General features: G+C 43.2%; 2 protein-coding genes and 1 long non-coding RNA gene across 5 annotated transcripts; 2 read left to right on the forward strand and 1 right to left on the reverse strand.

Annotated features, from left to right (window-relative positions):
• Positions 1-19,364: 19,364 nt before the first annotated feature.
• SYK (spleen associated tyrosine kinase) lies at positions 19,365-55,191 on the reverse strand. 3 transcript variants are annotated; one of them, XM_082242332.1, is made up of 14 exons: positions 55,037-55,191; positions 39,336-39,787; positions 37,961-38,121; positions 36,095-36,233; positions 33,632-33,713; positions 32,183-32,223; positions 30,704-30,772; positions 27,128-27,242; positions 25,787-25,958; positions 23,745-23,954; positions 22,977-23,163; positions 21,864-22,004; positions 21,050-21,162; positions 19,365-19,929 (listed from the first exon to the last, which is right to left on the reverse strand). In XM_082242332.1, the coding sequence occupies exons 2-14, from the start codon at positions 39,741-39,743 to the stop codon at positions 19,857-19,859; spliced, it is 1,911 nt and encodes a 636-aa protein (XP_082098458.1). In that variant the 5' UTR covers positions 39,744-39,787; positions 55,037-55,191; the 3' UTR covers positions 19,365-19,856. The 3 variants fall into 3 exon arrangements, with proteins under 3 accessions (XP_082098458.1, XP_082098459.1, XP_082098460.1); XM_082242333.1 differs by lacking the exon at positions 55,037-55,191 and adding an exon at positions 49,387-49,455; XM_082242334.1 differs by lacking the exon at positions 30,704-30,772.
• Positions 55,192-56,837: 1,646 nt separating this feature from the next.
• Positions 56,838-62,893, forward strand: LOC309514791. The gene is made up of 2 exons (XR_014212207.1): positions 56,838-57,843; positions 61,455-62,893. It is a non-coding gene; the product is annotated as an uncharacterized lncRNA (long non-coding RNA).
• Positions 62,894-95,318: 32,425 nt separating this feature from the next.
• Positions 95,319-118,496, forward strand: DIRAS2 (DIRAS family GTPase 2). The gene is made up of 2 exons (XM_082242340.1): positions 95,319-95,656; positions 114,300-118,496. The coding sequence occupies exon 2, from the start codon at positions 114,340-114,342 to the stop codon at positions 114,937-114,939; it is 600 nt and encodes a 199-aa protein (XP_082098466.1). The 5' UTR covers positions 95,319-95,656; positions 114,300-114,339; the 3' UTR covers positions 114,940-118,496.
• The last annotated feature ends 25,683 nt before the right edge of the window (positions 118,497-144,179 follow it).

The following is a 144,179-nucleotide window of genomic DNA, read 5'->3' on the forward strand; positions in this document are numbered from 1 at the left end:
TGGCTGAAAGTAATTGCTGAAAACACAGCCAATTCATCATTCATGCCTTTGGCACCTAATAACATAAGACAAACACTTCTGAACCGAATCAAAGGCCCAGTCAGGGCAGAATTCTGTATTCACAGTGGTCAGTCAGATTCTTCTGGAAAGCTCACAAGCATGGCATGACCACAGCAGCCCTCACCTGATTGTCTTCTCCTGTAGCTGGTATTGAGAGGCTTCACGCATCTGAAGCTGGAGGCAACAGATAGTAACCGTGACTAGCACCTGGACAGGCACAGTCTAAATTCTATGTTGTTTTCCCCAGTAGGTTTCCTCATTCCTGATATTAGGTAAAAGGTAAAGTTTAAGGACCCCTGGACAGTTAAGTGCAGTCAAAGGTGACTATGGAGTTGTGGTGCTCATCTCGCTTTCAGGCCGAGGGAGCTAGCGTTTGTCCACAGACAGCTTTCTGGGTCATGTAGCCAGCATGACTAAACTGCTTCTGGCACATTGGGATACCATGACGGAAACCAGAGCGTACGGAAACGCCACTTACCTTCCCACTGCAGCAGTACCTATTTATCTACTTGCTCTGGTGTGCTTTCACACTGCTAGGTTGGCAGGAGCTAGGACAGAGCAACGGGAGCTCACCTCCGCACGGGGAACCGAACTGCTGACCTTCTGATCAGCAAGCCCAAGAGGCTCAGTGGTGTAGACCACACAATCACTGATAGGTCCCCCCACCATTGTGAGGCTCAAAGCAATGAAAATGATGCCTCCTCAGCTGTTGCCATTGGCTGTGGGTTTCTTGTGATGTCACAAAAGCAACTGCTTATCTACTTGCTCTGGTGTGCTTTTGATCTGCTAGGTTGGCAGGAGGTGGGACAGAGCAACGGGAGCTCACCCCGTCGCGGGGATTTGAACCACAGACCTTCTGATCGGCAAGCCCAAGAGGCTCAGTGGTTTAGACCACTGCGCCACCCGTGTTCCACCTTTATCTTCCTGATATTAAGTTTGGCTTGCCAGCAACTGCAGTTGAGCGGGACTCCTAGGTTTTTCAGGGAGGTTGTAGCCTTCGCCTGCCCCTCCTCAGTAAGGGTATCCTGTTAAAGGGATCCAGTGTGTGACTCCTGTCTGAAGCCTGGGTATAGGCTAGGGCCATGTCACAGCCCCTAAAGGGACCCCTTGGTTTGTCCTTATTTGATGTAAGTCATAGGGCACCCCCTATCAGGGGTTTACCCTTAAGTGGACTCCTTTGCAGACAGGCAGGAGTCAAGGTATAGCCTGGATTCACCCCAGTGCCTAAGCCATACTGCTCTCATCTGTAACCAATAAAGTTGTGGTCTTTTTGAACCCATAAACCAAAATACTTCATGTGCTTTATTGTTCTCCAGGGAACTTTGTGGCTCAGTTGCCTTGGCACGCAACTGCATTTGAGTGGAATTCCTAGGTTTTTCACAGAATCATAGAAAAGGACCAGCATGGACCATTTGTGCAGCCCATTGCAGTGCCATTCAGTTAAGTCTGGCCCACGGTGTGCCGCACAACCCAAGAGAAGGTGCATGGCAGAAAGGGGCTTTGCAGAACATGTTGCTCCGCTTGTTGCAAGGGAGTTGAATGCCATTGTACAGATATGGTGATGTGGAATGTTATCGCTGCCTGGCAAACCTCATCAGTTGAAGTACCTAATGTAATAATAATTTAAAAATGTAAAGGTGAAGGACCCCTGGACGGTTAAGTCCAATCAAAGGCGACTATGGGGTTGCAGCGCTCATCTCGCTTTCAGGCCAAGGGAGCTGGTGTTTGTCTGCAGACAGCTTTCCGGGTCATGTGGCAGCAGGACTAAACCGCTTCTGGCGCAACAGGACACCGTGACGGAAACCAGAGTGCACAGAAACGCCGTTTACCTTCCCACTGCAGTGGTACCTGTTTATCTACTTGCACTGCTGTGCTTTTGAACTGCTAGGTTGGCAGGAGCTGGGCCAGAGCAATGGGAGCTCACCCCATTGTGGAGATTCAAACCTCCGATTTTCTGATTGGCAAGCCCAAGAGGCTCAGTGGTTTAGATCACAGCGCTACCCGTGTGTAATGTAGCAAGCTAAACAAATGACATCTGTTGGCTTTACACGCTAGCTTCCATTCTAAAAGCCCTCCCCATTCCCACTTCCAACATATGTGGAAATGACTTTGTTTCAGTGTTGTTGGATATAAACGGAACACGGTGAGATTGTCAGCATGAGAGCAGCATGAGCAAGTCTATTGCTAGCCTGTTGTGTTTCTGTGTGAAGCTCCTTTGATAAAAGAGTTTGCTGGAGGGCTTTACAATTTGTTCTTTGAAGACGAAAGTGCTGCACAATACACAGATGGTGTGTTGTTCTGCTGGTGGAACATGCTGGCTTTTGCTTAAAGTTTCTGATTCATAGGAACCTAGAAAGCTGCCTTAAACGGAGTCAGACTGTTGTGTTATCTACACCAAATGCCTGTTGCTTTCTAGCATTTAAGGTGGGGATCTTGCCAGCCCTACATGGGGTTGTCAAGGATAGAATGTGGGACCTTTTCTATGGAAAGTGAATGTTCTACCAATGAGCTAGAGCTCTTCCCCAAAGAATTATGTTTTAATTTAATTTAATTTTTTAAATATAATTTTTATTAAAAAAATTGTTTTAAAATTTAAAATACTCATTTTACATCCTTCAGATATTTACAACTTCCCTTCTCTTTCCATGGTTCATTTTACATATAATAAATCCCTGCATATTTTATAAAAACTATACCATTCAGTATTCCATTATTGCATCCATCAGAACTTGTTGACACTGTTAAATTTATCTTAATGCTGCCAGCCTTTTCAGCTGTACACAATGATTTCCCATATATTCAATAAACATTTTCCAATCTTCTTTAAACGTATGTTCTTCTTGTTCTCTTATTCTGTATGTGAAGTCTGCAAATCGTGCATATTCTGTCAACTTAAGTTGCCCTTCTTCTTTGGTTGGGACCTCGCTCATTTTTCATTTTGGGGCTAACAAAACACGGGCCACAGTTGTTGCATACATAAATAACCTTTTCTGACTCCTGGGAATTTCAGTCTGAATTATCCTGAACAGAAAGGACTCTGGGTTTTTTGGGATAGTGCCTTTAAACAAAGAACAAAGTACCCCAAAGAATTCTAAAGGATGAGCACACCTGAGTCCCATTTCTAGGGCACCTGTAGTAAAGGTAAAGGGACCCCTGACCATTAGGTCCAGTCGTGACCGACTCTGGGGTTGCGGTGCTCATCTCGCTTTATTTGCCGAAGGAGCCGGCGTACAGCTTCCGGGTCATGTGGCCAGCATGACTAAGCCGCTTCTGGCGAACCAGAGCAGTGCACGGAAACACCGTTTACCTTCCTGCCGGAGCGGTACCTATTTATCTACTGGCAATTTGATGTGCTTTCGAACTGCTAGGTTGGCAGGAGCAGGGACCGAGCAATGGGAGCTCACCCCGTCGTGGGGATTCGAACTGCCGACCTTCTGATCGGCAAGTCCTAGGCTTTGTGGTTTAACCTACAGCGCCACCCATGTCCCAGGGCACCTGTACCTGTTCTTAATCCTACTTCCAAGGCAGCATGGAAATTTTATATAAGGGAATTGCAGATCACGTTTGGAGACCTATTAGAGATGGGCAGTGCGCTACTGAAGTCTCATCTAATAGTATGTTTGAAGGGTAATAAGGGCAGTCTTGCTTGGGGTTGACTGCCCTTATTACAGTTCATTTCTTACAGAATTACAGGTAACATGGGTTCCTTATTTATTAATTTATTGATTTGCTACTATAATTTCTACTGCATCCTTGGAATCAGACAACAGGAACAAGATAGGGACATAGGACCATTAGTCTGCATGGCTCCATGTTGACGATGGCTGACTCCCTATTGCTCTCCAGGTGTTTAGGCTGGACTGTTTCCAGATTGCACCATAAACGTTCTCCATCTTGTTTCCAATGTCTATCTGGGAGCTGATGTGAGCAATTTGATATGCAAACAGTGGTCACAACAGGGCACTAATGGTTCTATCACTCCATTGCCTTGGCCAGATCGTTGAAGGTCTTTGAATACCTGGAAGAGCTCCACTGAACAACACTAAGCAGATGTAATAGTATTAGAGAGGTCAGATTCCTCTGCTGTTCTCCCCACCACAGAATAGGCCCTAAAGCCGTCTCAATGTGCTCAGCCACATTCACCCTGAGTCACCATTGTTGGACTAGTCTATCTTCCCAGAAAGCTCTGTCTCTGCGATGGATCGTAGGTTATGCAACTCTCTCCGTATGAAGTTCAAAATGTCCCCTCCCTGAAATCATCTTCCCTTTTATTGTTCAAAGAGATGGCGGAACTCCACATAGGGTTGAAGTCCTAAGTGGGAATTCAGCACTATTGAGATTAGTTCTCAGCTGCGGAAAAAACATGTCCCCCTCTTTATTTTTGACTCTCTTGGGCGAAGGAATTTAACCTTAATTCTTTACTATTTTTGTTTAACCTTCAATAAAGAAGGGCTTTTTCGCTGGCTAGGTTCAATTCTAACCCTTCTAACCTCCTTTGGGGTAGGTTTGTGGGTATGGCAGAAGGAGATAGGATCTGCCCATGTGATGCCCACCTGGTGGAAACTCTAGCTCACATGGTCCTTAAATGTAAAATGTATGATGATCTCTGCCAACAATTTCTAGACCATCTATGTATTCCAACATGGAAACCAGAGACGGAGGTTATGCACTTCTTATTACACGGGAGAGACCAGGAGCTCACCAAGACAGTAGCTAAATTCCTCTATTTGATTTTTTGTCGCCGAAGTACGCTACAGGATCCTGCCCTTGCTGGAGACCCATAGAAATGAAATAGATTGCTCGCCTCTTCTTCCCTTTGGCAAATGACTGTACTGTTGAAATGGCAATGAGATCGCACGGGCCTGAATGTGAGGCCAATAAAGGTTTGATAATGATGATGATGATTGAGATTAGCATGGTCCACCCCCAGCAAATGTTCTTAATGTTAGTGTGTAAACACTGACTTCAGTTTCACAGTAAATTGATGGTCCAGAATGTGGCAGCTAGACTGGTGACTGGGAGTGGCCGCCAAGACCATATAACACCGGTCCTGAAAGATCTATGTTGACTCCCAGTACATTTCTGAGCATAATTCAAAGTGTTGGTGCTGACCTTTAGAGCCCTAAACGGCCTCAGCCCAGTAGATCTGAAGGAGCATCTCCACCCTTATTGTTTAGCACTGAGGTCCAGCACCAAGGTCCTTCTAGCGGTTCCTTCCCTGCGAGAAGTGAGGCTACAGGGAACCAGGCAGAGGGCCTTCTCAGGAGTGGCACCGGCCCTGTGGACCGCTCTTCCACCAGATGTCATGGGGAAAAGCCAACTACCTGACTTTTGGAAGACATCTGAAGAGGTGATACACTAAATAAAAAAATAGAAACGTCAACTGTTTAAATCAAGGCCACCTCACATGCTGTTACACATAACTGTATAGGCCTAGGTACTTTAAGTGTATAAAGCATTAAAGCTACTTTCTGTAAAAAAAAATCACACTGAATGGCCAAGGGTATAGAATTGCTAAGAATAAGGTCACACCAAAATAGAAAAAAAGGCTATTACATATAGTTGAAATACATACGAATTCAAATGTTCATCAAATTAAATGAATAGCATTTTTAAAACTAAAAAAATAAATAAATGTTTTCTGTAGCTCACATTTCAGAACTGCCAATGGTGAATGACACAATGCCCAGTAATGTAACTGGATCAAAAAAAGATCTTTATTCATTACAGTGGTGCCCCGCAAGACGAATGCCTCACAAGACGGAAAACACGCTAGACGAAAGGGTTTTCCGTTTTGGAGGTGCTTCGCAAAACGAATTTCCTATGGGCTTGCTTCGCAAGATGAAAATGTCTTGCGAGTTCCTGCGGGGGGGTTTTTCCTCCCCCCCTTTTCCCCAAGCCTCTAAGCCGCTTATCAGCTGATCCGCTAAGCCGCTAAGCCGCTTATCAGCTGATCCACTAAGCCCGCTAAGCCGCTAATAGCGCTAATCCGCTAAGCCGCTAATGGGCTTGCTTCGCAAGATGAAAAAACCACAAGACGAAGAGACTCGCGGAATGGATTATTTCCGTCTTGCGAGGCACCACTGTACTTACACTGGCAATATCACTGTTTGACTTATTATTTACTAGATTTTTTAAATGTGGGTTGTAAAACTGGTTCTTACATTAAAATTTACAGTTTGTGGAGAATATTCTCCAGAGAATTTTCTAGCAGAGAATATTCTCACCTCACATCAGTAATCTGAAGGCCGCTCTGTTTAGGGAAGTTTTTCATGTTTGATGGTTTATCATGTTTTTAATATTCTGTTGGGAGCCGCCCAGAGTAGCTAGGGAAACCCAGCCAGATGGGCGGGGTATAAATAAAAAAATATTATAATATGATGTTGATGATGATGATGATTGAGCTTAGTAATACCAACACACAGATTCCAAGACATATTAATATATCTAGTATCATGCTGATACAAGGGTAGTGTGGTCAGCTGAGTCAACTCATATAGCTTCACTCCATCATGGAATCACAGAATTGTAAAGTTGGAAGGTGTCCACAAAGGCCATCTAGTCCACTGACCTTTAAAGCCCTAAACAGCCTCGGCCCAGTATACCTGAAGGAGTGTCTCTACCCTCATCGTTCTGCCCGGACACTGAGGTCCAGCGCGGAGGGCATTCGGGTGCTTCCCTCATTGCGAGAAGCAAAGCTACAGGGAACCAGGCAGAGGGCCTTCTCAGTAGTAGTGCCCTCCCTGTGGAACACCCTCCCATCAGATGTCAAAGAGATAAACAACTACCTGACATTCAGAAGACATCTGAAGGCAGTCCTGTTCAGGGAGGTTTTTAATGTGTGACATCTTAGTGTATTTTTGGTCTTTGTTGGAAGCCGCCCAGAGTGGCTGGGGAAACCCAGCCAGATGGGCGGGGTACAAATAATAAATTGTTGTTGTTGCTGCTGCAGGAATCTCAACTAGATTGCGCATGGCAGATGGCCCAGGGTTCTCCAAAGTTGGAGCTGGGCATGCAAGAAATGCAAACAATTATTGCGTTTGGACTGAAATTGTTGGCGTGTGCACAGCTGCTCTTTCTTCCACTTGTCCCTCCCTCCCTCCACCTTTCATTGCTTCTTCAGCCACTTTGCAGGCTGCAAATGTACCAGCTTTTGTCGCTGGTGAGTTTGCAGAGGATTGTCTGCATCAGACTGTGTTTAAACGTCACTGCACCAGGGACGGATTTAGGTCTGATGAGGCCCTAAGCTACTGAAGGTAATGGGGCCCTTTATACGTCCAGCTGTCCTTTGTCAAGAACAAATTGTTGCTGTTTCTTTGTGTTGAATATATGTTATATGGTAATTTATGGACCTAATGGGCATCTAAAAGCCATTTGCAGAAGTTGCCATGCAGCCAGTCCATGCAGAATGTAGGCACCCTATATATAGAAATGAGCAAACCAGTGATATTTTAGGGAGCAGGCTAGCAGGCAGGGTACATTACAGTGGTACCTCGCAAGACGAAATTAATCCGTTCCGCGAGCCTCTTCGTCTATCGGTTTTTTCGTCTTGCGAAGCAACCCTATTAGCAGCTTAGCGGATTAGTGCTATTAAAGGCTTAGAGGCTATTAAAGGCTTAGCGGATTAGCGGCTAAAAGGCTATTAGCAGCTATTAAAGGCTTAGCGGATTAGCGGCTAAAAGGCTATTAGCGGTTTAGCGGCTTAGAAAAAGGGGGGAAGCGAAAAAAATCGGAACACTTGCAAGACGTTTTCGTCTTGCAAAGCAAGCCCATAGGGAAAATCGTCTTGCGAAGCAGCTCAAAAACGGAAAACCCTTTCGTCTAGCGGGTTTTCCGTCTTGCGAGGCATTCGTCTTGCGGGGCACCACTGTACTTACATCACAGGAGCCTACACAATACAAAACACTGTTGCTGTATGTAGTTTTTATTTTATTTGTTTTTTATTTTATATTTTGGAAATGTACATCCAGTTTTTTCCCCTTTACATTTTTGGGGGCCTCCTAAGCTATGGCTTGTTTAGCTTATACGTAAATCCGGCACTGTGCTGCACAACAGCAGCAAGGAAGAGAGAAAGAAAAGAGGAACAGATGGGGCAATAAAAAAGAAGACGAGAGATCTGCCTTGCGCTTTATGGCTGAGCTCCTTGAGTAGGGAACGCAGAGCAGGCAGTCTTAGAGCTGCTCGCTTCAGTACATGATGTGCTGCCTGCACAATACTTCAAGCAAAGCGCATGTAAATTAGAAAATAATAGGATATTGTCCAAAATAGCCATCACGCTAGATGAGACAATCAAGAGAGCGTTTTCTGAGAACTCTGCTTTCCACGTCAAATCCATGTGTTGTTTACGCACTCAGTGCCAAGCAAGCATAATATTTCATAGCTGCTAGTGGCCATGGACTCTGCTTCTAGCAATAAGCCGCCTTTTCCTAGTCTCTCCCCCTCCATACTCACAGCAGGGACAAGAGCAAAAATGACTCACAAACCGGCATTTAAATGGTTGGAATTAATCCAGGGTCTGAGAACACACCGCTATGCGTGTGCCTTGATGTTCTTACGATGCTAAGCTGAGAGCTTGCGGGCAAAATTATCCCTACAAGATGAAAAAAAATGCTTTGTTTTTATTTGTGCATATAGAACATCGCTTCATTTGTAGCCAATGCATCTGTGTTTGTCTTGATCCAGCCAGGAAGCCTCATATGCATGGAAGCAGCTTTGCAGAAGTCTTCCAACTGCATAAGGAAATTGCATGCACAAATAGCTGCTACTGGCAAGATCATACAGGCCAAGCCAGCGGCAGGGATTATGAGTGCACAGCCCTTTTATGGGAAACTGGAAATCCACCAATCAGCTTTCTTGGAAATAGCTGTTTGGCACAATTCTTTTCAAGGATGATGATGATAATAATAATAACACTATTAATAATAATAATAATAATGTGGCTTTTTCTAATGTGCTCATATACTGTAGAACTGGCCTTTAGATTAAACTGGCTTTTTTATGAAATAATTTTTATTTGATTTTACAGATATAAATTTATCAATTGCATATCATAGAAAGAGATTTCTCTGAATCTCAGGACTTCCCCCCATCCCCTCCATAGGTCCTATTGTCAGTGTTTTCAACTGCATATAATTCCATTATCCACATTTTTAATCCATGTGAATTTTCCATAGTCTTTGTTACAGGTGTGATTAAAATCCTGCTAATGTTTTCATCTGCTTACAGTGGTCTCCTAAATAAATAACAATTCCCCCCCATTCTTTTTAAAAGTTCTTGTCTTGATCCAAGAGCTTAAAATGGTTTTTATGCAGGTGTTAGGCCAGCCCAGTTACACATCACTCTGAAAGAAGATGTGCACTACTGAATAATAGGACAAACAAAATTTGCAAACATTTTGCTTCTGCTAACTTCCATTATAGATGTGCACATAGAAATAATTGCTGGAAGACAGGCTGCCTTGGATTGCCTGCTTACAACAAACATACCTCATGCACCCAGTGGCATGCAGCCATTGGACTAAGGGGATGTGGGTGGCGCTGTGGTCTAAACCACTGAGCCTCTTGGGCTTGCCGATCAGAAGGTTGGTGGTTCGAATCCCTACAACGGGGTGAGCTCCTGTTGCTCTGTCCCAGCTCCTGCCTACCTAGCATTTCGAAAGTACGCCAGTGCAAGTAGATAAATAGGTACCACTGTGGCAGGAAGGTAAACAGTGTTTCTGTGCACTCTGGTTTCCGTCATAGTGTTCTGTTGTGACAGAAGCAGTTTAGTCCTGCTGGCCACATGACCTGATAAGCTGTCTGCGGACAAACGCCGGTTCCCTCAGCCTGAAAGTGAGATGAGCACCGCAACCCCACAGTCGCTTTTGACTGGACTTAACCGTCCAGGGGTCTTTTACCTTTTACCTTTACCTAAATGTTCTGCCTCCCTAAAGCATGGATAGCTTTTGCCCGGCTTAGGGAGGGAGGTGCAAGGCTCTGATGGGTCTGTCCTGCCATCTTCCCAAAGCCCATCCTGTTTTTGGAAGGAGGAAGGAGTCAGGAGGGCTCCAGCAACCTGTCTGAGCCCTGGCACCTCTTCGCAAATCCTGGGAAGTTTCTGCCCGGCTTAGGGAGGCAGGCACGATTCACACATGCGCGACGTCACACTCATGACATCAACCCCCACCCCTCGCAAGCTAGGGCCTCTGGCTCTAACTGTTCCCCTATGAAAAATTTCACTGCACGTGACTGCATCCTTGTCAGAGTACATGCCAGCCTAATTGGTAGTATATGTTGGCTAAAATTGACACCCAAATAAAAGTGTGCCATGTTGAGCACAATGGCACTTAATATTAGCTTGCGGTTGTGCAGCTGGAGCCAAAGCATGTTTCATCTGAAGCATGCCTCACATGGGACAATTATTTGATTACTGCTCCTTTTATTCCCTGCCTCCTTGCCTGGAGTACCCCTTAAACCAGGGGTCAGCAAACTTTTTCAGCAGGGGCTGGTCCGCTGTCCCTCAGACCTTGTGGGGGGGGGGCGGACTATATTTTTTGGGTGTGTGTGTGTAAATGAATGAATTCCTATGCCCCACAAATAAACCAGAGATGCATTTTAAATAAAAGGACACATTCTAGTCGTGTAAAAACACACAGATTCCCGGAGCATCTGCGGGCTGGATTGAGAAGGCGATTGGGCCGGATCCGGCCCCCAGGCCTTAGTTTGCCTCTCAACCTTTGGGTCCCCAGATGTTGTTGAACTACAGCTCCCAACACCCCTAGCTAGCAAGGCCAGAGCTCAGGGATGATGGGAGTTGTAGTCCAAAAACATCTGGGGACCTACAGATTGAGAACCGCTGCAAGAGTTAAGGAAGTGTCAGAAAAACAGAATAAACTGCCATTAAAGCCCCATTATGCCTAGTGGGGTTTACTCCATTGGTGACTGTGTAAGCCTGTGCATACTTACTTGGGAATTAGCCTCACTGATTTCAAAGAGTTTTTTTGGGTTTTTTTACAAGTAAGCATGCATTAAACTGGTGTGTGTGTACATTTATTTATACAATGGTATTTTGGTTCTCAAATGCCCTGGTACTCCTTTATTCCCAAACACTGAAAACCTTTTTTTGAATTTTTTTCAGAAGCCGAACGTCTGATGCGGTTGTCAGCTATTGTTTCCGGGGCGCCTGCACCAATCAGAAGCCGTGCCTTGGTTTTGGAACATTTCAGAGTCAAACGGACTTCCGGAATGGATTATGTTCCAGAACCAAGGTGCCACTGTATTTGTTTTTGCTAATTATTTTGCCTTTCTGTTTTTGAGGCTTTTCCAGTTAATTTGTTTTTGTGAGTTTGGAACCCAGTTCAGCTGCTGATTGATTGATGTGTGACTGTAGAAATGGATTAAAAAAACTATCCAAACAGTGACTATCATCAGTACAGGTAGGGAAAAAATAATAATTTTAATTTTTATCATCGATAATACTGTCTTATTTATTTTATAGTAAAGTACATTGGTTATTGCTTTCATTTTATGTATCAGTGGTCTCGTTAGATAGAAAAAATCATGTTAAAATGATGTTTTAGGGGTTGTTTTTAAAAGTCTGGAACGGATTAATCCATTTTCTATTACTTTCTATGGGAAAGCACACCTTGGTTTTGGAACCACGGACTTCCAGAATGGATTAAGTTTGAGAACCAAGGTACCACTATATTTATATTATTTATATTTATATTATTTATATTTATATATGGCTCTGGGAATCGGGGAAGCCCTTCAATACTGTTTCATAGACATAAAGTTACATATTCTTGTTTTGTTTATTTGAGCCTTCATTGCTTTTATAAAGCATTCATGGTTTGCTGAAAGTTTGTAGACCACTAACCAAAGGGAGTGATGGTGGTTCTTTTTTTTTTTTTAAAAGCAAAAGTTGGAATTAAAAGCAGAGTAGAAACAATATACATTCAAAGGCTGCCATCTGTTGGTCAAATATATTTCTTACAGGTTACTTGGCACGGTGGAGACATTTTGCATAGGGGGGTTCCACTTTTGCTTTTATTGTTCCATTTTTGTTAGATGAAGGGATGAGATGATGGGAGGGCAATGAGAAATAAATAAATAAATAAACAAACAAATAGGTTGATGCTAATAAAGAAGACTTTCTTCTTAACGGGAGGAAAGGGGGCGGTGGGGGAAAGATCTAGGCATTGCTTAGATTGTCAGGGCAATGCGTGTGTGTGAGAGATGAAAAGTTTCATCAAACTCTTCATTACACAACTTCCTTGCTGTTGCTACAATCCTCACTTACCAGTGTTTTCACACCATACAGCTCCCTGTTTGTGATCTTTTCGAAACCCGGAGTTAAGAGGAAGTGTGTGGATTCTGGCAATGCAGTAATCAGGTACTTGGCAGTTCTTAATGTGTATTAATAAAATTATTATTAATGATAAGCCAGTAAGAAACTGAAATACAGAAACACACCAAAAGATTAAACAAAACACGTGGAAAAATCCAGCAGAGAAGGTGCCCCATCCATGGCAGCATTAAATGCTGGTTATTAACAGGCATAGATTTGAATTTGGGACTAATAATAATAATAATTTATTATTTATACCCCGCCCATCTGGCTGGGCTTCCCCAGCCACTCTGAGCGGCTTCCAACAAAATATTAAAATACAGTAATGCATCAAACATTAAAAGCTTTCCTAAACAAGGCTGCCTTCAGATGTCCAAAAGGTTATTCTTGAGAATTTAGCATCACTAATTCAGATGTCTTCTAAAAGTCTGGTAGTTGTTTTTCTCTTTGACATCTAGTGGGAGGGTGTTCCACAGGCACCACTATCGAGAAGGCCCTCTGCCTGGTTCCCTGTAGCTTTGCTTCTCGCAGTGAGGGAACCACCAGAAGACCCTCAGCGTTGGACCTCAGCGTCCGGGCAGAATGATGGGGGTGGAGACGCTCCTTCAGGTATACTGGACCGAGGCCATTTAGGGCTTTAAAGGTCAGCACCAACACTTTGAATTGTGCTCAGAAATGTACTGGGAGCCAATGTAGGTCTTTCAAGATCGGTGTTATGTGGTCTCGGCGGCCGCCCCCAGTCACCAGTCTAGCTGCCACATTCTCTATTAGTTGTAGTTTCCGGGTCACCTTCAAAGGTAGCCCCACACAGAGCGCATTGCAGTAGTCCAAGCGAGAGATAACCAGAGCATGCACCACTCTGGTGAGGCAGTCCGTGTGCAGGTAGGGTCTCAGTCTGCGTACCAGATGGAGCTGGTAAACAGCTGCTCTGGACACAGAATTGACCTGCCCCTTCATGGACAGTTGCGAGTCCAAAATGACTCCCAGGCTGCACACCTGGTCCTTCAGAGGCGGTTACCCCATTCAGGACCAGGGAGTTCTGCACATCTGCCCACCTCCTGTCCCCCCAAAACAGTACCTCTGTCTTGTCAGGATTCAACCTGTTCTGATTTGGAAGAATCAGACTAGAAAATGGGCTTGCTATTTCTTCTACTGAATTTTAGGTTTAAGGGGAACCTTTTCCTGGAGAGGCAGACAGACAGTCAGAGAACAAGTCAATATTGAATAATGGTCAAATTAAGGGTTGGTTCGGTTCCCACAAGATGCTCACGATAGCAAATTCATGCCAGTCCTGGAGTTTTGAGGTAGTCCAAGCTCCTGCATATAGAGCAGGAAGGGGCTGCAAACTATTTCTCACCTTCTTCACGTGCTCTTCTAGATTGGGAAAGATTTGGAGGTGTTTAATAACAACTAGATTTTTTGCTGGTATAATTATGTATCCTTGGAGGCTCAAGATAATGGGCATTGGTATTGACCTTATTCTAATTTTGTATGACGTATACCATCTTACTGTTGTTTTAATGAAAGTGCAATCTATAAATACAGCGGTACCTCGGGTTATAAACACCTCGGTTTACAAAGACTTTGGGTTACAGACTCCGCTAACCCGGAAGTAGTACCTCGGGTTAAGAACTTTACCTCAGGATGAAAACAGAAATCGCGCGGCAGCGGGAGGCCCCGTTAACTAAAGTGGTACCTCAGGTTAAGAACGGACCTCCAGAACGAATTAAGTTCATAACCAGAGGTACCACTGTATTCCAATCAATAAACAAACAATGCCAGGGCACAGATCTCATGTGCTTTCCCGTTAGGATCCTTTTTATTCTCTTCCTTTCACCTGATCTAATCTATTTTAAGTTGCACTATTTACAAAGCCCCCCCCCCCGAAGAAACACGTAGTTATCATGCTCACTTTCAGAGTAAACCGTTGTGAAGACACTGCCATTTTATCATCTGCTCACTAGATGGCACTGGCCTTTGGATGGAGTTTCCTCCTGCTGTTTTGCTTTTCTTTAAGACTCTGTACACACTGCTGGTTTAAAATGCAGCGAAGTTGTCCCCCCCCCCCCCGTGTTTCAAGGTCTATTTGCACCTATCTTTCCACATCAGTATGCTTTGATGTGTTTCCACCTCGCTAGCAGTCTGTCCACACCAATGGACAGAGAGCAGGCAGGGATGCAAACTGTCTGGTTAGTTTCCTGCTACAGTCAGTGCTGGATTTGGGAAACCACATCAAACCACAACATTTCCAGAAAACTACAGGATAGCTCTGCATCCCAGGTAACATTGTGTGTACACAGATTCAAAAACCACCAGTGGGAGAGAGGGCAAATTTTTTGTCTAGCTTTCTGAGAGGTGTGTCTCCTAGCGTCTCAAACACTATAAGTAACTTAAAAGGACTAATGGCATGCAAAATGTAAGGACATTGCACACCTTATAGGAACAATACAACCACATCTCTAGATGGATTCACCGCCAGTTTGAAACTGCCGTCAGCACCCCGCTAAATGGACCAATGGTGTCACTTAGGCTTGTACTGTGCCTATAAGGCACAGGTCTGAGCTGTTTTGCCCTTGTCCTTCCGCTTTCCCTGGAAAACCTGCTCTTTAGTGCTAAATCGGAACAAACGGCAATCCACGGGAAATCTGAAAGCAGCGGGGCAAATGGAAGTGTGAATGAGCCCTTCGTTTCAGGCATCTATCAAGGTTCCCAGTCCTATCTTCAGCTTCTGAGTTTACAGCAAGCATTGCCTGCACCCTCTCAAGCACATCTTTGCAGCTACAAAAGCTTAGAAACACTAAAACATAAACTGAAATGTATAAGCAGCTGAATTTTGCACCTAATACGACAGCCTGAGTGTATCAGCATTCCCACAGAACCACAATAGATATAAATCAGGCATAGGCAAACTCGGCCCTCCAGATGTTTTGGGACTACAATTCCCACCATCCCTGACCACTGGTCCTGTTAGCTAGGGATGATAGGAGTCGTAGTCCCAAAACATCTGGAGGGCCGAGTTTGCCTGTTCCTGATATAGATGTCCCTGGGCAAATGAAAGTGACATTTCCTGATGACTGGACTTCCAGTTACCTTGCCCGCACTCCCCAATCTACATCACTCACAGATTTCTATGAGCCACAGGCAGGGCTTGTATGAACCACAAAATTCATACAAGGAAGGGCTATCACCACAGTCCTAATACAACTCCCACCACCATCCGTGGAATTTCTCGTGATATAAACTAGCCCTGAACAAAGGCACTGAGAAACCAGACCAAGGAAAACAAACAGCCAGGAAAAATGGAATAAACAGATGTTTGTTTTTCAAAATCAAAATGTAGACCATATGAAATAATATAAGAGAAGCATTTTCTGTACATAAATAGGCAATGAAAATAGAAGTTCATTTTTTAAAAAAACTGTTTTAAAAAAGTCATTTTGCATTCATAGGACCTAGTGCTAAGATTTCTGAATCTGATTGTTTGGCATTAGTTTACATTCTGCAGCATTGCTTGATTACAAAGAGATATTCCATTTTTTAAATGTCATGATCCTTTCTATTTGTTGCATTTGAGGTGCTGAAAAGACTCAACGGTTGTACCGTTGCTCATAGGGGAGTTCCTGCAGTCCCATGATCATTTTGGTTGCTGGTCTTCAGGGACACAATTAAGGCAACAAAACCACTTCAGAAAGCTCAGTGGAAGGCTGTGGAATGGATCCAGGACTGTTTAGGAGCAGTGCGTATGCTCAAGACAGTAAATCTAGGGGCCCTTCAGGGTGGTAGGGGATGGAAATTCAGGGGTGCGCCTTCCGCCAGCCAGCTTCTTGTAGCAATAATGCAGGCTATGAGGGCTTATTTAAAATGCGACAAACTATGCATGGGGACCAATGAAAGGATTCCTGCATAGTGGGTGCTAAAGCTGAAGGCTCTTGCTGCATTCCTTGGTTCAAGTCACATCTAAGCTTCTCCATGCAAGCAAATCCTGAGATGCGCAGTGCTCACCTGGAGATTCTGAGGGGCAGCAGAAGTCTTTCAAAAGGTGATGCCCATCAACTCCTGTGTCTTCCCATGGAAGTACTTTTCAGCAGCCTACAAGATGGGACAGTCACACTGGATTGGTGGCTACAGCCTGCAGATACCAGTTAAGATTAGTTGCACTGTTGGTGGCTAGTTCGTGTATTTTATTTACAGTGGTACCTCAGGTTACATATGCTTCAGGTTACATATGCTTCAGGTTCATAGGCGCCGACTCCATGGGGCTTGAGGGGGCCCGAGCCCCCTCAAAAATTCGTTTGGGGGGGCTCAGCCCCCCCAATAATCTCGGGCGGCGGTGGGCGCGTCCGCGGCTTTTATAGGGCGCCCGGCGCACACCAGCTCGATAACGGGCACCGGCGCGGCGGGGGGCGCCGGGGGAGGGGGGCGGCCGGCCTGTCTCCTTGGCAACCCCATTGAGCAGCGCCGGCTCCCCCGGGAGGGCCATCCCCCGCGCCGCCGATCGCCAACACCGCCGACGCTGTGGCTGCCCGAGCCCGAGCCTGAGCCTGAGCCCGAGCCGAAGCCCGAGCCTGAGCCGAAGCCCGAACCCGAGCCCGTCAGTCAGTCAGGAAGGAAGGAAGGAGAAATGGGGAGGGAGACGAGGGAGGAAAATTGCGCGCAGGGTGAAGAAAGGAGAAGGGCGAACGAGACGAGCTTCCAACCCAAAAAAGGGCTGGAAGACTGGGAGGATGAAGGATCGGGAAAGAAAGTGACGCCTTCCCCGCCCGCGACGTCGCCCGCTTGTCATTGGCAGCGCAGCGGGCGCCCAGAGGGGCTGGGCACCGGCGCAGGGCCGCTCCGCAGCCGCGGAGGACAGCTGCGCGGCTAGCAAGGTGTGCCGCGTAGAGCGTGGCCCTTGTGTGGCCCGGTGGCCAGGCAAGCTCGGGCGGGGACCCCCATGCGAATCTAAGACGGGAGAAGAGGGCAGAGCAAAGGGGGTCCCTTCCCCAACCTCCGGCTCCGAGACTTCCCTGCGCCCCAGAAAAGCGAAAGGATTTTCTCTTCTTCTTTTTTTATAAATATTTTATTAAGTTTTCAAATACAAAGTTAGAAACATACACTGAAGAAAAAAGTAAAAGAACAAGAAAAAGAAAAAAAGAAAAAGAAGAAAAGAAAACCAACCATTCAACACATTTTTTATATAACTAACTGGACTTCCTCGCATCTCCCTTACCCTGCATTCTTTATAATAAAGATATCAGCAAATTATTACCTTGTTTCGTACCTTATTTTGTACTTTTCAAATACTATACCTCTAAATTTAACATACTTTTCATCAGTTACTTATATCTTAAATTAAACATAGTATTACCTTAGATTTTGACCTTTTCTTACTTAAAATATAATTTCCTGTTTCCCAAATCTAATTGCTGAAGTATAGTTTCCGAATCGTGTAAATTTTTAACATTCATACAACTTATATTGTTTTTGTAAATAGTCCTTAAATTTTTTCCAGTCCTCTTCCGTTGTTTCTTCTCCCAAATCTCGGATTCTGCCAGTCATTTCAGCCAGTTCCATGTAGTCCATCAATTGCGTCTGCCACTCTTCCAGTGTGGGCAAATCTTGTGTCTTCCAATATTTTGCGATAAGTATTCTTGCTGCTGTAGTTGCATACATAAAGAAAGTTCTATCCTTCTTTAACACTTTCTGGCCAACAATGCCCAAGAGGAAGGCCTCAGGTTTCTTGGGAAAGGTATACTTAAATACCTTTTTTAACTCATTATAGATCATTTCCCAGAAGGCCTTCACTTTTGGAAAAGTCCACCAGAGGTGAAAGAATGTCCCTTCAGCCTCCTTACATTTCCAACATTTATTATCAGACAGGTGATATATTTTTGCAAGCTTGACTGGGGTCATGTACCACCTATAAATCATTTTCATAATATTTTCCTTCAAGGCATTACATGCCGTGAATTTCATTCCGGTGGTCCATAACCTTTCCCAGTCCTCAAACATGATGTTATACCCAATATCCTGAGCCCATTTTATCATGGCTGATTTGACTGTCTCATCCTGAGTGATTTTCTCTTCAACCTGCCCTCCATCCTCTTGCAGAAAACTCTTTGCCTGCCCTGCCCGTATCTCGTTTTTGCTTTTTAATTCCACACACGCACCCTTCGGACTTCGTGGCAATCGGGCGCGTGGGTGCGTTTCCTAAGAGAGTGAGGACCCCCGCCTCCTCCCCACCTGCTCCCTCGCCAGCCAGCCAGCCGCGCGCCCTAGCCGGAGAGCCCCGGCCGTCCCCGTCGCGCAATCGGCTGGATCTCCCTTCAGCAGGCCGTGCTCACAACTCCCAGCAGCGGATCTCCGGCTCAGCTGAAGAATCCGGCAACAAGCCCCCTCCTCCCCAATCGCTCAGCCGAAATACGCTCCAAAACCCCCCAGATAGGCCGCCGGCCGCCAAGTCTAGTGGCGCCCTGAGCGAGGGTCTCTCCCCAACACCGCCACCTCGAACTGCGTTCTCCCGGCTACCCGAGCGAACCAGCGGCAGGACCCCGGTATGGGCCCCCCCAATATTTTTTATAAGTCGGCGCCCCTGTTCAGGTTACAGACTCCGCTAACCCAGAAACAGTACCTCGGGTTAAGAACTTTGCTTCAGGATGAGAACAGAAATCGTGCAGTAGCGGCGCAGGAGGCCCCATTAGCTAAAGTGGTGCTTCAGGTTAAGAACAGTTTCAGGTTAAGAACAGACCTCCAGAACGAATTAAGTTTTTAACCTGAGGTACCACTGTATTTTGTTACTGTGAAAATTATAGTTCATTTTTTAAAATGTATACTCAGAAGTCAATTAACAAGAATCACTGCTTAAGTATTTCCTTAGGTATTGCAGCCTTAAGTTATATAGATCAAGAAAGAGGGTGTGATTAGGCTGCTGTTGTGGAACATAGCCTACAGAATAATTAGATTTCCGTGTTCAATAGGACTTAACAGTGAGGAAGAAGTACTAGCAGAGGCCAAAGCAAGGCTCTTGTTTAGCACATGAACAACACACTTCTGCATTTTGCATTGGCAAACACAGTTTTAAGGCTGAAATCGGCTACTTGAAGCAGGCTCAGGACTCGGTTCTGGTCCAAAATCAATCCCTGTGTTGACTATCCCAAGGAAAGGTTATGAAAGTGGCAGTATCAAATAAGGCACTGAATACCTCTTAATAGCATTACGGGTATTCTACTGAGAGCAGGAAAAGTGTGTGGGGACAGTCTGCTCGGTTCTCCAGCATTCTTACCAGTCCAACAGCATCAATAGGTTAAAAGCATAATTAATATCCAAAGAACAAATGCAACCCCACTTGGAAAACAATTCCTGCAGAAATGCTCTGAAAAGCTGCAAAGGCATTTGTACAGCAGAACTCTTTTCACTGGAGAGCATCTTCTTTCTTCATATTTGCCTCCTGCATGGTGTCTCCATTTACAGCCATTCAGTACACAGTGCCCTTATTGTGCCATGTCATAGTAGAAATTGCGCAGCCTGAACTCCACTGCAGAAAATCCTGGCCGATCATCGACGCTGTAAAAGAAAGACATTTCATTTTTGTTATAGGCACACACATCCTTTGCTCTCTCCTCATTTAAGTCCCAGATGGGCAATTTCCAGCCATCATAAGTGGAGATGGGTTTTGACCACATGTGCAGGTAATGCCAGAAAATGTTGCTCCCCAGCAGTGTCAAGAAGGTCCTGAGAGACACTAGGTGGAAGTTTGTAAGGGCAATACAGACATTTAGCCCCTAGTTCCAATAGCAATAAACAGCAAGCTGCTTTATACCAGATGAAGCAAGGGAATAACGGCTATGAGAAGAAATGTAGGTAGTTGAAGTAAAACTGCAATTCCTGGTTGCAGTGTGAATACAGAGTCTATCCCCTCCACAAAGGGGGTAGGCGCTCTCAAGGAGAACGAGGCTGGGAAGAATAAGCTATTTCTTGACCCTTCCTTGAAGACCACAAGCACAACTGGATCAGCAGCCAATAATGCTCCTTTGTCTTATACAACTTATCTCAGAGAGCGCAGAAAAGTACTTAAAGGGGCCCCTAGAACACCATCCCCTGGGGTTAGTTTGTTCTGGGTTCCCATGTGACAGAGAACATTTGCTAAGTGATCATCATCTAAGTACTCTACTGCAATAATTTAGGGCACCCTCATCACTGAAGGCTTTTCTGTTTGTGAGATGTGCTGAGAACATCACTGTACTTTTGAGGGTTGTTTTTTTTTAAAAAAATACACCCCTATGTATATTTTTAATCAATTTTTTCATGTTGCACAGCTCTTGTAGCCCAGTGTTCTGCTCAACAAGCTTTTGCCAGTCCGTGTCTGGAAAATGCTGTACCAGAAACAATCTGTTGCTATGTAGCTGTGCACCGTGGTTATAAGAAAGTTATCTCATCTAAAAGCTATATTGCAATTTGGCTTGCAGGGCATTACTTCTCATTTTCATCAAGAGGGCGGTAAGTAGGGCGACAATGATTGTTAATTCACATTTTATTCCTTTGGCTTGAAATGTTCCTTCAAGAGCAGTTTGCATCTTTTTATTTCATGGTTTAAAATGCAGAAAAAGTGAAGACAGAGTGGGGTGTGAAAAGCACAAGAAATCCAGTATTTTATCAGAAGAAACACAAATATGATGATGCTCACTCATATGTCCAGCATAATTTCATTAACTCATAGACCTCAGGTGGGCAGTTTTCTGGACATTCCATTCGCTCTCCTCTTTCAATCATCTGAGCAACCTCCCCACCTTTCATACCCTGCAACAGAATGAGAAAGGATTTACTTATTTTTGTCAAACTCAATTATTTAGGGACAAGTGACGCTCTGCAACAACATGGAGTGTAGAGTGCTCCTCTTCCTGGTTCCAGCATCTTTATTCTGCTCGTGCCCACACAACCAAGATCTGTTTCCTACCCGCCACAAGTCCATCAGCACTCTGTGCCCACTGAGCATCCTGAATCTGCATTTTGGGTTTTCAGTTGGGTAGGCATATTTGTGCTGAATCCCAGCTATACTAAATTCTGCGCTCAAGTCTAGAGCAGCTTTCTCTTCTATCCCTGGGGACATTTAAAAATAGATTGTTAGTGGGAACCAGGAAGAGACTGATCCAGACGAGATAGTTCTTTTTACATTCAGATATAGCTACATATATTTCTCTGTCCTCCTGTTCCAGCCACGCCATTCACCCTTCCCCTCACTTATCCCTTTATTTCTCCTCTCAATCTATCACTAGTCCATGTCACTGAGTTATTATAGGCCTGTTTGGGGTATCCCGCCCCCGTTCCCCCCCACAATTTTTTAATACTTGAGCATGCATCAGCATGACTCTGAGTCTGATAGTGGTAACATCTTGCGTTCCAGTGGTATGGTTTTGGCTACATAAGCACAAGCACAGGAAGACCTGAATCTGTATTAAAATATGGACGTTTAATGAAGGAAAGCAACATATAAAATGTACCTTGTATGGCTTTTGCCCATAGGAAAAAGCCTCCCACATTAAAACACCAAAACTCCAAACATCGCTCTTGCTCGAAAATTTGAAGAAGTTCATGCATTCTGGAGCATACCACTTGACTGGCCATTTCCCATAATGTTCTGCCTACAGTGGTGCCACACATAAAAGAGAATATTAGACCAATAAAATTAATAATAATAATAATTTATTATTTATACCCCGCCCATCTGGCTGGATTTCCCCAGCCACTCTGGGCTGCTTCCAACAAAACACTAAAATACAATATAACACAGCATACAGCAACAAGAGGAAGGAATTATGATTTTGCAGAGTTTCTAAAGTCCACCCTCTTTTGACACCATCAGAGGGGGAAGGTTAGTCACTGGTGGATCTAGTTTTCCCAGTACTGCATCATGTTGTGAGCCGATGATGTCACCAGTGTGTGTGTATGTGTACACTGATGTGTGGGCAACCTGCTAGAATCTACTGAGCACATACAGTGGTGCCCCGCAAGACGAATGCCTCGCAAGACGAAAAACTCACTAGACGAAAGGGTTTTGCGGTTTTTGAGCTGCTTCGCAAGACGAATTTCCCTATGGGCTTGCTTCACAAGACGAAAACGTCTTGCAAGTTTGTTTCCTTTTTCTTAACACCGTTAATACAGTTGCGACTTGACTTTGAGGAGCAACTCATAGAACGCGGTGTGGTAGCCTTTTTTGAGGTTTTTGGTGATTTTTGAAGCTTTTCCAAAACTTTTCCGACACCGTGCTTCGCAAGACGAAAAATTCGCTAGATGAAAAAACTTGCGGAACGAATTGATTTCGTCTTGCGAGGCACCACTGTATAACATAGCTGTACCTGCAGCCCCCAGGCCCCTGCCTTGCTCAGCTCCCAGCAGTGATGGCTTGCATGTTGTAAATAAAAGTAGTTTCAAGAGTGTATGTAGCAAAGAAAAGATTCCTTGCAGAGGCATGCCTGCTGCCCTGATCATGTTTTGTGTTGAAGGACAGCTAACAAATTTTAAACTACCATGACGGTGCATGCACATCACAGGAAGCTACAGTGACATCATGAGAAGAAATCTCAGTCGAGACAAGTTACAGGGTGAAATAGTACCTTGTAATAATCATTAGAACCAAGGGCTTTGGAAAGTCCAAAGTCACTGATTTTGGCATAATGTTGTGTGACCAGCAGTACGTTTCTCGCAGCTAAATCTCTGTGCACAAAGTTGTTCTCTTCCAAATATTTCATCCCCATGGAAACTTGATGAACCAGCTCAATGATATTCTTTTCTGCGACATCTCTGAAAAACCAGAACTAGTTTACTACTTTAGCAATTTGTAGTAAATTTTCATTCCTCATTATTCCATTCCACTTATTTTGCTGGTAATTAACTAGTTGTCCCCCCATGAGCTAAAAATCTGTTTCCAAGGGTTAGCAAACTATCCAGAAAATATTTTGACGGCATGTGTCCTTCTGCTTCCAGTCAGAATCAGACCCTTTGCTTTCATGTGAGGGAAATGTGGAGGGGGAACAAATATCTCATAACTAACTAAATACTTATGTTATCTAACTAACTAAATACTTATGCTAAATACATTATGTGCTTACACTTTCCAAGAATGAAGGGATCCCACCTCAAAGGGACCCATACTGGAGAACAAACAGTAACGATGCACTCAACTCTTTTAGAGGACATCTTCACCTTTTGGCTGAATTTCACAAATGTGGCGGGAAAGTAGAACTTATTTTTTTACAAACCAGTAGTAAATGTGCTCTTGGAAAAAAACAAAGCTTTGGAGAACTACTCAGCTAGTGATTAGTCCATCAGTTTTGCCTATTAACACACAATAATTCAATAAATAATACAGACGGCCAATTTACCTGTGTTTTATCAGATATTTATTCAAGGGGCCAAGTTCAGCCATTTCCATTACCAGCATCCAGGACTCGGCCTCACATATGCCTATCATTCGGACAATATACGGGTTATCCAGTTGTTGCATAACATTTGCTTCTCTCAGCAGTTCATCTTTTAAGGAGGGGTCGTTGCTTTCGTTCTTGAGAATTTTCACAGCCACTGTCTTCTTTCCCCTGAAAAGAAACCACCAGGAAGCCAACATTATATGAAGTGCTCAAAGTATTCTTGTCTGTTTGCCATGTGCTCAATCTATCCAGTTTCTGCTTCCAAATGCGGCTGCGTGCAGGAACAGGCAACATTGCATAATTCATGCACTATAAGTCCTTCTAAAAGCAAAAGCTATGAAGCAAAATATACGGGCACAAATATGGATGAAGGTTAATTGATTTCCTTCCCACTGATGGGGAAAAGGGAGCATTCTTGGGGGTGGATCGTTGTTGGTGGTATAAGCACTTAAATTGATATATTCTGGTCAAAGGCACAAGTTCTTGTTGTCAAAGAAGAAAAGGAAAGCTTTGCTGTTTGGTGCTCATGTATCAAAACAGGTCAAAGACCCAAAGTTATGAAAACATACTGTATTGTATTCAAGAAGCGTATTTAAAAGGAAATAAACATGACATGAATAGGGCAATGAGCAACACACACACGACGGAACATTGTTTGTTAGTCTGTTTCGACAAATGAATCTTTTGAGAACACATCCCAATGGAGTTAGGAGACAGCAAGGTTCTTGTGCCTTTAAAAGCAGGCAGAAATTCAGCAACTGAAGTCTTTTTTTTAGTATGGTAATACAATTATGGGGAAAGCTCCTCTAGTTCACATAAGATGCAGGTCAGACATTTTATTAATTTGGCCTGGTTCATCCATCCACCTTACCCCCAACAAAGGATAAAATTTGTACATGATACAAAATGTATACAAATACGTGCCTTCTTTTGTCACTGAGGCAGAGAATCTATGCAAACTAACTACTGATTTTCTTTAGGGAAAACAATTCATGGGATCACACATTAAAAGCTTTCGCTTTTTAAAATTACTGAGTGAAAAGGACTTTAATATACCCTTAACGTTAAAAAGGCCACCCCAAAATAAAACATTGTGGATTGTAGAAAAATAAATCATAGTTATTTTATGGAACATACTCTGGTGCCAAATCATCTTCTCTAACCTGGTGATCTGCAGCAGGCAAGGCTTATGGGAGGTGTTGTCTAAAATATCCAGAGGACAACAGTTGGGGTAGGCTGTGCACATGATGGAGGCATGGCAGTGCCACCCTCTTGGCACTGGAAGTGCTTCTGCTTGCTGCCACGGGGTGTAGGTGAGTTCAAGGGAGCTCTGAGATGGTGGTGTCAGTACACACACCTTCGGGATGCTAACCTGGAGCTCCCCCCTGAGCTGGCTGCCATACCCCACTCCATCCTGGACACCTGAACTACTGATACAGGTAAAGGTAAAGGTAAAGGAACCCTGGATGGTTAAGTCCAGTCAAATGGTGACTATGGGGTTGCAGCGCTCATCTTGCTTTCAGGCCGAGGGAGCTGGCATTTGTCCACAGACAGCTTTCCGGGTCATGTGGCCACCATGACGAAACCAATTCTGGCTCAATGGGACACCGTGATGGAAACCAGAATGCACATAACACCATTTACCTTCCCACCACAGCGGTACCTATTTATCTACTTGTACTGGCGTGATTTTGAACTGCTAGGTTGGCAGGAGCTGGGACAGAGCAACAGGAGCTCACCCCATCACGGGGCTTCGAACTGCCAACCTTCTGATCGGCAAGCCCAAGAGGCTCAGTGGTTTAGACCACAGCGCCACCTGCGTCCCTCTACTGATATAAGAAGGCAGGGTAGGTCCTTCTCTCTCATGGGTTTCTATTGATTGAGGCAAAGGAAGTCTGGTCCAGGGCTTAAGAACAGCGGTATCATCAAAGGAATAGGACAAATAAAATAAAATAAGTCAAGAGGGAAGGATGGTAAGATGACAGCATTTCAAAACTTACTTTTTCATTTCATAGGTGCCTTTTTTCACAGTGCCAAAATTACCAGAACCGAGTTCATGGTCTTCCAGGACCAGTAGATTTCGGTCCAGGGTAACATTTTTAGTTTTTATCTCTTCTGGGTCTGCATATGGACTCTCGTAGACCTCTGTGTCCATGGGCAACCTCTGATCACCTGGGTGTTGAACAGCAGAACAGGTTTAGCTTTTTCTGGCACACAAATGTTTCTGTGCTCCCTGCCGGTCAAATGTTAGTACTCTGCCTGCTTTCTCATCCATTTCACCTCCTATGTGGTGCAATATGCTAGCAACAATCCCTACCACTATTTGGCAAGCCTCTTTCATTTCCGGACTTCCCTCATTGATATCCAGTTCTGCAGCAATGACTTTTATGTCAAGTCCTCCTCCCAGACTCAATTTAGCTGCACTTCCATTGCCGACTAACTCCTACCTTATCCCACCTTCAGTTCCCATTTGTCAGCTTTTCTCTCCAATCTCCCCTTGCTGTGCTGCTTAACAGGCACCTGTTTGGCTTTCATCTAAATAATGGCTTTCCTAAAAATTCACACTGGCATCATGGGGTTTTGTACTTTTCTCAACAGAAGGGGTTCTGAGAGGAGCTGGGTTTCACTCAAAATGCTGTGTACCTTTTCAAGTAGCATACTCTCTCTCACACCCTTGCTAAACATTGCTAAACTGGAATTTATTTACAGTTTAGAAGAGAAAAGAAATGCCTTTCCATGGGTACCTGCCCTCACCAGTGACAAGGGCTGTACCAAATTGAAACAGGACATTTCTCAGTTTCTCTCTGAATTACCGGGTCAATTGCATGAATTTCTAGTTGCTGTTATTTCTCTCCAGCAATATCAGCATCTGAAAGTAGCGGTACTTAGAATCACCTTACAAATCTTACAATTTCAATTTGTAAACTGCTTGGAGATCCTTTTGATCAAGTCGTTTATGAATTTTCTAAGTCAGTAAGTAAGTACAGATAGCTGCAAAGATGTAGTTTGGTGACAAATATACCGTATTTTTCTGTGTATAAGACTAGGTTTTTCCGCTGGGTTAAATCTGAATCCCCCAAAATAGGGGACATCTTATACATGGGGGCGTCTTATAGACGGAAAAATACGGTACTTGTTCTAAATAGGAAAAGCGTTTCCAGGATTTTTTCTTTCTTTCAGAAAAAGGTTTCTGCATTATGAATGGTCACAATTACTCAGGGTTCTATCACTCTCCATGTTTAGTGCCTCAAATATTCCACAGAAAAGTCTGTCCAGTGCAAAATAAGAAGGAAACTTGGGGAACAACTATTATCAAAAGAGAACTGATTTCAATTGCCTACCTTGCTTTACACGTGGTGGCCCATAAGGGTTATCTGAGAAAGCGGCAGATGGTAATGATGTTGTTGATGTTCTAAAAGGTAATCCAGAATCATCATTCCGGACAGGTAAAGGTGGCTGTGGCACACAAACAGATTTTTCCATTAGTACATATTTGGGGTCTTAAAGAGAGCATGATAAGAAAAATTAAGCAATGAAAGATGTAGGCAATGAAAGCATGAGTAAAGAAAGCGAGCGAAGCTTACCTAAATCTTCAGATTGTTTCTTGCATATCTGTGTCAGCAAGGTAAGAGACATGCTGCTAAAGCAGAAAAGGATTCTGGCAAGTATTTCGGAGAACTTCCTGGTGAGGGAATTAACTACAGTGGTGCCCCGCAAGACGAACGCCTCGCAAGACGGAAAACCCGCTAGACGAAAGGGTTTTCTGTTTTGGAGGCGCTTCGCAAAACGAATTTCCCTATGGGGTTGCTTCGCAAGATGAAAAAATCTTGCGCGTCCCCGCGGGTTTTTTCCCGCTCCCCCCCTTTTCCTAAGCCGCCTATCAGCTGTTCCGCTGAAAAACCCGCTTAACAGCTGATCACGGAAAGCCGCTAGACCGCTGTAGCGCTAATCAATGGGCTTGCTTCGCAAGACGAAAAAACCGCTAGACGACGAGAATCGCGGAACGGATTCTTTTCGTCTTGCGAGGCACCACTGTAATGCAGGCATAGGCAAACTCGGCCCTCCAGATGTTTTGGGACTACAACCCCCATCACCCCTGACCACTGGTCCTGTTAGCTAGGGATGATGGGAGTTGTAGTCCCAAAACATTTGGAGGGCCGAGTTTGCCTATGCCTGAACTAATGGCTTTGTGTTCAAATGAGAACTCAATAGCAAATAAAGTTGGTCTTTTTCAAAAAACCTACATCTGCTTAATCTGGAGCTGCTCAGTCTTATTCTTCCAATCAGTACTATGCTTTTCATGGATTCCCTTTGATGGCATAGGCAGCATATAAACAGGTCTCCCGCAAACTCTGAATCGGTAAGCTTGAGAGTGAGCCCAGGTTGACACATTTACCAACATTTGAAATGAAAGTGGCAGACATAGGTTCATCCCACAAACCATTTCCACCCTCTCCAGATGTTTGCTATTGTGCTGAGAACTCACTCATCTATGTCGCTGGCCCTTTTCAGCGTAAGTCAACAAAAGGGCAATACTAAATGACTGAAACACACCTTAACATTTTATTCTGTCTGCAACTAGTGCTGACAGTTGGAGGGCACTCAGGTCAAACAGGTGAAATCCCCAGAGTTCTGGTGTCTGGAAAAGTTCTGCCACCTGTCTCTGTGTTTACCTAGTTTTCTCCCATTAAAGGTCAATGCATTATTGAGCCAGGAATACCTGTGGGTAGATTGTGTACAGCAAGCACACTTTGCCAACCTGGTGCCCTCTCCAGATGTTTTGGTCCACAACTGTCATCAGCCCAGCCAGCATGGCTGTCCTGGCTGGGGCTGATGAGAACTGTAGTCCAAAACATCTGGAAGTCACCAGGTTGCCAAAGGCTGGTGTATGGGGAAAAAATGCATTGTGGGACCCAGCGCCACATCTATGTTTAAAAGCAACATGTACACCCTGGGCCTTTCTGCTGTTTAGGTTGTTGAGCTGATCTTTTAAATATTTACTCTGTAAATTTTGATGGCATTGAGTCCAGGGCTTGTGTCGCTCAGTGTAACTTGCAAAGAAACAGAGATCCGGAAAATAATTTTGGTGTTGTCTATCAGCCTTGCTCTTGTTTAGATTCCTACATCTCTACCAATCAGTAACACTATTAAAGATGCCTGGGTGAAGAAAAAATGTAGTGTTTAAGATAAGACTGATTTAAAGGGAGGTCATGTCATCAGACAAATCAACTCTATTCTCTCCGCAAAGCAAGCAATTGTATCCTAAACATTTTTACTCAGAAGTAAGTCTCTAAACACTATAGTACAAGTGCACATCTTCTGGAATAACTATAAAGAGTGCAAGCGTATATTATTTATTGTGTATCCTGTTAATATATGGAAGTGGGAAATTGTTTCTGAGACACTAGAGCAATATATTTAAAGGGGATAAGTAGTGAGCAAAACATAGATACAGTGGTGCCCCGCAAGACGAATGCCTCGCAAGACGGAAAACTCGCTAGACAAAAGAGTTTTCCGTTTTGGAGGTGCTTCGCAAAAGGAATTTCCTATGGGCTTGCTTTGCAAGACGACAATGTCTTGCGAGTTCCTGCTGGTTTTTTCCCCTCCCCCCCTTTTTCTAAACCACTAAGCCACTTATCAGCTGATCCGATCAGCAGATAAGCCGCTAAAAGCCGCTAATAGCGCTAATCCACTAATCCGTCAATGGGCTTGCTTTGCAAGACAAAAAAACCGCTAGACGAAGAGAATCACAGAACGGATTCTTTTCGTCTTGCGAGGCACCACTGTATGAGGTTCCCAACTGACACATATGTTTCATACTTTGGTACTTGCACTTGCTAGGGAAGATGCAAACTCTTGACTTTCAACAAAAAAGAAAAACACCAAGACAGGAACTGTGGACTACCTGTGCTTCCTGTCCTCTCAATATTTTAAAATTTTATCCTAAGCCACGTCTTTTTGCCAACTAAGTAGGGCTAAACCAGTTTAAATGTTTGGAGATTTACTTTTAAATACAATGTTTGTTCATATCAGAATTCATTAGGACTAGCATGAAGGAGACAGACGTGAAAATTCACACAGAGAATTGATCTGACCCAACGTTATGGGAAAGAAGCAGGCATGTGCCAATCTGCTCCACAAATTAGGAAGTATTTTTATTAATATTTTATTTGTAATGTAATATACAAATGGGCACCATGCATCCATTTGTCCTCAAATAAACCTTTTTCCAGGAGAAGTAAGGATTAATTTCAGCTTGCAGCCACTGTGATTGGCTTTTGCTTTTTCCAGCAATCATTGTGTCTAAAATGCATACGTCTTGGAATTGGGTAGGGTGGGGTGGGGGCAGGAGAATACATATGCTCAGTGCTAGCTTTCATGTTATTAGCTGGTACAATAGTGGCACTAGCCCCCAAACCTGGGGTGGAGGTAGAAGAACAGAGGGGTGGAATATCTTCTCTAAAGAAGCAGGGACAGTTGTTTTCCACATTTCCCATGTTTCAGAGAGAGATAACTCACACAAAAACGAAGATCAAAAACTAAGATTTAAAACAAAACTATAAATATTGTTTCACTGAAACATAAAGGCTGTTTTCAAAGATGCGCGCACACATGTGATACTAGCTTATTTTCAACTCCATTCTACCAAACTGATCTCATTATTATTACAGTTATGAATATTATGGCACAGCATGTTGGCAACAAATAAAATGCAATCACTTCTTTTACATAGCTAAATTTGAGCCATGGGTTAATTATATTAGGCCAGAAGTAGAAGCTGAAGAAAGTTGCCAAATGTGCGCAGAGCGTTAGCAGCAAGGCATGGAGCCAAATCATTGAAAAGAGCTGTAAGTGAGCTTCATGAGAGTAAGTCCTTCCACACATTTGCAAATTTACAAAACACCATGTTTATGCACCTTTTTGCTTCCCGGCTTTGGGAAAGTGTATGACTTGATTCTGGTGAAAATTCCACCTGTTGACCAAGTCTAGAAACCGTAAAGGATATCAAAAGCATAAATAAGTGTATCAGAAAAAGTAAGAAATATTTCACACACACATTTATTTTCTTTAGTCATCTACAATAGTGGTTTCCAAACTTTCTACTGAGAATAGGACTTGGTTGCAAACTTTTGCATTTTTAGCCAGGATTCACATACAAGGACCTTCACTTTTGCCCTGTACACATCCTTTATAATATGCGCTGTCAGACTGTAAACCAAATATTTCTTTTTATTATTATTTTTCAAACTCTTCAGCCCAGTTCATCCATGTAAGCATGTCAGTGGTTGCTTCAAACCCAACTCAAAAGAGACTGCTCCACTTTGCAATCTGTTTGTACAATGTATTTGTCCTCCTGCATGCATCCAGGAGTTATCACCGTATCATGCTAAACTGCAACAAGTGAGGGTTTGTATTGTAAAAGATGCTAGAAGCACAGCTGTGTTTCAAGCAACCACCCATGGTTTGGGTGTAAAGGAGAGAGAAGGGGTGTGGCAATTTGAATAAGTGAACAAACTTTTAAAATGCATCTCCATTCAGTCTGAAGTCAATGCTTTGCCTCCTTCAGCCCTGAGACGAACGTTGACAAGAAAAGCTTTATCATACAAGACAGAGCAAGAATTTTCAAAAGGGCTCAGTGCTTGAGACCATGAGTTTTCATTTCTTGTGTTCTGGTTCCTGTCATTCACTCTTCAAATGGCTTTAATGGCCCTCTGTAATGTCCTTGCTTCTATACCAAACGTTCCCGTTATTTTTCCTCCACCCAGTTCTCCTATCTTGCTTTCTCTCACTATCTACTCTAGTCCTTGTCAACACATTCAAATCCCTTGTGTAACCAAATTTTTGGAAGAACAATGATTGCAGAGCAAGCAAATACACGCAGAACATCTTAATTTAAATTATTGTGATTTTATAATTGTATTTTCTCATATCCAAATTTGGACTGTTGTGGCAGAGAATACATCATACACTGTACAAAGTGAAACAACAGTAGAAGCCAATTGGTGCCACTCCACGGATGCAAGATATAGCTCGGTCAACAGCACAGGAAAGAAGATTTATCTTGGTGGTTCTTCCCTAACCTGCTCTGGACGTTTGGAGTAATTCCCATACTTTCTACTGTGGAACAACACCAACTGGAGTCCACCCACTGCAGACTGGAATACATGATATTTTCACCCCAAAATACTTCTTATGAAGAATTAAAAGCTGGAGCAAAAAAATTAATCCACATAACGTCTAATGCTATTGCATGTAAAACAGAAATGCTAATATCTGAAAATTATAGCAAATGTTCATATATTAAGAAACTCAAAAAGTGAAAATTAACCATCCTTGAACTTTATTTTATTATTAAAAACCACCATAAATGCTTTTCATCAGCACCATTTTCTTACCTTGCTGAAATTAGGCCTGTGATCCGGTGGGGTGAATACGCCTAAAATAATGAGGTACACTAATTACTATTGCTGCTTTTATCAAAATACATTTCGGGGGGGGGGGAGAGACAGGAGAAGAACACTCTCAAGGGAATAAATATGCAAACATCAGTGTAGCTGTGGCATAAGAAATGAAATTACTGAACTAACAAGAAATGAACACAGGAATCAGCCTTATACAGACTCAGAGCACAGCTGCACCCAGCTCAGGGCCATCTTACATTGATTAGCTGTGGCTCCCCAGTGTTTCAGAGAAGGGTCTCTCCCTGGATTGAACATGCCAGGGACTGAACTAGTAACCTTCTGCATGCTCTACTACTGGGCTATGGCCCTTTCCCAGAGAAGATGGCAAAATACAGGTCTTCCCTTGGGAAAGTGCTGGGACATGGAGCTTTAAAGCACAGACCAGACCAGCATGACACAAAAGGAATTTTGGGTGAGCCCCAAGTGACTCTGAGGTTGCAGCAACCTGATAAATATAGTCTTACTCGAAGAAAAGGCTAAGGAGTAAATCATACACAAATTCAGAGTGGAGTCCCTAAGGCAATTGGATGGCACCTTGTATGCCTTCTTTTGGCAACTTCTGCAGCCAAGCTGGTATCAATCGTATTGCTCTGCTTTCCTTTGGACTAAATCAGCAAGGCTGAGAGGGCGGTCTTGTCATCTGGGAAGCCCAGGACCTCCAGACACACTGCCCAGGCTTGTGCCACCAGGAGGTCCCTTCCGTGCTACAAACACAGCAGTTTGACTTCACTCATGGAGACCGATGGATGCCAGCAACTATCCATGCTATGCTCTGCTGTTATTAAGCTCCAAGACTTGAAAGGGTGTCCCTGATGCAAGGCACAGCACTAAAAGGGAATTTGGAAGAGATTCCGAGAAAGCCCTGGCCCACTTCCTTAACACAGGGTGTTGCTGCTTTACACATTTGCACTGCTACAGGTAATGTAAGATTGGGCAACCTATGGCTGCAAATCTGTTTGAAACTCAGGAGAGCCACTGCGGACAACAATGAGCTAGACTGACCAATGGCCTGACCTCCTTGTCCCTTATACACAGATCAATCATATGCCAATAAAGGCTAAATGAATGAGTATACACAGATCAAAAACTGCAATCATATGGAGAAGTCCTCCTGACAGTCCCACAGTTTTTATATTCTTTCAGCTTCCGCATTTACTAAGACTTTTTGTGTAGCGGCACCAGTAATTTGGGACACTGTTCCTACTGGAATCATACAGGTACCCACAATTCCAATATCCTATCAACCTGCTGAAAACATTTTTTGATTTACCAAGTGTTTTTAGAAAATTTCTTGGATTCAGTTATGTATTTTACGGATGATTTTCATGTACACCACCATGGGGACTAAAATTCTACATTTTAAAAATAAACCCAGTCACTCACCATTTTGCAAGTTAGGATTTGGAACTGGATCTGTGATGATTCTTAGAAGTCCATCTGCTTTGTAGGAATAATGTTCCACTAGCTATCATGAGAAGAAAACAAATAAGAAAGAATAGACTAGAAGCAAGGAGAAATAACAAGCTACTGAACTGCTACAGTGGCTTAGGGCCAGACATTTAGCTAATCATTTCTAGTTAATATATAAAATCCAGCCACCTGTCCTGCTGCCCTCTATGGGTTCCCTGATCCTCAGGTTCAAACATTTCATTTTGTTTCCCCACTTCTGAAGCCAGTAATTTTATCCCCAGGCAGCTCCACTTTCTCATTAGCCATTAGTCATTAGTCATTAAGTTATCGTAGGCACCTGCTCCCCTTAGGTCAATTTTGTGGTCAGCAAAATACTGTAGCGTAGGGGTGGCCAGGAGATTTTACCATGAGCCACAGAAGAATTTATGTGAATGGAGACCTTTGTGAAGAGATTCTAGCTGTGCCCCCTGGAAAAAAGTTCATTTTGCAGGAAGGACACAGTTGGGTCACCGATTAGCACTCATTAGCTAAGGATCCCATGCCATATTTCAAACATGACAATGTCCACAGTAGCCCTGTTCACACGTTGCCTGCATGTAGACCATACCTGTTTTGATGATGGTGTGTGGCAGCAATTTTAGCCAAGCCCCCAGGTGTTTTTCCTGCAACAAATCTATCTTGTGTGCATTGCCTGCTGAAAAATTCAAATGCATGACCACTATTCACTTGCAGGGCTTTCCATGTTTGGGGCCCCTGTGCAACTGGGTATCCCGACTTCATGTAGTCCCTGTATGAGTAGTGTCTTGTGCACTGGAATGGCTGTTACAGAGTAAGATCAGATGAGAAGGGTGAGACTGAAGCCTGGCCCTGCTCTGCAAACACAGATATATCCTACATGTGAGGTATTGAGTGGCTCCACTCAAGAAATGTCACATTTAACTTCCAAACACATATGTTACGTCTTGCTTACAGTGATGCAAAAGCAAGTGGTATGTACTTTGAATTCAAAATTCAGTCCTTATCATGCCTGTGCCACTTCAGAAATTCAAACCCCTCCCTCTCCCTCTCTTTCATACAGACAGCCCAATAACAGAGAACAATAGAGTAATATGCAGTATCTCATATGTGCTAGGACTCATTAGGTCTCAACCATGTCTTCAAATACCCTCAGCCCTATAACTTATGAATGTTCCTCTGGTCATGTGCAGAGCTCATTTCTCTCACTATTTCACAACACTTTATCCATCTTCTCCAACCATATTAGAATTAAAGAACCAGGTTTACAGAGCAAAAGACTTGACAATTTCCCCCGCTTTTGACCACAGTTGGTAGGACCACTATTCTTTGCAAAGTGCAACACTGAACATTTCATTAATGAATACTACTATTATTCATAATAATTGGGAGCCAACACCGAGGGTGGTTTCCTCAATTAAAAAGAAGTGTTAATGGAAAATGTTCAACTAATGTACATTCTCTTTTGGTGCTTGTATATTAACATGTAAGAAAGAACTTGCACACCTCCCCAGCAGAAAGATGTGTATGCTCAAAAAAAGGTTCAAAGTTCACACATTCCCTTAGGGCAGTGATGGCCAAAGTTGGCCCTCCAGATGTTTTGGGACTACAACTCCCATCATCCCCAGCTAACAGGACCAGTGGTCAGGGATGATGGGAACTGTAGTCCCAAAACAGCTGGAGGGTCAAGTTTGGCCATCACTGCCGTAGGGAAACAGACACCATTTTGCCTTTCCCATGATACACTAGAATTATGAAAACTGAGTGTACAAATCACTCATGCATTTGCTGTTGCTACTCCTTTGTAGAAAACTCACCTGAAAATAATGGCAGACCCTACACACTGACTCAAGCATCATGGATCCAAGCCCAATGTACACTGAACTAATACCAAGTACATGTATAACATCCTGAAAATCTTGAATTCATACTTGTAACAAAACTGCATTCAAAAAGAGCACATTTCTGCCAATTTGAGAGTCTTTTGTTATTTGTACTGATTCAAAACAGGGGGGGGGGGAATAAAGGCAACAACAGATGTCTCATAATGCAATCCTAAATTTATATTCCCTTATGGCACATAGTGTTTCAGAGAGGGCATAACAAAAATGGAATTTCACTGTCTTTCTATAACTCTGCTATTTTCATGAATCAATTAAATGATTTGGGATTTCCTGCAATTTGCTCAACAACAACCGTAGCCCAAATTAACCTAATTTTTTCTAAGGAAGATCTAAACAGCTCATATGAACTAAAGTAAGCATTATCCTCCCATACTTTTGCCCACAATGGAAAACAGGAAAATATGTGATTTTGCATAACACATTTAATCTATAGACCCACAGCAAAGCAAAACTCCTGTTGTCTATGCTGTCAATATGCAGACATAACAGAGAGCTCAGCGAGTGACACTTGACAAACCTGGCAGAGTGTATCAAATTTCTTTCCCTCTGGGATTGAGAGTTTCCCCCTCTTGTCCTTCTCTATACGATAATGTACCACCTTTCCTTCATTGAGCAGACAGAGAGCATAGGATCCCTGATTCTCCTTTTCCCTGATTCTGCAAAGAAAATAAATAAATATGCAAAGGAACAATTTTCAAACTGCAGAGAGTCATTCTTACGTAAACAAATATGAGGCTGATTCTTCTCCACTGTTATTAGCTGTGTAAAGCTCTCATCATGTTTTCTATGGTCTTCAGAGTTACTTTGGTCACCCACAACTTGTCTAATAGCTGCTGGAGACAATAGTGGCATACTATCCACCCACCCCCAGACCCCAAACTAGTAGCCAAAGTACAGCTGTTTTCCCAACTGAGATTCGACAGACTGAGCAGTATCCAGAAAAACAGCCGTGTGAATTGACTGGTGCAGTTACCTAGTCTATTTAGTAAGGATTATTGGGTTCCTTAATTCTCATAATAATCCCAATTATTATAAAATAATAATTATTTCAGAATATTACTCTGTCATAAAACAAATACCTTCCTAGCTCCTTAATATTCCTTGGGAAGTTTTAAATGTTTGATGTTTTATTGTGTTTTTAATATTCGGTTGGGAGCCACCCAGAGTGGCGGGGTATAAATAATAAATTTATTATTATTATTATTATTATTATTATTATTATTATTATTATTATTAACAGGCACTAACATCTACAAGTTCTCAGTTCCCTGCAAGTTACACAAAGGTCCCTCCAAGTGTGGCTTGATTTTATTTTTTACGGAAAACATCACACCCTTAAAATTCAGGATTTCCATTTTTGTCTACTACAGCAGTCCTTCATTTTAAAAACAACTGGCTTCCAAAGTGAAGGACAGATGTAATGTGGTAGGAAGAGCAAATCTATTGGCTTATCATACTTCTTTTATGCCACAGCCTGGGGTGGTACTGGGGAGAGAGGCAGAACAACTAATGTGATTTTGCCTAGTCCAAGCTACATGGGTGAGTTGGATTTTCCAGTTCCTGAATTACTAGAACACTGTGCACTTCTTGGCCTATCTATAAATAGGTTACGTAGCTGTTAACAGAAATAAAGGCAACCATGCGTTACAAATGTTGTTATTACAGGACATAGTCAGATAAAAGAGGAGAGAAACCCCAAAATATAAAATGTGAATGAAATATGGGACGGGGATTCACTTAATTTGTTCCACCGCAAAGAAATTCACGGCCTTTAATGCAATGAGCAACAGTGTGGTAGCGACCAAACAGTATTTTCCAGAGCAGTAAATTCTGTTTTTTGAGTAGACTTAGGTAAGTTATCTCTGTCTTTATAAAATTTGGGTTTGCACACAGTCAAATCAACAATCTTACACCAAGATCATTGGGTTTTAATATACTCAACAACCGACAGGGATTAGTACTTGAGATAATAAAACAGTGGAAAGTGCTTGAAAGAATTAATGTTTCCAGTATGCTGAAGAACACCACATCACCATTGCCTCTCATAGAAAAATAGTTATAAAGTTGGTTAATAACAGTTAAAGTATAATCCACTGTTAGCTTAACAATGCTGTCTTGAAAAACACTATCCCATATCCATAACAAGGAAAAAGGGGAGTCAATTCAATATTTCATAAATAACTTACGATGTCTCGGCAAATAAGCCATAAATGCTGCTTCCAGGAAGGTAAGGCCAGATGGAAATATAGATGAGTAAAGATAAACATACTTGGCAAACTTTTGTATTGTTAGAAATAATGACTCTACTACTTAGTCTTCCTACTGCAGTTCAGGTTGTCGGCATTAAGCCTCTAGAAATTGCAAGAAAAACATGTTTACTTACAAAAATTTCCCATTGGTCCTTGTGCCCAGAAGAACACGCTGTTCTGATTCCTCCCGAGTTATTATCCCATGGAACCAAGGCATTCTCAAATGTGCTGTTGTAGCAATCAATTTCTCTAACTGTGGTTTCTGACTAATAATCGCTTGCTCAAGGGCATGGCCCTGCACAGTAGGGGAAAATGGGGGAAAGTTGTAAGAATACAAAATAAGCAGTTCCAGAAGTTGAGCTAGGTGCTGGGCATATCCAGAGTATTTTGCCAGTGTGTGTGTGTGTGTGTGTGTGTTTGGCAGGTAGGCATGTTTAGCCCAACAACATTGTAAGCTATATTAAGCAAAGCACTTTTTTCTGTACAGTGGTACCTCGCAAGACGAATGCCTCGTAAGACGAATGCCTCACAAGACGAAAGAGTTTTCCGTTTTTTGAGTTGTTCTGCAAGACGAATTTCCCTATGGGCTTGCTTCGCAAGACGAAACGTCTTGCGAGTTCTTGCGAGTTTGTTTCCTTTTTCTTAAAGCCACTAAGCCGTTAATAGCTGCTAAGCCGCTAATAGCCGCTAAGCCGCTAATAGCCACTAAGCCACTAATAGCCGTGCTTCGCAAGATGAAAAAACCGCAAGACGAAGAGATTCGTGGAACGGATTAATTTCGTCTTGCGAGGCACCACTGTATATCTCATGGGTAGGCAAACTAAGGCCCAGGGGCCGGATCCAGCCCAATCACCTTCTAAATCTGGCCCGCGGACGGTCCAGGAATCAGCGTGTTTCACATGAGTAGAATGTGTGCTTTTTTAAAAAAAATGCATCTCTGGGTCATTTGCTTCTATGCATCTGCATCTATGCATCTGTGGGGCATAGGAATTCATTCATTTTCTTTCTCCAAAATATAGTCTCCCTACCCCCCCCCCCGGCAAGGTCTGAGGGACAGTCGACCGGCCCCCTGCTGAAAAAGTTTGCTAACCCCCTGGTATATCTGTTTATTTAAAAACTGTACAATTAGTAGTAGAATAGGCTACAATACTTCAAAAGGCACATTTTAGAAGGCAAAAATAAAATGCCAAATAATCCAACAGATTTCATAAAAGACTGGCCCATGCAAGAAAACACAGCACCCTAAAATCTACCCTGTGCTTTTGTGACAGTAAATTTGATCGCTACATGGATTTTGAAACTGGAAAACTTACAAGTAGTCTCCACCCCAACCCCAACCCCCGCCTGAATAGTGCTGGCAAGAATGGTATTTTGTCATTTATGCTCACAGTGCTTGGGTGCCATTGCAAAAGTGTGAGGTTTCGCTTCTTTTCTTATTCTCCTTCACACATCTCCATACTCACCAGGTGTCAAATGCAAAACAGAAAAACACAGGAGAACTAAACTTACATGCAAATTCCACGTTCGTTTCACATAATCCCTAATTAGATTTTCCTTCAAGTCCTCAAACTGGCTTGTTTTTGGTTCCACTCCTGGTGGTCGATGACACGGTTTCTTGAGCAGGCAAACAAGACCATCAACTTCATCCGAGTGGTAGTTAATGAGTTCTATAGGACTCCTGTGGGACTTTCCTCCTGTAATGGCGTAAGAACCACTCATTTCCCTCTCAATTGTGTAATGATAAACTTTACCACCATGAACCATGGACAAAGCAAAGCTACCCAGATAGTTGCGGCTCTGTCTCAGGAGATACAGTCCATTGCTCAGCCCGCCTTGCATCAGGTAGTCTTCAGCTTCTTCACGTGTGATGTTGCCAAAGAAAAAGCCGAGGTGACTAACAGGATTAGCACTTGCCATTTTTTCCTTTCACTTCTTAGTTCCTTATAGTGATTATTTTGTACCTCTAAGGAAAGAAAAGAAGAAATTGTCTGAAGAAATGTGACCTCATATTAAAGTATATCACCTTGAGGGCCACCTTTGGGATGCACACAACACAACGAGAGCCCCATATGTAGCCAAAAGGATGCAATGCTAAACTACAGAGAATCTATATTTTGGTGATTCTTTTACCCTTCATTCTGTGAATTGTGTCCATGAAGATGAAGAGCCATGGTTCTGACTATTGTCCTACAAATCTGTTTGCCCCTACTGCCATGAACTGAACTAGACCAGAATCATTTCCCTATTAATAGGTGGGAGAGAATGGGGGGAAATACAGTGGTACCTCGGGTCACAGATGCTTCAGGTTACAGACTCTGCTAACCCAGAAATAGTACCTCATGTTAAGAACTTTGCTTCAGGATGAGAACAGAAATCGTGCTCCGGCGGTGTGGCGGTATCAGGAGGCCCCATTAGCTAAAGTGGTGCTTCAGGTTAAGAACAGTTTCACATTAAGAACGGACCTCCAGACCGAATTAAGTTCTTAACCCGAGGTACCACTGTACAACCTTCAAATTACCTTTATTGTTTTCTTCTCTTGAGATACCCTTGGTTGTAGGTGAGATTTAATCCTGAAAACACACAAGTTAATTTGGCTAATTCAACACAGGTGGAAGTGATGCTTGGATTATATGGGTGGCATATGAAGAAGTATTCCAGTGAACTAAAGATATTATCATATTGCAGATGGTATGGCTGAGATGAGCGCTTGTGGTTCTTCTAAGGCCATGTTCATAGTTGAGGAGATTTGAATCAGGGATTTCCTGGCTCACACGCTTACCCATTGCTCTGCCCATTTCAACAGAAATGAGACTTTTTGCCTATACCACTATATACTTACAGCTCAAACATACATGCTAGGTTTGCTACCACAAGTGCAACTGCCTTTTAAATCTTTCTAACTGCTGCTGAATTACAGGAAAGTCCATGTTTGCTTATCATACTGCAGCCCTGGTCTATGGTTAGACCAAAAAAACCATCTTATAAGCTTTGTTGCTTGTGTTATTCTCCACCCACTACTCTAGTTTTTTTTCTAGACTGCAATGCACTTCGATTATGCTTTTAAAAATTATTTTCATGTTACACAGGAAGCCACAAATGCTCAGCTCCTCAGCATTTAAGTATTTGTATCTCTCTAGCCGAAAGCGTCTAACCTGCCTTTCTGTTTCCTTCTGTGGCTAGTGGACATTCAAAAGTTGCCTACTTTAACCAAAAGACACTTTTTAATCAGTGTGCAAGAAAATGAGTGGAAGATAACAGAGACAAGCACAGAACTATTGATCAATGAAACACCTTTCCCTCAGCAAAAACCAAGATATACTAACTTAAATATATATAAGGGAAGTAACTGAGAATGAGACATATAAAACAAGTGCCTAGCTTCCAGTCTCTAGTGAAACAGAGAATGAAAGGTACAACGGACCCTCCCTGTTTCCAAAATCAGAACTGTTTCAATGACTGACAGATCAAAAAAGGGTCTGATAATAAAGTGTCAAACATTTAAAAATTCCCAATACAAGGCTGCCTTCAGATGTCTTCTAAAAGTTATGTAGTTCTGTATCTCCTTGATATCTGAAGGGAGGGCGCTCCTCAGGGAGGGCACCACTACCAAGAAGGCCCTCTGCCTGGTTCCCTGTAGCTTCACTTCTCACAGTGAGGGAACCACCAGAAGGCCCTTGGAGCTGGACCTCAGTGTCCGTGCTGAACAACAGGGGTGGAGATGCTCCTTCAGGTATACTCTCTCAAGGCCATTTAGGGCTTTAAAGATTAGGTGGCTGGCAAGTGATTTCTTTCTTTCTTTCTTTCTTTCTTTCTTTCTTTCTTTCCTTTCTCCTCACCGGGCAGGTGCGTTGCCACTGCTACCTTGCTGATGTTCTGTGAGCTGAAATCTCAAATACCTCTGAGATATGATGCTGTTTCCTTCCCATGTGTATTATGCAGAAAAAGAAATGGGAGCCATTTCTTTTCCTGTAGAAGGTTCCTGGAAAGGAAGCTGATTTCATTCTTTCCCAACAAGCGGCATTTGAAGCTTCGTTCTGCAGTGCAGGCATGAGCTGGCAGTGGGAGCTCAGCTTTTGGCTTTCCTCTGGCTTAATTAGGCAAAAAAAGCAGGAAGGTAAATTTGTCTTTGCCTGCCTCATCCCATATGCCCAGTATTGGGTGTATGGAAAGAGGGTACCATCCCAGGAAGCCCTTGAAATACAGGACCCCTGGCTAAATGACAATCTTCTTTTTAATTCAATAGAAAAAGTTAAATGTTTCTCCAGGAATGTTAGAGTCCCCGAGAATTTCAACGGTATCTCTTTGAATCCCAAGTTGTATAAAATGATGGCATTTGGGGGGGGGCACATTTTCCATATTACTTAGGTCCAGACAACAAAAGGATCTGCTGGGAGGAATTATGAGACTTGCTGTTGGCACACCATGGAGTGGTAACAAGGATGGGTGTCAAAAAGCTCTATGGGTGCTGCTACCTTGTTGGAAATGGATGCAAGTTTGGATGCTGACAGTACTGTTTTATGGGTTCCTGGGCTCTGTTTATGTGTGTGGAGACTCTGCTTTCTACACGCTGCTCACAAACTAAGGCTTCTCTCATTTTCAAGTGACATTTCAGTTTACCAGCCACTCACTTAACTGAACTGTACAAAAGAAGAAAACCCCCCAACCCCAACCCATGATTTAGCATGATGCAAGGGAAGAAAGCTGAATAGTTATACATCTGCAAGTGTGTGAAAATGTAAAGCTGGTATCTCTAGTGGTACATGTACATAAAAAAGGCACTAGAGTCAGAGCTACTACAGTAATGATATGCAAAAATGAAAAGCTCAGCTGTGTAATAAAAAAGTTAAATAGCAATAAGTTGCCCTAAAAATAACTGTCAATCCAATGCCCCGAATGTTTATGTTCAGCATAAATGAGGGGAAAAACATTTAGTATGCCAACATAGCACTTTTCCAGATGGATTTTAACTTTTAGACAAGAGGAGGAATGCAGTTTTCTAAGACAGCTTAGATAGGAATCAAGCTAATCTTTCACACAAAACATGAACTGAATAACACTCAAGTTGATACTTAACAACAAGCGTTGTTAATTAGGAAAAGTCAAATTATCTTCCAAATTTAGGTTCTCTCATCTCCACAAGAGAAGCAATGGGGAAATATATATGAAGGACTTGCACAATAAAATTAAATATCCCAGAAATATCCCATTGTTTTACAACTTGTAAAAAATACAAAACTAGGGCAAGATTGGCAATGTGTTAGTCTGAGATGCTAAGATGGGGAAATGCCAGAGCCCCACTATAGATAAACAAAGGCCCAAATTGCATGAGCCAGCGCTCTGAAAAACTTCAAGCAGGGGCAGCACATCCCAGAACTTGATTCTGTCACCCGCCATGCATATCATTTTATGCTGTATTGCTGCTTACACCCCAACCTCTGTACAGGAATGCATGGCTGAAGAGTCATTATGCCTGCTTAGTCTAGTAAAGAAAATAGAGGGATCACCCTCTTGCCTGGCATCCTATAGTCTTTTGGGGGGCACAGAAGCTAAGGGGACAGACGCAGAGCTACAATGAAAGAGGAATAGCAAGAAAACAGAAGTCTTTTTTCAGTATACGTATGCATGTCACGTGCCACTAATTGCACATCCGTAATTTGCAGTGACCCATAGCAGTAATGTACCCGAAAAGTCAGTTTGGTAGCATTCGCTTTATTTTTATGTTTATAAAGAAGTAAAGCAATAAACGAGAACATAAGAAGGGCATGCTGGATCAGGCCAATAGCCCATCTAGACCAGCATCCTGGGCTGCATACAAACTATTATTATTATTATTATTATTATTATTATTATTATTATTATTATTATTTACTGCATTTATATACCACTGTATATCCGGAGGTCTCAGGGCAGTTCACAGAACAAAATCAAAATATAAAACCACAAAATATATAATCAAAATAAAAAGAACAACGCAATAACGCCCCCCCCCAAAAAAAAACACATTTAAAAAGGGCATAGGAGTTCAATCAAATCAAACAAATGCCTGGTTAAAAAAAAACGTTTTTGCCTGGCGCCTAAAGGTGTATAATGAAAGTACCTGGTGAACTTCCCGGGGGGGGGGGGCATTTAAAGCACATTTAAACCCAGGACTCTTCTCCCCCACAAGAATCCTGGAAATTGTAGTGCTAGTAATAGTAGCTCTGAAAGGAGGTAACGCCAGATCCCAGGAGTCTTGGGAGAAGTTATGTGGCTCAAATGTATGGTTTGCATGCAACCCTGTTCTCACATTGGCCAGCAAAATGCCCATCAGCAGGAGCTGAGAACAGTATTCTTCCCCAGTTGCTATTCCCAGCGACTGGAATTCAGAAACATACCGTCTCCAGCAGTGGAGGTAGAAGAAAGGGACTGGCTCGTATCCATTGAATTTGTCTAATCTTTTAAAATCCATCCAAGTGGATGACCATCACTACCTCGTGGGAGTGAATTCCATGGTTTAACTACCTACTACTGCCTATTCTGAATATTCCAACATTCAGCCTTACTGAATGTCTTGAAGTTAAAGTAATTTTTCAAAAGGTAAAAACTTTTCTCTATCCAATTTCTCCATACCATGCTTAATTCTACACATCTCTATCACGTTTGCTCTTACTTGCCGTTTCTCTAAACAAAAAGCCCCAATTGTTGTAGCCTGTCCTCATAACGGAATTGCTCTACCCCTGTGATCTTTTTGGTTGCCTGCCCTTTTCTGAACCTTTCCCAGCTCTACGATGTCCTTTCTGAGTGAGGTGGCCAGAACCGTACACTGTACTCCATTCAGGTTGCATCATAGATGTGTAACATTACTTCAGTGATGTTGGGCTGGAAGAGGTCACTACAAAGGAAGGACATACGCATGCTGTGTCAAGTGAAAGTAACTCACTAGCAACACTCAGAAATTATCCTCTTAGAGGTAGCTATGCAAGGACGCTTCTCACCCTGTCCAGATTACAGGTTGATAAATTTACATAAAAGTTAATGATAGATCTAGAAGCCACTGAACTTTTTACCAAATGTTTGAGCTGCAGCTCATAGGCAGGAATTACGCCAATCCAGTACATATCAGAGCAAAGTACAGATTGTGAGAAAATATGCCTTTAAAACAGGCAGAACTGAAACCTGTTTTTGTCTTCCCCTTTTTTCACTTTACCTCCCGTTAATCACAGGCAGAATGACCAGTGGTGAGGGCCAGTGAGGCCTGTGGTCCAAAACAACTGGAGGACATCAAACTTGGGAAGGCTGTGCTGTAGAAGAGTTGGAGAAGGCCTTCTGGTCACCTATTCCAATCCTCTGCTCAGCGTAGAGAATCTAGAGCTTAAGACATCCCCAAAAGATGTCTAAGTCTAGTCTCAGCTTTAAGACCTCCAGCACGGGAGAGCCCATCATTCCTCCAGCTAATTGATTTCATTACTGAGCTATTATTTCTGTGAAGATGCCTCTCCTAACATTCAGGCACAACTCTAACCCTCTCGTAACTTAAGCCCATTCAATCTAGTCATGCCCTTTGTCTTCTTTTGTGTCACTAAGAGCCAAAACTATTTGAAAACGTTCTCTCTTGCTCATACTTCACCTGCTTAGTCTCCTCTGGGCTAAACATACCCAACTTCTTCACTCTTTCCTCCTAGGATTTGTTTTACATATCACTCATTTCTTGCCCTCCTCTACCCCGGTTCTGCTTTGTCTATATTCTTAAAACTGCAGTGCACTCATTTTTGTAAGTCACTCTGAGATTCATTTTTCTGAGGGGAAGAGACTAATAAATATAACAGTAACAGTAACAATAGCAACAGCTTGATACAACACTTGAAGCTGACTATGCTCAATGCAAACAAAAAGTTATATTCAAGCCTTTATTGGCTTTAGTCTGCCTATGCTAATTATACTCTGGTCTTACAAGAATCACACTCTTTTTGTCAGTTTTTGAGAAACGCTTCCTGTGCTTCTCTGAAAATGTGTCCCCATGACCATACACATTTTTGCTCAAAGTGCTTCACACAAGTCTAATACAATCACCAAAACTCATAATAAAAATTAGATCTACAACATAAACACTAAGAATTAACTGCTAATTTGAAATATATCAAAAACTGAACACTTCATATAGAATGTCCCAGGTTCAATCCCCAGCTCTCCAGGTGGGATTCTGAAAGCCCCCTGCCTGAAATCCTGAAGAGTTTCTGCTTGTCTACTCCGACAATAATCAGCCAGATGGACTGATGGTATGACTCAGTGTAAGGCAGCTCCCTATATCCCTACAAAGCTTACCAACAGTTCCAATTAACAGTATACAATACCTTCACATCCCAAAGTAGCCACAAAGTTGGTGGCATTAGTGCCTAGCACCTGCCATAACATTTATATCTTGACCTTAATGTCCAGAAAGCCCCTTCGGAGTTTTTCTTGCAGCAACTTCCTTGTGAAAACTGTAGAGCAGGACAAGGCAGGTGGAAAGGCAAACACTGCTGTGGTTAAACAAACTTAGGCTAAGTTTTACCACACATGAAAAACAAATCCTTATTTCCTGATGAATAGCCTTTGGACTATAATGTAACTTAAATAAAAAAACTATCTTTAGAAAGATTTTTCCTCCAAAAGCATTTTATTTTAAAAATCTGATTTAAATAAAATAAAATATCTGATATATATATGATTTTTATCCACCCTGATATGCAGCATTGGCAGAGGTGTACCTAGGCTCCCTTCCACCCTTGACAAGGAGATGTATGTACATGATGTAATTCAGTCATCACAAATGACTTTTGAACTGGGCATTTAAGAGCATTCTACTCAAAAGTAAACCCAACCAAGTTCAGTGGGGCTTATTCCTATGAAAGTAGGTACACAGGACTGCAGCCTAAATCTGGCAAGTCAGAGGCAGGAACTTCTGACAATACCTCACTTGCCTTTTCATTACTTCGGTCAAGAAGCCAGCAGAAAGGCAATAACTTGGAGGTTGCACCCCAGTGCATCCTTTACTCAGAAGTAAGCCCTGCTTAAGTCAATGGCCCTTGCTCTCTGGGGTAAACTTGCAGTGGCCCACGTGCTGGAAACTGGTCAAGCCGGGAAAGAAACCAGGAAAAAGCGACTTGGCTATCGTAAATTAAGAGCCTCGCCTGATGTTTCTCAGTTACAACATCAGTTGAAAGGCTGCTCTTAGGGCAAGCAAGGGGGATCAGAGGGTGGGGAGAAGCCCTCACAGGGACAGGTAAGGGGATTCTGCAGCTGCTGAGACAGCCCATACCGGCATCCAGATTCCTCAGCTGAAGTTCCAAGAGAGGCACAATTTTTGCACCTTCCTCCTGGCCTGCACCCTTGGCAAAGACCAACCTTACCAACCCCTAAGTACTACTCTGAGCATTGCACAGCCAAACTTTGGCCTTGTTCGGAACTTGGATGAATGCATGAGGCTCAAAGTAAGACTGTGTGTGCTCGGCCTTCACGTGTTCAGTATAAGATTTGAAACAGCCCCATGTGTACGACTGTAAAAGCAGCAGGCTCTTTCTGTGCAGTCGGGAAACCTGTGTGCACAGCACAAGCATGTTTTGCATGCACAGGTGCTCTTTTTAATCCTGTGCAATGAATGTATGGTCAAACATACGCGATCCCACTTCCACATCCTTGACTACTATCTGAAAGGGGTTCCTATCACTGGCACTCACTTCAAGATCTGTTGTATTTAAATTCTTTTTTACTGTAAGCTGCCCAGGGAATTGTAAATAAATGTCCACTCAGTGAAGTGGCTTTAATTCTCAGATTTCCTCTGCTGCCATATAATCTCTTCAGCTGCTAGCACAGTTCATTGAACTTATTCTTTACAGTGTTTTGACAGGGTCCATACACTAGGAATGCAATAGGATGTGGGGCAATGATAGGAAAATCTGGCAAAAGTTGAGCAGAACTGTTAATACTATTCCGTGCAACCCCAATCTCTGAACAGCAAGCGACTCCAGGGGTTCCAATGTTTACTCAATTGCAATGTTGAATCAATTTCAAACAAAAAGTCTAGATTGGACATTTCAAAGCTATTGCTCACTGTAGAGGCCTGAGTGGGGTTTCCTAGTTTCATCTTCCATGGTTACTGTTGATCATCCAGATCTTTGTGTATCTGTATCTGGGGGAAGGGCTAATACTACCAGTGAGGATGGGTTAAACATGCCTTCAGTCAAATTCAGAATCTCCTGTTTTAAAGTTTAAAACTCACAATATCAAGAGATCTGGTCACAGATCTCTTATGTCAGGTGTGTGGTCTGGTCCTCAGATCCATGGAGGAAAGGGTTTTCTCCTAGATGGAAAGCTGTAGGTTCTACAAACCAAAGGTAAACCATATTTATAGCAATGGAATTGAATGGAGTCATATTGACAGCAGTGGAGGTGAACTTTACTTAAGCTCCATATATTTCAATAGGGTTTACCTGCTAATAATTTTTGCTGGATTTGTGCCAGCTGTTCTGTTCCCCTGTCTTTCTGCTTTCAAACTGTACCTTTCTTGTCAATGCTAGTAGACAACCATGTGGAATATTATGTAGAAAGGTGCTGTATCTCCCTAACCCAAATCAATTATTAAATGAGACATCTCTGGTTGAGTACCAGCCACATAACTATCAGATTTGTTCACTGTGGATCTATAATGTAACATATCTGAAACTTGCTGTGCTATATTTCACTCATGCTTGTGTCTCGACCTCTAGGAAATTTTGTTTAGGGGAGTATTTTCTGTAGAGCCCTATAGTACAGTGGATGCGAACTTAATTCGTCCCGGGGGTCCATACTTACCCCGAAAAGTCCATATCCGGAGGCGCCGATTCTGCATGCGTGTGGCATGATAGAGTGCTTCAGCGCATGCATGTGCAGCAAAACCTGGAAGTATACATTTCCAGGGTTGCTGCGTTCGTACCTCGAAATTACCTTACCCAAAGGTAATATAACCCGAGGTACCACTGTATATAGTTAGCAATCCTACTAGAAAGTATGCTAAATGCCTTTATTAAGGTTTGTAAATGCAGTGTTTAAAATGTTTATGTACTTACTGTTTTAAATTGTGTAATTTTATAATAAGTATCTTTCTAGTACAATGTTAATTCTATCCCTTCCTTTCAACATTGTTCCCTTTATCTCTGGGATTCATGCCAGCTTAAACTAAATAGCTGTCTCATTATTTTTTTTCTAACGTGGCGCTGGATAAATTTTACAATACTTCTATCACAATGGAACAAAAGTCATTCTGTTTTGCAAAAAACACAAGTGAAAGCTTATTAATTTTTTGCCAGTCTTTTTTCTTTAACAATCAGTATTAAAGGTTTCCCTCCTCCTTTCTTTCTGCCGTTCCTGCTGTTCTTGTAACTTGTTACGTGCATTACGGCCACTCTTTATATTGCAACTTTTACAGATGGAGAAGTGAATCCTGTAACTGGCCCTTTCGGTTTTGAAAAGCAGATTACAATAAATACAAGAAAGCCCATTAGAACAGAACTAGGCACCTCCTGTTGAAGTGACTATCTATCTAATCTCCAATGATGTTATTTACCTGTTTATTATACTTGTATCTCAAACTCCTGCTGGAAAGCTCAGAAGAGTTCACTCGGGTTTCCTGGTAAGTAACTTGTCCAGGTTCTGGCCAAGCTAAGACTGACTTGGGAGGGGCAAATAACCTCCGTTGTTAAATGCAGAATACTTGCTCCTCCCATCAGAAGTGTTCTAATTCTTGAGCTCAGTTTTTATTTTGACAAGGAATAAAATGATACTGTTTAAACATATTCACCATCATTCAACAAGAAAGATCTACAAGCAGAAACAAGATTTCTGCACACTGATTTCTATCTTTTCGGACTGGAAATCATAAACAGGATAATGCACATATGCACTGTACTGTACAGGCAAGACTTAATTGCTAGGTGTCTCTCTTGGTGAAAACTGGGATTTACAATCCCACCTGGGATGTCTAGCTACATTCTATCTTTTATTCGTTTGTTGAAGACATTTATATATCACTTAATTGTTTTCATTTCATGGCAGTGTACATAAAAACAATCTACAGAAAACAAATGCATGACAAATACAGGATAATAAACATTAAAACTTTATCATAAAACCTGGTCTGCTGGAAGAAGATAGACTTCATCATGCACCTGAAGCTAGAAAGGAGTGTGCCTGTCTAATTTCAGCTGGGAGGGTGTGCCACAGGCTTGGACACAGCACACTGAATGCACATCTAGTAGTTATGAGCTGTGCCTCTAAATCATTGGAAACCACCAACAGAGATTCTTGCATAGATCTTGGTAATTGGGCCAGGATATAAAAGATCAGGCAGTTCTTAAGATCTACTGGACCCTTATTGTGGAGGGCCTTGTATATTAACACGAGAACTTTGAATCTGGCTACCAGTAATGCATGAGCAGCTAGTGCAAGCTTTTAAGCACTGGAGCTGTGTGCTGGCCATGGTCTGTCTCCACCAGCAAGCTAGCCACTGCATTTTGCACCAGTTGTAGCTTTTGTACTGGGTGCAAGGGTAACCCTGTATAGAGCACATTGCAACCATCAAGTCCTAAGGTTTACTTATATATTTTATTATTGTATTTATAAAAAGCAGCCCAGTAATATCACTGTATTTTTCCGTGTATAAGACGAGGTTTTTTGCTCTAAAAAAATGGGGGTCGTCTTGTACACGGAACATGGGCATCTGGGGGAATTTTAAAAAATATTTAAGCATATGTCTGGGATTTTGGCTTGGGTGGACTGAGGCGGTCCCTCCTTCTACCATCCCACCTTTCCCTCCCCCCCCCGGGCTGCATGCTGCCAACTGGCTCGCCTCCTGAAGCCCCCACTGGCTCAACCACCGGATCGAGAGCAGCCGCTGCTGCCGCCACTGAGAGCTGCTTCAGCTACCTCTCCTTGCCCTTCTTTCCTTTTTTCCCTCTTCCCCTCTCAAACTCCCACCCTGCCCCCAGCCCGCTCATCACCTTCCTCAGCTCAGTTTGCTCGACGGCATGGCCTGACGCAGAGTGGCCGCTGCCTTCCCCCGGCTCTTCCTTGCTTGGCATCTTGCTTGGGAGCCTGCTTCCCCACAGCAGCAGCTACCACCAAGGGGGAGCATGTGGAGCCCCCGTCACTGCCTTTGCTTCTGCACAACGGTGCACTGCATGCACCTCATGCTGGAAACTTTGAGGGCAATTGCCCCCCAAAAGATCAACAACTTGCCACCACCAATCATCCAGATTTTCACTTCTATTTTAAGGTTTCATTTTCTTAATTTTGGGCTAAAAAAATAGGGGTCGTCTTATACATGGGGGCATCTTATACATGGAAAAATACTTCCAGAATAAAAGCTGCTAGCAAAGAGAAAAACAAAGCCAGTAGTTCAGAACACTAAACATACTGGTAGTTTGTTAAAAAAAAGGACTGGAAGACTAAACCTGGTGCCCAAATGGCCTTGAAGAAAATACAGTGGTACCTCGCATTACAGACGCTTCAGGTTACAGACTCTGCTAACCCAGAAATAGTACCTTGGGTTAAGAAATTTGCTTCAGGATGAGCACAGAAATTGTGCAGTGGTGGTGCGGTGGCAGCAGGAGGCCCCATTAGCTAAAGTGGTACCTCAGGTTAAGAACAGTTTCAGGTTAAGAACGGACCTCCAGAATGAATTAAGTTCTTAACCCAAGGTACCACTGTACTGTGGCCCTCCTGAGGGAGCACATTCTCCCTGGTACCACCTGTTTCACTTCATGGGTCCTCTGAAGAGGATCTTAAGGTCTGTATAAGTATATATGGGAATAGATGATCTTTCAGCTATCCTGGTCCCAGCCTGTTAAGCGCTATAAATGTTAAAACCAAGACAATGAATTGGGTCCAGAAAGACTGGGAGCCTGTTTGGCTGTTAAAACACTGTTGTGGTATGTTGAAATTGCCCGCTCCCAGTTAACAATTTTGCAGCACTGATTTGAACCAATTGGACCAATGAAGTTCCATGATGCTATATTTTAGTTGCATTAGACTAAATAATTGTAGGTCACTTTGAGTTAACATATTGTTTTTTAAAAAGTGACCAATATACCCAATAAATAAAAACAAGCAGAAATAAGGGCATGGCTGAATTAGATTGTTTATTTCTTCTCTTCACACAAGAAGCACAAAGGGGGAGGGGGAGTCAGCCCTGAAAATATTTCCCCGTTTATCACACTGACTGCATGTAGCAGAAGTTGAAAGTTTCATAATGAAGTGTGGCGAACCCTAATGCACCTTCTAAAAATGATGCATTTGATGTTTCACTTCAAGCAAACTTCTACAATGTAGAAACAAACATGATGTTCCTTTGCCCAGTAGTGAAACCTGAATTCTGTTTTGCATTCAACAGACTCAACCAAATTAAAGCCTGCACAAGAGTGTTACAAAAGACAGGCTTCGGTTCCCACCCCCATGTCCAGCTCCCCTTCCCTTTCCCCCCAAACTTTACCATACTGTTATTAAAATAAAAATATTCATGCTTCTTTCAAAATGAATAAACGGCAATATTGTTGAGACCGAAACCAAGTGAAGAAATTATGAAATCCTTCCAAGCATTTAGTTTTGTTTGTTTTTTTGCTCAGATTTTGCTATAGGGAACTACAAGGAGGAACAACCAAAAAAGGAATGACCACAGACTTGCACAGAGAAAAAGGAATGGCTGCAAGAGGGGGTTTTTTTGCTTTGTTTTTTGTAGCATGTGTCCTTATTGCTTTTATTTATTATTTATTGAATTTACATACCGTCCTATACCTGGAGGTCTCAGGGCAGTTCACAGAACAAAATAAAAATATAAAACCACAATACATATAATCAAAATAACAACCCAATAACACTCCCCCCCAAAAAGAACATTTTAAAAGGACATAGGATGTAAATCGGATCAACTAAAGGCCTGGTTAAAAAGGTTTGGGTAGGTAGCCGTGTTGGTCTGACGCAGTCAAAATAATTAATAAATTGTCCAGTAGCCAAGAACCAACTAAGTTTGTTCTTAGTATAAGCTTTCGTGTACATGCACACTTCTTCAGATGTTTTTGCCTGGCGCCTAAAGGTGTATAATGAACACGCCAGGTGAACTTCCCTGGGGAGAGCATTCAACAGACGGGGAACCACTGTAGAGAAGTCCCTTTTTCATGTTGCCACCCTCCGGACCTCTAGAGGAGGCATACGAAGAAGGGCCTCAGAATATGATCTCAGGGTCCAGGTAGGTTCATAAGGAAAGAGGCGGTTTTTGAGGTATTGCGGTCCTGAGCAGTTTAAGGCTTTATAGGTTAAAACCAGCACTTTGAATCGGGCCCGGAAACTAATTGGTAGCCAGCGCAGTCGTACCAGGATTAGTGTAATATGATCAAACCGTCTTGCTTCAGTGAGCAACCTGGCAGCTGAATTCTGCACTAGCTGAAGTTTCTGAACTGTCTTCAGAGGCAGCCCTTTGCAATAATCTGAGCTTGAGGTTACCAGAGCATAGTCAACAGTAGTTAGGCTATCCCTGTCCAGATAGGGGCTACCGATCAGAAGGTTGGCGGTTCGAATCCGCGCAATGGGGTGAGTTCCCGTTGCTCTGTCTGAGCTCCTGCCAACCTAGCACACCAGTGCAGGTAGATAAACAGGTACTGCTGTGGTGGGAAGGTAAAACGTGTTTCTGTGTGCTCTGGTTTCTGTCACAGTGTCCCGTTGTACCAGAAGTGGTTTAGTCATGCTGCCCACATGACCTGGAAAGCTGTCTGTGGACAAATGCCGCTGAAGCGAGATGACCCCTGCAACCCCATAGTCACCTCTTACTGTACTTTACTGTTCAGGGGTCCTTTACCTTTTTTCACCCAGGTCCAATGTAATGCCGGGGTGCCAAATCACCCTGCCATTCATGCACTGCCGCTTGTGGCTTTCTTTCTGGCCTGATTAATGCTTGCTGGGTATGGACTCTTGCGTCCAGGGGCCCTTTAACTTTTTACCAGTACGCTTCCAAGCACAATTCAAAGTGTTGGTGCTGACCTTTCAAGCCGTAAATGGCCTCGGCCCAGTATACCTGAAGGAGCGTCTCCACCCCCATCATTCAGCCCGGATGCTGAGATCCAGCACCAAAGGCCTTCTGGCAGTTCCCTCCCTGTGAGGAGTGAGGTTACAGGGAACCAGGCAGAGGGCCTTCTCAGTGGTGGCGCCCATCCTGTGGAACGCCCTTCCATCAGATGTCAAGGAAATAAACAACTATCTGACTTTTAGAAGACATCTGAAGGCAGCCCTGTTTAGGGAATTTTAAAATGTTTGATGTTTTATTATGTTTTTAATATTCTGTTGGGTGCCACCCAGAGTACCTGGGGAAACCCAGCCAGATGGGCAGGGTATAAATAAATAATTATTATTATTACTTTTACTTATGGCGGTGGTGGGGGGGGAGAGATGTACCACTTCACTCTTGCCCCCCTTCCCCACCCCAGCTCTTTCCCGCGTGAATTTCTTCAGCCAAGCGACCCCCTCAGGCAGGGCCGGATTTAGGTTTGAGGAGGTCCTAAGCTACTGAAGGTCATGGGGCTCTTTATATGTCCAGCTGTCCTTTGTCAACAACAAATTGTTGCTTTTTTGTGTGTTGAATATATGTGATTTATGGACCTCGTAGGTATCTAAAGCCATTTGGACACGCAGAATGTAGGCACCCTATACAGTGGTACCTCGGGTTACAGACGCTTCAGGTTACATACGCTTCAGGTTACAGACTCCGCTAACCCAGAAATAGTACCTCGGGTTAAGAACTTTGCTTCAGGATGAGAACAGAAATTGTGCAGCGGCGGTGCAGCAGCAGGAGCAGGCCCCATTAGCTAAAGTGGTGCTTCAGGTTAAGAACAGTTTCAGGTTAAGAACGAATTAAGTACTTAACCCGAGGTACCACTATATCTAGAAATGAGCAAACCATTGATGTTCTAGGCTAGGAGGCAGGGCCCATTACTTACATCACAGGAGCCTACACAACACAAAACACTGTTGCTGTGTGTAGGTTTTATTTTATTCATTTATTATCTTATATTTTGGAAATGTACATCCAGGGTTTTAAATTGTATTGGGGCCTCAGCTGTAGCTAGTTGAGCTTATACGTAAACCCAGCACTGCCCTCAGGCCCCAAGCCGTGGCTCCCTTCGTTCCCATCCCCCCCCCCCCGTCCCTGAGGGAGAAGAAGCGTCTCTTACCTGAGGGGAATGGGCGGGAAAACTGACGTGACGTCTCTGTCTCTCCTCAGGAGACGCGGCCTTCCCAGGCCGGGGGGGGTGGGTAGGGGGTGAGAGGACAGAAGAGACCGCGGGCTTGGAGACCGGCCGCCGGCCACCTGCCTGGGCGAGGCTCGACCCGCAAGCCGCCGAGCCTTCTTCCTCGCTTGTCGCGCCCTTCCGGCGAAGCAGCAGCCCGAGTGTCCGCGGCGAAGAAGGGCCGGCCTGGGCTCGGCGGTCTCTCGCGGGCCACGCCTGCCGGGCCCCGCCGAAGGAGCCCCGGGTCCCTTCAGGATGACTGGAGCGCCCGCTTCCTCATTTTCGAGTTTCCTCAGCGGCTGGGTTTCGGCAGAGCGGCACTTCCTCGTCGGCGCCAAGGCCAGCTGCCTTCATTTGCTTAAGGGCGGTTTAACGGGGGGACGGGGGACGGACGCGGTGTTTGGGGCTTTCGGTACCCCGAGTGGGACGGAGGCGCTGGGGAAGGTGGGGCCCGACCCGGTTGCCGCTTCCCCGGCGCCTCTGGGCTCGGCAGGAATCTCCCCTTCCCTGCCCTCGCTTTTATTCCCATGCCAAGTAAAAGCGCAGGTTCTGCTTTTTCTGCGCACGCCGCAGCGATTGGCTCCTGCCTGGCAGCGGGGGTTGGGCTAGATGACCCCTGGGGTCCCCTTCCTAACTCTATGATTTCTCCTGAAATCTGGTGCTTCTTAACGTTGAAGTCATGGAGTGGGTTGAGGCGTGCAGCTGCACCTCCCCCCCCCCAAATCAAGTGAATAAATAAAAATACTTAACTAAAAGTAGATACATATTTTTAAAATATTTATGCTTTTCAAATTCATACATTTCACTAATTTTACAATTTTATTTTTCTTCGTTAAAATAACAGGCGATCCCCCAAAGCCTTTCCCCCTACTTCCTGCTACACAAAATAATTCTGTAAGGAAACAGGGTGGATTGCCCTGCCATTTTCATGGATCGCTCCAGAAAAATATATGGGCCTCCCCAAGGCTGGGCAGATCTCAACATGACAGCGAGGCACTGCATTTATCTGGTGTTGTGTCTTCTAGTAAATGTTGGAAGTCTTTTATAAAAAATGATGGCACTGCAGGATGGCTGGAGCAAGTAGGTAAAATCAACACTTCGCCTGGCCAAGGGAACGGGAATAGTAAAAGCAATATAACAAAACATCTAATCTTACAATCATTTTAATATTTAAACTGACTCCCTTCCCCCTCTTTCTGCAGTTCCTTGAATTCATTTTGTTCATATGCAGCCTGTAGAACATTCTCCTTCTGGTGATAGTCACTAGTATATGCCCTGGAGCATACCAGGAGAGTTTTAGAATTAAAAAAAAAAAATGTGTTCTTTCTTCAAAAGGGATGTCTGTCAGTTAGACTGAGTATTCCTAAGCCCTTTGGTGGGCCAAAAGCAGCACTCTTGCATGTGACCGAGTGACATCACTGTGGATTTCCATGCCTGTAACATGTGAACATCCTTGGGTCTTACCTCCTTGGATACCCATATCTGAATGGAGGAAGTAGGCAGATGAGTTGGAAGTATATACATATGCAGTTGTTCCCGACAATACTGGGATGCGGGTGATCCTGTGGTCTAAACCACTGAGCCTAGGGCTTGCCGATCAGAAGGTCGGCGGTTCGAATCCGTGCGACGGCGTGAGCTCCCGTTGCTCAGTCCCTGCTCCTGCCAACCTAGCAGTTTGAAAGCACATTGAAGTGCAAGTAAATAAATAGGTACCGCTCCGCGCGGGAAGGTAAATGATGTTTCCATGTGCTGCTCTGGTTCGCCAGAAGAGGCTTAGTCATGCTGGCCACATGATCCAGAAACTGTACGCTTCTCTCTCAACCAATAAAGCGAGATGAGCGCCGAAACCTCAGAGTCGCCCGCGACTGGACCTAATGGTCAGGGGTCCCTTTACCTTTACATATGCATTTGCTCCTGACAATACTGAGTTGACCTATCACACTGTGAGACCACCTCACACTCCTCATGTTGTTGGACTCAGCACTTGCCATCAGTCCCAGCCCGTCACGGATGATGGGAGTTAGAGTCGTACATCCCTGATCTGGAAATTAGGAGAACACACACACACACACACACACCTTTGGATGAGTATATTAGATTGTTTATAGTTAAAATGTGCCTGCCAAAGCATATATTCATGAGTGGCCTCATCCATTTTGCTATCTATGCGGCAGTTTCCTTTGCCTGCATGATAGATAATTGAGGATAGCACAGCCTTTCAGATTTTCAAGGAAGTAATGGGGGACGGGGACGGGACGGACGGACTGTATTGTTAATTTGGCAATTGTCCTTACATATATACTGTATGTGCTTTCTAGCTAACCTCAGCCACAACAGCAAAGAACATTGCTCCACGCTTCAGCTACTCTTGGAAATTAAGTTTTAGTAGATTTGCTACCCCAGCTGCAGTGATTTCCCACAATGCCAGGGCATTCCCAGCCGCTCCTTCTTTGCAAAGGTGTGAGTGAGGGAAAAGGTGGATTAGGTTGTGCAAGAACTAAGGACCTGCCTTTTCCAAATTTCCCAATAGGCAGAATTCCCATCCAGCAGGTTGAGCTGCTTTCTTTCTCCCTTGGATATTGTGAAATAATTAGTAATTTGAAAAGTTAAGAGTGCCACAAGCAGGGCAAATCTACAGTGCTGGAAATGAACTGTTTTGGATGAAGAGACTGAGGCTGTATCCCTATGGGGGTATTATCTTACACAAAGAGTAGCTCAGATCTGTTTTTTCCATGTGCACGCAGGTGCAGGTATGTCCACAGATGAGTGTTTTAAATGTTCTGTATCTGAATTGTAAGCGAATATTTCCCATATACATGTCAGCATCGCCCTAGAGCCAGTGCGCCAACTGGACTCATGCACCTCAACCCCGACTGGGCTAGGCGAGCTGGGTAGCACCGCCAGAGACCTCCTTCTCGCAGGAACAGGTCACAGTGCTGTGGACTCACAGCTTAGAGCTGAGAGCACTGGATTCACTGTCTCAATAATACAGTCGTTGCGCAGCAGAGTTTTGCAGAGTCTTGCAGAGTATAAACCACTCGGAGAGCAGCTCTGTAGAATATCTTCCTTTTATTCTATAACTACAACTATGATACAAAGCTATATACAGAGCTGAATATTCTAAGCATAAATCAATGCTACACTGAGAGTCTGCAGCTGCTCTTAGCAGCAACCTTATCTCTAGGATCTCCAACTCTCACTCTCTCCGGTACACTGACTGACTGACTCTCTCTCACACACACAGATATGTTGCTGGGCAGAATAAGTAGATAGGCAGGACACGCCTCCTTCTCTCTGGAGAGTCAGCAGAGACCATCAGGAGATCATCAGGAGATTCTTGGGTATGGGAGGGGTGAAATCTCCTCAATACACTAGTGGGTGGTTCTTGATGGGATGTATCTAAGTGGCATATGTATGTCCCCTCCCTTCAATTACATATCTACCCTCCATTAGCATTAAAAAACAACAGGCATGCATCCAGGTATTTCTTTACCAATGTATACACACTTTCACATCCCCAGGAATTGTGCAAGAGCAGGGTTGTGCGGCGGGGGCGATGATCTGTCATATGCATGCATACTGGAGCTGTTGATCCCTGGTCATTTAAAAATAAATAAATCATGGAGGTTTTGCACAAACCTGCTGTTCACATTTACATTAAACTATTGTGTGAACAACCCCTAAATTAATGAAATGCTCATTATGTCCGGAAACAATTGTCTCCAGCTATTAAGACGGTTTTGACATTGAGGCTAGATCATTTAATTGCTACAGAAATGTATTTCTGAAATGCATTCCCTCTCTACTTCTTCAAAGACCCTGAAAGGTATGTTTGCCTATTTCTCTGCTATGCAGAGATTTCATTGACAGCCCACAAACAGATGTTTCCCTTCTGTACTTCTGAGCTAATTCTGAGACCTCACCTTGCTTAGCATGAGTAATTTGGGTAATGCCCTTCAGTGTGCACACAGTGTTAAATTTACTGCCATCTGCCATCATACCATCCTCTTATTGAAATGTTTGTGTTCCCTCAAGTCATGCAGTCTTAACTCAAGTCAAGAAACACAGCCTTTATAAACAGGAGCTCCTTTGGTATAATTATATAGAATCGGAGCTGAAAGGGATGCATTGGGTCAGACTTTTTAAAAAATTAAGAAATTCTTTCCAAGACAAACTGCCCATACAGAGGGGGCTAGGCAGTGGTAAGATCGGTCAAGCCTTGGTGTTGCCATCTCAGAAAATAAGCAAGCATTGTAAAACATGTGTGCAAATAACAAAATACACATTTTTACAAATTTTGTGCAGATAACATCTATTTTGCATGCAGAATGATATTGCTTGAGGTAATTTGTTTTGGGGCAGGTTAAGAACAGCCCCGACCACAGAATGTAATTCTACCATAAAATATGGCAAAATGCCATTGCTGAAAAGTAGGAAAGACTTGCAGAATCATAAATTCATTATTTATTAGTTTCTCTCAGTGTATCCTGCCACCCATGGCTGCTTTGAATTATATGAAGCGTTCTGCAGCTCACCTGTGTCCTTCAAATCTAAAACGGGGCAGGGCAAAATATTCTAGTAAAGCAGAACAGGGAATTTCCCTAAAAATATGATCAGCATTGGTAGTAATAGCAGGGTGGAAACTCTTGATGTCTAAATGACAGGTGTCTTATTTTGTTTATAACTGTAGTACTTAAAAAAATATCCAAAAAAGCACCTGTTCAGTTTGAAATGGGCAGGATAATTTTAGATTTTCAACAATACCACATCTGGGATTATTAAAATACTTGAGAGATTTGGGGACATGGTTAAATGGAGATCAATAGGGGACTGTGGGGATGGCACAGGGTGCTTGGTTGGAGAAAATGAAGGCTGAATATTACAACATTCAGCTCCTACTAGTGTTTTCTCAGGATGCTGTGGGCATAATTTCAAATATATATCTTTCAGCTGAAATGCTCTTTGCATGGGATTGTCTGTGCACATTGCTCTAAAGTTCCTCTGGTGCAGAATACAGTTTGCTGCTTCATAGTTAGAACAGGAAGGTGAAGCACATAATGCTAATGCCTATATCTGATACTGAACTGGTTTATTATTTTGGGACATATTTCAAGTTGCTAGTCATGATCAGTATACATTCCTAAATGGGTTGAGCACAGCCTAACTTCGGAAATGCCTTTGTCCAAATGAACTCCACAGTTCCTTGAGATCTTCAGGGGACTGTGCATCAGATTCAAGATTCTGCATATGCATGGTATGGTTAGAACATATATGAGTTTTCTTCATTTCTCAAATATAGAGAAAACGAGAGCAGTAATGTGCATGCTAGAGAAAACATCGAGAACACCTGTATTGTTATCAGACATTATAATGCTTAAAAGGGCTGGCGATGAGAACGGAAACTGCAAGTCTACAGAGTGTCCATCTAGCTTAACCACATGTGAATAATATCCCCTGCTGTGGGCTTGCTTTCCTCCCTACCCTGAGCCTAAGTGGTTACAGACAAATATGCTGTTGTGCTATTTTTTCCCCTAATTAAGTGATGGCTAAAATTGCATGCACAGTAGAAATGAAAATTAAAATGTTGAAATGCACAGGTTATGGACATTCTGGCAACTATCCCTGACACAGTTTGCAATATTCTGATAAACGTCTATTAGTGTTAGATAAAAACAACAAAGAATCTCTGGTGAGATCTTGGAAGCCGACAAATGTATTATGGCACAAACTTTCATGGAGTACAGGCCACTCTATCAGATATGTGAAGTGTTATTCTGCGCAATGGAAATATAGACACATCATGGGGGAATTATTTATTCTGCGAACCACCCTGAGACCTGTGGGTATGGGGTGGTATATAAATTCAAAAAATAAAAATTCAATCAATAGACTAGGAGGACACAAAGAGATGAAACACAGAAAGTTCTGAGAGTGGTATTTATATAAACAGTGGCCGTTTTATTTTTTTTTAAAAAATCCTTGGGAAATCCTAGTCCAGATTATTTTGTGTTCCGACCTGCAGTCTTGCTATGTTTATATTCAAAAGTCCCCTACCAAATTTTAGTAGCAAGAGGAGCATGACTTCTGTGTTATGTTAACAGAGTGTGCTGGTTGCCTGTTCATTTCTATGCTCAATACAGTTTGCTAGTTTTTTACCTAATTGGTTTAGCACTTGAGTTGCCAGAGTATTGCCTTCTTTAGTATTTTCCCAAATTCCACACCAGATGCCCTCGCCAACTAAAGTTTGATGGTCATTATTTTTTCTTGACCCTCTCCTGCCATTGCGTCTCTTCTGTTCTTCTGCTATATATTTTGCTGTCTTACTGGTTTCCTTCAAATTTCTGCATGTCATCTTTTATAGGGTTTGGATAGCTTTTCTGCTCTGAGTTTACTTCGAGAGCAAATAAATAATAAAACCGTGGACATTTTGTGCCACGTCCAAATTCTCCCTCTACTACCCTTCACCAATGCAGCTTTCTGAATACTCATTCATTCCACCAGCAGGATGCCTGTATTTTTATCATCTCACTCATCATTCAAAGATGGATCTGCCAGCAGGCCTTTTCCCTTGAGATGAGGGAGGCTATTGGGGATGTGTACTAAGTTAACTGGTCAGTTCAGATTCTGAGGGTTCATAACTGTGGGGCACAAATGGGTTTGTGCAGTTTAAAGCTGCATCGTAAATTGGCGGTACGTCGCTCTGTATTATATTCAGTCATGCAGATATCCTGAGGCTTTCAGACAAACCAAGCGGAGAGCACGTTAAATACCACTTCTCTGGACTGGGCAGGCTAGATGAAAAGGGATTTGTGAAACTGGAGGTAAAGGAGAAGTTGAAAATCAGGACTGTGAGAATAAGATGCATGCAACATGAAATAGCAACATTATCTTGCATTTCTCCTTCACTGAAGGCACAAGGGATTTTTGTGGCCAGGAGTGCTTTTCAGCAGCTCCAGCTAGTACTCCACTCCTGGACCGTGACAGCCTGACCACAGTGGTCCATGCATTGCTAACCTCAAGTCTTCATTACCTTAATGAGATTGCATCTGATCTGGATGCTGAAATTAGTGCAGAATACAGAGGCCAGACTGTTCACAGGAGCAGATTCCCAGCGACATGATGCTCCAATGCTGAGAGCTGCACTGGTTGCTGATTTGCTATTGGGTCAGGTTCAAAGTATTTGCAGTAATTCATAAGCCATAAGCAATTGAGGTTCAACACTAGGGGCCACCTGGTTCCTTATGCTCCACCTTGGTCACTGAGATCTTCTGAAGGGGTACTTCTGGTGGTCCTCCACACCCCTTAAGGCTAGCTTGTCCTTCAATAGGAAGCAAGCTTTTAGTCTAGCAGGCCCTGCTCTGTGCAACTCTCTACCAGAAACCACCCCTTCTTTCTTTCAGACATCTTTTAAAAACATTTTGTTTAGGTAGACCTTTACAACATGATTTTGTTTTCTTTTAACCAGTCAGCATTTATTATGTATGTGTGGAGGTTTTATTAATGTTTTTATGGATCTTTTGTTGATTGTATCCTTACATGTTGTACTATGCCTTGCCAATTTTTTTTAATGAAAGTTGCAAATAAATAAATATGAATAAAAGACTGTATGCTCAGGTTTCTTAGATCCAGCCTGTCTTTTTCCAGCAACTGAGACAGACGGTGGTTTGCATCTGCTTGTGAAGGGAAGAGTCCTTTGCTGGCCACAGGTTTGTTGTGAAGACAATATGAGATCATGTCCACTGCAGTGAAGCTCTTGGATGCAGGCCACTATAAAATAAAAAATAAAATAAAATAAAATAATATATAGCGCTGAAAGTAAACTCTGAAGTGCTCCCAAGGAAGCTCTTCAAACTAATTGGGAGATCCAGTGTTACTAGATGCTCAGTAGTAGCTGCCATTGTCAGGAAACAGAATGCCGTTAGCTTGGCCATGGGTGTAAGTCCCTGCGGCAGTTCTTACATTTCTTGAATAAGGATGGAGCTGGTGGTCTACTGCTGCAGCTAAGCATAGAGATCAAATAATAAATAAAGGCTACATTTTTTCAAGAGAGGAGGGAGCTGATAATAAGCCAAAGGATTTGTGTGACATTGCCATCTTCGGAGATAAAGCTAGTAAGATGGCATCTCATATTTTTGCTTAGCTTATGCAAAAATAAATATTTTTGCATTGCTCAGAAGGAAAGCTCTTCCTTCTTCACTGGCAACTTGTAATTCATGCCAGGTTTCTGAGCACTGTATTGACACCACCCTCATTTACAGTAAGTAAAAGTGCTGCATAACTTCCTTTTTCCCCTGCATGCATTGCTCTGAATTGGGCTTCTTAATTAGCAAACTGTAAGTAGCATCAGGTTTGACGTTTGATGGCGGCTTTGCTGTACAAATGCACTAGTATTTCTGCACATCACACTATATTTCTAGCCAATGTGAAAACTGGAAACCACTGGATAAAAATGTTGTGCTTTATAGTCCACGGCTCCCTTGACCAACCACACTGTTTCTGCTGGGTGCTTTCAGCTTGGTGCTTTCATAAACTTGTGCACATCGCATTCTTAAGGCTTCTTGATTCTCTACTGCAACTACCACTGCTCAAAATTATCCAATCTGAAGTTCTCCTGATATTGTAATGAAGTTCCCAGCCAAGAAAAGGGTACACAAATGCATATAAATGCAACTTGAAAAGGTGGAGACAGTGTCGGGTGTGCCTGGATGAAAACTGATCATATAGACCCATTTCAATCTGCCTTCAGGCCACATTTTGAGACTGAAATACAGTGTTTGGTCAGTCACATTTGTTGGGAAAGGGAGTGTTCCACGGTTTTTGATAATACTGACCATGTTACCCTCTTGGGCTGTCTGAAGGTGTTGGGATTTGGCTTTTCTGCGGTTCCACTCCTCTCTCCAAGTATGGTTTCACCAAAAATGTGTGCCTGCCCATGTTATTTAACATCTCCATGAAGCTGCCAAGAGTGGATTTTTAGTGAGGAGGGCACAAGGAGAAGGGGACAGCAGAGGACGAGATGGTTGGAGAGTGTTCCTGAAGCTACCAGCATGAGTTTGACCAAACTGTGGGAGGCAGTGGAAGACAGGAGTGCCTGGCGTGCTCTGGTGCATGGGGTCACGAAGAGTCGGACATGACTAAACGACTAAACAACAACAACACCAGTATGCAGATGACACTCTGCTCTATTTCTCTGTTCCATTGTTTCCAGGAAGTACTGGAAGTCCAGAAAGGCTGGATGTGCTCTGACTGGGTTATTTCCATGTATGGGGCTTGGCAGAATCAATGGGGTTGCATTTTCCTCAATGGAACAAGTGTGTAGTTTGTGGGGTGCTTCTGGAATCAGCCTTGTCACTCAAGGTTGACCTCTGTGGACATGAGCACCTGTGTCCAGCTTTGGCTGGTGTGCCAACTACAGCCATATTGTGGTAGGGATAGCCTGGCCAGATTTAGTCATGCTCTAGTAGCCTCCAATCTGGATTGCTGTAATGTGCTCTACATGGTGGATGTCCTTGAAGGGATGCGGGCGGCACTGTGGTCTAAACCATGGAGCCTCTTGGGCTTGCCGATTGGAAGGTCCCATTGCTCTGTCCCAGCTCCTGCCAACCTAGCAGTTTGAAAGCATGCCAGTGCAAGTAGATAAATAGGTACCACTGTTGCGGGAAGGTAAACGGCATTTCCATGTGCTCTGGCTTCCATCACAGTGTTCCGTTGCACCAGAAGCGGTTTAGTCGTGCTGGCCACATGACTCAGAAAGCTGTCTGTGGACAAACGCCGGCTACCTCAGCCTGAAAGCGAGATGTGTGCCGCAACCCCATAGCCGCTTTTGACTGAACTGTTCAGGGGTCCTTTTCCTTTATCTTACCTTGAAGACTTTCTGGGAAGTGCAACTAGTTGTCCTGAGCACACCCCGCAGAAGGAGGTCAAACAAACAGTATTTTAATTCTGTATTGACAAAGCATGTACTTACAGGAGCTCCTAAGGGGCACAGTGTTGGGATGTGAATAGATGCTAGGAGAGGATATATTTGTTAGATATTATCCTTCCTTCCTCCTCCACGTTTGTGAGTTCAGCAGAGTACCACCCCTTTGCAACTTAAAAGGTAAGCTTAGATAGGCTGGTTTTAGCCTTTTAGTTTAAATAATCCAGGATGCTTTAAGGCAGACTGGATTCTCTTGGTATTTCCCTCTTTTCTCCCCCTTAAAACAATAATCACACAAACAGTCTTGTAGAAGGTAAAAAAACAACATTTAATCACTTAAGAAGACTTGCGGTTGCTGCCTCAAAACTGAGAAGGATAACATGGTGGACTGTAAAGATCCAATTGTCAATGAAATATAGAAACTCAGTGCTTTTTTAAAAATAATAATAATAATGTTTAGGGGTACTCTCATTTTTACTCAAGAAAATCACCATTTTATACTTCAAATTGGGAAAAATAAATACAGTAAATGGACAAAAATTCACAAAATGTTTAGAGGTATGCGTACCCCTGCCTCCCTTCAGAAAAAAGTACTGTAGAAACTCATGTGTTTTAGTTTGTATTTTAGCATACATATGTGTGTATAATTTGGCTAACAGGGTATTTTAATGGTGTATCTATGCACATTCTGTATAGTATATATGCCCCCCCCCTACCACAAACTCCTTGGAGCTCTGCCAGTCCTGGTGGAATATACACACATATAAAAAAAAGTTGTGAAAATGCTTTCTTAAAAAAAGTTTTGGAAAAAAAAATCATATTGAATTTGCCATAGCTCACCATCACCATCTAGTGTCACATGTGTATAATGCACTTTTACGACACACTTAAAGTGTTTTATTTGCAACCGTATATTTGACTCCTCTGCCACTACTGCAAAATACTGTGGCAAGAATGCTGGTAAGGGCAGCAGGCCATGAACATATTAAAACATGTTAAAAGCATATTGAAGCAGCTGCATGGGGTAGCAGTTGTTTTCTGGGCATTTAGAAGGTATGTGACGGAGAGGGGGGCAGGCAAGAGCCTTTTCAGAGATGTCTCCTCATGTATGGCACGCCTTCCCTGACGAATCCCCTCTCTCTATAGTTGTCTCTTCATTAGGGAACATCTTTTTCTGCAGCTTTTTGGAGTAGAGACAGTTGATTGCAGCTGCTGTTTGTAATTGATCTTTAAGTGATTTCCTATGTGTTTCAAAGGGATTGCATGATTTACCGGTATTTATTTTTTAAAAAAATCTATTTCCTTGCTGTAAACCACCCTGCGGCTTGAGTAAAGGGTGGTATCAAAATCATCTGAATAAATGCACAGATATGTGATAGATACATATTTCAGTGTGGGTTCTGCACAAGGCAAGTATTCAGTATTTCCCAGGTGGGAAATGTACTGTTAACTGTTATAATTGCTGGACATTGGCGTTTTAATGTATTCTCTGGATCCTGTAGAGAGGGTAGTGAAGTTTCTGTGTTGGATTGTTTCCTTTTTCCAGCAGATGGCACAGTGCATTGCAGGAACTCAGATTAGTGGCATGGCTACAACTGTATTTCACGGGTGGTTTCAAGAAGAGCAGATCTGCCTTCTCAGTCATTCTCTGCAGTACATATTAAACACTATTTTGTAATAGCAGCCTGCAAAGCTGAAAAACCAGAGTAGTCTTATACATTTCCTCATAGAAGAAGGCAATCTTACATTAACAAATACAACTTCAGTGAGTGGCATATAGTCACACTCAAAGCTTTAGAATTATTAACCAGTGGGCTGCCATGGGGGACTTTGGATAAGATCCAGACAGAGAGAGCTGGTTCAAACTTGATATGGCATGATCTGAATCCTGAGCCTGCTTAAAAACAAGTTCCAGCATTTGGCCACCCCCAGCCTGGGAGATCTGGACTTTAGCATCCTGCTTTTGTTACAGTTACTTAAGAATGTAATAACTGGATAGCTTTTTGCAAGACATATGATAAAGATCTGGCAGCCTCAGTTAGCACAGCAGGCACTGATCTAATCTAAGCCCACGCAACCCTTCCCATGGTCACCGACACATAAACTTAATCCCGTCCCTTTGTGTAGGATATTAATGAGTCTGCCTTATTTTAGCTATGGTGATGATGTTATCTGACACTTCCCCATAACATCCTGGAGCAGATTGCATAATGCTAAAAAACAACAACCCAACAACATCACATCAGTTTAACACTGCGTGGTTTCCATCCCTAACATGAACTCCCATTACCCACACTGGGTTTTGGAGAGGCTATATCAGATAGTCGTTTATTGTACCGTAATTTGCAAAATAAAATTATAACTTAAAAAACAGGAAAAGAGGGTGGGTCCTAAAATATTGCTACTGGCCACCCCAATCGCTGCCAGGCCACGCACAGGGTCTTGGCCCTCAGCCAGGGTCTGGGCTGCTTTGGAGAATTGAAGACGCAGTGGACGCTGTCGTAGCTTTAAGAAATAAGTTTTATTCACATATTTACACCTGCATTTAGATGGAGGGAATCCAGATTCGACAGCACAGCCATCTGAAGAGGGGCTTGTACCTCACAGCAGTGCAGCACTGGAGTCAAAGCATCTCTTTCTGCCTGCCTTCAGCCAGCCAGCCCCAAACTCTCTCTGTGACATCATGCCCTGTTGCCCTGGCAACCTCTCAAACCCCCAGTCTCTGTTCATACTTCCGGGCAAGGGGAGAGGACAGTTCTTTTTCATTGCCAATGGCTCTCAATAGCCCTGTATTTCTTAATGGCCCTAGCTTGGCCTGTTCGTTTTTGCGGAGGCTACTCCAGGAACTCCTCTGCAGCTTGTATATCCTAAATAATCAAAATCTGTCCATTTATTAATTTCTAGGGTTGGGGTAGTGGTCCCCCTCCAAAAGACCAGTCTATCTATCTATCTATCTATCTATCTATCTATCATCTATCTATCTATCTATCTATCACAGGGGTAAAAAGTCAGTGAACAACATGCCCAACAAATGAAGTTCATCTCTGCATTGCTCAGCATCTCTGCTTCAAAGCTGCAATAGACACAATCATTTTCAGATGTTTTAGATAGATCCAGGAATAGACTTGAGGATGAAATATTCATCTAAGCCTGTATCAAAGGCACAACCTAGCTGCCTCTTAGAATGTTCCCTTTTGAACCCCAAAAGTTGGGATTTTCTAAGAAAGTGAGCTACACTTAAATAATATTACAACAGAGGCCAGGATAATGAGATGAAGTTAAGGAACACCATTGAAAGCATCCCCCCCATGAAATGTGTGTTACCATGCTATGCATTTATTCATTAAGCCCCTGTATGTTCATTGGGGCTCACTTTCAGGTAAATGTGAATTGAACTGCTCACTAAGGAACCAGTGTGGTGTAGTGGTTAAGAGTGGTGGACTCGTAATCTGGTGAACTGGGTTCGCGTCCCCACTCCTCCACATGCAGATGCTGGGTGACCTTGGACTAGTCACACTTCTCTGAAGTCTCTCAGCCTCACTCACCTCACAGAGTGTTTGTTGTGGGGGAGGAAGGGAAAAGGAGAATGTTAGCCGCTTTGAGACTCCTTTCGGTACTGATAAAGTGGGATATCAAATCCAAACTCTTCTTCTTCGAAACTATAGAATTGGGGTATTGTCACAAATAAAGTTTGAAGTAGTTATCTTGCTGTACCAGATCAATTTGCAATGTGAATGTGAAACCCGTGAAAGCTCATTCACATGACCAGTGCCTCTCCCCTGTAGTCACTTCTGGAATGCAACAATGAGACATTAATGTAACTGCTGAGCTTAAAGCTGAATTTAAGTCTTACATATCAAAAAGCTCTAAATCATTTCCCTGTAGCATCCAGATACCGCAGAACGAGAATGAACCTCAAGTTTGTAACAGTGGTCTCAGTTTAACATTAGAAAGTGTTTTAAAATTTCTTTAATTTTTATTTTGAAGAAGAAGAAGAAGAAGAGGAGGAGGAGGAGGAGGAGGAGTTTGGATTTGATATCCTTCCTTTCACTCCCTTTAAGGAGTCTCAAAGCGGCTAACATTCTCCTTTCCCTTCCTCCCCCACAACAAACACTCTGTGAGGTGAGTGGGGCTGAGAGACTTCAAAGAAGTGTGACTGGCCCAAGGTCACCCAGCAGCTGCATGTGGAGGAGCGGAGACGCGAACCCAGTTCACCAGATTACGAGTCCACTGCTCTTAACCACTACACCACACTGGCTCTCACATTTTAAAAAATGTTCTGTGACTTCTGGCTCACAGAATATGACATTTCACCTCTCAAGAGCCTGCCTGCTAATGAGAAGTCACTGGCATTCTCTCTGGTGTCTGGTTTTTAGAAGTGATAGGCATTAAAGGGAGCAGAAAATCCTTCAGTTCAATTCCTTGTCTTATTACATCACTTTTACCCTTCCATGAGTGACAGCCGGGGCTTTTTTCTCAGTAACCTTTCAAACAGCCTGCCTTGCAGATGACCATCCCATTGATGCGCTCAGTAAAAGTGGGGGACGGATCTGGCTGCAAATTTAATGCACGTATTAAGGCACGCAGACTGCTCACACCAACAAAAAGCATTGACTCAATCTCTCTGGCATTTAGAAGTTACCTATCGCACTGTTTCCATTTAGAGGACTGCTCCTTTTAGCTCTCCCATCTGTCAATCAGGCTAGGGGATGGGACTGTTCAATTGCATAGGAACTGCAGGCAGTTCTTTTTCACAGTTCCCAAGAAGGTACTTTAAACATCAAGGCAAAATTGGCCAGCTTTTCCTCATGCTTCTAAACAGGTGACAATTGACCTTTCTGTAAAAATAGAACCAAAAGTGGTCTGCGAAAGCTGCTCTTGAATGGTTATAAATATGGCTGCATGTGACACCTCGGCAGCTTAGAGTCCTATTTTGTCTGTGCGTGCATTTCTCAAAGTGGCTCTTTATAGAAGTGCTAATTTTTCATGCCCCAATTTCGGCTTTCAGCACTTTGTCATTCAGTTCAAGGATGACCTCCTGCCCATCAGATTCAGTCTGCAAAGATAATTTCACCAAGGGCGAACAATCATTAAAACGCTTATTTAAAAGCTGAAAACAGCCTTTTGGCTTTCTGCCTTCCCTGTATTGGGAAAATGGAGAGCCAATTAGTTGTTAAAGCCATAATAAGGTATTTCATTTTTGTGCAGTTCTGTCCTTGTGCAACAAAACTGGCCATGACAGATGATCTGGCTGAGCTACCACCGGTATGGATGAGTTGATTTAAAAGAAGATGAAGAGGGTATGCCTATTTATCCTAGTTGAATGGGTTTCTATTTTTACTCCATTTATAATAGATTCCCAATTTTCCTTATATTTAATTTTAAAGTCTCATTATGCTGGGGACATTGATGTCGTTAGAAAGAGATGTACAAGGCATTGGACTCTTCTAGACTTGAGAGGACAGGCCCTTGGCATCAAAACATCTCATTTTACCTAATTGGATTTCGGGAAACATTTTGAAGCTGAAATTCACAAGCATGCTTCCGATTCAGGTTGAGCCTGGGGAAAAGTTTCCATGTTCCTTTGGGTGTCTGTCATTCAGACATGAAACAAGAGCCCCAGAGCAACCCTCTGCGTTTGATGGATGAGTTGCCATGATTACTACGTTGCCATTCCTGATAGGTGAAGTGGTCTATAACAGAAGCAAACAGAAAAGTAAATGAATGTAAACTTCCAATCCAGGAAGACCACAGAGCCTTCTGATCCTGGATACATTAACCCATTAGAGTGCGTGCTCTCTTTGTGGTGGATCTTCACCCTCCTCCCAAACTTACATTGTCCTCTCCCTCCCATATCTGCCTTATTCCTCCCTATGCTCCCTCCAGCTATTTCCCCAAACCACAAATTCTCCTGCTCTCCAGCTTTCTTCCGCTGTCTCGCCAGAGCCCTAGAATGGTCTCCGTCACATGCTTAAATTCTTCCGACCCTCCCATTTCCCCCCTCATTCCTCCACCCAGTTCCGCCTGCTCCTTCCCCAATTTCTCCTTTCTCCCCCACCCTGCCACCAGAGGACTGCCACACGCAGAGACCCTGCAATTCCCCCCTTGTTCCCTGCAATCAGCCTTCTCGCTAGAAAGTAGCCAGTAACATACCAAACTTTTAAGAAGGAGCCAGTGGAAATCGAGCTTAGTTACAGACCTAGATGTATACCAGTCTAATATAATGAGCTGGAAAAAAAAGTTTAAAACAACCTTTGTTAAAAAGTCTGAAGCCTTCCTTTTAGGAATTCTAGGTGCCAAATCCCAAAGGAGCAGAAAAGACTATGTATGTGACCACGGCTGCACGGTTGTTACTGGCCCAGAGATGGAAAGAAGATAAAGTCCCTACCAGAGAAGAATGGCAGTTGAAGTTAATGGACTATGCTAAAATGGCTAAAATGACTGGAAGAGTCAGAAATCAGGAAGACCAACATTTTAATAAGGAATGGGGAAATTTTATAACTTATCTTAAAGACCATTGTAAAAATCATTAGTAGGATCGGAATATCACTTGTAGTTTAATGCTGAATTCTGGACGCAATGGAAGAGGTAAAGGATTTCATAGAATCATAGAATCATAGAGTTGGAAGAGACCACAAGGGCCATCGAGTCCAACCCCCTGCCAAGCAGGAAACACCATCAGAGCACTCCTGACATATGGTTGTCAAGCCTCTGCTTAAAGACCTCCAAAGAAGGAGACTCCACCACACTCCTTGGCAGCAAATTCTACTGTCGAACAGCTCTTACTGTCAGGAAGTTCTTCCTAATGTTTAGGTGGAATCTTCTTTCTTGTAGTTTGGATCCATTGCTCCGTGTCCGCTTCTCTGGAGCAGCAGAAAACAACCTTTCTTCCTCCTCTATGTGACATCCTTTTATATATTTGAACATGGCTGTCATATCACCCCTTAACCTTAACCAGGATTTGGAGTATCATAAAAGATGCGGGAGGAAATGATTGATAATAGGACCCACAAAGGGGAGGGTGGAAGTCCAGGAGATTCCTTGGCATCTTGTTTTTATGCTGTATGTTGCACATGTGACTGTAAAATTTTAATCTGAAAAACCAAATAAATTTGTAAAAAGAAAAGAAAAAAAGATGTATGACAGTCTAGCATCTTGTTGTTGTTGTTTAGTCATTTAGTCGTGTCCGACTCTTTGTGACCCCCTGGACCAGAGCACGCCAGGCACTCCTGTCTTCCACTGCCTCCCGCAGTTTGGTCAAACTCATGCTGGTAGCTTCAAGAACACTGTCCAACCATCTCATCCTCTGTCGTCCCCTTTTCCTTGTGTCTTTCCCAACATCAGGGTCTTTTCCAGGGAGTCTTCTCTTCTCATGAAGTGGCCAAAGTCTTGGAGCCTCAGCTTCACGATTTGTCCTTCCAGTGAGCACTCAGGGCTGATAACATCTATCCTAGATAAAACTGGTTGGGAAAGCATCATTAAGGCTTGAATTATCAATCATATAGAAGACGATCTATGAGGGAAATACCATTGCCAGACAAACCTCTTTTTAATTGGGCCATTGTGGGAGATACAACTGTACAGAGCTTGCTGTGCTCTTTGCCCTCCCAGAGACCTTCCTGTTTTGCCATTTTATCCACAGCCTCTTTTCTTCTTCTCAGCGTGCTTCTTTCACTTCCTATTTATGTTGGTGTCATCGAGAGTGCAGGGGTTAGGGTTAAATGGCAGAAGATGCATAAAATGTTAATTTCCCCCCAAAACCTTAGCAGTCCATTCTGTATTCTGCTTTCCTTCCCCACTCTTCTAAATGAGCCACCAAGGTTGACGTTTGTGACTCTGGCTTCTCCCTTGCTAACATCCTGATGCAGTGCAGGCCAGCAAAAGATCTTTAAGTGATAGCCAAGCCATATCCTCAATCTGGAGTTAGCTGGGGAAGCTACCAGAAATCCACACTGGTCATTTCCCAGGAGGCAAGAAGAAAAGCTGGGTGATTTTAGGCTGGTCTAGGCCCATAGCCTGTAAGAGAAGCTACTTGCCAAGTATGTTGGTAACAAGCTGGAACCAACTGAAACACAGCCAACCTTTGAAATTTGCACTGTCTGAATGTTGCAATGCAGTTCTCCGGTATATGTATAAACTGTGTGCAATAATGTATTTGCTAGGGTACAGAGACCATTGAAATGCAGGCCCAGGTCACTGAAGCACCACTGACAGGATTGGTGGGGGCAGCAGTGGCGGCGGCAGCAGCAGCAGCAGCAAAGTTCTATGCTTCTGATAATGTTTCATTAAAGGTAAAGGGACCCCTGACCATTAGGTCTAGTCGTGGCCGACTCTGGGGTTGCGGCACTCATCTCGCTTTATTGGCCGAGGGAGCCGGCGTACAGCTTCCGGGTCATGTGGCCAGCATGACTAAGCCTCTTCTGGCGAACCAGAGCAGCGCACGGAAATGCCGTTTACCTTCCTGCCGGAGCGGTACCTGTGTATCTACTTGCACTTTGACATGCTTTCGAACTGCTAGGTTGACAGGAGCAGGGACAGAGCAACAGGACCTCTCCCCGTCGCGGGGATTCAAACCGCCGACCTTCTGATCGGCAAGTCCTAGGCTCTGTGGTTTAACCCACAGCGCCACCTGTGTCCTGCTTATTATTCTGTTTCAAATGTGCATTTTATATTTGACTTCATTTAGTAATGTCTTCTTTTGAAATCTTCAAGGTTTTTCTTAGCTGTGCTATGTGTGTTCTGTAGTTTATCTACTTTCTAATGTTTTATTTTGAAATATTTAAAATAATATTTGAGTTTCCTGCTAATGATGTTGCTTTGAGTGTATACTCCATATTTGACTTTCTTCAGTAATGCTTTTTTTGGATTGTTTTATTTGATGTTTTAATGTGTTGTAAATCATTTTGAGGTATTTTCTTTAAAAATATAAAGCAACATAGAAGTGAAAAATGAAAATGCATATGTTAGTGACAAATGCGTCATTTTAGGAGAAATAGCTTTGCAACATTTGTACATTAGAGAAAGTTGCATATAAATGTAAGTATAGGAGAAAAAATTCTCAGTGAAATGCTGATGATTTTCATGAATTTATATGATTCACAAACCAATATGAAAATGTGGAGAACTGAATTTAAGATTAGAACAGTGAGAAATGAAGAGAAACTGAAATTGATAGGTTTTACTACCCCTAGCTGTAGACCACACTACATTGGGAGGTAGAAAGGTAAAAAAGATAAAGGACCCCTGGACGGTTCAGTCAAAGCTGACTATGGGGTTGCAGCACTCATCTTGCTTTTAGTCCGAGGGAGCTGGCGTTGGTCCACAAACAGCTTTCCAGGTCATGTGGCCAGCATGACTATTCCACTTCTGGTGCAACAGAACACTGTGATGGAAACCAGAGCGCACAGAAACACTATTTACCTTCCCACCGCAGTGGTACCTATTTATCTACTTGCACTGGTGTGCTTTCGAACTGCTAGGTTGGCAGGAGCTGGGACAGAGCAACGGGAGCTCACCCCGTCACAGGGATTTGAACTGTCGACCTTCTGATCAGCAAGCCCAAGAGGCTCAGTGGTTTAGACCACAGTGCCACCCGCATGATGTGAGGGCACCATGCTGATCCTCTCTGTGCTAGACACATCTGCTACAAGAGGTGGCAAAAAGCATGAGATAAGAATTTATGAGAAGGGAAATAAAAGTAGGGATGGGGGAAGAACTGGTACAGAAGCAGATTTTTTTTTCTTGTCAGCTTTGATATCATAGATATTGTGCATTACTTCCTTTCTCCCCCCTGTGAAATATTTCCGGGCAAGCCAGAAAATTCTTAACAGAATGCTTCCTAGTCATTACATTCAACTCAATAAAACTCTTGCCTGCTTTTCAAAAAATGTTTTACACATCAACAGAGTTCTTAGTGGCATCTGCATTTATAAGGAGAACATTTCATGAAAGGAAACATTTAGCAGCCGTACCAAAATGGATTGTGCCTGTCAGTTTTATCTGTGAAACTTCAGCAAATTGAGGAGAGGAAGAACATTTGCTACACTTTGTGATATCATGTTACTCACAGGATGAGGAAGTGGCAGCAGTTAATGAAAGTTCAGCCTCTCTGTCTCTGCCAACACAATTGATTCAAGTAGCAAATACCAGCATTCATTCTCGTTACCGGATTTCATCAGGGTTACTGGATGGAGAAATCTCATGCTAAACTGTTAACGCTGTGCGCAAAACATATTGAACGCAGCTAATGACAGAAAAGAAAACATTTCTTCAAATGTTATCACTGCAAATGTGATTGAATGGAATACAAAGGAATAAATTAGGAAGATAAAGAGTGCTTGGAAATGCTGGCCTGTCAATCATGGAGCTAATGGTTGCTAAGGCAACCAAGGACCGTATGCAAACCCAGAAGATGCAAGAGGCATGGACTGAGGCCGCCAAGAGCTGTACCTTGGCAGATAACATTTCAAATGAAACCATAGACAAACCACCTCAAAATTATGAATTTCCCATCAACGGTCATTTTCAGGTTAACCTAGAAATTATTAGAGTACTGCAGTCAATAAATGCAGAAATAATGTGTGCACTTTAGGGTATAAAACTCTGCTTAAGAATGGTGGTCTCAGGGACAAAGGTGTCAGCAACTCAAACTGTGTTCTAGTTTCCAGCTAGGAAGCTGCCCTATATTGATCACTAGTCCCTCTGTCTCAGTAATATATACATTTCCTGGCAGTGGTTCTCCAGGGTTTCAGGCAGCCATCTTTCCTGGTCCTACTTGGAAATGCCAGGAATTGAACGTGGGGAGTTTTGAATGCAAAACAGGCACTCCAGCCCTGAGGCCCAGCCCCCAGCACGCTGAGAAGTCTCATGATACTGGGTGCCCAACTGCAGTGAGGTTTATAAGAGCATTCAACCATATGCTCTGGGAAGCCCTCTTCAGTCTTTCCCACTCAATATGGGAAGGTTGGGGACGGAGCGGACAGGAACGAGAACAGAATGGTGGCTGGGGTGCTGTGTCAACATCAGCCCACGACTGCCACACCCTTGATTTGATTTAGCATTTGCATTCCACTTTTACAGCACAGTAATCACAACAGCAGGACGCAGGTGGCGCTGTGGGTTAAACCACAGAGCCTAGGACTTGCCGATCAGAAGGTCGGCGGTTCAAATCCCCATGACAGGGTGAGCTCCCATTGCTCGGTCCCTGCTCCTGCCAACCTAGCAGTTCAAAAGCACATCAAAGTGCAAGTAGATAAATAGGTACCGCTCCAGCGGGAAGGTAAACGGCGTTTCCGTGTGCTACTCTGGTTCTCCAGAAGCAGCTTAGTCATGCTGGCAACATGACCAGGGAGCTGTACGCCAGCTCCCTCGGCCAATAAAGTGAGATGAGCGCCGCAACCCCAGAGTCGGCCACGACTGGACCTAATGGTCAAGGGTCCCTTTACCTTTACCTTAATCACAACAGCAATAAAAATCAGCAATAAAGAACACGATGGCACGTGAATGATGCAACAGCAAACCAATTCAGCAAACAGTTGTTTGCTGTGCCCAGTTTGGGGCGCCACAATTTAAGGAGTATGTTGACGAGCCAGAACATGTGCAGAGGAGGGCAACCAAGATGATCAAGGGTCTGGAAACCAGGACTTGTGAGGAGACTGAGAGGAGATAGCTGTCTTCAGATATCTCAAGGGCTGTCACATGGAAGAGGGGAAAAGCTTGTTTTCGCCTGCTCTGGAGGGTAGGACTTGAACCAATAGCTTCAAGTTACAAGGAAAGAGATTCCGACTAAGCATCAGGAAAAACGTTCTGATGGTAAGAGATGTTTGACAGTGGAACAGTCTCCCTTGTGAGGTTGTAGACTCCTTCCTTGGAGGTTTTTAAGCAGACGTCGGATAGCCATCTGTCATGGATGCTTGAAGAGATCCCTGCATTGCAGGGAATTGGACTAGATGACACTCAAGGTCCCTTCCAACTCCACAATTCTATAATTATATGATAATTTAATACATTTCAATGCATATTTGTAACGGTTCAAAAATAGCAGAAATAGCGGCTGAACTGCAGCCTGGTGCCAGTTGACATAGGTAAAAAAAGGAGCTCAATCCGTCGTGGGGATTCGAACTGCCGACCTTCCAATTTGCAAGCCCAAGAGGATCAGTGGTTTAGACCACAGCACCACCCAAATACCTTCTCTGAAAGGGGCTTTTTTCACCCTGTGCAGCAGCACAATCCGAGGCTGCAAGTTTTTCCATTGTTTTGATTCCCAACTTCTTTCTTGCCCTCAAAAATGTTGATATATTCTAAACTGTTTTCAGAGGGGCAGGGCAACAATTTTCTTAAAAAGAACCAGATTGCCCATGATGTCATTTCTCCACATGGCATATTTAAGATGGCTCCTCTTCATAGTTCCTTTGGAGGGGTGTACTGAGCTCTTTCTCTGCTCATAGGCACAAGGGCTCCAGGTTGAGAGTTTTTCGCCAGTGTCTCACACCTCTGGCAAGGTGCCCAGCTTGAAAAGGTATGCCCACACATTTCCCTTAGAAAACACAAAGAGGGCTGTGGAATCTAACTTTATTCAGGTTTAGTAACTGCAAAGCCAGCATAATATGATATCAACTCACACCTTATTTTTGCTGCAGTTTCACAATGATGCAAGGGCCTAGTCACGTAGAATCCTAAGGCATAAATTTACAAAATGCTGAACTGCACTAGTTAGCCATTAGCGCACTGACCACATGCTTGAACTGAAGCACTGAATTAACTGCACAGCAAAATTAGATCCAACTCCTGACGGGGAGCAAAAGGTATCTGTGAAGGAATCCTGGCTTTGTGCTGGACTGTAATGGATCACCCAGACTATTAAAGAGTGATGTCACTATGGCTGCAATCTTATACACACTTACTTGACAATAAGTGTGACAGTATGTTTTTAATAGAATCTATCTATCAACATATATTTTTAATTCCACTAATGTATAATTTTTTAAAAAAAATATTTCCACCCTACATTTTTAACTGTTCTGATTTTATTTGTAAGCTGCATTAAGTCCCTGTCAGGGGGGAAATATGAAGTAGAAATAAACCAAAGCAATATCTTGCCCCTGAAACTGCAAAAGGTAAAGGACCCCTGGATGGTTAAGTCCAGTCAAAGGGTTGCAGCGCTCATCTCGCTTTCAGGCGGGGGGAGCCAATGTTTGTCCACAGACAGCTTCTGGTGCAACGGGACACTGTGATGGAAACCAGAGTGCACGGAAATGCCGTTTACCTTCCCGCAACAGTGGTGCCTATTTATCTACTTGCACTGGCATGCTTTTGAACTGCTAGGTTGCCAAGAGCTCGGACAGAGCATTGGGAGCTCACCCCGTCACGGGGATTTGAGCCGTCGACCTTCTGATTGGCAAGTCCAAGAGGCTCAGTGGTTTACACCACAGCTCCATCCATGTCCCAAATAAACAAGCACACAATCACTGATAGGTCCACCTGCCACTGTGAGGCTCAAAGCAATGAAGATGATGCCTCCCCAGCTGTTGCCATTGGCTGTGGGTTTCTTGTGATGTCACAAAAGCACTTGGCAACTGAGTGGATATAAAGGCAGGCCAAGGGGAAAACCCTTTTCTATTTCCAGCAGAACACACCTGGCAATAGATGTGACATTCAGCACTGCCCAGGTTTCTTCCACTTGGAGGAGGCAAACTGGTGAATGGAATGAGGCAATCCTCTGGCAGTGGATGCTAGGGAGCGATAATAAGGCAAGTTTGCTTGCTTGAAGGCTGCTGGTATCTGTGGTTGGAAGCTGACGGACGTCTCATGATGGACCTAACAGTAGCTTCTGGCACAACAGAACACCATGATGGAAACCAAAGCACATGGAAACGCCGCTGACCTTCCCGCCGCAGCAGTATCTATTTATCTACTTGCACTGGTATACTTTTGAACTGCTAGGTTGGCAGGAGCTGGGACAGAGCAATGGGAGCTCACTCTGTTGCGGGGATTCGAATCACCAACCCTCCGATCGGCAAGCCCAAGAGGCTCAGTGTTTTAGACCACAGCGCCACCCATGTCCCTCCCTGCAACCGTAATGAAGAGTGATTGGCAAAAAGGGAACTTGCTTAAGTTTAAACAGCAAAACAAACAAAAAAACCCTCTGGCTCAAATGGTTCAAATGGCTCATCAATGACTAAATAATCAGTTCTCAGAAAAATATTGCTTGTGTGATTATATAACCTCAATGATCATCATCTTGAACGCACTGTATTATAATAATTGAACTTTATTGCATGGTAAAATAGTGGATTATCAAAGCTTCTTGGTGGTTTTCAATATTGAGCCCATTTTAAAAATCTACAGGTGATATAAACCCAAAGTCCAACATCAACACAAGTAGCTATAAATAGTGGCAAAGGTGGTTTTAAAAAGGAAGTTTCATCCATGCATGCTGAGAAACTAGAAACTTTCTTTGACCAGAAACACCTGTTGCCGTTCTACCCATAATTCTCTACCCATATTCTACCACTTGTTGGATACATATCCAGGTTACATTTAACAATTCAAATAATATTTTTAAACTTCATATTCGTATGGACTATTTAGGTAGAATTCAGGCAGTTTCTTGTGCATAAATATTTGCAAATTGTCCATTGAAAAGGCACATTTTTCAAAAGTGGTGTGAGGCTAATTGATAACATTTTACACGACAGACATTCCTGTTTCTCTTGTGAAGACATTGTTAGTACAAGTCATTTGTCATATTCAAGTTGGGATTCGGAACACACACAGACACACACACACACACACACACACCCCGAGTGGGGAAGTCTCCAAATCTTCACACTCTTTTCTTTTTCTTTTTCTAAATTTATTTTTATTAAAGATTTTCTTGGTTTACAAAAGTACATGTCTTGTCTCTTTTTCCAAGTTCACAGCAACCTTTCCCTGCCCCTGCCTTTGGAACCTTGAGAAACTGCCAATGAAAACAATACGATAACAGACTAGTGCAAATACTATGTATTAAAATTTCTGCAAACTCATTATGCAGGTTGCACAACTGGAGCACAACAAGCCTCTGAAATGCTGGATGGAGAGAGTCTGTGTTAACCAGATGATTCATCACCAAGAACAGTTTTGCAGAAAGATACTAGACATACTGTGCTAGTCATGCAGAAAGTATAGGTGCATTTCCACCACACAGTTTAAATTCGTTATGTGTTTCACCATAACTTTGCATAATTCAAACACTTGACTCTTTTGCTTTTGTTATGAAGAATTTAAAACTTTATGTAAACTTCCAGATCCTCATGACAAAAGAGTTGTCATGAGGATCAGCAAATAAGGATTGTGAAGCCTTCCATAAACGGAAAGGAACTAAAGAAACAAGAGTTGATTGTTAATTGGGCACCTATACCCAGTTGCAGTCCACTATGCCAGCATTTTCCTCCCTCTCTTCATATCTTTTATTAGCATTTTTACAGTTATACGTTCTTCACACCCTGGAAATATTTTAAGAAGTGCAATGAATAACCAAGGATTTAACACTCCCCCCCCTTTCCCATGAAGATTTTTAAAAAGCTCATTAGCACTTCATCTCTGTCTTTGCAAAGAAGGTTTAAATGGCAGAAGAGAATGCATTAGCTATCTGCAAGCACTCTAGGCATTTTAGGCTGAGTTTGTCTTGCAAATTAACAAATAACACTCTAGTGAAAAGTCTCCCTGCCCCCCTCAATTTCAGCAGCCTTTGGGTTGGGGGAGAGAACATGAGACCATTATTGACAATGTTAATCTTCTTAAAAATGGCAACTGTAATTTGCAGCACAGTCCCACCCTCCCATAGCAAATACTTTGGCAGTTGGGGAGGAAATATCACAATGCCTCTAGTGCTGGTGATTGCCATCTCTAACTCCACAGTAGTCTGCAGAAATATCTGCCTGGGGCTCATCACTTTCTCTTTGCAAAGAGTAGAGAAGATAACATTGCAGATTGCCTCCTTTAAAGGTCTGTCCAGTCACTTTAAAGGAGAAGGAGGTAGTCAAGAGTGTAATACGCAGCACAATCTTCGTGCACAATGCCAGACACAGGATTTTGGGGGGTTTGTGTGAAGGGCTTCCACAAAATGGCAGCGGTAGCTCCCTGGGTAGCAGCAGCTGCTACAGATGGCCTGAGGGCTTGGTGATGGTGGCAGAGGGAAAGGGGGAACAGACCAGAATACATTGGAAACAATGTCTAACATCGTCACCATCATTTAATTTGTTGTTGTTGTTTAGTCGTTTAGTCACGTCTAACTCTTTGTGACCCCATGGACCAGAGCACGCCAGGCACTCCTGTCTTCCACTGCCTCCCGCAGTTTGGTCAAACTCATGCTGGTAGCTTCAAGAACACTGTCCAACCATCTCATCCTCTGTTGTTCCCTTCTCCTTGTGCCCTCCATCTTTCCCAACATCAGGGTCTTTTCCAGGGAGTCTTCTCTTCTCATGAGGTGGCCAAAGTCTTGGAGCCTCAGCTTCACGATTTGTCCTTCCAGTGAGCTCATTTAATTTAGGAACCATATTTTACATATGTTGCAAAGTGATTTACAGACATACCACGAAAGCAGCTAAAATAGTTTTTAGAACAATACAAAACTACCGAAGATAGGTTTAAACATGCAGAATGAACACTAAAGGCCTTTTCATCCCGTTGGGAAAAATTGTCAAAACCAAAATGACTTCAGTAGTTTATGAACAGTATGTCCTGGTTATATCTCAGCAGGAGTGCTTCTCTACAAAACCAGGAGACTCGAAAACAGTGCTCCAAGTGTACTTTCGAACTGGAAGCTTTCCTGATGCCATCTCCGCAGTCAAGATACAATTAATTTGTAGTTGTTGCAGCAATAAGCTCATATATGGTTATATTCACTTGCTCTGATAGAAACCAATTGGCTTGCTTTGAGGTTATCCTTATCTTTGGATTTGGGGTGCTGGGCTCTGAGCCCAGAAAAGGGAACTATCAGTAAGATTTGGGTATTTTGCACCTATGCCCTCATCAAGGCAGGTTGAACGATGGGAACTCCTGGGCAGCATGATGCTTTGTGTATAAAGAATAGGGACAAGCCATCTGGTGGCTGCAGTGTCCGTCCTGCGTCTTTGTAAGATAAGGCTAGGAGACCTGGCACGCTGGACTTTTCTTAATAGAGCACTAGAACTGATTTCTATGCCCTCTTTGGCATCCTTCTTTGGTGGAGTGATCCTTCTTTGGTTAGGTAAAAAAGGTAAAGCACCTGTGGACGGTTAAGTCCAGTCAAAGGTGACTATGGGGTTGCAGAGCTCATCTCACTTTCAGACCAAGGGAGCCGGCGTTTGTCAGCAGACAGCTTTCCGAGTTGTGGCCAACATAACTAAACTGCTTCTGGCACAATGGAACACCGTGACAGAAACCAGAGTACATGGAGATGCCGTTTAGCTTCCTGCCTCAGCGGTACCTACTTATCTACTTACACTGGTGTGCTTTCGAACTGCTAGGTTGGCAGGAGCTGGGACAGAGCAATGGGAGCTCACCCTGTCGCAGGGATTTGAACCATTGACCTTCTGATTGGCAAGCCCAAGAGGCTCAGTGGTTTAGACCACAGTGCCACCCGCATCCTAACCACTCCCACTACCCCACTGTTGGGTCTATGGTACAGAACACCAAGTTACTGTGAAGTGGGCATTTGATATTTGTGGGAACTTTTAAGAAGAAATTTCCCTGCAGAACACAGTGACCTAGGTATTTAGAGGATGTTCTCTGGTATGCACCAATTTTTATCTCTCCCTCCTTCCAATCTGGTTCATACTTCCTGATCTGTCCACACTTCCTGATTTGAAAAAAAAACAACACACGTCCCCATGATACCTCAAGTTATCTTCCCCTGAAGTGTGGGTGCCCAGCAAGAATGCAGGCCACTGGTGAGATTGTTTATAGAATGAAAGAAATGACACTCACAAACAACCCTTGGCCACCTCCAAAAGAAGGTGAGTGGAAAGCAAACACTTGAGATGTACTTTCCCCTTCGATAATTTTTGAACACCCTTTCTGTACTAATTAACTGGTGGAGAATGGATGGGAGGAAAGGGGGAGAAATTTTTGCCACAACAGCACTAGTTATAACCAGTTTGTCCACATTTGTTAATCAGCTGGCTTCACACTTCCATGCAATGAATACACCAAGGGATTATTTTGAAGACAGGGCCGCAAAGTCTGATGCCATTCTCACAGTGCATCGGATAAGAGGCCTTTTCCACCTCTTCTAGTAGCACAGGCAAAGCACAAACAACACAAAGAATCCTAGAAACTGGAGATCATTACAGGTGCTGAGAATTGCAGTTCTGTGAAGGGTAAACTACTGTTACCAGGATTGTTGTTTTTGGTTGAAGGGGGGTTGCACTTTAAATGTGCTTTAAATGTGGTGTCTGTATGCAGCCACTTTCTACTTTCAGATCCCTTAATTGTGGTGTCCCTTAGTTATGTACCGTAATTGCATTTCAAATTTGTGTTAATTTTGCAACAGAAGATGACTGTGATGGCAGCCCGTGTGTCAAATATTTGCCTGCTGGGAACTCAGGGCACACTGTGGTGGGATCTAGTCCACATTAGCCGAGTAATTACTAACTTGTCCCAATGATTTCAATGGGACTTAAGTTCATTTAACGTCTGTCTGGATCTATTAAACACACAAAGGCCCCGAGCTAGAAAAAGTCACAAAACTGTGTGATGTCTTTAAAAACTAACCTACCTAACATCAGCATTTGTTGCTTTGCCCCACAGCTGCTTCTGGCACTGCCCACCAGGGGCATGTGACCCCCTGAAAGTTGCCTAGAGAGAAATCTTAATATATTGCCCCCCGTTTTTCAATTTTAGAATATTCAACAATAAATATAAATCGGACACAAATCCAGAAATATTTTCTGTGACTTCCCTCCCTCCTCTTCTGCGGTTTCTTATCTTTCTTTCAAATTCTTACTTCATGCCTTAATTTATCATTTTTACCCATTTCACCTTTTAAATTCCCTTAGAATCCATACTGCTCGTTATACTGATACTGTTTATATCAACCCTGCTAATGCTTTTAATAGTTTACAGTTTGTTTTCATATATTCAATAAATTCCTCCCATTCTGCTACAAAGAGTTTATCAACCTGATCTCTTAATCTTCCAGTAAGTTTCACCATCTCTGCGTATTCCATCAATTTTAGTTGCCAATCGTCACTTTTTGAGGTTACTTCCTCTTTCAAATTTTGTGCATATATCATTCAGGCAGCCATGGTAGCATACATAAATAGTTTCTTTCTTATCTTTTGGCACCTCCAAGTATACCTAAAAGGAAAGCTTCTGGTTTTCTAACAAAAGTTATTTTAAACATTTTTTTCAATTCATTATAAATCATTTCCCAGAAGGCTTTTGCAACTTTACAGGACCACCACATGTGAAAAAAGTGCCCTCTTCCTCTTTACACTTCCAACATATATCGTCTGCTCCTTCAAAGTCTATCATCCCAGGTCTGTACCCAACTCTTGACACTTAGGCAATGATGCTTAGTGTGTGTCCAGATGAGGGTGGGGACTTTCAGATGGAGGGCCAGATTCCTTTCTAGGCAGGACTTCCGGGTGCTGTGCAATGATGGCAGACAGCAGGTTCTGCTATACTAGAGTGACCTCCTTGCTGTGAGAGCATGGGGAAAATGCAGGGGCAACACACATCCCCTTTAGGATTTTACAGGCAGACTAGAGCCATCAGCAGTTATACAGTGGAAGGTACTTTCCTGGCTCCCACCCCAGCAAAGGGTCTTACTCAGGAAAAAGAGAAGAACCTTCATTAGAGGTGAATACAATTTAGGTGTAGCAGCGGGCAAAAGCCAGGTCAGTCCCACAGCTTCTACAAACAGGATGAAGGAGTCAATCGAGTTAGGTGCAAGGCCAGAATTCCCAGGCTGAGAGAAAGATGGCGAAAACAGGATTTTTATTGAGACAGTGTGACTTTTGCAGCTGCTGCTAAAGCTGCAAAACAATGAAGCAGGGACGCAGCAATGCAGAACTTCTGAAACAACAGTGGGACACTAGGTCCGCCCAAGTCATGTTGGAAAACAGCAACAACTGGCAAAAGATAGACATTATATACTACAAGGACAGGAAGAAACATTACGGACAGAATAATTTCCACACAAAGGAAGGAGAAAATTTGAATGCTTCACCTGTTGGTGTATAAATCATTGAATGTGTTAATACAAGTAGAAGTCAATAAAACTGCAGTTGCAATATAAGGGATTGGTATTTTGACTGGAGTGTAATTGAAATTTATATGATTTTGGAAGGCAAAAATAAAGTAAAACATCAAACCGTTAATTCTAGCACACGGGGGGGGGGTTGGCCACCTAAGTTGTATAATTTGGCATCTTAATGATTGGTATTATTAATTGTATTATAATTTGGCAGTGTTATAATAAGGCTATTATTGGATTGCTGTAATTGAAAATTAATAAAAACCATTATTATTTAAAAAAAGAATTTCCAAGTTGAATTTGAGGGTGTGAAGTTGAAAACTGTACAGGAGCAGTGAAGTTGTCCCAACGAGTTCTCCCACCCACCCGGCAAACTTTATAGTCAAGACGGGGCATATGCCTTACTTATGAGAATTAGTCTTGTGAGAAGGTCTAGCCAGCGGGTAAGTGCTCTGCTGGGACAGATTTCTTCTTCCCATGGGCAGAGGCATTGCTTGGGCCTGGGATAAAATATTGTACCCACCTCCTCCTCTGAATCCTGTTTGGCCAAGGTGCATAGCTGTCAACTTACGGATTTGAAAATAAGGGACCAGCAGCCTCGAAAATAAGGGATCAGCAGCCAAAATAAGGGATTTTCCCAGCACAGGTATGTTCAACTTCTGAGCCCCTCCAAGCCAAAGGCAGAAAGCCTAGCCAGCAGCCAAACGAAGCCTCGAGCGGTGGTTCCCACAGCGCAGCAACCCAGCAAAGGGGATGCAGCAAGGAAAACCACCATCACCTCTCCGCTGGGAAGCGCTGAGCAAAGGCGAGTCCCCAGGCAACACGGCCGATTTGATCGGCACAAGGCATGCAAGCTCCATCCCCCAGTCGTTCTTAGACTCCTTCTTGGGTGAGCAACGCAGCCAAGCAACACAGTTGGAGCCTCCCTCCTCCCTGGCCGGCAGGCAGGGAGGGAGAGGAGCTGCTTCCTTTGAAACCCGGGAAATTTAAGGGACATCATCAATAAGGGACAGCAGCGGGACACAGCGCTGGGATAAGGGACTTTCCCGTCAAATAAGGGACAGTTGACAGCTATGCCAACGTGTCTCCCCAGCCTCCAACAGCACTACCTTCCTCACAGAGAGTGAAGAAGCAGCTGGGTCTCTTGCTTCAGCATTACTGTGTGATAGGGAAGAGCTTTCCTCAGACCGGTTTCATTCTGCTGCCTCAGCCTCCCCTCCCCATTCTTGCCTGTGTTTATTTACTCCAAAAGCAACCAACTTCCACTAATTTAAAACAGAGAATGTTAGTTCCCTTTAAAACAATATGCTAGGGACAAATGTCCTGAAATACGCTACCAGCAGTTCAAAGCACACCTCAGGAATGGCAGGAAATTAAATTCCAGGCTGAGTGTTGCTTTTTCCTCTCGTGTTCACACACAGACATTGACAGAGTTGTGTGCTAAAGGAAAGATGTGTCCATTTACCCCTAAAGGGATTTACAGAGCAATTGGGAAGGGGGAGAGTTGTGGCCCTTTGGATATTACTGGGCTCCATCTCTCTTCATCCCTAACAAACGGCCATGATGGCTGAGCCCGAGGAGAATTGATGTGTAATAATATCTAGTAGGCCACAGCTACCCCTTTCCTGAGGGAGCTGAATTCTAAAGAACTGCACAAACAACACACTCTAAGGCATTTTTAACAAGGCAACTGGAAGCAGCAGGAGAAAGGGAGAGAATTTACTGGGGAGACTGACCTGAAAAGAGAAAGGAAAAAATGTCTGTTACTTTCGGCAAGATGCTGACAACACAGAGCGTTGCTTTATGTGCTGGGCTTTTGCCAGATGGCACACCATCACCCTCACTTCCAAGCCCTCTTGCGAAACAAAGACATGTTGATATATATATATATATATATATATATATATATATATATAAAGATTGCACTCAAATAGAGTTTGCTGCCTTTTAGGAGTGTGCCACAAAACTAGGTCAGCACCACCCAAAGCCGTGAAGCGTGGCTTTTTAAAAACACAGAGTTTTAGCTTGAAGATGACAGATGTTCATTGCAAGAGCCATGCTGTCATGATAAACCAAAATCATTTCTAAAGAAGCATTAAAACCCAGTTTCCTGACTTCTGTAACCCTAAAAAATGGCCTCTCTGGCAAGGCAGGACCCCCCCCCCCGAATGCTTATAAACAGCAGATGGAGCAGTTAACCTACATCAAGGGCTGGGGAGACAAATTCAATTTAGTTCTTATTTAAAAGCAAACTTGCCTAATTCCCACCATCCAAGGCAAGATCTAAACCACAACACAGCCACCCTTTGAAATTCTCACTTCTCCCAATGCTGCCTTGTGTGGGTGTGATAGATCTGGCAATGGGGCTCATGGTAGAATACTGTATCGCCTCCTTCCATTCACCAGTTTGCCTCCTCCAAGTGGAAGAAACCTGGGCAGGGATGAATGTCACATCCATTGCCAGGTGTGTCCTGCTGGAAATAGACAAGGGCTTTCCCCTTGGCCTGCCTTTATATCCACTCAGTTGCCAAGTGGTTTTGTGACATCACAAGAAACCCACAGCCAGTGGTAACAGCTGGGGAGGCATCACCTTCATTGCTTTGAGCCTCACAATGGTGGGCGGACCTTTCAGTGACTGTTTGCTTGTTTATTCAGGACACGGGTGACACTGTGGTCTAAACCACTGAGCCTCTTGGACTTGTCAATCAGAAAGTCAGTAGTTTGAATCCCTGTGACAGGGTGAGCTTCCATTGCTCTGTCCCAGCTCCTGCCAACCTAGCAGTTCGAAAGCACACCAGTGCAAGTAGATAAATAGCTTCTGCTGTGGCAGGAAGGGGAACAACTTTTCCGTGTGCTCTGGTTTCCATCATGGTGTCCTGCTGCGCTAGAAGCGGTTTAGCCATGCTGGCCACATGACCCAGAAAGCTGTCTGTGGACAAACGCTGGCTTCCTCGGCCTGAAAAGCGAGACACAACCCCATAACCACCTTTGACTGGACTTAACCATCCAGGGGTCTTTTACCTTTTTTTACCTTTGTGTCCCCCAGACACAGCACATGATTGTTGGCATGAGGCTTTCTCCACCCCAGGGTACTTCATGAGCCTCTTGACAAGAAGAAGATGTTTATTGTCAGTGCTTGAGAAGGACGCAAGGGCTTTGAAGGTTTTTGGACAGTTGTCTTGTGTCACCAACCATAGAATGAAGAAAAGGGCTTCTTAGACTGGGGAAGAATCAAACCATGAATGATGAGTATTTTTAAAAAGTATTTATTTATACTTTTCAAGTTTATACTTTTCATTAGTTTTACAATCAATGTTACATTTCAAAATCTGACTTCTTTCCCCCTCTTTCTGCGGTTCCTTAAATTTATTTTTAAATATCTTCTGCATATCAAAATTCATTTAATTTGCTCATTTAATTGTCTACTTTAAATATATACTATTATGAAACTGCAGGTTATTACAATAGTCCTGCTAATGTTTTTATCTGTTTGCAATTTATCTGTAAATATTCAATAAACCACTTCCATTCTTTTATAAAAAGTTTGTTATCTTGATTTCTTATTCTTCCAGTAAGTTTCGCCATTTCTGCATATTCTGTAAGTTTTTGTATCCATTCTTCCTTTGCTTGGACTTCTGCTTCTTTCCACTTTGGGGCAAGTAGCATTCTTGCTGCTGTAGTAGCATACTTAAATAAGTTTCTATACAGTTTAGGTAGTTCTGTCCCTATAATTTCCAAAAGAAAAGCTTCTAGGTTGTTGTTTTTTTTACAAAGGTTATTTTGAACATCTTTTTCAATTCATTGTATATCATTTCCCAGTAAGCTTTAACCTTAATACAAGACCACCAAAACAATGAATGATGGTAAAAGAAAAATCTGCTGTCCTCAGAGAGGCTCACTTGGTGCCTTCCTTACATATGTTTAAGTCAGTGCTGTGTGGTGAACTTTTTTCATAGGGAAATTGTTAAGTTGTGGGTGAACATATCTGACGTCACAGTGATTCTTCAGACAGCTCTTGTTTATTCAGAGGCCAGAACAGAACTGAACTGAAGGGTTCAGCCAGCCTGCTTATATAGAGCTCCACTACAACGCAACTGTAACAACTTTCTATAACTATCCAATCACTGAACGTCACTTTCAATCCCTTATTTGCATATGTGGACCTGAGTAAAAACTATCTACAGTATCCCCCTGCTGGCCCTGGGTGAGAACTTCAGTACATAACAGAAACAGTTAGGGCCAGAGGCACCAGTTTGCAAGGGCCATGGCGGCAGGGTGTGTGTGTGTGTGTGTGTGTGTGTGAGAGAGAGAGAGAGAGAGAGAGAGAGAGAGAGAGATATGTCGTGCTTGTGAGCACCATGTCTTCTTCCCTAAACTGGGCAGAAGCTTCCTGGGCTTGGGGAAGGAGGCACCAGGTCTCTGTCAGAATGGTGGAACCCTTCTTCCTCCTTTCTAAAGCTAGGCGGGTTTGGGGAAGGTGGCAGGAAGGCTACTGGAGCCATCAGAGCATCATTCCTCTTCCTAAGTCGGGCAGAAGCTTCTTGGGGTTTGAGAAGGAGATGCCAGAGGAACATTTAAGGGACTAGCCCAGTCCCCCTGGTCCAATGACCACATGGTACTGCTTTAAGTGCCAGGCTGTTGGCAGATTAAAGTATTTATGGTGTTTTAAAGAGGGGTGGGCGGGTTTTTTTTTGTTTGCTGTTGTTACATTATTCATTTTTGTGCTTTTATGCTGTAAATGGCCCGGCAATCAGGGGCGAACTTTGGTGCCCTGAGCGAGGACAAAATTTAGCCCCCCCCCAATAGTTTTTATTTTCTCAATAATTCCTTTTGTTACAGTTGCTTTTTAAATGGATCTTCTCAGTCGGTACCCATAGAAATAGAAATAGAAATAGAATAGGTTGTTGTTATTCCCTCAGCTTTGCACCCTGTGCAGGAGAACTGCCCACAACGCCCTAAATCCGGCACTGCTGTAATCCTTGGATGAAGAGCAGCATATAAATTTATATAGGAACGTGGGTGGCGCTGTGGTCTAAACCACTGAGCCTCTTCGGCTTGCCGTTCGGAAGGTTGGCGGTTTGAATCCCTGCAACGGGGTGAGCTCCCATTACTCTGTCCCAGCTCCTGCCAACCTAGCAGTTCGAAAGCACACAAATGCAAGTAAATAGGTACCGCTGCAGTGGGAAGGTAACTGGCATTTTCGTGCGCTCTGGTTTCCATCACGGTGTCCCGTTGCACTCAGTGGGGTTTAGTCATGCTGGCCACATGACCTGGAAATCTGTCTGTGGGAAAACGCCGGCTCCCTCAGCCTGAAAGCAAGATGAGTGCTACAACCCCAAAGTCGCCTTTGATTGGACTTAACCGTCCAGGGGTCCTTTACCTTTACATTTTTTAAAAATATAATATAATATAATATAATATAATATAATATAATATAATATAATATAATATAATATAATATAATATAATATAATATAATATAATATAATATAATATAATATAATATAATATAATATAATATAATATAATATAATTTATATAATTATATAATTATATTTGTTGTTGTTTAGTTGTTTAGTCGTTTAGTCATGTCTGACTCTTCGTGACCCCATGGACCAGAGCACGCCAGGCACTCCTGTCTTCCACTGCCTCCCGCAGTTTGGTCAAACTCATGCTGGTAGCTTCAAGAACACTGTCCAACCATCTCTTCCTCTGTCATCCCCTTCTGCTTGTGCCCTTTATCTTTTCCAACATCAGGGTCTTTTCCAGGGAGTCTTCTCTTCTCATGAGGCGGCCAAAGTCTTGGAGCCTCAGCTTCAGGATCTGTCCTTCCAGTGAGCACTCAGGACTGATTTCCTCCAGAATGGAAAACTCCATGGACAAAGACAACCGACATATAATTATATGATTAAACAAATATTAAATAAATAAATATATTAGTGTAAAGTGCATTTGATATTTTACATGCAAAAGTGCAGATAAAAATGTATTTAGAGAAATTTACTCAAAAACGCCGATGAACTTTCACGAGGTTTATTATTATTATTATTTGCACTCAGTGTTGCAAAATGGAGAGAAACGCCCGTTTCAAAGGATGTTTGTGTATCATTTTGAAAAGTGTGACTTTGATATGTTCACATTTGAATGCCGGCCTATTCCTATCCATAGCGCAGCCGAGCGCTTTGAACAATGCAAACTCAGATGCTAAACCGGGTCATCGTTAATTTTGGCAACATCGCCATTCTGAAGAGAATCTGAATGAAAGGGGAGAGATTATTTTACAGAGTTCTCTAGGGTGGCAGCAGCATGAGACCAGAGCTGTTAAAAGGAATGACATGGCGCTGTGAAGAAAGAGAGAGAAGGAGACGTCTTTGCCAGTCGTTTGCCTGAGCCGACTACAGAACAGGGATTTAACAATCTGATGGCATCTTGGCTGAATCACAGTTTGAGCCAAGTTCCTGAGCTGAAATCACCACTCTGATTTGAATCGACTACACCTGGCTCTGTCTTCCACAGCACCTTTGCTGAGATAGCTTCCTCGCGGGACCATCACTCCTCTCCATATCTGAAGGTTGCTGAGGAGCAAATCTCATGTGCTGGTCCAACTGCATCCTGCCAAAAGCAACACTCACAGCTTGGAGGCCAGCCCAGAAATGAGGCGGGCAGGACATTTGGCAGCAACTGTGCCCAGGAGAACGAGGAGTAGATCTCAAAGTCATCTGTTATCAATGATGAATCGAAAACTTTTGGGGCAGAACTTCCTCAGAGTTGAGGGGTACCATTGCTTATGTCTGACGAAGCAACTAAGTGAGTTTTGGGAAGGTGGCAGCCAGTTGTTGTTTGTTTCCAAATACGTAATTTGTACTTGGGTAATAAGTATACAGTGGTACCTCGGGTTACATACGCTTCAGGTTACATACGCTTCAGGTTACAGACTCCGCCAAACCAGAAATAGTACCTCAGGTTAAAAACTTTGCTTCAGGATGAGAACAGAAATCGTGCTCTGCGTGGCGGCAGCAGGAGGCCCCATTAGCTAAAGTGGTACCTCAAGTTAAGAACAGTTTCAGGTTAAGAACAGACCTCCAGAATGAATTAAGTACTTAACCCAAGGTACCACTGTACTTGTTTGGTAGCATTTTGTGTGTGAGTGGGAAGGCACTTGCTCAGAGAGAGGTGTTTGCTTGTTTGTGTATGTGTGTTTGTGTGTGTGTCCCAGGTTTCTCAGATGGGGGCATTACCTAGAAAGGTAACCAGAAATAAGGCAACATCTACACACCTGAACACAACCCTTAGTTCTAACCCTTCACTATAACAATGGCAGCGTGTGTCTTTGGGATGAAATGTAATAACAAAACAGGCTATCCTTAAGCATATACAGAGTGTTTTTCCTCACGCAAGTGGAGTCAGGCTCCATACACCTGTGGTTAGGGAGGTGGATTTCCAGGTCAGAGTGTATCCTTTCAACACAGGCTGCAGCTCTAGCAGACTCTGTCTCTCTTTTTTAAGACCTTGATAACAGAGAATTACTTTTTATTTATTTATTTAAAACATTTCTTGCCCACACTTCACTGCACAGTAATTCAGGAACAATTTTTTTTAAAAAAACATACACCTTTAGGAGCCAGGCAAAAACGTTCCTTTTTAAGCAGGCCTTTGGTTGATTTGATTTACAGCCTATGCCCTTTTAAAATGTGTGGGTTTCTTTGGGGGGGGGGTGTTATTGGGTTGTCGTTTTAATTTTTATTATGTATTTTGTGGTTTTATATCTTGATTTTATTTTGTGAACTGCCCTGGGTATAGGGCAGTATATAAATTCAATTAATAGTAATAATAATAATAATAATCTTTCTTCTGATCCACTAAATGTATTTATTTATTAAATTTAAAAGGTCTGAAAGGTAGGGAGTTGACAGCAGCATTCCTTCAACACGGTATCGACCACAATCACATTCTATGTAATCTCTAGAGGAATTGAGCCAAAAGTTATATTTTTTTCTGATTAAAATGTTGAGATATTCACTCTCTCTCTTCCTGCACACACTGGGAAAAGACTACTTGCAGCATTTTCTCCAAATTTTTTCCATTGCTATGTGTGTACATGGGGGGGCGTATTGTTTTCTTTCCCACAGTGGCCTGGAACTGTACAGTGGTACTGTGGCATCTGAATATAGACTGCATTTTTAATCAAGGCATATATTGGCTTATATCTTGATCAGGTTCCTAAATTAAATGGGCTTAGATTTTCAAAAGTTTCATGCCAGGCAGACCAACTGCTTAAGAAAACACTGACAGTGTTTTCCTTCTAGACAAAGGGGCCCCCCCTTTGATTTATAGCAGAAAACAATTCTCAAAGTCGTAAAAGCTGGAATTACAGACTGAGAGTGAGGACACTGACCCTACATGTTACAGAAGATAAAAAGGGCAGAGACCAAACATAATAAAACCGTTAAACTTGAGCCACAGGACAAAAGGCCAAGAGCACATGGAAATGAGGCTGTAAACTGTTTCTTCCTTTTTACTTTGAGGAAGTTTATCCTTTTAAAAGGCTACCTATGTTATGTATTAAATATATTGTCTTAAATGTAATTATGCAAAAGATTTAAGAAATGCTAGATTTCATATAGTTGTAAGAGTGGTAATTAAGTCAGTCACCAGTCTAGCCCCCCTTGTCAGATAAGAGACGCCATTCAAGCAGCCCTGATATATTAGTTGTCAGATATTTGTTTAGAAACCTTCAAATGAAGGAGATCTTTCAATGTTGATGTGAAACTCAAGATCCTTGACATATGTTTAAGATGAAAATTATTAACCATCTGTTTTGGAGGGCAAGGAAGGCAAGAGGTGAGCTGGTAATTAAGATTCCTTGTTGAGACACATGTAAGATATATTACTACTTATTTGTCATTTATAGATGAAACAATATATAGCTCTTTGTGTTCCATATAAGGACAGAAGGATATGGGTGTATCTCTTAGAATTAATTATAGCAATCAGCCAATAGGAAATCCAACCAGGCTGATTGAACAGAGGCAGCCACAGGAGGAGCAAAGGGGGCTGGATTAAGGGAATATAAGTGCTGGCCATAATGGCAGGAGGCAGGCCAGAGCTTGGTAACCATATACCACTGTGCCTCTTATTTATTTGTCTGACAAATAAATTATTATTTTAATTTCTCTGTTGCTGCGTTGAATATTTCATTCCAGCTAAGCGTTAACCACAAGCAGGGTGCTACAGTACCTCGGGTTACATACGCTTCAGGTTACATACGCTTCAGGTTACAGGCTCTGCTAACCCAGAAATATTACCTTGGGTTAAGAGCTTTGCTTCAGGATGAGAACAGAAATTGTGCTCTGGCGATGTGGCGGCAGCAGGAGGCCCCATTAGCTAAAGTGGTACTTCAGGTTAAGAACAGTTTCTTTCTCTTTTTTTCAACTTATTTTTTTATTAGTATGTTTGTTTGATGAAAACTAATAAAACAGGTTAAGAACAGTTTCAGGTTAAGAACGGACCTCCGGAATAAATTAAGTACGTAACCAGAGGTACCACTGTATATGATCAAGGGCAGCATGGAGGATGCAAAATGGCGGCCAGTTTTCTGCTACAGCTCCTACTGGTGCCACTTGCAGTGGCAGCAATAACTAACAAACAACGCATTCCAAAACCTTTCTGAAACAAGAAAGCTGCTCCACTGGAACTAAAACTTTGGGGGGGAAACACTTCTCTCCATGGCAAAACTCTGTGAGTTTTAGTTCCCACCAATCTGTGCGCTCGCAGGTGAAGCGGAGAATTTTGCGAGACCATTCTGTGCACAACTCTACACTTCAGCCATGAAATTGCCTGTGTGAGCTCTGTCAGGCTCAAGGAGCAGGGCTGCTGCTGTTGCATTTGGAGAGGCGAAGAAAACAAGACATATAAAATGCAGTTTTGAAGGATGCGAGCCCAACTGCACGACAGAGATGACCGCCTTTGCCCGAGTGTTGAATTTCTTTTTTTTTAATAAGACCAAACCCAGCCCATCCCAAAGATGTGAATTCCACATTTATTCAGTAGGTGGCAGTTAAAAGCTTAGATGAGATTTGCAGGCGCCATTTAGGTACTAATAGCAGCTGATGCAGCAGCCGGAGCCAGAGCTGCTCTGTCACAGAGAGGAGAGGGAGTAACCGGAGGGACACAAGCATTAACCACGGCCCAGAGACCCGGAGAGGAAGAGAGGGAGCTGGCATCTCAGTGACTAAAGCACAAGAAACGCCAGGAGCACCAAAGAGCAGCCACCCATTGGACATAAAGCGGAAGAGGGAAGGAGGAGGGATACAGATTGGGAGAACTAAAAAACAGCCACCTCCCAGCCTTGGCAGAACGGCTCTACCTCAGCTACTATGACAGGCAAAAACTGAAGCATATTTATCAGACTTCTTCTTCTCAGGTAAGTCTCCTCATTTTTTATTTTTTAATAAACTCCCTCTAGAATGTTGCATAATGATCAGGATGCACATTACAAGACTGGCTGTAGACTACAATTTTCACCCGAATGAAATGTGAGGAATGTTTTGACCCATCTGCCTGCTGGAAAAGGGGTGTAAGTAATACAAGATGATTATGTTCTTTTAAAAAACAAAACCAGAGGGGAAACTTAGTGGATGGAAACATTTTGGAATGCAAAAGGGAGGAATACTAGTGAGGGAGAACTTCATAGCTCCGCATCTTTCAAAATGTGCAGGTGATACATTTCAGGGTTAGATTCTCGTGGAGCTTTCCTGTTTCTGAAAAAAGAGAGATAGCGCCCTGGCAAATGGATCTGAATATTTTCCAAGCCAAAGAGTAAGGCAGTGCAGGTTGGTAAGTTTTAAACAAATAGTCCCTGACATGTTTTGAACAGAGATGGGTTGCTTCTCCTGCTTTGAACAGCTTGATCAATCGTTAGCCCCTAAAGAAATCAAAACAAAGAACTGTTTAAGAAAATTAGTTATTTTATCTAGACTTCCTTCATTATCTTAAAGCAAAATACGTTAAGGAGTTAAGATTCACAAAGTGTTTTCTTTGTACATGCCTATGTAGTTGTTTTTGATAGGAATGAACATGCTTATGCAAATGCGCATTTATGCTTGTTTCCCATATAACCATATAATTTGCAAGGTTGATTTTTTTGGAATTAAGCTTGCTCTATTTTATTTTATATTTTTAAAGAATAGAATCATGGACTTGTAGGGTTTGAAGGAACCCTATGGGTCATCTAGTCTAACCCCCTGCAATGCAGACTCCTCTGAATTCAAAGAGACTTACTCCCAAGTTTGCACGGAATTGCAGCCAGAATTTAGTTATGTGCGTGGAGTATGGATTCCTGGTGTTGTACAGGAGCCATGTTATAGCCCTATAAAACACATGGAAAAAAATGTTCCCACTGGAAGTATTGCAGATCTAGAAAGTGCTTCACCATTATCCAGCTGAATTTAGCACATACTGGCACCTTTTCTTGTAACATTTAGCCCCACGCAAGTTGTGAGTAATTATTAAATAGATTTGCCCGGAAAGCTGCGCTTGTTGTGGTTCAAGAAACTGCAGCTGTAAGGCAAGTAAGGGAGAAATGGCAGAATGGTGCATGGTTCATAGATTCCATAGATTTGGAGCCTTGGAAGGGACCCAGAGGGTCATCCAATCCAACCCCCTGCAATGCAGGGATTGTTTTACCCAACGTCGGGCTCAAACCCATGATCTGGAGATCAAGAGCTGCATGCTCTACAAACTGAGCCACGGATGGTGTACAGAAAGTGGCCAGAAATACTCCCCACCCCCTTTCATAATACCAGAAACCTACGGTCATTCAATGAAGATAACTTCTGGAAGCTTAATGACCGATAAAAGGAAGTATTTATTTCCACAGTGGATCGTTAACCTATGAAATTACTTCCCACTGACTTGGACAGCTTTAAAAAGGGGTTAGTCAATTTAATAGAAGTTAAGGCGAGTCTTAATGTCTCTAAATGGATACTAGTCTAAATTCCAGCTACGGAATCCCAGCTATTTCCCCCATGTCCTGCTTAGTTGGCTTCCTGTGGGAATCTCCTTGACCATTGGGAAACAGGAATTAGATGGGCTGATCTAGTGGGAATCCTCTTAGGTTCTTATGCTCATTTAAGAAAAGAAATCTTTCCCAGATTATTATTTTTTTAAAATCCAGCCCAACCGAACTGAAACACAATTATCTGTGGACATTTAATCAGTTGGATTTCATCACCTGGCACCGCAGATTTAGTCTGCAGAACTCCTCTAATTCCCATGACAGCCGTTGCTACTTCTTAATTGAAGGTGGAGTCAATATTTAGTTTTCAAATGAAGTCAGAAAAAAGAACAGGGAAAATTGGTTCACTCAATCTCTGGCAGATTAGTTAGAAAAACGTCCGAAATACAAGAGCATTCCAGCAATGGAATAGACTTGGGGTGGTTGTGACATCTTCTTTCATGGAAACTTTCACAAAAGCAATGTAAGTAAGGTGGGTCAGGCCAGCTGTGCTCAGAATATGACATTAGTGCCTTTCCTGTGTTGTGTATATCTAGCATTTGGCGTTGAGATGTATTTAAAAATGGGAGAACTCTCTCTTCTGGTTTGTGGAAGGATCTTCTTGCAGGGTACTAGGCTGGAGAAGCCATGGGAGATCCATCCAACTTTGTGATTCTGTACACGTGAGGATGAAAGATCTTGGCGCATGTTTGGCCTTAGCAACATTTGAGTTCTTTCTGTGCATCACGTGCTCAGATACGTCATATTTTGTTGTTGACATCTGCCTCAGGAGACAATGGAGGAGTGTGCCTTTGTGGGTGAAGTCAAGCCATTGGAGAGTTACAGCGCCTGCTGTGGCTGTAGAGACCGATAAGGTGTTAAAGGTTTCACAACTGCATTTATTGACAGAAGGTATTTAGCTCAGGGGTAAAGTGCTGTGGGTTAAACCACAGGGCCTAGGACTTGCCAATCAGAAAGTCGGCGGTTCAAATCCCCGTGATGGGGTGAGCTCCCGTTGCTCGGTCCCTGCTCCTGCCATCCTAGCAGTTCAAAAGCATGTCAAAGTGCAAGTAGATAAATAGGTACCACTCTGGCGGGAAGGTAAACAGCATTTCCGTGTGCTGCTCTGGTTCGCCAGAAGCGACTTAGTCATGCTGGCCACCTGACCCGGAAGCTGTACGCCGGCTCCCTCAGCCAGTAAAGTGAGATGAGCGCCGCAACCCCAGAGTCGGCCACGACTGGACCTAATGGTCAGGGGTCCCTTTACCTTTACCTTAAAGCACCTGATCTGCATGGGGAACACCCCAGGCTCTTTCCCTGGAACCCCCAGTTTAAATTATCAGGTAATAGGGGATGTGAAAGTCCTCTGTTGATGTTAGGATACTGTCAGCAGTTCCCGGCTGGTGCCCAGGAAAGTATAAAGACAAGGGAAAGTTTCTTACCGTCCATTTTTATTTCAAACTTTACAGAGAAAGGCTATAGAACCCAGCCTTTTGGATAATGGCATTGTCCCGAGTTAATCTCCACCCCCTGTCTCTCTCATTTCCTCATTCGTCGTCATCATCTCCTCTACGGGTGCTGCTATGAGCCCTCAGTCTATAAGCTCTTTGCTCTCCTACTTTTAAGACTCGCCAGGTTCTGGGAGATGTCGGGTCTAGAATGCTTTCTAGTGACAACATGTCAGCCAGCTGCTGCTCTGGTTCTGCCTCCTCTTCTCCCATTATTTCCCAACTTTTCGCCCCATCTGCCTCTGATCTGTGACCTCCCTCAAATCTCTGTTGTAAATCTATACAGTGGTACCTCGGGTTAAGTACTTAATTCGTTCCCTCCCGCTGCCACCGCACCGCCGGAGCACGATTTTGGTTCTCATTCTGAAGCAAAGTTCTTAACCTGAAGCACTATTTCTGGGTTAGCAGAGTCTGTAACCTGAAGCGTGTGTAACCTGAAGTACCACTGTATTGTCTTCCTCTTCCTCCTCCCTGGAAGGGTCAGGATGGGGAGGCGGTCTCCGCCACTCCTCCTCCTCTGCTCAGTCCCTGACAGTTGAAGACTCTGGAGTCCACTGCATAAATGGGCAAACAATATGACCTGCTCTTAAACAGTTTCCTAGCTTCCTATGGCACCCCCCTCTCCAGCACTGGTAGGTCATAAGGTATGGAACCTGCTTTCCACTGGAAGTCCATTTATTTTATTCTATTCCCTAAAGCATTTTTTTCCCTCCTGGTTCAGGCAGGTGTGTTGCAGAAATATCATTTATGACATGTAATTTCCATTTCTGGAATTCTATTTGTTTTCTTTTAAACCATGCCTCAGAGAACACTCTTATTTTTTCCCCTTGTGTGTTGCAAAAGAAAACAAAACCATGTATATTTCCTGTACAATTCTTTATTGCACGGGTAGTGCTTGGACAACGGTTCAAAATGCAAACCCACTATGGCCATTGAATTCAATGAAGAATTTCTTGATGGCATGAAAAATATGTGGGGCAGTTTGATAGGCAGTGCAAGATGCTGTGGTCTTGTTCCAGTGGTGAAATGAGTTGCAGTCACACTTATAGTGTTTACTTGGATGCCCAAACAATTTCCCTAGCTTCCAAAATACACATTTCAGCTAAAGATGCCCATTATAAAATCTATGGCAGTCAACTGAGTCACCAAGGCAATTTAAAATAATTTGGAAAAACAATTAGATACTTTCTAGCACCACAGTATAGTTTCCTCTGGTGCAAGGCTGACTGGAATTATTTTATTCTGATGGCTAGAAACAGTGAACGTTTCATCTAAATTGAGCCCTCCAACATATAATAATAAATTTAACCTGGAAACAAGAATGTCATAATTTAAACGAGGATACTGTTTTTCATTTACTTGCTGATACGCATCAGCCAGGAGCCAAGGAATATAAAGAGTTAGTGAAATGTGGGGGGAAAGGAAGCCAGATTCCATCTTCTACATTCCTTAACTGAGATGCTGTCAGCACATTCTGGAAACCCCGGTAATCCAATCGACGTTGCATTAAAGCAGCCGGGAGAGAGATTTTGTGTCAGAATGACTAGTGAATACTACAGTGCTAGCATCCTTTCCTCTTTTTAAGATGGATGTTCCATAAAGCAGCAGCATGGGTGAAAGCACATCAATTTCCAGGTTGCATAAGGTTCTTTCCACTAATGCTCAGCGGCTCTGACTGAAAATCAATGCTAGGCAGTAATGAGACTCGCCGAATCGCACAATTGTTTCTTTACTTTCCCCCTTTTGAATTGAACTTAAATCTTGTCACTGGAAAATGATGATAATTTCAGGGATTAAACCTCATAGCATCAGCCCTGTTCTGAATTCTTCGGGCAACGCCATTGCTATTAACAGGCACTAGCCAGGACATTAACTTTCACAAGTTATCATAAAAAGGACAAAAGACTCCCAAGATTAATTTTGAACATTAGGGTGACTATATTATAATTGCAATTTGTAAAATAATTTTTTATAAATTGACTTTTATAAATACCTGACTTTTAGAACACATCTGAAGGCAGCCCTGTTTAGGGAAGTTCTTAATGTTCAATGTTTTATCATGTTTTTAATATTATGATGGGAGCCACCCAGAGTGGCTGGGGAGACCCATAATAAATACATAATAAATGATGATGGCCTATTTGAACCCATAAACCAAAATACTCGTGTCCATGTGTTTATTATCCATTTGGGAACTGCGGGTCATGGGGCCTTGGCACACAATAGATCTTGCCATTTGCGGAGAGGAGATTCCTGAAGGTGGTCCTGGGGGAACACCTGCTTAAGATCCTGCAAAATTCCTTCTTGTGCTCTCTACTAATTTGATTGATTGATGAGTATTTATAAACCACTCAGTATTTTGTTGTTGTTTAGTCGTTTAGTCGTGTCTGACTCTTCATGACCCCATGGACCAGAGCACGCCAGGCACTCCTGTCTTCCACTGCTTCCTGCAGTTTGGTCAAACTCATGTTGATAGCTTCGAGAACACTGTCCAACCATCTCGTCCTCTGTCGTCCCCTTCTCCTTGTGCCCTCCATCTTTCCCAACATCAGGGTCTTTTCCAGGGAGTCTTCTCTTCTCATGAGGTGGCCAAAATATTGGAGCCTCAGCTTCAGGATCTGTCCGTCCAGTGAGCATTCAGGGCTGATTTCCTTAAGAATGGCTAGGTTTGATCTTTTTGCAGTCCATGGGACTCTCAAGAGTCTCCTCCAGCACATAATTCAAAAACCCAGTCAGATGAGCGGGGTAAAAATAATAAATGATGGTGATGATGATGGCCTATGTGAACCCATAAACCAAAATACTCGTGTCCGTGTGTTTATTATCCATTTGGGAACTGCGGGTCATGGGGCCTTGGCACACAATAGATCTTGCCGTTTGCGGAGAGGAGATTCCTGAAGGTGGTCCTGGGGGAACATCTGCTTGAGATCCTGCAAAATTCCTTCTTGTCCTCTCTACTAGTTTAATTGATTGATGAGTATTTATAAACCACTCAGTATTTAGGACAATGATAAAGCAGCATCTAAATGAACCACTAAGGGGATGGGATTGCCTGGAGGTTTGGAGTTGATTGTCAGCAACATGCAGGTGACATGTAGATCCATAATCTCCCTTTCTTCTCAGCCCATAGAGGCTGTGGAATTTCTCAACCATTCTCTGAAATCATTGATGGGCTGAATGGGGGGTGAACATGCAGAAACCTAAGTGTCCTTGATTATGAAGACAGCTGGTCCAGTGATAGAATATCCGCTTGTTCTGGAAAAGATTCCACTCTTCTTGAAATATGAAGTTTACATTTTGGGAGTGTACTGAACTGGCACTGTTCCTAGATGGTCGAGACAAGTGGTGGCTGAGATTACGAGAACTTTTGCTCAGCTTAGGCCGGTGTGGCGAATGGGTCCATTTCTAGAGAGAACAGACTTGGCTACAGTCAACACATGCCTTGGTTACATCTAGACTAGATTCCTGTAGTGTGCTGTATGTTGACACAAATTCTTCATATATATTAAAGGTGCAAGAGCCCTGAATGCTTTTTGCATCTGACTGTCCTAGTTCAGTCTGGCACTGAAAATAAAGACTGTAATACTCTGTACCAGTCAAAGCGAGAATTCTAAGGCTGGTTGCCACCACCACAAAGGCCCTGTCTGTCAGGCTTCAGGGAACTGGCTTTCTTCCTGGTAGCAGTAAATAAGAAGAGATCAAATGAAAGGAACGTCTTACCAGTTAGATTCTTTCATAATCATAGGGAGAGAGAAAAAAGAACACGTCTACTAGAAATGGTGCTGCTCCCAATTAAGGCTTACTCCCCCCCCACTCCATCCCTATTAATCTACATCACTCCTACGTTTTGTAATCTGAGCTTGTACCCTCTGCGCTTTCTGTTCTAACACTTTCTGAGCTCTCCGTGGAGAAGGGGGTGAATGCTGTCCAGAGACTGTGAATCTGTTAACTCTCTCTCTCCCAGTGCATCTTCTCCTAGATTTTCCCCATCCAGTATTTCCCAGCTTCTGCCTTCTGAACTATGCCCCTCTGTAAACCATTGTTCCAAATCTATACCGTCCTCCTGCTCCTGGGAAGATTCAGGATCAGGATCAGGATCAGGATCGGGGTAGGTGTTGGGGGGTGGCTCCCACCATTCCTCCTTAGTGCACCCCTCCTCAGCACGGTCTCTGACACTGTCTGACATAATCACCTGTTTCTTTTCTGTTGGTGGATGAAATATACTCAGAGCCGAGAGTGGATTTCATGCTCTTTCTTCAGCTTGTAGTGGTGAGGAGGAATGGAAGTTCCCCCAGAATGTCTGCTTTATATACATTATTTACACAATGTTCCCCACGCGATTAGCGAATTCCAGGATTCTCCTGTAGGCCAATCAGGTTGCAGATTCACTTCCATCTGGAACTGGATTGGGTGGCTCCTGTGGACCAATCAGACTGCTGCATTCTGGATCCTATTGTTCTAGGACCAATCAGACTGCTGCATTCTGAATCCTATTGTTCTAGGATCAATCAGATTGCTGCATTTTGGATCCTATTCAACTCAGTACATAACAGTGGAGGTATCCAGAGAATTGTCTCTGAGGAGAATCTTAATATCTTGGTTGATCATGGTGTGACAAATTGGAATGATAGACCAACTTTGTGAAGGGCTGTCTAGTCTTGAAGTGTGTGAGGAGACTAGAGAAAATTAATATAAACCATGTAATATCTGCAGATGCCCCACCCACATTTAATGGATGCATCTGAAACTCTCACATGGTTCAAGAGGAGCTCCATAGACTTGGCCAGTTCCCAAAATGTACTGCATAACAACTGGTACTGAATTTGTAGTATTTTGGTTTTGATCTGTTGACCACAGTATTAAAATGATTGACAAGTGCAGCAAGGATTTTTCTCTGGAAGTGGCTTCCTTGCAACAGAATTTTCATCTTGTTTCAGGAAGAGAAAAGGGCATCTAGTTTGTAACTCGACTAGATTTTATTGCAAATGCAACATCTAAATTATTCCGAAATTTACTTGATACATTTTAAGCATCAAATGCATTTTCCCTGTATGCCCGCACAGAATGCATACCGTTTTTAGAAGATGGTTTGGTAGGATGTTGTCAGCTACTGGTATGAATACTTCATCCTCTGTGATTAAACTTAGCTCAGCTGGAAATATGGAACACCAGAACTGATTGTTCTCTTGCTACTTAGGCCTTCAAAATAGCAGTATTAATGACTGCTCATTGAAAACATGCCAGCTGCTTTGCTTAATCAGAAATGAAGCCCTGTGATCAAAAAATAAAATAAAAAATTAACATATAATAGAAAACATACAACAAGATCCAATATTCAACAACCATATTTTCTTAACCTTTTGGACTTCCTCACATCTCCCATTCCTGCGTTCCCAATTTATAAAATTATAAACAGCAAATTATCACCTTGTTTCAGCTCCTATCTTGTAATTTTCAAATATTATGTCTCCGACTTTAAATATTTTTATCAAATGCTTAGATACTTAATTTACATAATAATACTCCAAAATCCATCTTTTTCTTAAACATCACATATTCTCATATTTCTTTCAACTAAATTGCTGGTGCCGTGTTGTTTTCAGACCTGCATCCTTGTTAACACTCATACAATTTACAATGTTTCTGTAAATAGTCCTTAAACTTTTTCCAGTCCTCTTCCACTGCCTCTTCTCCCAGGTCTCGGATTCTGCCAGTCATTTCTGCCAGTTGTCTGTGCTTCTTTGCACCTGGGTGTGCAAAACAAAAACCACAGAACTATATTCATGTGCTTAACATCACATCTAGCTTGCCCCTGTGGCAGGAGATCCCACAAGGTCTCTAAGTGCTTAGTTGCACTGTCAAACCATCCCCTTATACTTCAATGTTCCTTGTAATCTTAAATCTCTATCCCTCCTGTTTAAATGTCCTTGACCTATTCTTCAAGGACACTACGAACTGTTCAGAAGCAGAACAGACAGTCAGAACAGGCAACCACTGAGTGCCGGAACATGCAGTAAGCTAAAACAATCTGATTTAGGCCCCACTGCAAGGGAGAAGAAAATAAAGGCAGGAATTGGTTCTGAACTGGTATGGGAGGACTATTAAAAAAATTAGCAGCCCTAGCAAGGTGGCACTACTGTATAATTTTACTTTATAATACTTTCTCTTATGAAACCTTGACTTTTAATGAAAATACATTTATGTCCTGATCTCATAACCAGCCGTGAGTGATCATCATAGCATCTGAAGATTGTGGTTGAGGTTGAATCCTGACGAGACAGAAGGATGGTTTTTGGGAGACAGGGGGCGGGCAGGTGTGGAGGACTCCCTGGTCCTGAATGGGATAACTGTGCCCCTGAAGGACCAGGTGCACAGCCTGGGAGTCAATTTGGACTCACAGCTGTCCATGGAGGCGCAGGTCAATTCTGTGTCCAGGGCAGCTGTTTATCAGATCCATCTGGTACACAGGCTGAGACCCTACCTGCCCATATAACACCTGTCCTGAAAGACCTACATTGGCTCCCAGTATGTTTCTGAGCACAAGTCAAAGTGTTGGTGCTGAAGTTTAAATCCCTAAACGGCCTTGGCCCAGTATACCTGGAGGAGCATCTCCACCACATTGTTCTGTCTGGACACTGAGGTCCAGCTCTGAGGGCCTTTTGGCGGTTCCCTCCCTGCGAAAAGTAAGGTTACAGGGAACCAGGCAGAGGGCCTTCTCTGCAGTGGCGCCTGCCCTGTGGAACGCCCTCCCATCAGATGTCAGGGAAATAAACAACTATCTGACTTTTAGAAGACATCTGAAGGCAACCCTGTACAGTGGAACCTCGGGTTACATACGCTTCAGGTTACAGACTCCGCTAACCCAGAAATATTACCTCGGGTTAAGAACTTTCCTTCAGGATAAGAATAGAAATCGTGCTCCGGCAGCACAGCAGCAGCAGGAGGCCCCATTAGCTAAAGCGGTGCTTCAAGTTAAGAACAGTTTCAGGTTAAGAACAGACCTCCAGAACGAATTAAGTTCTTAACCCGAGGTACCACTGTATCGGGAATTTTTAATGTCTAATGTTTACAATTTTTTATGTGCTGTAAGCCACCCAGAGTAGCTGGGGTATTCCAGCCAGATGGGGCGGGGAATAAATATATTATTATTATTATTATTATTATTATTATTATTATTATTATCACCATCATCATCATTATTATCATACCACTTTGGGCACAATTGCCTGCATCTGTCTTGCACTCTGGTGTCTCAGGGTTTCTGAATGAGGTCTCATGGGTTTGGTTCTTTATTTTAAAATGATACATGAAACACTAACATCTCTTAACGTGCAGCATTTCTGCAGGGACTCTTAAGTGCATTTCCAGACAATTCTAATTTTGAACAGAAGCTTAATGGTGCCCACCCCTAAATGCAGGAAGCTACTGTTTAGACACACCTTTAGGAAAGCAAACTATTAACGATGACCTTCTTCTTTATGGCACTTGAGGGTAGTCTGTAATGAGTTTCCATCAACTTATTGAGATTACTTAGCAAGGCTCCTAAAATTCAAAAGCAAAGACTGGCCTGATTATCGTGCCACTACAATAATGGCACCACTGATTCACTAAGAAGAGGGAATGTGTGTTCTCTTAAGCAACAGTGTGCAAAATCCATTAGGAGCTGTCCATAGAAATATCAAATAAACTTACTATTTAGCACCACTTCAGTGATTGTGGAAGCAGAAGAATCCTGTTGTTTTAAGAACCCTTATCTGAGTATGTGATGCAACAGATGTTTCTATTTTCCGTGCTACAAGGCATGAGATCATCACTTCTGCCGTATTATAATCACTCGAATTCTCTAGTGTCAATTGTCCATCAGTTCAGGGTACTTAGAAAACTTGGAGATTGGTAAACGCTGATGTTCATTAAATTGCTTACGAAATCATATCTACCAGCAGACAACTAGCAAAAAAAAAAGCCTCTCTGAAGAAACTAGTTTTAGGATCTTATTGAGGACAGAAAGGGAGTACCAATTTTTGTTTGCTCAGGGAAAACCCCCTCAAATGGAGACTTTTCATTACATCAGTCATCTTGTGCTTTACAGCTAAATTTGGTGCGACTTGGCTTGGTCTGCAGTCCTGTACTTAAAATGCTTCACAAAATTCTTTGTGAATTATTAATCGTCCCGATTGAAATTCTGCATGAACACTCAGAGCCCATCCTCCAGATGAAAAGGCCCGCAAGGCAGAATATCCCACACTTACAGAATATATACACTTACTTAGAAAAAAAACTATGCTTTGCTCATTATTTTCCAACCCCACCCTCTATATTTTATCCTTGGGGTGGGCAACTATTTGATGTGACTGTACTCTCGATACATGTCCTTTATTCTTGGCTTCTGAAAACCTAGGACAGTGTGCAAATTCTCTCAAGTGGGGATGGGGAACTTCAGATTTGGAGACTGAAAGCAGCCTGGCTCCAGTCTACATGTCCCCAGGCCACAGCCCTTAATGGCTGTACTTCCTGTCATCCCTGTGTTTTTGCCTGGCCGGAATGCATCCTTGATAATGGGTCTTATTTTCCCAGATAGACAAATGTGTCCCTGTGGGGGGGGGGCGTAAAAACCTCTGCCTTTTGTATGGCTAGAATGTAGCCTACTGTACAGTAGCGGAGCAGGTGGCACTATGGTCTAAACCACTGAGCCTCTTGGGCTTGCTGATAAGAAGGTTGGCAGTTCGAATCCCCGCAACGGGTGAGCTCCTGTTGCTCTGTCCCAGCTCCTGCCAACCTAGCAGTTCGAAAGCACAGCAATGCAAGTAGATAAATAGGTACTGCTGTGGGGTAAGGATAATATTTATCTAGGGATGTGGGTGGTGCTGTGGTCTAAACCACTGAGCCACTTGGGCTTGCCGATTAGAAGGTTGGTGGTTCAAATCCCTGCAATGGGGTGAGCTCCCGTTGCTCTGTCCCAGCTCCTGGCAACCTAGCAGTTCAGAAGCACACCAGTGCAAGTAGATAAATAGGTACCACTGTGGCGGGAAGGTAAACGGCGTTTCTGTGCGCTCTGGTTTCTATCACGGTGTCCCTTTGTGCCAGGAGCGGTTTAGTCCTGCTGGCCATATGACCTGGAAAGCTGTCTGTGGACAAACGCTGGCTCCCTCGGCCTGAAAGCGAGATGAGCGTCGCAACCCCATAGTCGCCTTTGACCGGACGTAATTATCCAGGGGTCCTTTACTTTTTTTACTACTATACAAAGGTAAGGGTTGCATCCATTGCTTGGGCAACCTTTGCCTCTGGCCCTGCACAACCCCCCGCATCCCCCTGCAAGGGAATGTGGGTCTTGGACTGGGAAAGCTTCTAAACCCCTGCCCTACAGAGAACATTTGGGGCTTTTGGGGGAGTCCAAAATAAAAGACATAACTTTTTAGTCCTAGTTCCCTGGTCCTTGCATTTCTTCCCGCACTATTTTTGCAGTCAATCGGCCTTTTTCTTCTTCCTAATAAGTGTAATCAGAAGATTCCATGGCAGTGTATAAAAGTGTGAAAAACAGGCCAGACACCATATAAATAAACAATGGGTGATAGCCATACTCAGATCCATGGAAAAGTATTGACGTCAGTAACGACCCTGCTCTTAGTATGACTGAATTGGATATTGCCTTGTTATCTCTACTAGCCATAAAAGAAGGGATAAACTGATCCTGCAGAGTATCCCAAGTGTTTTCATAGGTTGAACCTTCTCCCAAAATCTGATGCTCTGCAGTTACCTCTTGCATGAAAAAAAGAGTATAAGTCAGTGAGAGGAATGCAATGATTTCTTTTAAATCAGCCTGCTCAGGGGCTGTAATTAAACATTTCGTTAGAGAGATTCTTTAATCATTACTTATGCTCACTTACGATAATTTTATATTATAGTGATTTTTTTTAAAAAAGAGAAACCTAGCCAATAAATTAGGACTTTCCCTATCAGAGCTAGTTAATGTGAAAAGAGTTCCTAAGTAGCAGAGGCTATATATACACCATGAGTCTTAATCCACATTACACGTCAAGTCAAGAGTATATATTAGATTAAACTAAAAGCGACTCTTTCATGGAACAAATGCAAAACCTTATGAATGCACACGCTTACCAGCAACTAGGATATTCATTGAGAGACATGCATAGCTTGTATTTGCATCCATTTGGATGCAAAAAAAGAGTATACTATGAGTGCAATTCAACTTCGCTATTACAAATGTTTCATCTCCACAGATAGATGTATGCTCTGCTTTCCAGACAATCTGTTTCAGGGAGTTATATTGACTTCCAAAGTAGGGTTGTCATACATCCAGAATTTCCCAGACATATCTGGAATACTGCAGTTAGAAGCAGTGTCCAGTTGGAAATAACGGGGAGGGGGAGTCTGGGAAAATTTAGATGTATGGCAACCCATGTTGGCAGTATCGTTTTTGGTGATTTTCCTCAACAACTTTGCCAGAAAAAGCTTAACAACCTTTCTGTTCAGACTTTCATTGTGTGAAAAATGGCAACCTTACTCCAGAGCCAATCTTGGGGGAGCATCGGGGGGAACCACATTGTGACCCTCTGTCTTTGTGCAGGGCGCTTCTGCTGACAGACTTCACTAGGTGAACTCCATCCTCTGTTTTTAGATGATGCATGTACAGTATGTCACTGTTTCCCAACGTTGGGTCTTCATCTGTTTTTGGATTACAACTCCCATCATCCCTAGCTAGCAAGACCAGTGGTCAGGGATGACGGGAATTGTGGTCCGAAAACAGTTGGAGACCCAGGGTTGGGAAACACTGATGTATGTAGTTCACCAGTAGCACTATAAATGGGGTGTTAGAGAGAAGGTACAATGTCTCTCCAAAAATGGCACTTGCTACCTGTGGTTTGTATAAATAGTTAAATTTAAATATATATATAGTTAAATTCATTTTTAATGAATTCATGTAATCAATTAATTGACAAATCTTGCAGCCTCACTTCCCTTATTTAACTTTTCTTTCCAGGCAAAAACATCAGTGATTAAGATGGCTACCAGAATCAATTTTCTGTTCCAACGTTTGCCAATTAAAATAAATGGTCAACAATTAAATAAATGGCAGCATGCTGCTCTTAAGTTTATTTGGAAGAATAAAAAGCCAAGGATCAAAGCAAAACTCTTACATGAGAGTAAACCGGGGGTGAAGGAGGGGTTTCAAATTCCAAATGGAATGGCTTTGTCAGGGAGGTTCACCTGGTGCCTTTATTATATATTTTCAGGGGTCAGGTAAAAACATTCCTCTTCAACCAGGCCTTTGGCTGATTAATATTCTACAGCCTTTTGAATGTGTCTGTGGGAAGGGGGGTTATCGTTTTGTTTTGTTTTTGTTCTATTTATTTGTGTTTTTACCTTACATTTTCATCATGAGATCTTTGGATGAAGGGTGGCATATAAATTTAATTACATTACATTTAATTAATTTATTAATAGCAATAGTAAGTATCCTGTTGACTTGGAAGACATCATTGCATAATTGCACCCCCCCTTTTTTTTAGGGCAAGGGCAGATCGACCAGCAAAAATGCTCAACACAGAGAACCATAGCTGTCAATGTTTCCCTTTTTTAAAAGGAAATTCCCTTATCCCGAATAGGATTCCTCCCAAGAAAAGGGAAAAGCTGAGAGCTATGCAGAGAATCTTTAGTTACATGACCGACCTGGACAACAGACCTGGTCTGCATGCTCATTTCCATTTTTAAAAAATTACTTCACCACAACACCGTCATCCCCTTGGCTCTGTGCTATTCGTACCCAGCTTTGGCAAGCTCTGAAGATACATTGCCCCATCTGCCTTGTCCTTTTAGCTGTAATCACGATTGCGACATTATTCGTCGCCATGGCTGTTCTTTACTGCTCTGCCTAAGCCATAGCCCTAGTTAGCAGCTGTCTCATAGATTTAGTCAGTGTTATCCTCTGGGGGGGGGGGGATTCCTTCTAACTGCCTCCGCTCTTGTTTCTTCCTGTAGGCTGGATTGTGACACGAACTAGACGCCTACTTTCTCTTTGCCTTCTAGAGCCTTTTCTTATCCTTTCTCTTAGCATTTTCTCAGCCCACTTGTCTTTAACATTATACTCTGGGGAGTTCACACTTCGCTTGGATATGAGAAGCTGTAATGCCATCCCTGTTTCTCCATATTGTGCTGAGATATAGTCCCATTCGAATGGCTCAACGAGGCAGAATCCTGGCATTTACGATACCTTTTGATCAGGCCCAGAACGCTTCCAGCTTTTCTGCATTAGGCTAGAGACAGAGGGAAATATCTTAATTTGGAAATTGGGGTGAAAGAGTTTTTCAACTTTCGTTTCTTAGTTCCTCCATGGCTTCCCTCTGATTTTACTTTCTAAAATTAATTACAGTGGTACCTCGGGTTAAGTACTTAATTCGTTCCAGAAGTCTGTTCTTAACCTGAGGTACCACTTTAGCTAATGGGGCCTCCGCTGCTGCCGCACGATTTCTGTTCTAATCCTGAAGCAAAGTTCTTTTTTTAATTTTTTTTAATTCAAAATTATAACAAGACATATTATCCAAAAACATATCATCCTTGTCCCCCCCCATTTTTCCTCCCTCTCTTCTTCCCACACAAAACCCACCCCCTACCCCAACTTCCCTCAGTTCCATTCTTTGGTTTCTCTAAGAATGCTGTTTTCTGCATGTTACAAAGTTGTATAGATCCTCAAACTATTTAGCTGATTATTATCAATAAAAAGTTTGTGAATGTTTATTCAAAACCTGCCAAGGAGTCCAGCTGAAGCAAAGTTCTTAACCTGGGCTACTATTTCTGGGTTAGCGGAGTCTGTAACCTGAAGTGTATGTAACCTGAAGTGTATGTAACCTGAAGCGTATGTAACCTGAAGCGTATGTAACCTGAAGCGTATGTAACTCAAGGTACCACTGTACAGGGTTGGAGCATGTGCAACCTGCAAACACTTCCTGCTCCTTCATTTTATTTGCATGTTCTCTGCCCCACTCTTTCCGTACTCATATGCAAGTGTGTGTGGATAAAATGTTGCACACACACAAAAGGCGTGCCCATATATAATAATGATAATAATAATAAATTTTTATTTATACCCCGCCCTCCCCGGCCAAAGCTGGGCTCAGGGTGGCTAACACCAGTAAAATTACAATAAAAACATAATTGGGGGGGGGAGAGAAAAGAAAGAAAGAAACCCAATTTAAAATATGGGTTAAAATACAATTTAAAATGTAGCCTCATTTTAATAGTAGCCCATAGATCAAAACCATAAGGGGAGGGAAACATAAGGGTCAGACTGAGTCCAAACCAAAGGCCAGGCAGAACAGCTCTGTCTTGCAGGCCCTGCGGAAAGATGTCAAGTCCCGCAGGGCCCTGGTCTCTTGTGAAAGAGCATTCCACCAAGTCGGGGCCAGTACTGAAAAGGCCCTGGCCCTAGTTGAGACCAATCTAACTGCCTTGCGACTTGGGATCTCCAAAGTGTTGTCATTTGTGGACCTTAAGGTCCTCCGCGGGGCATACCAGGAGAGAACATAAAGGCTGTTTTTCATACCATCAAAGAATTTAACAAGAGACAGGGAGCAACAGAGGCAGGAAGGATAACCATGATAGATCACTAACTCCTTGAAATATAATTTATCTTCCAATTTATCTTATCTGCCCATACAATTAGCTTAAAAAAATAAAACCAATTGCTTCCATCATAGCTGTCAACTTTTCCCTTTTCTTGCGAGGAATCCTATTTAAGGGAATTTCCCTTAAAAAAAGGGAAACATTGACAGAGCGTTCCACCAAGTCGGGGCCAGTACTGAAAAGGCCCTGGCCCTAGTTGAGACCAATCTAACTGCCTTGCGACTTGGGATCTCCAAAGTGTTGTCATTTGTGGACCTTAAGGTCCTCCATGGGGCATACCAGGAAGGGCGGTTCCGTAGGTACGTGGGTCCTGGGCCGTATCTCATTTTGCATGGTGATGATTTACTGAGGCATACTTGTGTTCTTGTGCATTGGCTTAACACTACAAAATAATATTGATACAACTGTAAATGCAACCCTATCAAATGTGCTTCTTGGTTGTGGATGCACAGAGGCTTTTTTGCAGTGCTTTTTTGAGAGGGTGGGGGCAGAGGATTAGCAGGAGAAGGCACCCAATTCACTTCAGCACTCTAAAACCCATATTTACAGGCCTAGGAATGGACACAAATGACTTCCATCAGCAGAAACCCTGTGCAAATACAACAGGGCTCTCTGCTCCCCTTGTCTCCATGATTCCTTCCCCAAAAGTGGCTCGGGTGTGTGTGTTGGGAGAACCCCCCCCCCAAGAATACCACACAGGGGTACGATAGGGACAGTCATTTCAATGGGAATCATGGCATTGAATTCTCCCTTACACATAGAAAAGTGGTCTAGTGTTGACTGTCATCTTAGCAGGAGCTGGCTGGCTTCTCTTGGAGAACCTTCTACAGTGGTACTTCAGGTTACAGACGCTTCAGGTTACAGACACTTCAGGTTGCAGACTCCGCTAACCCAGAAATAGTACCTCGGGTTAAGAACTTTGCTTCAGGATGAGAACAGAAATCGTGTGGCGGTGGTGCGGCAGCAGTGGGAGGCCCCATTAGCTAAAGTGGTGCTCCAGATTAAGAACAGTTTCAGGTTAAGAATGGACCTCCGGAACAAATTAAGTACTTAACCCGAGGTACCACTGTATATGTACCGTATTTTTCACTCTATAAGACGCACCAGACCACAAGACGCACCTAGTTTTTGGAGGAGGAAAACAAGAAAAAAAAATATTCTGAATCTCAGAAGCCAGAGCAGCAAGAGGGATCATTTTGTAGTGAAAGCAGCAATCCCTCTTGCTGTTCTGGCTTCTGGGATACCTGCGCAGCCTGCATTCGCTCCATAAGACGCACACACATTTCCCCTTACTTTTTAGGTGGGAAAAAGTGAGTCTTACAGAGCTCAAAATATGGTAATTTGAAGTCTCACCCTTATTTATGAGCCACCCCTGCGCTTCAGCATTTCAGCAAACACAAAGATGTGTGGTTGGTGTAAACAGATAGAAGTTGGTGGGGTGGCGTTGCTCAGCACTGAGTGCTGCTGCCTGCTACCAACACGGGGAGGCAATGGGGAGCTTAGTGCCATGTCTCTATCTACCCCACACCTGATGTCACAAATGATGCCAGACATGAGGCAGGTGGGTGTGGTTTGGGGGAAACTGCTTGGCAGTCCAAATTTGGGGCAGAGTTTCCCCATTTCCGTTTGAAAAGGTAGAGCGAGTGTTATCCTTCAATGTTTGGAATGTCTCTGCTTCTCTCTGTGGGAATTTACACTTCCTCTTTGCATGAGTCTCAAAATCATAGAAAGACATTAAGTTATATAAATTTATGGCTGTGCTTTGTACTGAAAGATGGACATCTAAAATTGAGAAGAAAGAGCCTCATCATGCACACTGTGCAATAACATAGCTCATGTTTTCCATTTCTAGCGTTCTGGATTTATTTTGAACTATCCCCACCACAAAATGTTAATAGATGATTCCTATTTCTTCCCACATGCAGGTTTCTTTTCCTCGTTGAGCAGCGCAAAGCTTGAAAAACCATGCCTGAACAAAGCAATGATTACAGGGTGGTGGTGTTTGGAGCAGGAGGAGTTGGCAAGAGTTCCTTGGTCCTGAGATTTGTTAAAGGCACCTTCAGAGACAGTTACATCCCTACAATTGAAGACACCTACAGGCAGGTGATCAGCTGCGATAAGAGCATATGCACTTTGCAGATCACTGACACAACAGGGAGCCATCAGTTTCCTGCCATGCAGCGTTTGTCTATTTCCAAAGGACATGCTTTCATTTTGGTCTACTCCGTCACCAGCCGGCAGTCCTTGGAGGAACTCAAGCCTATCTACGAACAGATCTGCCAAATCAAAGGGGATATAGACAGCATCCCAATCATGCTGGTGGGGAACAAGAACGACGAGGACCACAACCGAGAGGTACAGACCAACGATGGAGAAGCCCTGGCCAAAAAGTGGAAGTGTGCCTTCATGGAGACCTCTGCCAAGATGAACCACAACGTGAAGGAGTTGTTCCAGGAGCTGCTGAACTTGGAGAAACGCAGGACTGTGAGCTTACAGATTGACGGCAAAAAAAGCAAGCAACAGAAAAGGAAAGAGAAGCTGAAAGGCAAATGTGTCATTATGTGAAAACAGCATTATCCCGGAGCTGCCATCTAGACTCCTTCTTCTGACTGTACCATGTTTCAGACCTGTACACAATGGAAAACAAACAAACATGTGAGACTGTTTTATTAATAGCTGTTTTGAAAATACACCAGAAGTAAACAGTTGTGTGGAGTGAAAGCGCTACCAACCTCTCAACCCTTTTATAAATTAGACATTTAACAGCAGCGGCAGCAAAGCAGTTACCAGAAGAAGAGCGATATCTCTTTTCGAGAGAATAGAAAATGAAATATCTACAACTAAGTACTCCCGCCGGTATCGTTGCCACTATGTAAAGATGAGGAGTTGTTAGTTTAAAATTTTATGCTAATGCTATATGTAGAATTAATGAAAGATGTATTTATCTACAAAAAATATATTTGGAAGTAGAACTAAATTTAGGGTTAAGTTAACATAGCTTTCCTGGATTGCAAGTTTATTCTTACACTGAATTCTTACACTCTATTCTTCTTCACATCCTTTATGATACTGATGAACACTGAACTAAGATGTTTCCCCCCCTCACCTTTGTACTTTTCATAATGCCCTGATTAAATATCAAGGCCTCAGTCACATCAGGCAGCACCAAATATTATTCTCTCCCATGGGATGCATAATCTGACCACCTCCCCTTTGCGAATAGATCTAACATTGCCGATTAGCTGTTCTGTGTAGCATGACAATTATCTGGTATGAGGATGCGAGGGGAGAGGAAATGTTTTTGACCCAGGGGTGAAATCTACAACACTCAACTTGCCAGGATATTTCTTTATTTTTATCTTATAATACTGAAGTAGACCCATTACATTTGACTCTCCAAAGGATTCATAGTTGATATAGGTACCAGCTGAATTAGTCGCATGCACCTGTAAACATCCCCCCCATTTTTTATTCTCACCAAACATCAGATTGGCTAGGTGTTTTCTGTAAGGACAGAAAAAAATGATCTCAGTACTCATCCCTGCTCCTTTAAGCTGGAGGGCTGGGGACAGTCCCTGAGGGGTGGGGATATATGATAAGACACAGGTTTCCAAATCCAGCCTTCCCACATGTCAGTTGTGGCATCAGGGAGTAGCAGAGGGTTACCTGCATCTCATATGCTGACAGGTGCGGGTTCAGGATGGGCAAATGATGGACTTAGTATGGTTTGCGACTCTTGAATGGGCAGGGCAAAACCTCTGTGCCAAATGACATTTTCATTACAGTACAGTGGTACCTCGGGTTACAAACACTTCGGGTTACAGACTCCGCTAATCTGGAAGTAGTACCTCAGGTTAAGAACTTTACCTCAGAATGAGAACAGAAATCGCATGCTGGCGGCAGCAGGAGGCCCCATTAGCTAAAGTGGTACCTCAGGTTAAGAACTGTTTCAGGTTAAGAACAGACCTCCGGAACGAATTAAGTTCGTAACCAGAGGTACCACTGTACATGTGTCAAAGCAAGATGTTGCTGCTGTCGTTTTTTAAACTAAAAGCTGCATCGTGAAGAGAATGAGCTACTTTGAAGCAGAACATATTAACATTTTGGCAAGTGTGTGTATCAAAAGCTGGAAAATGCAATTAAGTGTCTATAAAAATAGCACGCACGTTACATTTCAAATGCCACCCAAAAGCTACTTAAAGGCATCCTTCGCATTGGAATACGCATTGTTCACAAATACTTTAATGCTGTGAACCCTTTAATCCTTGCACCCCGTTGCTGGAATACAAAGAGAATTGCAGACAAGCAGATGCCTGCAATAGGAGACCACAGTTTATGCCCGTTTACCTTCCATGGTCCAAGGAAAAATAGGTAGGAGAGACTTAACAAGGCCTGATGCACCAAGGGTGAATACAGAATCCCTTTATGGACATTTGACCTTTATGGAACAAATGAGCATTTAGGGGGTGTGGCATTACATCAGCAGGCCCCACCCCTGACTGCCACACATCCATTTGAACTAGAGCTGCGCCCCAAAATTTAGAAATGTCTTTTTGATCATTTGTTGGGTGGCAATGGAATCAATTTCAAACCAAAAAAGACTCCAACCCTGTGCCACTCACAGAAGTGCCGTTTCTCTCTGCAGTTTCCCATACTGCCTTGGGAACAAGGACATGTCACAACCTGTCGCTCCCAGGGCATTTCTCCACAATATCTTGCCAGGAAGGTAAGGGACAGCTATCTCTTAAAAGCTTTGGAGGAAATCCTCCCCCCCCCCACTTCCCCCCTGGACAGTGGCAGAAAATCAGCCCCTGTTTTAGTGGCAGGAATATTTTCAGGAATCTGGGAGTAATGTCAGCTCAGTCTTAATCTGAACATCCGTCGAGAGTATACGCATGTAGGCGCGCAGCCTCTTTGCTGATGTTCACATAAACACAAAGTACATCATGTATTTGCTCTAGATTAAATGTCTATGGAGATTAATTTTAAGTTCTGAAGAGTTATGCAAATGGTTTTGACACCCATTCAGTGGGATCTGAAGCATTTGTTTTCACTTTTCAGTCTACTGAAATGGCTTCCTTCACATGTAGAATAGATGGGTTGAATCCAACAAGTTTCCTTCTCCAGAGGAAGCAAACCACTGGATCCATTTGGGTGTCTTCACCCAAAGAATGTACCCAAAAGCAAGTTTCTTTCCCCTTTCCCCTTTCCCCCCGCCTCTTGATTTCACAGGATTGGGACTGCTCCTAGAAGCAGGCATTTCAAAACCATTTCTAATTGCGTGCAAGACGTTTGTCTCATTTTCTGCTGAGTGAGTCTTCTTTCTAGCTGTCGGAAAATCCAACAGCACTGAGCCAGGCAATAATTCAATACGTAACCACATAATTGGTCTGTTCTGCCTGCAAGCCAGCACTTTGGCAAAGGTTTTTATCTTTTCCATTTGGGATTTGATTAAGAAAAGTGACAAACCAAAAGAAAGACGTATTATGTGAGACATCATGTAGCTGGATGTTAAAAAATAACAGGCTATATACAGCCTTTGAAGTGAATGGGCATCTTGAATAGGAATCTCAGGACTAACTTATGAAAAGCATCAAAACTCCAGGGGGATTGACTTGTGGCTGGCTGTGGCCATCCACTCAGAGCTGATATGTTTCTTAACTGAGGTCCATGGAAGCCAAATAGTCCAGCTCCAACCCATTTGAGGCCTTTCCTTGCTGGCATTTACTTTCTCCATCCCAAGCAATAGAAAATCCTGAAAATCTCCACAGAGAGGCAGCTAGCTAGTTGGATAAAGTATTCCATCTTTGGAAACAGCATGGGCTCCAAAGTCTCCCACGGTAAATCAATGCCCCTCTTTGGAATTTAGAGGCTGCCTTTAGCGTGAATTGCTCTCCTGGTCCTCTTCTAGGTTTCACCTCCTTTCCCAGGGTTTCTGTTTTATTTCTTTGCTATTTCTTTATTTATTCTACCCATTTAAATTGCCTAAGAAAGCTGGAGGTACCAACAGACCCTCCAAGTGTCCCTGTTTTCCAGGGACAGTCCCAGTTTCTGACTTGACCCCAGAATGTTCTGCTTTTCCTTAGGACATCCTTATTTTCACGGGAGAAATACTAGAGGGTATGGTAAGGTAAAGGTAAAGGTACCCCTGCCCGAACGGGCCAGTCTTGACAGACTCTGGGGTTTGTGCGCCCATCTCACATCTATTGGCCGGGGGCCAGCGCTGTCCGCAGACACTTCCGGGTCACGTGGCCAGCGTGACAACGCTGCTCTGGCGAGCCAGAGCCGCACACGGAACGCCGTTTACCTTCCCGCTGGTAAGCGGTACCTATTTATCTACTTGCCCCCGGGGGTGCTTTCGAACTGCTAGGACCGAGCAGCGGGAGCGCACCCCGCCGCGGGGATTCGAACCGCCGACCTTTCGATCGGCAAGCCCTAGGCGCTGAGGCTTTAGCCCACAGCGCCACCCGCGTCCCCAGAGGGTATGGTAGGACATCCTTATTTTTGTTGGAGAAATGTTGGAGGGTATGGAGTTATGTGAACCCCGAGCCAAGGAGATAAGTAACTACACAACCTTCGGAAGACATCTGAAGGCAGCCATGTGTAGGGAAGTTTTTAAAGGTTTTATTATGTTTTTTATATATGTTGGAAGTGCCCAGCATGGCCGGGGCAAACCAGACAGATGGCTGGGGTATAAATTATTATTATTATTGCTATTATTATTATTTGCATTTTCTTGGGAGTTTTGTTCTTAGCTGGTTGGGTTTCATATAGAGACTGTTGTGCATATTATTATTATGATTATTATTATTAATTGAATAGGACGTCCCTATTTTATCATCCGATAAATGTTGGAGGGTATGCAGTAACAAAACAATGCAAATGAAACAACAGTCCAACCAACTAAGAAAAAACCCCCCAAGAAAGTGGGAATATATGCACAACATCTAATGGCAATGAATGCACCTGAATACTAAGGGAGCACACAGTGTACAGCCTGCCATTTCATCTACTGCAGCAACAGAAGTATCTTTTGAACTTCTGATAATTTATTGTAGGGCAATTGTGTTTTTCTCCTATATCTTGAACCAAATGAACATACACTTTCCTGCTTTTAAATTGACTGGAGGCAGGTAGTTTTGGACAGGAACTGAAGATAGGGGTTTGGACAGTGATCCTTGGCAGGAGAACCAGGGCATTAGAAACATGCCCGTGTTTGCAGTATCAAAAGGTTGGAGAGTATATAACAAAGAGCAAGCCTGCAGGATACCGTTGTCCCAGAACAGCCAGTAATATATACCTTTTGCAAATGCACAGAATCCCCAAAGAGAAAGCTGTTACAAAGCCTTCTTAACTTCATTGCAGCTTATATTATATAATGTGAAGGAAGGTTTGCCTAATAATAATAATAATAATAATAATTTATTATTTATACCCCGCCCATCTGGCTGGGTCTCCCCAGCCACTCTGGGCGGCTTCCACAGAAACCAAAAAACACTAAAATATCATACATTAAAAGCTTCCCTGAATAGGGCCGCCTTAAGATGTTTTCTGAATGTCAGGTAGTTTTCCATCACCTTGACATCCGATGGGAGGGCATTCCACAGGGCGGGCGCCACCACCGAAAAGGCCCTCTGCCTGGTTCCCTGTAGCTTCGCTTCTCGCAATGAGGGAACCGCCAGAAGGCCCTCGGCGCTGGACCTCAGTGTCCGGGCAGAACGATGGGGGTGGAGACGCTCCTTCAGGTATACTGGGCCGAAGCCGTTTAGGGCTTTAAAGGTCAACACCAACACTTTGAATTGTGCTCGGAAACGTACTGGGAGCCAATGTAGGTCTTTCAAGACCGGTGTTATGTGGTCTCGGCGGCCGCCCCCAGTCACCAGTCTAGCTGCCGCATTCTGGATTAGTTGTAGTTTCCGAGTCACCTTCAAAGGTAGCCCCACGTAGAGCGCATTGCAGTAGTCCAAGCGGGAGATAACTAGAGCATGCACCACTCTGGCCAGACAGTCAGCGGGCAAGTAGGGTCTCAGCCTGCGTACCAGGTGGAGTTGGTAGACAGCTGCCCTGGATACAGAATTGACCTGTGCCTCCATGGACAGCTGTGAGTCCAAAATGACTCCCAGGCTACGCACCTGGTCCTTCAGGGGCACAGTTACCCCATTCAGGACCAGGGAGTCCTCCACACCAGCCCGCCCCCTGTCCCCCAAAAACAGTACTTCTGTCTTGTCAGGATTCAACTTCAATCCATTAGCCGCCATCCATCCTCCAACCGCCTCCAGGCACTCACACAGGACCTTCACCGCCCTCACTGGTTCTGATTTGAAAGAAAGGTAGAGCTGGGTATCATCTGCATATTGATGGACACCCAGTCCAAACCCCCTGATGATCTCTCCCAGCGGCTTCATATAGATGTTAAAAAGCATGGGGGAGAGGACGGAACCCTGAGGCACCCCACAAGTGAGGGCCCAAGGGTCTGAACACTCATCCCCCACCACCACTTTCTGAACACGGCCCAGGAGAAAGGAGCGAAACCACTGTATAACATGCAGCCAGTGATTGCAGTCCTAATCCATTTGCACCCATGAAACCTAAAGAATCAAATTTAGACATCTAACTTGCCTAGTAAAAAGCTATTTCAGACACATAAGGCTCTGGCAAACAATTCACTGTTACATGTACGAATAATATCTTTTTGTTCCTTGTTGACCCCACACTCCGAACAATATAATAAGCCATGACTATGTTTTATCGCCTTGCATTTATCTGTGCAGGGCTAGTATAGAAGCAATATTTATTCCTGGACCAGTAATTCTAAGGTGGATATATTTTATATTGTACCTTTCCGTTGTTCTTGTAATTTATAATAGATTTTACATACATGTGAGTTTATCAAAATATTTGTTTTGCTATAACTGGTATAAGGTGGGGTGGGCTTTTTTCTTGATAGATGGAAGAAACTCTTAGTGGGGGAAATTAGTTGTACAGCTTTATTCCAGTTTGTGGTTTATTTCCAAGTGTGATGCTAATAGACATGATATATTTGAAAATGTACACACACACACAAACACACACACACACACACACACACACAATGACATGTTTAAAACTTTCAAGGAATTTCAGCATCATGAAAACATAATATGGACATGTATGCTATTCACAAAGCATGGATTTTATATAAGTGCATAAGCTAAGCTATATAGTTATCATTCAGATGTATTTATTGTTGCAGTTTCATTATATCTAATATTTTATTCAGCCACAGTTAACATGTAATTTGTGCCTACAAGTTTCTATGTTTCCCGTGATATTCTGTATATAAGGTATACAAAATAAACGTTTTAAGTTACAAATATTAGCCTTTGTCTTTTGAATTGTTTGAACAGTTGGAGTAGTTGGGGACATGGGGATCAAAATAACCAGCAGCTCCTACCAGTACTGCCCCTTTGTTGAGAGCATCAACAGAGGCCAATCCCCAGGTATCCTAATATCTGAAGTGGCAGAGTTGATGGCTGGGATAAGGACTTCCTTGACAGGTCCTCTAACCTTCACCAGGCTGGCGGTGTTACGGCCTGGCCACTGCCCATGTCCTCGATCCTCGCAATATTCCTGGACGTGACCATTGTTTGGTCCGATTTGCTTGAGAGGCAGAAATGGCATAAGAGTCCATACCCAGCAGGCATTAATCGGGCCAGAAAGAAAGCAGTGCATGAATGGCAGGTTGATTTAGCACCCCGGCATTACATTTGACCAGGTGAAAAGAAAGAGGTAAAGGACCCTGGATGGTTAAGTCCAGTCAAAGGCGACTATGGGGTGTGGCGCTCATCTCTGCTTTCAGGCAAAGGGAGCCAGTGTTTGTCCACAGACAGCCTTCCAGGTCATGTGGCCAGCAGGACTAAACCGCTTCTGGCATAACAGGACACCGTGATGGAAACTAGAGCGCACGGAAATGCCGTTTACCTTCCCACCACAGTGATACCTATTTATCTACTTGCACTGGCATGCTTCCGAACTGATAGGTTGGCAGGAGCTGGGACAGAGCTACGGGAGCTCACCCCATTGTGTGGACTCGAACTGCCGACCTTCTAATCAGCAAGCCCTAGAGGTTTCGTGGTTTAGACCACAGCTCCACCCGCTCCCTGTTTAACCAGGAGACCTTATATCATAACAATGGGGTGTCCTACCTGAGTTAGGCAACGAGATTTGGCTAGACAATCTAGTTGACGGTATAAAGGGATGGTTGCAGGTGTGAAGGGGTTGGCGGTGAGCCTTGACTGTTTTGATTGGGGGTTAGGCATTCGGTAAGCCTAAGTCTTGGCTGGAGGGAAGGTTGTAGCCTCTGCCTGCCCCTCCTTGGTTAACGGTATCCTGTTAAAGGGATCTGTGAGTTCTTTCCTTTTTTAAAATAAAGATATTTATTAAAAGTTTTTAAGATATAACAAGAAAAAAAAATAAACATACAAAATAAAAAACAATTAAAAACACACATTAATTTTCAATAACATAACTTCCATACACTTATTTCCTCGGACCTCCTCATACCTCCCTTCTTTCTATTCCAGTTCGATTTGTTAGTTCAGCAAATCCTTACCATTAAACTTTCACCCATTTGTGTAACCTTTTTTTCCCATATCTCTTAAAGCATTACAGCTGGAAACCGCTTAGTTTCTATCCAACATCCTTCTAACATTCATTAATTTTACAATGTTTCTGTAAGTAGTCTTTGAATTTCTTCCAGTCTTCTTTCACCGACTCTTCTCCCTGGTCTCAGATTCTGCCAGTCATTTCTGCCAGCTGTGAGTTCTTTCCATTCGACATTCGGCGAGGGCTAGGGCCATAGTACTCATCAAAGTGGACCCCTTGGGGTTACCCTTATTTGATGTAGGCCATAGGGCTCCCCACAAAATGTGCTTTACCCTTAGATACACTCCCAGCAGATGGGCCGAATAAAGGGCTTCACTCAATGCCTATGCCCAACCTTTCACATCTGTAACAATGACCGCTCCCCACATTAAATGGGGGGACACCTTTGCCTGGTCGCGTGCAGACCCCTGGACCCTATGCGGCACCATTAGCACAGGCTTGGCTTTGCCTTCCCCAGGTGGGATACCTGGAGGTCTCCGCCTATCTCAGTCAGTTGCTCAATCCCGCCTGGAGAGGCGTTGCCAAGGTGATCAGGCCAGGTAGGGGGAGGGACAACCCTACCCACACAATAGGGAGAGGATCTTACCTGGGAATCCAGAGCTTCTCCCACCCTACCCACCCTCAGTTAAGACTTCTTTTGCAGGTTAACTTTCTTCACAGGTATGCGGGCGCTGCTACGTTAAGGTCGCTGTCAAAGGACCGGAAAGGAATTCTCCTGCATTGGCAGGTTTGCCTTTCCCATAGCTAAACGTCACAACTTTGGCAGTATCAGGCCTTGGGCGGAATCCTTTATCTTCCCTAAATGGGGGAGGGTGTGCAGCGGTGACCCACGCCCCCTTCTCTTTGCAGCGGTGATACCAGGGCTCCCTGTTAAAGGGGTTGTTTTGAGGGGAGGCTTTGGCCATACTCCTAGAGATTGTCATTGCTCTCTCCTGTGACGGCGGTGTAACGGGGGCGGGTTCTCTCTGCTTGAACATATGTTCTCCAGAGCCAGCCCATCTCCCTCCAGCCTCTAGATAACCCTGATGCTCCCCAGATACCCGGCAGGGGACTGGGAGGGATAAACGCCCAATGCCTGAGCCAAGGTCTCCCCACATCTGAAACATAATAAAGCTGTGGCCAATTTTAATCCCATAGCACGTTGTCTTGAGTCGTTATTCCTCACGGGGGCCACACGGGGTTTGGGGGACTCCGCCTGTCCACGCAAATCAAGTTGTGGCCTATTTGAACCCAAATCTATATGCTGCTATCTTGCACGGTTATTTGCTACATAGGGAGCAATGGGGTCACGGGGCCTTGGCACGCCATAGTGCCTCTATAAGGCATACTCTTCCTATGGCTGCTCACCAGGCCCCTGGCTTGATGAGTTGAAAATGCCAACCCAAAAATATTTCATCTACCTGTGTTTTGAATTCTCAGTAAAGTTGCTTCTGCTGTTTTAAGTTTTATTTATATCTGAGCACTGAATTATTTTAGCTTAATGTGTCACATCCATTATTGACATTCTGTGGAACAATATTTTATTCAAGAGGAGCTGCCATTAATGGAAGAAGAGGCACACCATCTTCCAAGCTGCTCCAGAGAGTTCCTCAAGCATTTGCCGCCGATTTTCAGGGGTGCAGGGATGTTTGTGTGTGGATTAGCAAAAATTGCCTCCCTTTTCTTTCATCAGTGGAGGCCTCCACTAGACTGAATACAATGAAAAAACACTGGAAGCAGCATTATTAAAAGAAGAAACAAGCAACAAAGGAGAAATAGATAAATCAATAAGATCAGTGGGGTTGTTTTGTTTTTTTAATGAAGCCACTAAAAACCAATGACCTTCCTAAAAAAGGTCTCTCCATACTGGCAGAAAACCACTAGGGAAGTGAATAGCTTGGCTTTCCTTCTGAATAAAGAATGGCTGGGAAAAGCATTAGACTAGATCATTGCCCTATCGCTAGGGGCAATCCATACCAAAACAGATTTTCTTGGCCTGACTCACCCCTGGCTACGGATGTGAAGATCTGTCCATTTCAGTTTCTTTCCACTTCTCATTTCCACATCACCTTGCTTTAAAAAAAAATAAAAAATAAGCGCTCACGAAAATTCGTCACAATCTTAGTGTAAATTTCTCCTAACTTTGTATGCAATTTTGTCTCACACACATTTTCCCCCAAAGCAATTTCCCCTCATATACATCATGCTTGTATGTTATTTTCATGAATATATTATTTTTAATGCTCACCATATTCTAATATATGTGTCTTTGTACCCATTACTACGCTGAAAAAATGGCTTGGGAGTGGAGAGGTTAGCCATCTGCTAAGGTCAAAGTTACATATTAAGGGTTGGTGGATGGGCACTGCCAATCTGTGTCTCCCTGATCAAATGTTGTTGAAAGAATCATTCCACAGAGCGTGTGGCAGCAACTGTACATGTGCTAGGAGATACAAGGAAGTGAGGAAAAATAAAACTGAATTTAAGTCTCCTTTTGTATTTTTGTATGTCTCCTAATAATGTGTATTTTGTGCCTTTAAAAGTACAAATCAGAAGCTGACAGACACTTATTTTTAGCAACCTAGGCACAGTCTGACATGGCAGTGGCAGTACAGGGGCAACAACATCCTGTCTGGCAAGAGGTCTATGAACGAAGCATCTCTTATAAATGGGTTGTGCTGTAGCTTAATCACTCAAACGAGCTTGATCAATTAGTAATTCTGATGATTTGCCACACTCAACTTTGACATGATAGCAAAGAGAAACAAATGCTGCTATGGTTAACTTGCAAAACAGATAGCGGAAGGTTTCCTCATTGCAGAATTGGTGCTGTTCATGCATGTGAATTTCTGCACTATCGGCATGACATCGTCATCAAAATGCCAACCCATGGTGTTTTGATGGGTAATCCGTATTGCCATACCTGTCCTTCCATTTGTTCCTCACCTCAGCATAAACCAGCCATTTTGCTTCTTGCAGACTAGAAGGTACAAGGCTGGCTTTTGTTTCAGCTGGAAAGCACTAGAACTCACTTCTGGCACTTTTCAGGTGGGTGCCATTGCCATTATAAGAGAACAAAGGAAGTATTCATGGTGAGTTCCAGCACCTCTTTTTCTTGAATAATAATAATAATAATAAATAATAAATTATTTGTATGCCACCCATCTGACTGAGTTTCTCCAGCCACTCTGGGCGGCTCCCAACAGAACATTAAAGCAGAATAAAACATCAAACATTAAAAAATTTCCTAAACGGGTTTGCCTTCAGATGCCTTCTAACAGTCAGATAGTTGTTTATTTCCTTGACATCTGATGGGAGGGCGTTCCACAGGGTGGGCACCACTACTGAGAAGGCCCTCTGCTTGGTTCCCTGTAACCTCACTTCTTGGCACTCGAATGTACAAGAGTGTAAGCTTCCAGTTGCCACATGCTTTAAGCCATTTACATACTGTCTTCTCTTGTATATCATATGCGACAAAGGTATGCTTCAATTATGCATTCTCAAAGTATTTTTAGTTTTAATTTTCCTTATTCTACTTGTTAATCGGGTGCAACTCTGTTCCAGTAGATTCTGATAGCTCGATGACTAAGGTATTTAGCAGCGAAACATTGTATTACCAGAATGATGTCCAAGCACTGAACCACTGGTATATCACAAATGAACTCTTTGTTTACTGTGTTTGCTATTGTTTAAGATTTTGGAAAGAAACTACTTTTGCCATTTTTGTGGATGTTTATTGTTGCCTACAGATAGTTGCCATGCTGATATTATCTTGTGCCGATTTCAGTAGTCATTGTATCACTACCCACTGTTTTACTGACGTGCTGAATACTGACATTTCAACAACCCAGTTCAGAGGAGCTATTTTCTCAACATATGTAAAAGATTACCTTTGAGACTGTGGCCCTGTAGATGCGGTTGGACTACAACTCCCATTATCACTGACCATGGGCCAACCTGGCCGAAGAGGATGGGAGTTAGATTCCAGCAACATCTGGAGGGTCAGAGGTTTCCCATCTCCGCTGTAGAACGTAACCATTTGATTAAGATAAACGAGACTCTTCAAGGCAATGGACTGCAGTCTACTACAGCATTCTGAAGGACAGAGAATGATGCATGGGATTGTCCTATAAGAGCTGTTTGACCTGGAACAGACTCCCTTGGAGGTTGTGGACTCTTCTTCATGGGAGGTTTCTAAGCAGAGGTTGGATGTCATGGATGCTTTAGCTGAGATGCCTTCATTGGAGGGGGCTGGACTAGACAATTCTCAGGATCCCTTCCAACTCTACAATTCCAGGTAGGGATAATATTTATCTGGGGATGCTGGGGATGTGGGTGGCGCAGTGGTCAAAACCACTGAGCAGCCTCTTGGCCTTGCTGATTAGAAGGTTGGTGGCTCAAATACGCACAACGGGGTGAGCTCCCGTCGCTCTGTCCCAGCTCCTGCCAACCCAGCAGTTTGAAAGCACGCCAGTGCAAGTAGATAAATAGGTACCGCTGTGGAGGGAAGGTAAATGGTATTTCCGTGCGCTCTGGTTTCCGTCAGTGTTCCGCTGCGCCAGAAGTGGTTTAGTCCTGCTGGCCATATGACCTGGAAAGCTGTCCGTGGACAAACGCCAGCTCCCTCGGCCTGAAAGTGAAATGAGCGCTGCAACCCGATAGCTGCCTTTGACTGGACTTAACCATCCAGGGATCCTTTACCTTTACCTAATATTTACCTGCCCTGTGCTTTGTTGTTGTTGTTGTTTAGTCATTTAGTCGTGACCAACTCTTCGTGACCCCATGGACCAGAGGACGCCAGGCACTTCTGTCTTCCACTGCCTCCCGCAGTTTAGTCAAACTCATGCTGGTAGTTTCGAGAACACTGTCCAGCCATCTCATCCTCTGTCGTCCCCTTCTCCTTGTGCCCTCCATCTTCCCCAACATCAGGGTCTTTTTCAGGGAGTCTTCTCTTCTCATGAGGTGGCCAAAGTATTGGAGCCTCAGTTTCACGATCTGTCCTTCCAGTGAGCACTCAGGGCTGATTTCCTTCAGAATGGATAGGTTTGATCTTCTTGCAGTCCATGGGACTCTCAAGAGTCTCCTCCAGCACCAGAATTCAAAAGCATCAATTCTTCGGCGATCAGCCTTCTTTATGGTCCAGCTCTCACTTCCATACATCACTACTGGGAAAACCATAGCTTTAACTATACAGACCTTTGTTGGCAAGGTGATGTCTCTGCTTTTTAAGATGCTGTCTAGGTTTGTCATTGCTTTTCTCCCAAGAAGCAGGCGTCTTTTAATTTCGTGGCTGCTGTCACCATCTGCAGTGATCATGGAGCCCAAGAAAGTAAAATCTCTCACTGCCTCCATTTCTTAACCTTCTATTTGCCAGGAGGTGATGGGACCAGTGGCCATGACCTTCATTTTTTTGATGTGCTACTGAAACCTAATTGTGGAGCTCAGCAGCCTCTCTCTGAAAGAAAAGCATGCATTGTGTGAGTTAATTGTGAATGCAGCCCAGACCACCAGATATGAGGGGATGACCTGCCCACTTCCTAAGTTTCTTGTCCATACAGTAAGACCAATGTGTGCTTGATCAGGAGGCATGTAATACAGTATTCGATCATTTGATATATAAATAGTTTCTTCCATGATTTAGCTCAATCATAGACATTTAAAGCTGCAAAGTAGCCTGTGCCAGAATGTAACAGGTGGTGTTTTACAACTGAACAACAAGTGCTGTTAGCAGCTTAATCTCAGAAGCACCGTGTTTAAGGGAGCATCTCTACCTACACCAAACATTTATCCTAAAACATATTATTTAAGTGTGGGATGGAATAGCACAGCGGTAGACTGCAATTGTCTTTCATTGCTGCCAGAGATTTTTTTATTTTTTTTGCCAATGTCATAAAATTATAAGAGTGGTTAACTTTAACATGTTTCATCTTACTTGTACTAAGTAAACAAAGCTAAAAACACGGAAACTGCCAAGCTCGCCAAATATTTATTTGCAATCGGCATCCAATTGCATTCTAATGAGTTATTGCAGCTTGACCATCTCAGCCTGGCAATGTCTCTTTGAAAACCTAAAGTAGGATCTGGTTGTATTTGTTGTGACAGTTTTTCACACACAAACAGCTTTGCTGCGGTCCATAGACCCAAAATACACAGTACAGCAATAGTATGCATCAACAGTTATTCAGGTGTAGGATCGCTAAGAGAAAATTATATGAAAATGAAGAGTCGGTGGAAGAAGATTGGAAGAAATTTAAAGATTACTTACAGAAATATTGTAAAATTAATGAATGTTAGAATGATCTTGGATAGAAATTAAGTGGTTTCTAGCTGTAATGCTTTAAGAGAATATGAAACAAAGGTCTATAAATGGGTAAAAGCTTAATGGTAAGGATTTGCTGAACTAATAAATTTAAGTGGAATACAAAAAAGGGAGGTATGAGGAGGTCTGGGGAAATAAGCTTAAGGAAAATAAGAAACGGAAAATTAATGTGTTTTTAACTGTTTTTATTTTGCATTTTTCTTTTTCTTTTTCCATTTTTATTGTAATGTGTGAAAAAATCTTAATAAATATCTTATAAAAAAAGAAGAAAATTATATGAAAATGATATATCGATGGTATCTAATACTGAGTAAATTGGCAAAAATGTATAAATCAAAATCAAATAAGTGTTGAAAATGGAAATACAAAGGTTCTTTTTTATCATATGTGGTAGTCTTGTAGTAAGGTTATAGATTACTGGGAAATGATATATAATGAATGGAAAAGGATGTTTAAAATAACCTTTGTAAAAAAACAAACCCAGAAGCTTTTCTTTTGGGAATTATAGGGACAGAACTACCTAACCTGTATAGAAACTTATTTGTGTATGCTACTACAGTGGCAAGAATGTTTCTTGCCCAAAAATGGAAAGAAGAAGAAGTCCCAGTGAAAGAAGAATGGATACAAAAACTTATGGAATATTAAGAAATGGCGAAACTTACTGGAAGAATAAGAAAACAAGACAGCAAACTTTTTATAAAAGAATGGAAATGGTTTATTGAATATTTAAAGATAAATTGTAAACAGATAAGAATATTGGCAGGTTTACTGTAATAACTTGCGGTTTTATAAGAGTATATATTTAAAGTAGATGAATAAATGAGCAAATTAAGTTAATTTGGATATGCAGAAGGTGTTAAAAGTAAATTTAAGGAACCACAGAAAGAGGGGGAAGGAAGTCAAGTTTTGAAATGTTAAAATGATTGTAAAATTAGTGAAATGTGGAAATCTGAAAAGCGTAAATAATAATTTTTTTTAAAAAAAATAAGGTGTAAGATCGGCCTTCCTACAGAGGAGCTTTGGCCTGTACATACTGATTTCTGATTTTTACTGCCTCTGAGAGGAATTTTGCTACGGCCAGTGTAACAATATCAATCTCATCCTCAATCTTATCCTCAAGAAGAACCTTGACATCAAAAGAATCGGCAATTCCAGGTTATTCTGTTAATATTGGATTGATTAAATGCTGCCTAACCTGTTTATACAGACTACAGTGTAATAAAATGTGTTTCATACATTCAGCATCCTGGGAACATGGACACAGCCTTGCTTGGTATGGGACACCAGCCAATCTTCCGCTCAGATGGGAAGACCTGCTACAAAACAATATTTGACAAGGTCTTCTCTAAGAATACTGAAATCACTGGAATTCTGCTGATGTGTGCAATGATGTCATAAAGCTGTCTATTGGTCCCGAGTGTTCTTGATTGCCGAGGTTCAACGTGGCTTCCTCATAAATCACATTTTTCTTCCCAGGGAAACCATCAGGAAGGCCTCCAACGCTTCACCATACAGAGTTCGGTGCATAGCTGTCAACTTACAGATATGAAAATAAGGGACCAGCAGCCTCAAAAATAAGGGATCAGCAGCCAAAATAAGGGATTTCCCCAGCACAGGTATGTTCAACTTCTGAGCCCCTCTGAGCTAAAGGCAGAAAGCCCAGCCAGCAGCCAAACGAAGCCTCAAGCGGTGGTTCCCACAGCGCAGCAACCCGGCAAAGGGGATGCAGCAAGGAAAACCACCATCACCTCTCCACTGGGAAGCGCTGAGCAAAGGCGAGTCCTCAGGCAACGTGGCTGATTTGATTAGCACAAGGCATGCATGCTCCACCCCCCCAGTCGTTCTTAGACTCCTTATTGGGTGAGCAACACAGCCAAGCAACACAATTGAAGCTTCCCTCCTCCCTGGCCGGCAGGCAGGGAGGGAGAGGAGCTGCTTCCTTTAAAACCCGGGAAATTTAAGGGACATCATCAATAAGGGACAGCAGCGGGACACGGCGCTGAGATAAGGGAGTTTCCCGCCAAATAAGGGACGGTTGACAGCTATGGTTTGGTGTTCTTTAGAGAATGATAGTGACATCATGATTTCATTAGCAAGATCCTCTATGGAAGAGATTAAAATACTAACTTGGTAAGCCTGAGGTTTTGTAGGCAACTGAGAGACTTCTCTGAACAACATGAAGAGCCCAATCCATTATAGGCCTGCAATATGGTGGTGCAATCTTGAATGGTTTCCTTCTGTTTGGGACAGGACTATGTTGTGATGTGGAGTCAGGGCCTGCAGCAGCCTTGTGTTACATTAGCCACTTTCTAGTGCTCAGAGACGTGGGTGGCACTGCGGTCTAAACCGCTGAGTTTCTTGGGCTTGCCGATCAGAAGGTTGGTGGTTCGAATCCCTGCAATGGAGTGAGCTCGCATTGCTCTGTCCCAGCTCCTGCCAACCTAGCAGTTCAAAAGCATGCCAGTTGGCAAGTAGATAAATAGGTACCGCTGTGGCAGGAAGGTAAATGGTAAGGTAAGCCAGAAGCGGCTTAGTCATGCTGGCCACATGACCCGGAAGCTGTACGCCGGCTCCCTCGGCCAGTAAAGCGAGATGAGCGCTGCAACCCCAGAGTCGGCCACGACTGGAGCTAATGGTCAGGGGTCTCTTTACCTTTAGCACAGGGAAGCTGGTTCTTTTTAGAAGGGCTTGTGGAATGTGCTCTTGTTCAGTGGCGTAGCATGGGGGGTGCAGGGGGGGCCGGCCGCACCGGGCGCAACATCTGGGGGTTAGGGTTAGGGGCGCAGATCCATGGGTTAGGGGGCGCAAAATCCATGGGTTAGGGGGCGCAAATTACTTGCCTTGCCCCGGGTGCTGACAACCCACGCTACGCCACTGCTCTTGTTTCTTCTGACAATCCCTAAAAAGAAAAACGAAAAACAGGAGCCCATTCTTTCTGAGGTGTTTTCAAAATCAGGATGACACTTCCCAGAGGTTGCAGAAACTGAGTTGTTCGGAAATACTGCAAGATTAGAAATGATGAATTTTCACCTAGGCTGAGCATGTCTTATGAACTAGCAATTTCTGGATTACAAATATCTCATCAGCAGCTTTAGCCGCATAAGGGGGGGGGGAGGCAATTTATTACTTTTCTGTGTAATAAGCATTTGAGGTAGCTTTACCTGCAATAAAGAATGAGATGACTGTGCCAATATTATGCTTCAATTTACACAAGGTCCTGCCATCCAGTATGATTAACAGTCTTGCAACAGAGAGTGGATGGAATAATCAGCTAATTGAAAAGAGTGGTGAGTTCTGTTACAAAACTTCGGTTCCATCCATTATGCTAAGTTTGCGCATGAACTTTGAGAGTGTTAATTATTAGTATTAAAAGAATAATAAGTGCTTATTGTAAAAACTTCTTTTCAGGGTTTCTTTACCCTAAGCCATGGTTTTCCCAGTAGTGATGTATGGAAGTGAGAGCTGGACCATAAAGAAGGCTGATCGCCGAAGAATTGATGCTTTTGAATTATGGTGCTGGAGGAGACTCTTGAGAGTCCCATGGACTGCAAGAAGATCAAACCTCTCCATTCTGAAGGAAATCAGCCCTGAGTGCTCACTGGAAGGACAGATCGTGAAGCTGAGGCTCCAATACTTTGGCCACCTCATGAGAAGAGAGGACTCCCTGGAAAAGACCCTGATGTTGGGAAAGATGGAGGGCACAAGGAGAAGGGGACGACAGAGAATGAGATGGTTGGATGGTGTTCTTGAAGCTACTAGCATGAGTTTGATCAAACTGCGGGAGGCAGTGGAGGACAGAAGTGCCTGGCGTGCTCTGGTCCATGGGGTCACGAAGAGTCGGACACGACTAAACGACTAAACAACAACAACAACAACAACAATACTTACCTGGTAGTAAGTCCTACTGAACCTACCTCTGAATAGACATAACATACATAGGGTTGTGCTGTTGATTTCTGCTCAGTATACATTTATTTATAATGCATGTAATTATAGGGGTAATTGCACCTATAGTTGCAAAAATGCAACAAGCAATGGCAATGAGGGGCAATCATACTTTGATGATCAATTGCCAATGCTTTGTGAATGTGTTCACCAAGGAGAAAAATGCACACAGATCAACAACCATATTATCAAAAACCTTCGGTTTCTGTTCCCAGAAATAAAACTGGTGGGGGCCACTGATGTTCCTAATTTCCTGGTTTGGTATATAAATTTCACCCAGCTGATATTGCTAAATCATAGCATGAACCAGGAGCCATGTTCCCTTTAAGTTCTTCTCGGACCGGGATTGTTAAGTGAGATTCTGCACATAGCACAATAAAGCTTTCAGCAGACCAGCTGCACAAAGCCAAGTGCTACGGAGCACGCAGAGAAGTGTATTCAGGTTAATCCATTTTCTTTATTGTTAAGTGTGTCATAGATTGCTGGGTACTAGACTGCCCACATAAACAGCCTTTTGTTTGAGTATCTCCTCTGTTTGGATCAATAATCTTGACTGTTTCTTGCAGACATTTAATGTGGCTTTTGCCCTTTCTCCAGACTTAAGCTCTTACCTCTCCTTGGGTGGGTTGGTTTGGAGTAAGGATATTGAATTTCCAAGTATCTCTCTGTTGTGGTTGATGCAATGGGGTAGGTGCAGGGCAGTTAAAACCAAGGTGCTGTGGGTTAAACCACAGAGCCTAGGGTTTGCCGATCAGAAGGTTGCCTGTTCGAATCCCCATGACGGGGTGAGCTCCCATTGCTCAGTCCCTGCTCCTGCCAACCTAGCAGTTCGAAAGCATGTCGAAGTGCAAGTAGATAAACAGGTACTGCTCCAGTGGGAAGGTAAACGGTGTTTCCGTGCACTGCTCTGGTTCGCCAGAAGCAGCTTAGTCATCCTGTACGCCGGCTCCCTCGGCCAATAAAGCGAGATGAGCGCCGCAACCCCAGAGTCGGTCACGACTGGACCTAATGGTCAGGGGTCCCTTTACCTTTATATAATTCTCAAAGGTCAATACTGTAAGACACATCTTTCCACATCCTGGAGAAGAAGCTCAAGAAGAAAGGTAGGACACCACAGAGAGATCCAAGTGGCTCCAACATGCTTAGGAATGGAAATTATTTTTGCAGGGTCATAGCACCCCTTCAAGGTTCACTCCTTGCTTAAAGGAGCAGCCACCATGCCCCTCACTTGGTATTCATTTTCTTGGACAGTGGTACCTTGGTTTACAACCATAATCCGTTCTGGAGGTCCATTTGTAAATCAAAACAGGTTGTAACCCAAGGCGCGCTTTCGCTAATGGGGCCTCTAAAAAAATTTGTTCGTAATCCAAAATAATAATAATAATGGGTTGCAATAAAAAGAAATGTTTGCAAACCAGGACATGTACTTCCGGGTTTAATGTGCTTGTAATCCAAAACATATGCAAATCAAGTCGTATGCAAACCAAGGTACCACTGTATTGTATCACCTTACAGGTAGAGTGATGAGATGGCATGGGAATGCAAAGCGTTCCTGGTGTGGAACGTGATGGTTTTGTAGAAAATGCAAGTTTGGAGGTTACTGAATCTGGAGTTCCCAGTTCTGGGTTTCTGCCTCAAAGAGCTCCAGTGTGATAGATAGGTTCAATCTATATGACTCACATTCAAAAAAAACAAACAGATGGTAAAGGGCTTATTCCTCCTACACTCAAATTATGCCATTAAAAGCCATGGCCTGTAGTACCGTATTTTTCGTACTATAGGACGCACATTTCCCCCTCCAAAAATTAAGGGGAAATGTGTGTGCGTCCTATAGAGCGAATGCAGGCTGCGCCGCTAAGCCCAAAGCCAGAACAGGAAGACGGAGCACTGCGGAGTGCTCCGTCTTGCTGCTCTAGCTTGGGGACGGCTACGCGCAAACCTCTGCAGGGCAGCGGGGTGCCTTCACCCCGCTGTCCTGCAGAAGCTAGCAAGGCTGTTCCCAAGCCAGAACAGCGAGAGGAAGGGCTCCGTCTCGCTGCTCTAGCTTGGGGACGGCTGCACGCAAACCTCTGCAGGGCAGCGGGGCGCTGCGCTCCAAAGGCTTCAGGGATCTTTGAGGCTGGTGGGGGGGGGAAGCAGCGCTTCCCCCCACCGCCAGCCACACAAGCTCTGGTGAATGTACCTTGAATGCACCTTGTTTTAGAGGGGGAGAACACGAAAAAATTTTTCCCCCTTGTTCTCCCCCTCCTATGTTCCGGTGCGTCCAATGGAGCGAAAAATACAATAATTTCTATCGGGATTTATACTTGTATATGAAGTTCATTTCGCTGTGGCAGGTAACTGGCTGTTTCCCATGAGCCTCCATTTTGCATCTCACTTTCCCCCACCCCAGCCCCTGTTCTGTACCTGGCTTCAGTTGGAGGGTCTCAGCAATCTAGAAAAAAAACAAAACAAAGCAGATCTTATAAGCCTGAAGTCTCTTTGCCCTGATCTACTTTTGGTAACCTCTGAAAACAACACCAAACAAATCATAAAAATAAGCCCTTCATATTTAAAACAGCAAACGAAACTTGAACAAATTTATATGTTCAATCATTTAAATGGGTGCAAGCTTGCATTTGCTCCTGGCAGACCAGTTTTGGAGAAGCTGGATCTCCTAGCATGAATGAAATAATGATGAGTGGCAGGCCCCTGTTTTCCTAAGTTTGTTTTTGTTTTGCCTGCCGTCTGGAATAAGTTCTGCTTTAATGCCCCCATCTGCCTTCTTGAAAACCTTCTTCACACATTTGCAGAAATCTTCTCTGTCTGAGTTAAGAAATGGCTCCTTTCTTATTTTGTTCGAAATGGAACTATGAATGGGCATGCACCTGGTGTGTGTGTGTGTGTGTAACAATTTCATATGGAATAACTATGAGCATCTTATTTCTTGCTCCCTCTTTCAACGAAACAAGTTAAGACAAAGGCTTGGAAGGCGATCTTAGTGTGCGATGAACTCAGGCATAACAGCACAGTGTGCCACCTCTGACACAATCACAACCATTGTTTCCATGTGAAGATTCCAGTCCCAACCTCCACAAAACTCACATAAACAAAACTTATGTCTAAATAAATTCGGGTTAGAAAACAGCCCCCCCAATACAATGCTAGAAATTGTGTTAAGAATAAGAAGCTGTACTCTATCGGCTGCCCCTGTGTCTATTGTACAGAAGAAAGCCATCTTCTTTCTTGAAGGAGTCCTCTGTCTGAAACGTTGTCTGGTCCAGAAAGCCAAGAGAGATTCCAGTGTAGTTAAACAAGCAGAATCAGGAAAACTGTTAGTGGTAAGAAGGTTTATTTCAGAAAATGGAGGTGTTTCCCATATGAGGAGAGTCACTAGGTTAATGGCACAACACAGATCCCCACCCTTGAGTTACAGGGGTGGCAAGGGAGTCAAACGTGTGTTAAAGGAGGAAAAGGAGACAACAGAGACACTGAGTGAATTCTTTGGATCTTCGTTTTGGAAGATGTAGGACAGATCCCTGTGCCTGTAACTTTCTCAGGAACTGAGGCGAATACTGTTGACAACAGCAAAGTTCTAGGCCTTGCTGACAAATTTAAAAAAGAACCAATCATTGAGTTCATATGGTGTCTGCCCAAGAGTCATTAAAGAACTTAGATGTGGAGATGCTGATCTTCCAACAAAATTGCCAGAAGCTTGGCGGTTCAAATCCCCGCGATGGGGTGAGCTCCCGTTGCTCCGTCCAGCTCCTGCCAACCTAGCAGTTTGAAAGCACACCAGTGCAAGTAGATTAATAGGTACCGCTGTGGCGGGAAGGTAAACAGCCTTTCTGTGTGCTCTGGTTTCCATCACAGTGTTCTGTTGTGCCAGAAGCTACTCTTAGGCCCATCATGAGATGTCTGCCAGCTTCTAATCACAGATACCAGCAGCCTTCAAGCAAGCAAACTTGCCTTATTATTGCTCTCTAGCATCCCACTGCCAGAGGATTGCCTCCTTCCATTCTCCAGTGTGCGTCCTGCAAGTGGCAGAAACCTGGGCAGTGCTGAAAGTCACATCCATTGCCAGGTGTGTCCTGCTGGAAACAGAATAGGGCTTTCCCCTTGGCCTGCCTTTATATCCACTCTGTGTCCAAGTGCTTTTGTGACATCACAAGAAACCCACAGCCAATGGCAACAGCTGGAGAGGCATCATCTTCATTGCTTTGAGCCTCAAAATGGTGGGTGGACCTATCAGTGATTGTGTGCTTGTTTATTCAGGACACGGGTGGAGCTGTGGTCTAAACCACTGAACCTCTTGGGCTTGCCGATCGGAAGGTCAGCGGTTCGAGTCCCCACAACAGGGTGAGCTCCCACTGCTCTGTCCTAGCTCCTGCTAACCTAGCAGTTCAAAAGCATGCCAGTGCAAGTAGATAAATAGGTACTGGTGCAGAGGGAAGGTAAACGGCGTTTCTGTGCGCTCTGGCTTCCGTCACAGTGTCCCGTTGCGCCAGAAGTGGTTTAGTCATGCTGGTCACATGACCCGGAAATCTGTCTGTGGACAAACACTGGCTCCCACAGCCTGAAGCAACATGAGTGCCACAACCCCATAGTCGCCTTTGACTGGACTTAACTGTCCAGGAGTCCTTTATCTTTTTTTACCTTAGAATCCTGAAAGGCACCAGCCGCGCAAGAGCTACACGTGTGCAGAGGTGCAAGTGGGGAAGGGGAAGGGGGGACTGTTCCCTCAACAGAGCTGGCCTTATCAAACAGCAGCAATGGCATCAGGCAGTGCAGGGGGAGGGATGGCAAATTTGTGGCTCCCAGACTACTACTCAGTTGTCTCTGCTGGAGTCCCCCTGTGGCTCTCCGGAGCCTTCTCCTGACCCTACTTCATACCACCCCATCCAGCTGGGAGAGTGGTACAGCCTAGATCAGGCATAGGCAAATTCGGTGTTAAGTTGTGGGTGAACATATCAGATGACACAGAGATTCTTCAAACAGCTCTTGTTTATTCACAGGCCAGAACAGAACAGAACTGAAGGGTTCAGCCAGCCTGCGTATATAGTGCTCCACTAGAATGCAACAGTAACCATTTTCTGTAACTATCCAATCACTGAACGTCACTTTCAATCCCTTATTTGCATATGTGGACCTGAGTGAAAACTATCTACAGTATCGCCCTGCTGCCCCAGGGTGAGAACTTCAGTACATAATACTCAGGACCAGCGTTCAGGGAGGATGGGAGTTGTAGTCCCAAAACATCTGGAGGGCCGACTTTGCCTATGCCTGGCCTAGAGCATGCTGTTCTCACAGTGACCAACCAGATGGCTGTGGGAAACCCGCCAACAGGATTCGATCACAAGAGTGCTCTCCCCTCCTGTGGTTTCCACAACTGGTATTCAGCAGCATTTTTGCCTCCAGTGTGGAATCAGAGCCGAGCCATCATGGCAAGTAGCCTTCAAAAATCCTCCATGAATTTCTCCAGTTCTCTTTTAAAGCCATTACCTTCTCTGGTGGGGCTGAGTTCCATAGTTTAACTGTGCACTGCATGGAGAAGTATTTTCTCCTATCTTTGCTTCTTCCTTTTATTTCACCTACGGCTCACTTTCCATTAGGCATTCCAAAGCAATTTGCAATGCAACAGAACAGTGACATATCTAAAAATGGTTAAAACATTTGCATATAAAGAAACAATTAAAAAATGATTCTAAATATCAAAACAAATAGTGATAAAAAAATACTGAAGGTAAATTTCATTCATTACTGAAATATTAAACCCCCAAAAGGACTGCATATCTAGTTACTAAATTGCAGTTAACTTGAAAGTTCCACTTCAATATCTTATTTCCCAATATGCTTTCACAATTCATCCGGGACGCCTGCAATAGATATTGCATCATGAAATAAAAACGAAAGACAACTGTCCTTCAAAATCTGCACTTTGCTAAATTTTGAGCTGCAGATCTCTAACAACAACAACAAAAACAACTGTACAAAAACATACTATGGGATAATATGCATAAAGATGCATGTATTGGGGACAAAAATACACAAAAAATACATTGTATTAGGAAATGTCTATACCAACTTACACAAAATTGCATGCAAAATATGTATATCAGGAGAAACGCACACTAAATGCTAACAAATTCCATGCAGACTTTCTAAAAAAACATGCAGCAAATTGAATTTACGATTGGGAAAGAGAGAAATTGAGAGAAAGATTTATCCAGCCCTATTCAAGAGTTCACTGTTGTTTTTAAAGTAACACAATGTCTGGTGAAATAAGGCTTTAGAGCAGGCTTTGAACAGCTCCCTGGCAAAGGCATCCCAAACAGAAAATGCTTAATCATCATGACTGAATCTGCCTACAGAAACTTTTATGGGAAGACAGAAAAGGAGCAATACAACAGTAGGTTGTCACTAAGCAAACAACTGCAGGAATGAATGGTCTAATGAGTATTGGCTGCAATGTTGCCAGGTAAGCAAATAAGTGATCAAAGCAGAAGGAGCCAAGTCCGAGGTAGACACAGGTTAAGAAGGAGATGTGTGTGGCAATCAATAGCAAAACATGGTGCCAAATGACTGCCGTAGTCCCATGCATCTGCCAAGATGTGGACACGGAGCATTATTTAGAATGGAAAATGAATCAGTAAAGGGGAGGAAAGCCTTCTGTGCTCTCAAAAATATGCAGCAGTTTGCAAATGCCATTGGAGTGGGCTAACCTGTGAATTCAAAAATAGGACAGAACTAAATAATTGAAAAACAGAGGTATTTTTTTTAAAAAAATGGGGAAAAAGTCCCACATCACAGGCCAGTCACCAGTGGCGTAGCGTGGGGGGTGCCAGGAGTGCCGGCCGCACCGGGCGCAACATTTGGGGGGGGCACGTTTGGCCGACCCTCCTCGAGGAAGCAGGAACCCCACTGTCCTCGGACCTCCTCCGAAGGCTGGCGGTGGGGCGGAGAGACCTTCTCCCTGCGCCAGCCTTCGGATGGCTGTCCTGAAGACTTGTGGTGGGAGCAGTGGCATAGCGTGGGGGGTGCAGGGGGGCATGCTGACCTGGCGCAACATCTGGGGGGGCGCGCGGAAGAGACTCGAGTGCTAAAATCCACGGGTTAGGGGGCGCAAATTACTTGCCTTGCCCCGGGTGCTGAGAACCCACGCTACGCCACTGCCAGTCACGACAAGCTATGCATTTTTATCTTCTCCTGATTTCACTAGCAGCATTAACACAGCTAAGCATATCCTGAATGGGATTTAAAAGAAGGCATACTATTTAAATCCCTTTCAGGAGTGCACAAATTAAAAGGGGTATAGAAAAGGATGTCCTTACAGTCAGAAGGTTTTTAGTCTTCTTTTGCTGAAGCTGTGGACAAGTCTTTCAAGTGGTAGGCTGGTAGGCCTTGGTGCAAGCAAATTGACTTGCGGTATTCCAGTCTAAACCACTGCGCCTAGGGCTTGCTGATCAGAAGGTTGGTGGTTCAAATCCTCATGAACGGGTGAGCTTCCGTTGTTCAGTCCCAGCTCCTGCCAACCTAGCAGTTCGAAGGCATGTCAAAGTGCAAGTAGATAAATAGGTACCGCTCCGGCAGGAAGGTAAACAGCGTTTCTGTGCACTGCTCTGGTTCTCTGGTCATGCTGCCCACATGACCCGGAAGCTGTCTGCAGACAAACGCCGGCTCCCTTGGCCTATATAGCGAGATGAGCATGAAACCCCAGAGTCGTCCGCGACTGGAGTCCCTTTACCTTTATTCCAGTCCACAACCTGAACTGGCAGATTTGTGTATGTGAATTCTCAAGACTCAAGACTCAAGACAAGCGTGGGTGGCACTGTGGGTTAAACCACAGAGCCTAGGACTTGCCGATCAGAAGATCGGCAGTTCGAATCCCCGCGACAGGGTGAGCTTCCGTTGCTCGGTCCCTGCTCCTGCCAACCTAGCAGTTCGAAAGTACGTCAAAGTGCAAGTAGATAAATAGCGGGAAGGTAAACGGTGTTTCCGTGCGCTGCTCTGGTTCGCCAGAAGCAGCTTAGTCATGCTGGCCACATGACCTGGAAGCTGCACGCCGGCTCCCTTGGCCAATAAAGCAAGATGAACACCGCAATCCCAGAGTCGGTCACGACTGGACCTAATTGTCGGGGTCCCTTGAGATTTCCTTCAGGTTTTGTCATCTAACAAAGGGAAGTGGGTAGCTGTAAGGGAAGAGGGCCTTTTCACTGGTGGCGCCCTGCTAGAGCAAAATTTGATTAAAATCAGTACAGTTTTGAAAGGTTCAGTCTGCTATCTAATGGTTATCCAACAGACAAATACCAACTCCTTGATCTCAGGAACCTTCATGCAAAATTTGGCGATGACATCTTAAGCGGTATCCAAGTGCAAACAACTTTTCAAAATATTGATGTAGATGAACCAGAATGATGTTCAAAATAGAAATATGATATATTAATAATCAGATAGCAACCTATTAAAATAACATGATATTATTCTGTAATTAACAGTGACCAGTCCAAAATTATCCTTCTGGGAAGGCCAGTTGGAATTAAAAATGGCATCAATAGGTCCTGATACCCATTGCTATCCACAGCATATATGTAAATATTACTTTTATATAAGATCTCATAATATGCAGTGACCTGTCATTCAGATGGATGGGGAAAGAGGAAGATTTACTGTTAGATCTCAGAAACATTGAAATGAAGAACTTCATAGACTGCGATTCCTGCTAAAGATTAATTCAAATCAGTAAAGACTAAGATACACTAGATACAATTTTCAATAGAAGATTAAGGAGAAGAAACAAATATGAGACAGCAATATGATTTATTCTTTCCAAACATTATTCTGAAATTAGAGTTAGTCATGGCTCAGTAGCATCATATAAATGGAACAACTTGCTTGGAGAACCATTTATTCTAACAAATGAGTTGAGCTAAAGGGAAGTCTTAGAAAGGTTTTCAGACTGGTTGATAATCCTCACGGTTTTAGCAGGGCTGAGCAGTTGTGTTGAAGCCATGCCAAAGTTTCTCAAAATTAGACTTTGGTTCAGATGTAATGGGAAATGCATGAAACTCATTTCTTATTGCTTTCCTAGCAGCGAGAACAATCAAACAGAGACAAAAGTGTTTGCTGGGGAACTCACATGAGGGAGAAAAGAAAAGCTTTCCTACCCGAAGCTATCACTACCCGAAGGAGTCTCAAAGCGGCTAACATTCTCCTTTCCCTTCCTCCCCCACAACAAACACTCTGTGAGATGAGTGGGGCTGAGAGACTTCAGAGATGTATGACTAGCCCAAGGTCACCCAGCAGCTGCAGGTGGAGGAGCAGAGACGCGAACCCGGTTCCCCAGATTATGAGACTACCACTCTTAACCACTACACCACACTGGCTCTCTGATGATGATGATGATGATGATGATTTATTTATTTATACCCCGCCCATCTGGCTGGGTTTCCCCAGCCACTCTGGGCGGCTTCCAACAGAATATTAAAATACAATAATCTATTAAACATTAAAAGCTTCCCTAAACAGGGCTGCCTTCAAATATCTTCTAAAAGTCTGGTAGTTCTTTTTCTCTTTGACATCTGGTGGGAGGGCGTTCCACAGGGAGGGTGCCACTACCGAGAAGGCCCTCTGCCTGGTTCCCTGTAACTTGGCTTCTCGCATTGAGGAAACCGCAAGAAGGCCCAGCACTGGACCTCAGTGTCCAGGCAGAACAATGAGAGTTGTAGACCAACAACACCTTGGGGTGGCTTGGGGGTACAGGTTCCCAGGCTCTGCTTTAACAACACATTAACAAATTAAACTGCTAAAGGGTTTTGGGATGAGTGTTTTACTCCTGTGTAAATACACTCGAGAGATCTCAGGCCATATAAGAAAACCTGATAATAATGAGAGCCAAGACTTATAAATATAGATAGCAGTTCTAGAGCAAAATCTGCTATTTTTTGGTGCTCAGTACAACCTGTGATCATTGAAATAAGATCACTTAAAAGGTAATAATAATAATAATAATAATAATAATAATAATAATAATAATACAAAGACCTTTTAGTGCATCACTGAAATAATACATGTGGTTAGTTTGAAACTAGGAACTGCCTATACCATGTTGCAAATTCTGTATATTTAACTGCATATGACATTATGCATATTGCGTCTATAATTACCCTAAAATAATTACATTAAAGGTTTCGGATAATGCAGTTTCAGCTTACTGAGTCCTGCGATGTAAAAATACTGGTTGTAAACCAGTATAAAACAATGGAAAACCACTTGGACAAAAGGGGACTTGCTTTGAAATAATATGCAGTTGGAAATGTTGACAATAGGACCCGTAGGGATGAGGTGGTGAGATTCAGAGAAATCTCATTTTATGGATATGTATTTGGCATCGTAATTAATTTTTCATTTATAAAATCAAATAAAAATATTTTTTTAAAAAAAACAGACTTGCTTAAGTGTGTAACTAACCAAAAAGTAAGTTTAAAAAAAGAGATGAAATCAAGATGTACCTTTCAAAGTGCACAAATTAGGCACCCTATTCTTAACAAAATAGTTTTCACACCTCATGCTTTATGAACTACTTTTCATACCAAACTCTAGGGTGGCTGTTGAAAGAGACAGATAATTAAGAGTGAACGAATATTCCTCCCCAGTTCTAGGAAAATTACCAAAGCCCCCTGCAGTGTTACAATATGTTATCTCTCTAGGCTCCTTCTTTGCTGTTAGATGGCATTTGTATACTCTGGCTTCCTTTTGGCTAGAAGAAGGGGGAAAAGAACTCCCTGGGTTTCAGCATCCTTCCATCTCCTCATTTACAAAGCTAATATTAAATGCACCCTGTTGAGTGCAATGTGGATTTTCAGGTCCAATTTCTTTTCCAGGTTTTGTAGTATTGTTGCACGGCAACAATGGGGGGTGTCCCAATGAGCACCCTCACATG

The sequence above is a fragment of the Podarcis vaucheri genome, assembly GCF_965113315.1.
Source record: "Podarcis vaucheri genome assembly, contig: SUPER_11_unloc_1, whole genome shotgun sequence".
NCBI lineage: Eukaryota > Metazoa > Chordata > Lepidosauria > Squamata > Lacertidae > Podarcis > Podarcis vaucheri.

Coding starts and splice junctions, on each gene's coding strand:
- SYK (XM_082242332.1), bottom strand. CDS start 39,743: ATGGCAAGTGCTAATCCTGTTAGTCACCTCGGCTTTTTCTTTGGCAAC. Junction 32,224..33,631: donor AAATCCTAACTTGCAAAATG/GTGAGTGACTGG, acceptor TCATTATTTTAG/GCGTATTCACCCCACCGGAT. Junction 23,955..25,786: donor GGCACCTATGAAATGAAAAA/GTAAGTTTTGAA, acceptor GTTTCTTTTCAG/GGGAAAGAAGACAGTGGCTG.
- DIRAS2 (XM_082242340.1), top strand. CDS start 114,340: ATGCCTGAACAAAGCAATGATTACAGGGTGGTGGTGTTTGGAGCAGGA.